Genomic DNA, 143,856 nt, shown 5'->3' with positions numbered 1-143,856 from the left:
CACGGCTGACATCACCCGCCAATCAAAGCTTGAGCTGCTTAAGTCAGGTGGAGATTCTTCTCATGTTTGTCTCCTGCGAAGTCGCACACGGGCACTCGGCTGTAGATACGCATACATCAGAGGCTGCGAGGCGCGCATGCAGCCGGCTGTGAAAAAGACTCACATACATCCCTCTTTCCCTGAGGTATTTTACCAAAGAAAAGCTTCTGGTGGGGAAACATGCTCAGAGGTATAGACACACACACACACACACACACACACACACACACACACACACACACACACACACACACACACACTCACACACACACAGTATCACAGTATAGATCTTAGCTACAGCAAGTCGAAGCAGCACGAGTGATCAATCATTGCTCTCTAGTGGTCCAGCCGACTGTCATCATCCAATTACCAGCTCACGAAACCATGAATCAACCAATCAGCAGAGGCCGGGGGCTGTCCAAATATTGCTCTGCTCATGCTGAGAGAAAATAAGCTGTAGGGAGGAAAAAAAATGAGGCAAAGCTGGGGCAGTAAAGTTTCTATGGGTAAAGATGACGTTCGCCATAAGCGTTTGATGGAAAGCAGTGTTCACGGCTCTGTGTTCTTCATTTTTAAAAGCCACTTTTACGGGTTGGGTTTTTGGTAATGTGAAAGCAGTTCCTTGTCTACAGGACAATGTTTCAAGTGAAAAGGCGTTTTTCATTTCTGAAATGTTTTTGCATTTACACGGCAACATTTTGAACGTCATGTCAGTTCACATGGAAAGAGCAGAAACACCGAAGATGTTGTTGTTTTAATGTTGCGACTGGCACTGTCAATTGATTAAATTAATTGCGATTATTCACATGACTGCCCATAGTTAACTGTCGATTAATCGCAAATTGATCGCACATTATTTTATCTACTCTAAATGTACACTCAAGGGAACATTTTAAAGTTCTTAGTACTCTCATCAACATGGGAGTGGACAAATATGCTCGCTTTATGTAAATGCAAGTTTATTTTGTTGTTTCCAGAACAACATCAAATACTGTGAGTAATCTCCACATCACCTCAAACATTCTAACTGATTGAGCTCCTGCATCAAGAACAGACTCTGAACCAGCAGGTCCTGTTGGTCAGTAACAGAAGAGAATCACCTGGAGTCTTCATGGAAAAAAAAAACCCCTCTCTGCTCCTCATCCCCCATGTGGTCACAACAGATATGGCGATGCTGCTTTCACGCTGCTGCAGATTGGAGGTGACTCTACACAGCCGCCATCTTGTGAAGGGGCCACTCACTGCCACACATGACACATTAAGCCTGATTTTTCCTAACTGCTTCTCCTTTTGTTTTGGTGAATCACAATTTTCAAGTGCACACCGCCACCTACTGTACAGGAGTGTGCCTTAACACATCAGGTACTTCTCAGTTTCCCAAACTACGGTGCGCGACGAGGGTCACAAAACATGCGAGAGTTAATCGAGCCTCAAATAAATTAGTGGCATCAACAGGAATTTAAATTAACTCGTTATTATCGCTCCAATTTTGACAGCCCTAGTCGCGACACAAGAGGGAGCTGTTGCCTGATTTTGTAATGAAACCACACACACACACACACACACACACACACACACACACACACACACACACACACTCAGACAACAATACACTAAGTATTGACAATGATTAGTGTTTGGACATTTATATGGACAGGACAGATGACTCACTCGGATTGCTGTTATGGTGACTTGCAGCTATAAAACTACCAAGTCACAGCAGAAAATGAATTGGGAGTCAACCGTTGTTAGTTATGTCCACGTGCAGAGGAAATATATGCTACGGCCTTGGTATGCATGGCCTTCAGAGTGGGGTCATTTTCAAAACGTTGCCAGGTAAACACAAAACGTCTCAGCTGTTTTCTACTTTTGGCACTTCATTAGTGTTTTTGTTCTGTCAGGTATGTCATTGTGTGTTCTGTTCTGGGTGTAATAAAATTTTCAGGAAATTGGCAAATCATCGCATCCTGTTTTTATTCACATGTAGAATATCTTCCCAGACTTTTGGGGAATTGAGTTGATTATTCTGCTTTGATTTCCACCCAATCTATTGCTCTTTTCCAGCTAAAACCTCGGAAATATTGAAAAACCTGCTAACTTTGACACTCTGCCCGTTCGGCGCAGGTCAGACGGCACACTGTGAGCCTAATAGAGCTTTTTAAATGAAAAAAGGCTGCCTGCTGCTGCCTGTTGATGACTGCTGCAGGATTAAATTAAAATATTAAAATCGTGGGCCATGAAACACAACCAAGCCTCCACAGAGCTGATGGAAGTGTGGAGTCAGGTGACCATTTTTTGGGCGTTTACTAAGACACAAATACCACAAACTGATCTACTGCTACGAGGGAGGCGGGAAGGAGGAAACGATATCAACAAATGACACTGAGTTGTTTGGACTGATGTCAAAACCACACAGTCAATTAAAGCACTGGAGTAATTTCATCCGTGAGGAAAACCGCTGGATCCTATTGTGCGGCGCTCCGAAGCGGGACACCTTCTCATTTTGCCCCGAGTGTTGTGTAATATTTTATAAGCTTTCTCGGGAGCGGCGGCGCAGAGCGCTCTCAGGTCCCATTAACGCTGACACGGTGTCGCACCGGTGGAATTCGCAGTGGCGGTCCCTCAGAGGTGCTTTATAAAAGTCAAGACTCTTACGGGCTCTCGAGCCCGTGGCGGAGGATGCTGCTCCGCTCCAGCTTTCTTTAACGTGAAGCTTCGTCTTTACAGCCGTGGCCCTGACACTGACAGTGTATATATTTATATACTGCAATGCAGCTAACTTCCACAGGCAGACCTGTGATGAGACACAACGCCAGACATTTAGTTAATGACTTCGGCGTTCTGACCTTGTGCGTCTAGATGAGAGTGAGAGAAATTAAGTCTCTAATTATATTCTTTTCAGGTGATTGATAATTATATTATTACATCTATTATAGCAAATGGCTTTAATTTCCATCATGTGACAGCTGGGAATATTGAATCCGACAATGAGTGCCAGAGGAAAATGTTTCAAGCACTTCTGTGTTCAGCACAAAAAGACAAAACACGTACTTGATATACATATTACCAATTCTAAAAATTCAAGTCAAAACTATAGGATAAGTCTTTTCATAAAATTACTAGGCTTTCAAATTATATACATTGTACATAATTTGTTATTTACATTATAATTTTTGCTCTGAGGTGCGCATCAAATTTGACTGCTTCACCTCTGATACGGTCAGATGGCTGCAACGCTCAGCTCAGTCAGACATACATGGTTCATCTCTTGCTTTCCTGGCTGAGCAGAGGAAAAAGATTCTCTCACAGATTGCTGTGTGTCTGCAAGGCACAATTTAATTTAGCTATAAATGAAGAACAGGTAGTGGATATAAAGCCACTACAGAAATTCATAATTATACATTGAGTAAGATGTGTATTAACCCTGATCTTCACTGTTTCATTAGAGTAATAAAAAAAACACATCAATAGTTATTGTTTAGATTCACATTATTGTTATATAGATTAACTGTCAAGTTTTCAAAAAAAAAGTATTATTTATTTTAAGTACTAGCAGCAACAACTGACGAGTCAGTGTTGGACCCTTCCTCAGCTTTTGACATTGAACTGGTGTACTTTAAAAAGTACTTCTAAAATTTTAAATGAAATATCTGTTATTGCTCACATGTTCAGTTTTAGTATATGAACTACTCCTTATTTAAACTAATGCACGGTGTGACATTTTACTGGATTCTAATGAGGCTGATGTCTGTGTGGTTTCACTCCAAAACAGCCAAAACTGCAAACTCATGGCCCAACATGCTAACTACATCATTTTCAGTGTTTCTGCCACTGTTGCCATTTACATCCCAAAGTTTTCTAAATTAAAAATGTTGCTTTTTCACTCAAAAAGTTGTCTTGTAAACGAGGCCTTGGTCTCACCTGCGCAGTCTACTTCTTGCACCTGGTTCTTCAATAAATGCAATAATCACTTTAACATCAGAGTCGGACGTTGGTCTAGTGTCACCCGTGAAATCTAAAACTGCTGTTTTAGTGCAGTGATACCCTGGAGGAACAAGCAAACTGGGGGTTTCACAGAGCAGAGCGGAGCTGGAGGAAAAAAAATCTAAAATTTATTGTATTTTCATGTAATTCTGATTGGGCAATACCAAAGCCCTGCACTGTGCGGGATATGGTGATTTTTCTGGAGTCATAAATGCAAACAGGCGTAATCCAAGAGTTTCATTCGCCACAACTGATTGCCTTTTAAATCCTCCACGGCCCCATGTGCAGCTCGGCTCTGTATCAAAATCACAACGCGACGAGTTTGGCGCCTGTTTCCAGGACAAAATCACCAACATTTGAGCTGATCTTGCAAAAAGTAGTTAAGTCAGACATCAAATCTGTTAACTATTCATGGGGAACTCTCTAACCTCCTAATAAAAATTAATACAGTGGAACTTGGCACAGCTATTTTGCAGATGAAGTCATCTCGCTGCTCTTGGGATCTGATTCTTACTCCTGTTTTTCAAAGAGGTTACAGACAATTTGCTTGAGGATTTATGAGGCATTGTTAACTCGTGTCTGGAATGAGGTGCTTTCCCTGAGTCACTGAAAACAGATATGGTGAAGCCTCAACCAAAAACGGTAACCGTGACTGAGCAATCATCAGAAGCTGATAGAAAACTTCCCTTCGGTGAATTATCGTCTGTATAAGCAATTAAAGCTAGGGTTGGCGATTTGAATGAGATACATTTTTTTTAAATACTGGTTAAAATGATCTTTATGACCCGATGGGAAGCAATTCATAGCGTGTTTTTAAAGTAGTTTGGAAAATATCCGCTATCTACAGCAGGAGTAAAACGGGACAAACAGCAACCAATAGTCTTGAGGGGACACCTTTTTTTAAACCAATCAAATCCCTTCGCCGTTCGACCTGCCCCCTGCGCGTACATGTACGCGTGCACTGACCCTGGTTCAGTGCGCGCGTAGAAGGACGGAGCGTCGTTGCAGAACGGCGGAGATGAATGTTTGGGGGTTCACTCACCGTTCAGTGCGCCATACCTTGGCATTGTGCAAATAAAGAAAAACGACGAAACGAAGCGCTGAGGACAGGTTACGCCAGGAACGCACTGGACGCGGAAGTGCCGCGCGCAGTGCGCGCGCCGCGAATGTCTCCGCGTCTCTGCTGCCAACGGGAGCTCCTCCAATGGGGTGGGAGCTGGGCGGAGCTAGCTAGGCGGAGCCTTGGGGAGAGGCTACATGCTAACGCTAGTTTTCCAAGATCGCCAACCCTAGCTTTAAACTTAATACATTTGCATAATGGACAGAGTGATTTCCAATCAGGTTGCAGAAAAGGCCATTAATAGTTCTGTTGAAGAGCACATTCTGCACCAATTAGAGAATTGGATTGATCCTCATGGATTCACAGCGCTCTTGAGAAAAAGTACTTACTTTATCAGTCTCATTGAAACGAAGGTCTTTCGTGGTATTCCATGGGGGTTGGGCCCTGCTTTTTGTTTTTCAGGACCTGCGCTCAGCAGGCTCTCTTCGTCTTGTGTTGAACTCTTGGATCCACTGGATCCGGTTATTTCCTGCATCCCATTCATTGTCTCTATGAGGTGACATCTTGAGCTGCATTGCGTTGTGTCTTCCCGTAAGCTGCCTGCAGCTCGTTTGAATGGAGTTGAATTTTCCCAACTTTATGCAACCGAGGCACAAGGAGCTGAGCGCCAACACATGTCCGAACTTTCGTTAAAGATCTAAACCAGCTATAGTGAAACCAAGGACATATTAAACAACTGCACAGCTTATTTCTCACTTCAGATGTCAGAAATACTTTCCATGAACAGTTTAAGTAATAAGCGATACCGTTTGTGAGTGAGCCGCCATCTTGGTGCGGTTTGAACTTCAGAAAAAAACGGTCCTTGAGACACGTTTGCCCAATCAGAACTCCGAGCCGTGCTACATCCTACATGCTCCGTGATCAAGACGGTCCGGGCTCACAATAATGATGCTACATGCTGAACATGAAGTGTAACTGATACTTTTATAAGGAGCCATTTACCTATGTTCTGACCACTAGGGGGAGCAGGATGTGTGGGAATGCATTTAAGCAGCACACAGGTGATGAGCTTCAGGTTTGCAAGAGAGGGAAAGCAAAAAGTGTTTTGACTGTGTTCGGGTGTGTACGTGTTGGTGGTAAATGGGAACAGGTGAGCTCGCCTGCTCCAAATTTGCACTTCTAAACAGTGGGTTTATATGTACGGAGGAAAATAAACGTGTCGCCGCACTCAGAGAAAGTGTGTGGAATATTTGATTATTGGACTCTGAGCCTCATAGACGTCATATACGTAGACGCCTTGCTGCGTGTGAAGATACGTGTCTCCGTGCCGCCATCTTGGAGAGAGGGTCAGAGAAGCAGAAACAGATTTATTCCAAAGTATAGTAAACTGTACAAGGAATTTGTTTTGGTGGTGGTGCAAACAGAAAAAAAAACAGATTTGAAAAGGCACAAGCATAAAATATAAATAGAGGGAATTAAGAGGGAGAAAAATAACAGCAATAAGCAGCAGTGGATGACAGTGGATGGAGGTCAGGGCTTCTCCTTCATCTTAAAGTACAATGATTCATAGAATTTTCAACAAATTTCCAAACGATTTGATTTGTTAAACATGTCCACGTGTAGTTATGACACAGGATGCTTGGATGTTTTAAAAACAAAATCCTATATAACAGGAAAATATGGTGGATTTTTTTGTCCCTCTTATGGATAATCTAATTAAACCAGACACTGTGGACTCACTTTTCACTGGCAAAGACTATGTAAAAAGTAATATAGAGAGAGCTGGGTGTTAAACAGTGAAATAAACCTAGATGGGAGAGACTGAATCCCTCAGCTCTGCCTCCAGGTTCTTCACAGAAAACATAGCTCACTTTACATTATTCAACATGTTTTTGGTACTTACAGCTACTTACTGGTGAAATAACTAACTTCCGATCGTACTTTGGCTACAATAAATTAAATACATGAATTGTTTAGTCCTGCTGATCATGTTTTGTAACAAACAATGAAAATTAGCAATCAAGCTGACATGAAATCATCCCAATATTTATTCTTATACATTTTGAGATTTCAGCTATTTTGGTTTCTCTGTTTTATTCCCCCCCCCCCCCCCCCCCCCCCCCCACACACACACACACACGCACACACACACACACACACACACACACACACCAGGTTAAAACTGTAAAAACTGTAGCTTTTATTTTTCCTCAAAGGTGGCTGATTTCAGTGCATGCTAAACCTGACCAAAAGAAGATGATGAGATGATGATGATGATGATGAGAGACACTTATGCTGAATGACATGGCCAGAACAAAACGTCATCAATAAAAAAGTATTTTATAGTTATAGTGGTTTGTAGATATGCAGATGGTTTTAATGAGGCAGACATTGTATCTGAGGCTTTCCTATTTATGGTATGTATCATGCTGACAATCAATAAGAATCAAAATTAATATAATATAATATAATATAATATAATATAATATAATATAATATAATATAATATAATATAATGTAATATAATATGATATAGCAATGCAATATAATAATGATTGGAATCATACAATCATAATATCAATAACAATCAACTACAATATAAATCCTTAAAACAATTTTCTCAATAAAAACCTCAATCAGCCTGAACAATTTGAGTTAATCTTGTTCTACTTATGCCAGTCTGCCCTTCATGTCTGATGTTTATGACAAACTTGAATGGAAGTTGAAATTGCTTAATGTGCTGTAGAAGACAGGACCCCCTTCGCAAGATGGCCGCCATGTAGGCACGTCCGCTCCAATCAACAGCAGCGTGACTGAGGCGTCCACTGATGTCTATGGCCTGTTTTTTCTCTGCAGTGCTGTCGTGGTTACAGCTCACAGTTACCACAGTTCAGTGAGATACTAAAGCAACATCACCTGTAGAGGAGCCAGAGTGGGGGCAAGGGGGCGGTCGCCCCAGGGCCCACAAGGTCATAGGGCCCCTTTTCATGGGATGTGTTCACATTTACTCGTAAATAAATTATTATAATAAAATGTGCAGTGTGTGCGAGAAGGTATATAGTGTGGGTTCCAATTTGTCAATTCTTACATTAGACTGTCCATGAATGCATCAGAGCTGTAAGCCAGCGCTGATTGGCTGTGCAGCATGAACGAGTTTTTTCTTTGCACTTGATCTGAACTCTTTGGAGGGAAGTTAAACAGTATGCTAAACACTATGCTAGCCGCTAGCGGTACTACCCAATACCTAACATCGGAGCCACTGGTGAGTCAGTGAAACCTTCAAAAATATTATCTTTATCAGAATGCTGTGGTCTTAAACACCTGCCTATTTGAATGTATCTTGTGTTGCTTTCAACTACAAGAGACCGCCTAGTCTATTTTTTTTTTTTTAATATACATGAATTCCAAAAGATATAAATAGCTGTGTCTATATCTATCTGAATAGATTGTGTAATTTTAGACAAGCTGTGTTCATTTTATATTTAAGCTGTATCAAAGATGGTACAGATGTAGCCCGTGACCTTTTATCTGAGCTTTCAGCACCACAGACAGCGGACGCTCTGAGATTGATACCTGCCAGGCTGCATTTCTGTGTATGTGTGTGTATGTGAGTGTGCGTGCGTATGTGTATTTGTTCTTCAGAACAAGTTTGTGAACTGGTTTGTGACTTTATTCTGCTTTCTGAGGCATATAGGTTTGCTTGGCTTGATAAAAGTGAGCATTAGTGTGTTGTTTGATGGTAGCATGAGGGATTGTTTGAATGGTAAAATTACTATCATAAGGGCCCGTAGAGAATGCTCCGCCCCCTCTGTACTGAGACCCACACTCCGCCTCTGAACATCACAGACAAGAAACTCGCCTTTCTTTCAAACTTCTCTTCAATACGTTAACATTCTTGGGTTTTTAACCTTTCAGAAGTGTGCCCCATATTTAACCCTCTTCCACCACTGGGCTCTTGCTCTTCTTTGATGGAGCAGCTTCCATCACGGACGGCAGGCAGTGCACGTACACACACACGAACGACGCCAAACTGCACTCCTTCCTCGTTCACTCCACCATTTTAAAGCTCCCGCCATGATTCCTCCTAAAGCTATTCTGTGGGTCAGTTGAGGGTGTACCCTTGACAGTCCTACTCCTTCACTCCAGCGCACATATGTTTAGAGATTAGAGACAGAGGAGAGGAGAAACACTCACCGGATGCCATGTTGTTTCCTCGTGCGCATTCGGCCAAACAGAGGTGCTTCTACAGCCTCGGTCTTATAGGGGCACTGGGCGGGAGAATGGCCACCCAAACAACTGCTGTGAATTTCCCAACCAATTATCTCCATTTTCTGTTATTTAAGTGTTCAATATGAATTTGGGGGATGCCCTGTACTGTAGATGTTTATTGTTTTGGCTCAGACTTGTTTATTATTATGATTTTCTTTTCATTTAAGGGCCATAACTATGCTCTTTGTGAATGTATTATTTTAGTGCAACAGGGTTTGCAGTGTTTGAGTGAGCTGATAGTAGGAATGCAGGTACTGGGAGAGCGAACTGGCTGCAAACATTGTGTTTATTGGTTGTGACTGAGAAGCATTTTTTCCAAACTTACAAGTATTTTTTTGTCATTGGAGTTTGTGGTGAAATGAACACCTTAAACTGTCATCTTCGACTTCGCCACATTTGTGGAGAGCACCCCATCACGCACACAGTCATACTCAAAGTAATCCTGATTATGATTCAGCCGCTCTCTCCTGACTTTCACTGTCATGATGCAGGTGTTCAGACTCGCCTGTCTGCAGCCGTATGGATGGCGAGCGAACGACACAGAGACACAGACAAGTCACGTGCCAGAATTAGGTATTTGCCGACAGCAGATAATGGAAAAATGTGCCAACTCTTACTGTACTGCCAAAGAAGTCCCTTTACAGCTGTGATTTTAAAAACAAAAAAGAGTCCCGTCCACATTACTCCAGTTCTAGTATCCTTTCTCTGGCTGTATGCAGCTTGGAGAAAGAATTTTAAAATGACTTTCAAGGTTCATAAAGCATTACATGGCCTTTCTCACTTCTTGTCTGTTTATATTCCAAACTGTTCTCTCAAATCTGCTCACACTTTTGATTTTCATCACCCGTGCTTTAATAACAGATTTATAGGCTTTCCATAATTTCAGTCAAATGTGTTATTTTGCTTGTAATGTCATCTTTCAAATGGGCCCTTGCATCTGTACCCCAGGATTAAAGTCTTTAGTGCGATCGATCCATCCAATCCACGCTGATCCAAACACGATCTTTTTTTGCTTCACTGTCTTGAATAGCAACAGTCCATGACTTTGACCTGTTGTAACCACTACAGTCACGAGAGGTCACGCTCTCTCAGGGCAGCTGTTGCAGAATGCACAATCAATTCATGAGCTGATTTTCAAAGATGACCTGATCAATTAGCATAAGTCCCAGTCCTCTAAGAATGCTTTTTAATGAGTTTTAAAGTCACCACTGTCGGTGTATCTCTATGGGGTCGCTATCTATCGTGGCAGGATGCTTTACATGTCTCCAGAGCATCCTGAGCTGTGTCTGCGGCTGTGATATACTACTCAGAGGGTCACTGGTTTCAAACAGGTTAAAGGCTGGAGAACAGATGAAGAGCGATCCCCTGGGCATCCTGGTTGATGGCAGGCTAATAATCTGCATCCTGAAAATCCTGTTCAGTACAGAAACCATTCCGTGAAAGGGTGACGTGGTAGGTGTCAGTTCCACCGGGAACAAGGAGGAATGAAATATGTTTTTAAATGGAAAATCATTGATGTTTGTCCTGCAGGGCCACTATCCTACATAAACACCATTGATTCAGACTGTCAGAACAGATTGATCTGGGTTTTAGAAGGATTGATGCCATGTTTATAACATGTTTTTTTCCCCCCTCAGGGCTGTTGTTTGAATCCAGGGATTAATTCCCTAACATAACTTGAATATAAACTTCATAATAGGTTCTTGCATGAGTGTGAATGTGACTAATAATCTAAAGAAGCACATAGAAGGAAAATCAATTTACCGATAGAACAATCTGGTCACTACTTATGTAAAAAATCATCATGAAACATGTTATTTATATTTCACAGTTTGAAGATTGCATTGAATTGAGTCATTTTCAAGCCATTAGAAATAAAATTCACACCACATTCCAGCAATCAAGTCTTCAACTACAAAATAGGAGGAAGAACATATTTATAGCATTCTGTCAAGCTGAGAAAGAATGCTTTTCAATACTTTTGTCTTCAGTATTAAATATTTCGTTTTACTTCACTCTGAGAACCATCAATCTACACAAATCTTCCAGTGGGCTGTAACAAGACTGTAATCTCACTTGAAGCCGCCATTTTTGTTATTGTCCATCTACTCGTGTTTGAGAAGAACAATTTACTTTGACCATGGTTTTCATGCACAGCAGTAGCATTTTCATCAAGTTGCATTTTACCCCATTGACATGGAAAAACAGTTTGAGTGTTTTCATAAAGTTCCACCTTGGAAGCCATTTTTAAAAAGATGCATTTTCAGTTGTTGCAAGCACTGTCATGTAAATGGGCACACAGAACACAACGAAAGTTTTGCATTTTCACTTGGAAACATCTCTTAAACAGCCTGATACTTATTGTTGGGCATCATGAGCCAAGGAAGCATATAGAATTAACATGAAGTTGAACAAAAATGACTGAAGCAACAGAGAAATTAACTCTTGAAGGTTTGTAACTTTTACAGTCTCTAAAAATTCATTGGTACAGTGTGGGGAAAAAAGTATGCTTGTTATTATTGGAGAGTACTTTTAAAGGTTTGGAAAAGGCTCAGAATGTGACACCTAGTGCTCCAGAAAACTTCCATTTTCAAGAGTGTCATAAAGAGACACCATTAATCTGTTCATGTTGATGTCAAGTTGGGCAGTACACACTGGCCAGGTTGTTCAGTCTATGAGCGTAAGTTTACTCAGTTACAATGTGAACTATTTACCACCATGTAGGCCGAACAATCTCGTTATCTCCAGTTTCAGAGCTCCCTCAGGAGACCCGAGTCCTCCACATGAGTTAATAGAGTGTACTTGAAAACATTTAGTGCCGTGTGAGAAAACCACTCCACCAACTGTGCCTCTACTTATTTGCAGAGAAACTATATTTTGCTTCATGGACATTGCGCTTTGACGTTGATGAATAAACTGATTCTGATCAGTAGAGAAGGTTTTCAGTGATGTGGGTAAAACTGATAAAAGACAAAGCTCCCAAGTAAGGACAGAGTAACAATAAAGATGCTGTGTTTCTGTTGTTATGCCATATTCACAAAAGAGAAAGAGTATTATATCAGAGCCAATCGCTCAGAGGTTTAAAAGCAGAATGGTCCCAACATCCAGGAGAATAACTGACGAAACATTTCAAAACTTCACAGCAAGTCCGGTTGCCTTTGACGTGCTGCAACCAGACACTTCAAAAAGAGAGTACAGAGGTGCCACAAGGTGTTGGAGGAGGGACGTGGAAAGATAAGGGACTCTGAAAATGGGTGTGGGGAGAAGAGAAAAAGAAGAAAAAAAAACGTCTAATTAAAGTGAAATATGGGAGGAAAAGAGAAGAACAAAGCAGCGACATAAAGGAAGAACGCGCTAAGGAAAAAGCATTAAACTAGAAAGAGACGGGAATGTGTCAGTGAAGTGGTCCGGTAAACCCTGCCGGGGAGCTGCTATAGCAGCGTCCTTTAGGTTAAATGAAAAGAGGGTGGAGTACAACTGAATCAGAGGCAGAAAGTAGAAACAGCAAAAGAGAAAGCAAGCAAACAAGAGAAAAAGAAAAGTAAGAAAACCATGGGAGAAGAAGACGAAACACTTGTTTCCAAATTGCCTCATTCTGTATTGGAATGATAAGTTGTTCACCCCAGAGGCGTGCAGCGGAAATGTAATCCTACATGCACCAGCCCACACATTCCCACGCATACAACCACATTGTGTGTAAGCAGAAGCAGCACCAGGGAAGCCCCGCAGTTTATTGGGTCATTGTAGATTCCTCAGTGGATGAAATATGCTTTAATTTGTGCATCGCTGGAGGGACAGTCGATAGAGCTTCCTCTGCAGAGGAGGGGAGAAGACGAATAGTCCTGAAAACAAGCAGGAGTGGAAGTCTGAGTGTGGGAACCTGGGGTGGGTTTAGAGGGGGCTAGTCTGAGAGTGGGAGGGTGACAGGTGAAGGACAACTCTGAGCTGAGAGGTCCTGAAGACCAAACACAAACAAAGAGCATTGAAGAGATTCATGAAAACTCATTCATTTTCTTTAAACACCTGATCGAATGTTCATCTTTTATTTCAAGTATTGATTTCTTGTCGACCTTAGCCAAGCATTTTCCTCCTAAATCGATGAAAACGAGCATGACTCAGGGATGTGGGCCCAGACTGATCTGAAGGTACGTGCTACAATTATGGCCTGTCCGAAAACACCAATGACAAAACGTCAAGTCAGCAGACCCACTGGCCATCTGATCACACAGTGTGACTTCTGCCATGACCTAAAGCTATTGACCGATCAATAGAAACGTACAAAACTGCAAATAAAGATAACAAGAAATCAAAATAAAACATGAGGACTATGGTCATATCCTAAACACCATCACAAATGTCATACGCTGCATTCATTCATGCTCTTTTCTTCATCGTGAAGTGAAAGCGCAAGGACCTATAATGATCATAATCAAGATGGAAACACATTTCACCAAACTGTTACTGGTTTCTTCAATATTCCAGATTTCAGTTTTAAAGAAATTATATTCTCATCACAGAAATCAAGTCCTTTTCTTCGTAATGTTTGCATGTTTCCCTGTCATGATGGATTTTCACCTGATAATCTACCCTCCTGCTGTTTCTCCAAACACGCACCTCTCAGGTGAGTTGGTGACTTTAAATTGCTTGTTAGATGATGTTTTATGTGTGTGTGTTTGTTTTGTTAGGTCTGTGATGGACTGGTGACCTCTTTACACCACGGACCTGGTTAATGACCCCGCCAACAACGTTACCTTTAATTTTTATATGAATAAATGTTTCCAGTTTATCACACTGTTTCACAAACATTAACAGAAGCAACACAACACTGAGCTTTTATTTTGAAGCATGAAAGGTCACATATTTGGTCAAGTTTGATCCAACAACCCGAATCTAAACCCTAATCCTCAAATTAGGCTTATTTACCTTTAGATTTGTGTCAGGATAATTCAACATACTTTGATGCACTACTGGGAAACTTCTGATTTTGTTAAACTATCTGACCCAATCAGGCTCAACTTGGAGTGGTGTGTGTTTGAAATCCTGGCTGAAAATGTTGGGGATTTTTAATTTTTTGTTTTTTTTTTTGTTTGGTGATGAGCCATAGGATGAGCTGAGGTGTGGAAGCAGAAGTTGCTTTGAGGGGATCTTTGTGTCTCTCATCCTCGTTTTGATAGCTCTCTGGTTGGTTCGGGTCCAGCCTGTTGGCTCGTCAGTAAAGCTCCACAAAGCACTGTTGGTGAGTTGAAAGTTCGATGGTGTACGTGAAACCATGACATACGCTTAAAAGTTAGCATTCAGGTGTGATCGTCGACCATCTAATGTTTCCTAAATGAACTGATTTGTCGTTTTTTAATTATCTAACATTTGCTTACATAAACTGGTTAATCTCGCAGAAATATGTACCAGTTGTTGTTTTTTGACAAATGGCCTTGGACGAAATCCAGATCAACTCCTCTTTTCCTTCATTTGCTGTCAGCAAATATAAACAGAATTATAGGAATGTGATCATTCAATATAAAAGCAACTAGTTTTAACTTTCTGAAATCCAAATTGAACCTGAGACATGATGTAGGTGATTGGGAAGACAGTCTTAATACTTGAAGTGTGAGAGCCTCATCAGAGAAAAGAGCTTACATTATGTTTTCAAGTGAAAATACAAATCTTCCACTGTGTTTTGGGTGTTGGGTGCTCAGGATCCCTGAAATTTAAACCGTTTGAAAATGACTTCCAAGGTGGAACTTTTAAAAAAAATGCACCAACTCCCACTCTTTCTCTGAGGTGAAACGAGGTGAAAGTGCTCAGACTCCGTCTCTGTGTTGCAAATAGTTGTTCTGGTAGTAGATGGACAATAACAGTGATAGCGGACTTCAGACTGAAGAGATTCCAATACCAGTGAGGCTGGTTAACCTTTCAGCACATTGGAGCCAGTCGGTTTTAACCAACATGAGAAGATGTTAAAGTTGTCATACAAACTGCTGTGTAGAGAATTAGTCTCATCCAAGGGTATTTCTGAGGCATACATATTCGCCAGGCATGAATTCCTGGACAAACTGTTCCCTTCATGCAGCGAACGCTGCTTTTCTTCGAGAGAGACTTTGATCTAATGTCTGTCGATACATCGCATGTTGCAGAATGGGCTCTGTGCAACCTGCTCTGGTGATTCCAGCGTAGTCAATGTGCCGCAATCCAGAAGTCGAGGATGAAATCTCTGTCGGCTGAGTGGTTGGTCAACTTGGGACGAAGACAAGAAGGGGTAAAAAGTAAGGAAAAAAAACACAGAAGAAGAAAGTGAGATGAAAGAGTGCGTTTGGGCATTATGTGGCAAAGAAGGGCAATAAAGTGAACAGTTGAGAATATGGGTGTGTTGATAAGAGAAAATGGTGAAGCCGCAAGGAATTAGAGCGCTTAGCAGGGGTGAAGGAGGCAGGTGAAGGGAGGATGGGTCAAGGGAGGAGAGAGAGAGAGAGAGGGAGGATGAAGAACGGAGAGAAGAGAGAGCAGAGGAATACGAAGAGCATCTCGAGCGCCGCACTCCTGAGCTCAGCCCGTCGTCATGGTAACAGCAGCGAGGCAAGACGAGCGGCAGACAGGCAGATTCGCTCCTTCTTGATCTCAGCCTCTCGTTGCGTCTCTCACCCAGAGATTAGCGGACAGCTGATCTGGGTCTCCGGGCGCGTCTGTCTGCCTCTTTCTTTCTGATGAGAAATAGATTGACAGCGAGGAGACCACGGGCTACTTCACACACTGACATCCGGCAACGCAGTCCTGGTGTGTGTGTGTGTGTGTGTGTGTGTGTGTGTGTGTGTGTGTGTGTGTGTGTGTGTGCGCGCGCATAATCCTGAGATCTCTCAAGAGTTTTAAACTTACTCTTCAGAGGAACCACACACCCTCACCTTCTCTTTCCACAACATACACAGTAATGTTCTCACCTCGAAACCCCACCTCGGAAAGCAATCCGTCTACTCGCCGCCACCCCCACCACCCCCGCCACCCCCACAGCCGCTTCACTACACAGAGTGACAAATCACTGCCTTGCTCAGCAGGATTATTGGTGAAGATAAACAAAACATGCAATGAAACTGCAATGAAGCCCAGCTCCAGCATCCCACCTCTCCGGGGATGCAAAACACAGCATTTCGCCCAATATTTATCTGTTTAATTAAACACCGCAGTGCCTGCTCAACATCGACTGTAATATCATCCCCGATGCAAATTCCTAAAAGACCTGGACAATGTGTGAAATGTAAATAAAACCAGGGAGCGCTGATTTGCAGTTCTGCACTCATTTTATCTCACACAGAACATAAGCACATAAACACACAAGGTGACAGTGGTTCACACATGTTTACCACTGTATTTCCTGTATCATCAGTTCCAAATTGTCTGAGCAACAAGACCAGTTTCTGGAGTTGTGTCATTCTTGTCTGATGTGGGATTAATAATCTCAATAATCACTGGTCTTCTTGGTGCCAGATGTTATCATCTGGATCACAGAAACCTCGTTCAGAATCTTCCACGCTGCTCTTCTAGATCCAGCCAGTGATCTGCCACCATCCTGCTCAGTCATGAAGGCCTTTCCTGAAATAACTTTTGTATATCGCTTCTTGACGGCGCTGATGGAGACGTTCAGACGTGCAGGCTGCCCACGCCATCAGCCGTAATGCAGACCTCCACCATCAGAGACGCAGGCCTCTGAACTGGGTGCTCATGTTGAGCTTTTCTTTACACTGAATGGACTCGGTGTCCATGGTTTCCAAAACAAATTTTCAGTTTTCCCTCACATCATTAAAAAAAAAAAGCCCTGAGGTCGACGGCAGCTGTGTTTATGGTTCTTGTTTACATGCGGGTTCTTGTTTTGTCCAGATTTCCTCAATTCTTTGAAGAGAACATGAACTGGAGGCGGTGGCATTTAGTTAGATGTGGTTATTCATCCATTGATTGAACCACTTTAGCTCCGGGTCGTGGGGTGTTGTGGCCAATCCCCTCTGAGGGTGAAATCGCACTCTGTCCACGGCGCCCGACCGTCACAAGGCAACCAAAGCAACAAACAACTGCACATACAGCAGAGGTGTCAAACTGACTTTAGTTCAGGGGCCAAAAACAGCCTCGCCTCATCTTGAGGGGCTGGAGCGGTAAATTGGAGAAATAATCATCTTTGAAAATAAACTTTAAAGTCTTTCTTTGAGTACACAGGATGAAAATGTCTACAACTGCTACTGTGAGGCCAAATCTGCTTATTTGTGTTATTTTACGTTATGCTGAGTACAGTGGGTAGTCCCTCACCTCACCTCACCCTGTGATGAACTGATGACCTGGTGACCTGGGACCAGCGGGGATTGACTCCAGTACCCTGGTACCCTCAACAGGATGAAGCAGGATGGATGGATGGATTGATGGGATTATGAACTATTATCTTTCCCTTGGTGGTAAACTGGATACTTTAAAAGTGTGATCTGTTGTTGAACTTCTATTTTGTGGATAAATACTGATGCATGCTGTTTTTGTTTCATTCTCTCTGGTTTGTCAACAGACTTGGGAACTCCTGGCTTTGCTGTCTTTAAGGCTCCCAAATTCAGATTTTCACACCATATTAAGACACTTGGAACCTCACTGCATTTATTTTTAAGGCTCCTGCTTTGTTTGCCTGTGTCCATCCACATTTGGCTTCACTGTAATGCTTTGGCAAACCAGAGATCAGAGCGGGTGCCCAGAGCTCAGAGGCAATCTGGACGCCTCCAAGCTAAAAAGAAAAGAAGGTTGGAAACTACTCCTGGAAAACATGGTCAAGCAAAATTGAAACCAAAAAAATGTACAATTTACAATTAATTAGGCCATCGTGGGGCTTGCATGTACTGACAAGCCGAATGGAAGTCGGGAAGAAAAAAGACTGAATAGCGCTGATAGCAGTCCTCGCCCCATATATGTTTAATGTGTTGCATCCATTCATTCATGTGCACGTGTCATGCTAGGAGGCATTATACTTAAAGCTATCGTCAGTATGCAAACTGCTCCTGCAGCCTGTTTCACAAATGCAAGGAGTGCATTAGGGCTCCTGAATGAGAATGGCTAAAAGTGGTCTAAAGAAGGACTAAAAAGCACTGTATATTACCTCAGTGCTGCAAACAGAAAAGCATCTCACGCTGCTTCAAAGGCAGTAAATGCAAAGCAGCTCAGCAGAAAGAAATGAATCCTGAGGATGCTCCAAAAAAAACAGAAAACACACGATATATCCACAAAGCTGAAAATGGTCACGATTAGGAACCTTTTCAACTAACAGAGTAAACTCGATATCATGATGGGCTTCATTTAATCTACTTTAGTTGAATCATTTTTTTATGATATTTGCATACGCTCTTCATCATTTATTGAATTTCTGTGACATCCACGCACTCCCTTGACTTTCTTGTAAATTTACAGCTCTGCAACACAGTTCATTAAATACCCCCCCCCCCCCCCCCCCCCTCCCCCCGCTCCCACACAATGTCTTCAAGCTTTCGAAGACTGTTGCACCTGAACGGAACGATTTATATGTTTTTGACAGGCTACAATTTTTCTGTCATTTCAGCCAGTGTCATGCTGCTCCTGACTATTAACTCAGGTTTTGATTCCAAGTTTAACAAAAAAAAAGTGTCTAATGGGTATTTTGAGTCAAATGAACAGCTGTTCTCCATTAAAGAGGAATTAACGAACTTTACATAGTACAGATCATTCCACAAAATGTCAACGGCTGGGATGTTTTCTTTGTTTTTCATTAGACGCTCCTAACTTCATTCTGGACATTCGCTCCATGTCAGATCATCTGCTTTATACAGGCTATTGAGATAAGCCACAACATCATGACCAGTCAAACATTCAAAACAATATTTCAAGTGAAAACACATCGTTACTACATTTTCGTTTCAGATAAGTTTCACTTCTACACAACAACATTTTGAAAATGTCAGTTTACATGTAAACGGCAGAAAGCTCTGAAAACAGAGTGCAGTTTTCATAATCAGCCACTCGTGGGTGCTGTTGTTTTTTCTTGTAATGAAAACTCACACACATGCACACACACGCAGAACAATACACCATAAACACCCGGACATGGCCACTCTAGTGTATTCCAAGTGATAACAAGATAATCGCTGCTCTTCATTGCATCGAGTTCATGATGTTCCAGCTGATTGGTAGATATTTTGTGCCACCCAAGTCAGCCATGCAGCGTGCATTGAATGGATAATCCACCTGTGTTAAAAGAGTGGGCTCTGAACCAGAGGAATGGTGGTTCTGCCTGAGGACAGATGAATAAAACATGAAGGTGAGGGGAGTTGTATTCACCTGTAATTACAACAAGAGAAGAGGAGGAATTGATGTAATGTGGCCTGTCAGGTAATAAGAGCGCTGCAGTACAGAGAGAAACTGAACGGATCATGCTCAGCAAGGATTAAAGTCCAGCTGGAGAAATCATTCATTTCAAGTAATGTGGCACCACGAGTGACGGTATTGTTACACAAACCAAGATCTTCTTCTTATCATGGTGTTTTGTTGCCCTACACAGATTTACAACCGGGCTAAAAAAAAATGTTATTGAAAGCCAATGAGGAAGTTCCAAGATTTTCACTGCCCCCGCAGGTCCTCCAAGGTACCTGGAAACAGAAGACAGACTGAAAGCTTTCAGAGTGAACCGTTTGGATCAGAGACGGTTCAGTGTGTTGACTGGTTTTTCACATCAAACCCATTTTTAAGGAAAATTGCTGAAGCATTGGATTCATCAGCATCGATATTGATGATTTCCTACCAAGTTCCATCCGTATGGACCAATACGCACCCTGAGCTTTGTGAACAGACCACCGTAAAGTGAGTACAAAATGTTTGGTGTTTATCTTCCATGATGAGATATGAAAACATAGGTTGATTGAGTGATGGAGAGCTAAAAAAGAACAGTTGTACCTGCTCATGCAGTGATCAGACTTCGAGCAGAGAGGACATTGATTCATAAAGCAGCTGTTTCTGCTGCTTGATTATCAGAGTTTCCACCGTCACAGCAAACTTCTGGCACCGCTGTCAGCAGTCGATGCCACCAGTTACCGTAAGATACTGTGAGAGCGCTGGGTTTCCACACAACATGTATGCCCAGAGGCGTAGCGTGGGTCTCAGTACAGAGGGGGCAGAGCATTCTGGACGGGCCCTTATGATATTAATTTTACCATTCAAACAATACCTCATCCTACGATCAAACAACGCACTAATGCTCACTTTTATTGAGCCAAGCAAACCTATATGCCTCAGAAAGCCGAATGAAGTCACAAACCAGTTCACAAACTTGTTCTGAAGAACAAATACACATATGCACGCACACACACACACACAACTGCAGCCTGACAGGTGTCAATCTCAGAACGTACACTGTCCATGGTGCTGAAAACTCAGATAAAAACTCACTGGCTAAATCTGTACCATCTTTGATACAGCTGAAATATAAAATGAACACAGCTGGTCTAAAATTACACAATCTATTCAGATAGATATAGACACAGCTATCTATATCTTTTGGAATTCACACATATTAGAAAAAAATAGACTCGGAGGTCTCTTGTTGTTGAAAGCAACACAAGGTACATTCAAATAGGCAGGTGTTTAAGACCACAGCATGCTGATAAAGACAATATTTTTGAATGTTTCAGTGACTCACCAATGGCTTTGATGATAGGTTTTGGGTAGTACCGCTAGCAGCTAGCATAGTGTTTAGCATACTGTTTAACTCCCTCCAAAGAGTTCAGATCAAGTGCAAAAGAAAAAAACTCGTTGATGCCGCACAGCCAATCAGAACTGGCTTACAGCTCTGATGCATTCATGGACAGTCGTAATGTAAGAATTGGCAAATTGGAGCCCACCCTCATATGCGTATACCTTCTCACACACACTGCACATTTTATTATAATAATTTATCTACAAGTAAATGTGAACACATCACATGAAACAGGGCCCTATGACCTTGTGGGTCCTTCGGCGATGGCCCCCTTGCCCCCACTCTGGCTCCGCTACTGTGTATGCCATCTGACTTATCTGGCTGTGGGAGATATTTTTCCTTTTTCTCGAGGTCAACATGTGGTTTGAGAGGTAATGTTTCTGGGAGATACATCATATCAGTCGATGGAGAACAAACTCTTGTATCACAGCTTCTGAAGCATAGGAAAAGAGGATTCTGCTCAACAGCTCTCCTGGGCTGAGGGCAATAAACAAACTACAGTCTTTGGCAACAAGTACAACTTCCAGGTAGAGCGACTTCTCTTTCTTCGGCAGCTGAAGACACCTCTGAAGGATCCTGCACATTTTCTGGAAGTTGACTGAACACACAGAGGTGGAGCCCCATTGTTGCCGTCCTACATGCCTGATAGCTTTCATAAGCATGAAAGATACCTCCCTGCCCACAACACACCTGCAACCCCAACCCCCATCCTCCACCACCCACTCCACCCCCATCCAGCCTCTCTAAACAAGGGCAAGTGCATACACTGCACAAGAAATCACAATCTGGGCTCTTATAAGCCATAAATGTTATTAAAAATGATTGCTCAAAGTTGGTCATCATCTTAAATCTTAATTATGTAGCGTTTATTGTACCAGGCTCATTAACTCCTTGAGAGATCTGAGCTCAGTTTAAAGGCTGATCTTGTTCCCCACACGCCGCACTACTCCATCATCGAACACTCCATGTGTGAATCACACAGAGAGGAGGTCAGTACCCTCATCAACAGTCCCGCTCCTGATACCACGGAGCCTGTAATCAGAACAATCCTGTTGCCGCGCATTGCATCATGGACATAAGAAACAGTAGCAACCATGTCAGTAACATACAGAACACAATTAAAACTGCGTTTGGTCGACTTTTAGCTTGTAGCATGTTGGGAGCCTGAAAAAGATTTCGAGGTGTGTGAACTTTTCAATGGACTTCTGTCCCCAATTTGATGTGAAACACTCATTTTGACATAATTTGCTGTCAAAAATATAATGCTGTTCAGTTACTTTTTTCTTTTGGTTTTTCTCCACCACAATTCAAATCAACTCTTTATTTTATAATGTAAATGAAGAAAAACATTTCTATGGTAAAAGCTCATTTTGGATGAAAATAAGGAACGAAAAATGATGAAAAGTAGCAGATTAAGGCCCCGTCTACATGGCACTGTTTTCAAGTGAAAATGGGAAACTTTAATTGTTTTTTTGAGTGTCCTTTTAAATGATGGAGCCACTGAAAGCAAAACTTTTTTGCAAAAAACTGCTCCCAAGGTGGAACTTTTCAAACACGCCCTGATTCTGTCTCTGTGGAAATGAGGAAAATGCCACTTTTTACTGCATGCACTCGCCACGGCTACAGTAAATAATTCTTCTGTACATGTTTAAGTAGACGGATGATAACAGCAACGTTTGCTTCCAGAGTGTCATGACTCCCAGTCCAGACTGGAGTAGCTTCACAATAAAAACCAAACCGCAACATGAAAACTACGTTGAGTTCAGCAACTAAGAAGCAGAAAATGTTTGAAAAATAACGATCGATTTGATTCATTGACGAGCTTTGATTGAAGAACAAAGAAAAAGATCTGCACCTGTGTTCTGGAGCTTTTATTTTGAAATCACCGTATTTCTCACGCATCATGGAGAGAGAAAAGGTTGACCTGTTATCATTGTGTGAATTCGTCCATTGTATGAAGTGGCTTTGGTCTGTGGTTCCAGCTGAAAGCAGTAGGTTTCCATCATCTCAACTGGACTTCTCTCTTGCTGTTTACCATTCTGTCCTCGGTTTGCTGGTAAACTCTCCCGGTCTCCAGCTCACAGCCCTGCCCAGTGGCACTTTGGGGTCTTGCTGTGGGAAGCCTTTCATCTCTGCTGCTGATGTTGGTCTTGTGTTCGGAAAATCTGCTTTGCAATTCCTTGCTTGTCTTTCCAACACAACATCCAGTTCATGTCTCTGGGGGGGGGGTTCGACTCACGTTTCCACCCTGGAGAACTGGTTCTGCTTCGGCTGCATGGGACACAGCGGTACGCTAACTTCACAAGGAGCGCTTTGAGGTTTGTGATTAAAAGTATAGTGAATGGTAAATGATAAATATACAATAATGAAGTTTTAGTAGTAATATTGATAAGCATCATCCTATCTGGGCTGTTGGATTCATCTCTCTTCTGTGAAAAGTCAAATTTTTCTCTTAAATTGTAATATTTTCTTTTTACAAACTGATAAAAAAGATGTTTTGTGCTGATGGTACAAGTGTAGCATTTATGAGACTGGAGACCAATTTTGAAATTGATTTTGTCTTCTCTAAACCTCAGCATGAAAACATTTTTAACTGTTAACTACAAGTTTTCTGTTAGAAACTAAGGTCATATGTTTCATGTTATTATGCACACTCCCTTTAACAAAATCCAGAAGTTTGTTCTCAGAACTAATCGTTTAGACCCCCTACCATGGAAAATGGAATACCAGCTGAAATTTCTACCATCAAAAGGGAATTTTCTGAACATTTTGAATGTAGAGTAACACTCTACTAGTGTTACTCCACTGGATGTCAATGCCTCAATGGCACAGAAATCACTGTTGACGGGGAGAAACATTGAAGTCTTCATATAGCTCAGAAGTCTTATAAGAAGTGACGATAGTTCCCTTAAAGACATTGGGCCCCAAAGCCAGGGCTGCCTTCAGTCGACCCCATAACACCTGGAAACGGCTGCCTCCGTAAGATCTGCAATGTCTACCGACCCAACAATGTTAAAAATAAATACCTGTATGGGAAGATGGACTGGATGAAAGCGTCTCTTGAAATAAAAAAAAACGCAAACTGCGATGGTTTGATCACATCGTGATGATGACATCCAATGGCACGAGGTGGAAAAGAGGCCAAACACCAAATGGTGAAGGAGGAGATGGAGAAGACGGAGCTATCATGAGGCGAAGTGCAAGCCAAAGCTCAGGAGAGGGTCAGGTGACCAAGTGTTATTGTGACTTTTTATCCCCGATGGGAGGAAAAGGTTGAGTGAGTCAGTGTAACAAAAACAAAAGGATCTATCTTCTAACTGAACATCAGACAGACATGTTGTTTCACTGAAGCGGTCCAGACGCAGTGTTACTGTTGCTACATAACAATAACCCTCATTGCCTCTCACAGACAGCTGCATATTCTCACTTCCTCGTCTGTGGTTCCAGGAAACGGCCTAATCGAGTGTCTCCCGGCAGGATTGACGGCGTGTGCAGACCCACACGACCCGAGACTCCATCCGCCCTCCCCGTCCGGTCCCCAGGACCGTCTTCCACATGTCCAGATGCTCCGTTCATCCCTCTGCACAATCTGAGAGCCGAGCATGACGCCCGAGGACGGCGCTGGCTTCTGCAGGGCTGGAATGGAGCGCGGCGCAGCGCCTGCAGGGGCGAGACGAACAAATGTCACGAGAGGTTAGAGGAGAGGGGGCAGCTGGGGGAGCCAGAGGATGCAGAACAATCTGGAGACACGGTCGGGACTGTGTGTGTTAGTGTGTAAGAGGACGGGGGATTTAGAGGTGTGTGTGTGCGTGTGTGTGTGTGTGTGTGTGTGTGTGTGTGTGTGTGTGTGTGTGTGTGTGTGTGTGTGTGTGTGTGTGTGTGTGCATCTTCACGCCTCACTGGCTCGCTGCTCCACCACCTGCCAGCTTGTTTGCGAGCGTACGAGCGCGCTCAGGCATGTTCACATGACCGCTGGTTTTATTGTATGAAGCTGTGCTTCTGCTCTTCATTTTATTCTAGTACATTAGATAGGAAATCCACCCACCTCCACCTCCACCAACTCCACCTAACGCTGACGCAGACGCATCCAACAAGAACATTTCCTCAAAAAGAACAGAACTACTCAAGAAACAGGCCTGCTCTCTGAACATTAAAGGTCAGCTTTGACTTGATTTCTTGAGTTTGACCTGAACAGAAGCTGTTGGCACTGAGAGGTCATGATATATTACACACCTCAACACAGGAAAACTGATGGGTCCAAATACTCTAAATGAATTTCATAGTAAGCAGGAACATCTCATGATATTGGTAAAAGAGGTGAAAACCCATTTAAATAACTTCAGTATTTCCAACTCTGCAAACACATAAGCTCCACGTTAGTGTTTATGCAAACAAACTTAACAAAAAAAAACTAAAATTAAACTAAAAGAACAATTTTTTTTCTCCACTCACATAGAGAGAACTTCAGTCTTTTGTACTGAAGTTTGAGTCTTTTATTTAACTAAATGTGAGTCTGAGACTTCCAGAAACACCAAAACCTGCAGGGTCTGGTTCCTGCTCACAGAGTCTCCTCCTCTTAGCTGATAACACAGTTTCCCTGGCATTGATTTTGAGCACTTTCACCACTTCCTGTGTGAAAAGCAGAGCCAACCAGACACACATGTGCAGGTGCATAGCGCCCCTCATGACCACCAGAGGGCCCTCAAGGGCGCGTCAGTTTACAGATTTAATTTAATTAAATAAAAAAAAGACATCGGTTTCTTCTACCTTGTCAAAAAAATGTCAAAGTGTAATGTATTTCCAATCCTCCAATATATTTTGTGATAGATGTCTGGTCCTTTACGGCACATTTGCTCTTCTGCTTTCATTTTGCTGAACAAAACAAAACCGGAGAACAAGTTCACAGAGAGCAGTGAACAGTCTGCTGTTATCGTTTGTTCAGCTCAGTGGGCTGATGCCATCCTGCGGGTTTCAATATGACAGGCTTCACAAAAGAACAACTACAATTAATACAGGTGATCATGGGTGGAGATCAGTATCATTATACTGATATCGATTTGAAAATACCTGAGTTCTCCAAACAGAAGCAGCTGATAGGTGTTTAAAGTTGTGTCTCCTCATAAGGAGGACACGGAGCCAGAATGAAAAGGTTTGTTTGTTTTGTTTTTTCTTAACATTTGGATTGAGGTCCAAACCAATAATCACAATGTGTGCAATCCTGCAATAATTGACTCTTCTGTGAAGTTAATGGTGCGCAATACATCTTTATATAGGTCAGGCCTCGACAGCTGCTGGATTGTTTGTTGCTCAGGAAACCAGATGCTCAAAAGTGGAGGACGTGGCTGCAGCGGGACAGACTGAACTCCAGGCTACGAGGCCTGTAGGTCAGGTACACCTTAAATACATTCCAGGTCATCATGTGTCTCTAATTCCAGGTTCCTCATTCGCTTATATACTGGAATGATAACACAGAAAAAAATCACATTTTCTGTTTCATTCATTTAATACAGTTTACCCACCACATTGATAAAAGATCATCATTTAGATTACAGAATCATTAAAAAATAGTTTCAACTATACTGAAGAAAAAAAAACTCAAATTAAATATTTAATGTTTGAAACTGGTGTCATTGGATATCCTTTTTGAAACAATTTTTTGAAATGATAACTACAGTACATACATATATATATATATATATATATATATATATATATATATATATATATATATATATATATATATATATATATACATATATATATATTCATTTTCATGGAGAACATGGAAACTCCACAGCGTTGCCACATGCATCCAGGAAGGAGGCATCTCAAAGTACCTGAGCTTTATGTCTTGGAAAAGTTACCCCAGGCCCCATTCACATGACAACATTTCAAGTAAAAACGTATCTTTTTCGTGCTTTCGCTGGCAACACTCATGTCCATACACACTGAAAATGTTGCAGTTTTCATATTGGGCCACTAGAGGGTGTAGTTACTTGCTGAACTGTTTACGACAGCTGTGATGCGCCGTTTCTGAAATGCAGCATTTCAGAAAAATTGCATTTTCTTTCGTTTCCACAGAAATGAAGTTGGCATGTTCCTTAGAAACCATGTTGCGTTTTCAGCACCACTACCACACAAAGCAACTATATTTAAAGGAATACTCCGAAGATTTTGGACCCACGCCCTATCCCTATCATTTACAAAGTGAGATAAGCTCATAAATACCTTTTTTGTGTCTGTGCGTCCAGTGGCTGGATCCCAGCTGTTAGCATCGTAGTTAGCTTAGCTCAACTGCTGGAGGTGAAGAGGAAACAGAGCCGGACTGACGAAAGTGGATAAAATACTCCTTCCAGTGGTCCAGGGGATGGCATATTAGCAAGTGAAGTAAATCCGAATGGTTATAAAACATTTTAAAGACGTGTTTTTCTTTTCAATCTGATAAAATAACGTTTTGATACACACAGATCTGCACAAGCATAGTGCTCCGCGGAAGGATATACCGGCGCACAGCGGCTGAGTCTATGGCTTCTACTGCTGTGCTCCGGTATATCCTTCCGCGGATCACTGCGCATGAGCTGGTTTGTGTGTATGATGAAGGTGAAGCACTCAGGCTCCTTCAGAAGAGCTGAAAAGTGAATCATGTTCCCTGCAGAACTTTTGTTTCTTTTATGCTTGAGATCATTAATCATAGATTATAGCAACATACGATTAATGGACAAATCTGCCAGCAGCAGTTTTCTCTGTAAACATGATCACATGATGAAAGCAGCTTTCTGATCGATGTCTATGACTGGCTCCACTTCATCAACATGTGTTGCTGTAAAATGCTGCAACTGTCAGTCAACAGTGTTTTTCTCTGGCCTGGAAATAAACATTCCGAGCACAGCACTGCAATTATGCACACAAACAGAATTGAATAGTTTGTTTTGTTTTGTTTTTTTTTTTTGGTTTTCACTATACCGGAGTGTATTGGAAAACCAAATTATTAAAAATGAATGCAGGACCTTGGCTTTCTCCTACATGAAGATTTTTTTCACCCTGTGCATGAATAATTCCTGAGCTTCTGTCGACTGAAAACCCGTCTTCTGTTTACCGCTGGCCCCTTTGTCCAAATCCTTGGAGGGCCGACATGTGGTTCTGACTGTGAGTGTCGCTTTTACCTCTGCACAGTTAGAGCAAAGGATTTTTAAAGTATTTTAAAAAAGACTGTGTGAACAGATGGACGATAATAACGTTCTCTCTAGAGTGTCTTAACTTCCAGTCCAGATTCTCTTGGGATGTGCTATTTTTAGAGCTGAGAGTCAAAATCCAATTTTGTCTTCTGTCCATATGCGCTCGAATTTGTTAATGTTAAAATCTTTATTACATTTAAAATCCATAATCCACAGTAAAGACACAGGAGCAGTGTAAGTCTCACACTCATTGAGTCTAGGCCTGTAGCGGAGCCAGAGTGGGGGCAAGGGGGCGGTCGTCCCAGGGCCCACAAGGTCATAGGGCCCCGTTTCATGTGATGTGTTCACTTTTACTCGTACATAAATTATTATAATAAAATGTGCAGTGTGTGCGAGAAGGTTTACACATATGATTGTGGGGCTCCATTTGCCAAATCTTACAACTGTCCATGAATGCATCAGAGCTGTAAGCCAGCGCTGATTGGCTGAGCGGCGTGAACGAGTTTTTTCTTTGCACTTGATCTGAACTCTATTGGAGGGAAGTTAAACAGTATTCTAAACACTAGGCTAGCTGCTAGCGGTAACTACCGAAAACCGTATCATCAAAGCCATTGGTGAGTCACTGAAACCTTCCAAAAATATTATCTTTCAGAATGCTGTGGTCTTAAACACCTGCCTATTTGAATGTGCCTGTGTTGCTCTCATCTATAAGAGACCGCCAAGTTTTTTTTTTCTTCTAATATACGTGAATTCCAAAAGATATAGATAGCTGTGTCTATGGGTGTCAACAATAATCGATTCAGCAATGCATTGCAATGCTGAGCATGCTCGATTCAGCATTGATGTGGCAACTGTTGTGGAAATTCTATTAATAAATGCACCAACGATGAGTTCCTTATTGGTTCCTTTATTTCCAGTTGCAACAGGAGAGAAGTCACAGCTGCTCAGTCAGTGTGAGTTCTGAAGTTCTGAGACACAGACTGATATTTATACCCCGCCCTGAACCCGTGGCCAGGGGCAGACATGTTAATGTCATTAACATGTCTTAGAGGCTGCCCTGAGATAGGAAGGGACACATATTTAACATATGAAGTGACAAAGGAACAACTCCAACCACCCAACCTACTTCAACCCCCTGTGGCTGCCGATGCATCAGAGAAGAACAGCATACAGACCACAGATACCATTTGGAGATTACACCCGGTCAGGGGGAGACACATCTGCTTAAAATGCAACAGGACAAACAGGAGAGAACCCCCATTTGGGTTTCTTGGTGTCAGGAGTCCAGGGGGCCGTCTGCTAAGGAGTCTACTTAAAGTTGATAACCATCACTTGCATCAAATACATAAAATTTCCATTACAGTTTCCCCCTTTTGATTAAATCAAATACATTTCAATCATCATTATTGAATGGAAAATTTTACTCAAACATATGCAACTTTAAATCTTCAGCAGCAGCATAGTCAGGGTTCTAGCACAGTTCCTCAATAAGAGCGCAAAACCCCTCCTTTCTTGACAAGAAGGAAATTCAAGGCCGCTCTGTTCCGCAGGCTCATGACACGCATGGTTTTCTGTTCGTCTGTGAGAGTCAAAACGATACAGCTGGAATTACGAAGTCCTCGTGCTCCTGTGTGGACTGTTTTCCCCCATCGGTTGTCCTGAGGTCCCACGAGGTCTGCCATGTGTCTGTGCTGAGGTGAAGGTGCTGTTGTCGTCTGAGGCAACAGCTTCATCAGGAACAGGAACATCTTCATCGTTGCCTCGTGGAGGGTGGACCACCTCACACGGGAGTTGATCTCAGGGATTATTCTGCCCTGTGGCTGGGAGATCACTTAACAGCAGTGTTGTTGAAGGGTCTGCCAGCGTCTTGTCTTCCAATGTTTCCTTCAGCAGCCCTTTACCCGGACCCGATCTCCTGGTTTCAGCTGATGAAGGGGATCTTCAGCAGGGCGAGGGAGAGCTTCTTTCACGGTCTGTCGGTCATGGAGACTCTGTCTTCTCGGAGTTGCATCCTCCAGTGTCTGTCGAGTGGCAGCTGCTTCCTCCTGGGTTGACCTCTTGTTCTGTGCCTTCAAAGGATGATCTGGAACTCTTTCCATTTACATCCTGTGACCGTCTGTCCCCATTGGAGATGAAGCGTTGTTGAACTGCAGTCATGGCATCTGAAAGGAAGAAGAGAAACAGAGACAGACCATCCTACCCTAACTTTGAACTAACCCAAATCTTTAAACACATAAACACAATTATTCGTTTAATCTAATGTCCCCTGACATAACACGACCATTAAAAATTCTTTGAAAACCTAGAAGTCAGTTACTGCTTCATTGTAAAAACCTTGACTCATTAGTTTCAACCTGAACCTTCGTTGATGCTAAATCACCATTGCAAATTGCCAAATTAACCCTTGACCTTGTATAACCTAAAGAAGTCCTTAAGCATAATAAAGAATTTAGTGTCAAATTCAACATTATATCCCAGATAAAATGTTAGAATTGATCAGCCAATTTCTTCCCTCTGACATGCTGGAACTGCTGAAATGATAGAAAACAAAGTTAGACAATAATTCCATCATCCATATTCATCATATGATGGTATTGATGGAGGTGTTGGGTTCCAGGATCTTTGTCACCTGTTGGAAAAACTGTGAGTCTGGTTTAGAGTTAGTGGATTATTTCTGTTAGTTTAAGTGTTAGTCATATCATGCTTGAGACATGCCAGACAAACAGACAAACAACAAACAAACAACAACATTTAACATTTAACATCCTATCAGAAGCTGATGAACATCCCTCCATAAAACTGGATGCTGAGCGGAGCGCATCACAGCAGCACATACACCCATTTGGTGAGTGTCAACCCCCACCATGTGATAGTTCTTCCCTCCACAGGGGTCAGTTCATCAGATGATCAAAGGAAAGTCTGGTGAGGATGAGGATGAGCAGCGTTCTCCACAGGCTCGACCCGGCCTGCATTGTGAGCAGCACACCCCAAACATTTTTTACAACTCTGTTCTACGACTACTGAGAATCCTTTAGTGGACTGCAGTGATGTAATCTGTTGAACCATTCCCGCTCTTCAACACATGGTCAGAACCAGGTGCAACTCTGCAGTTTGATCAGAGCAGTGAGCAGGGAGGGAACCAGAGGTCAAAGTTTCAGAATCTGAACAGACAGCGAACCCAACCCGGTTCTTCCTCTGCCTCGAGGGTCCATGGAACCGGTTCCCCAGCTGCGAAAATGCGACCCATAGATGCCTCTGTTTAGAGAACACTTGTGACCTTACCCAAAGAGATGCTGCAACAATGTCAGGGTGTCAACTTGACACTAGGCCTCTGTAGGTGAGCAGACCAGAAGATCATCTACATACTACAAGAGGAAGAGCAAAAGATAAGAGAGGAGGACACACAGCACTGAATTGTAAATAACCTTGCCACAGCCATGTGAAGGTGTTGGTTTCCCTTGGAATTCAAATGCAAACCAGCACATCTGGGTGAGCTGGGGCAGAGAAGAATGCATTTGAAAAGGTCCACCACAGAGAAGAACGCTGCTGTTGGTTCTCTTGCTCTGTGTCCTGACCTCCTGCAGTGTGAAAAACACATCTCTGCAGACTTAAACTCCAAATTAATTTAAAATTACTGAATGTGCTGTGCAACCACTGTCTACATAAAATCTCAGCACTGGTCAAAAATTAAGGTCTTAAGATTATTGATCACAAAAAAACTTTTACACATCACAGAAAAGTTGACCAGAAAATGTTAATTCTCCCCCTTTAAACTGGTGTTTCCTCATCATGCAAGCACCAGTTTAAAATATATCTGTGATCAATGGTGGCATTTAAAAACAGTTGACTTGTAACAGAATGATTTTTCACCATGAAAATACCATTCTACTGCATTCTCTTCATATCACTTACTCTTCTCGTTCTTTACACTTTCCCTTCACCATCTTATCACTTTCATCATCTCCTCCTCTTAACCTGCTTTTCTCTGACTACAAATCTGTCTTTTACCTGATTTCTTTTTCCCATTTAAACTTTACATTTTCCCAAACTCTTTTGGGAAAAGGCACTTCATTTAACTGGAACCTTCCACTTTGCTGCAAAGCAGCCACACATTCAGTAATCCTTCTAGTCTACATGAACCCATCATGCTCTTCTCTCACTTGCAGTATCACATCAACCATGCTCTCATGATGATTTACCGACAGTGCCGGACTTACAAATGAGCCACTGAATAATTATTTACCCAAAACATAAAACATAAACCATACACATATTTCAGACCTCACCATGTACTCACTCACATCCAAGACACTTCCTGGATGTGGAAAATCACACCTTTCTTCCAAAACCCAAACTACACCCCACAGATTGAAACTGGTTGCAGTAGGTGTCCACCGAGTACAAAGCCAGAGCTCTAACACACCAAAAAGATCAAACACCATGTATTCAAGGCCTTCAGATCACTCAAACTTCCACATTCATACTCAAAACATCGATGTTTCTTCACTGAATACATTCCACACTCCACAGGTACATTTGGGTTCCCGTAAAAACAACTAATTTAGATGATTTAAAAGTTTCTAATTTTCATTTTGGTATATTCTGAAGTCAATTTATTACAGTTCAGAGTCGGCCTGACTTTCCCTACTCTCCCCACAGCCTCTGCAGCAGCTGTGGGCAGGATTGTGAAACTGCCCCTCCTCTTTCTTAAAATCCTATTTTCGCTTCCATTCTTATTGTCTATTTGCAGTTTACTCTTCTTTTTTTTTTCTCTCTCTCTCTTGTTAAGTTTATTGATTTTGTTTTAATTTTCTTTAGAGCTTGAAAATATACTAACACGTCAGCTGCACAGTGCGCTGGGCAGGAAAGACATTTGAGGCAAAGATCCTTCACCCCCCTTCACAGAGTGAACTGTGAAGGAGTGAGGGAGACCACAGTCCCACACCAAGTGTGAAACATCAAGTTTGTCATTTTGTCATGTGTCTCTCTGAACAGCTTTTTTCATAACTTTCATCTAGACCATCATAGCAGGAATAGGACGTACAGCGCAAATCTGCTGCTTCCATAACAACTAAGGAAGACGCCACTCGATCATAAATCTTTTCAGACAATGCAGATTAGTTGGTTGTTGACCAAGTCTCCACTGATACACACAGCTGGGTGTCAGTGGGCAATCTTTCACCATTGTGAATTTGCTCATATTGTCCTCCACAGGAACAACTGGGGCCCAGCCCCTCAGGTCCTGACACACCGCGAGCCTGAGTTACTATTAGATCTCTACCCAGTAGATTGACCGGGCATAATTTTGATAGAAAGAATTTGTGAGTGACTGTGGTCCTGTAGAGGGTGAACAGGCTGCTGGCGCTGTACCCACTCTCTCTGCTGATGCTCAGATATGGCTGGAGTTTATGGAATCCTCACTCAGTCTTAGACCTGGAGTGAGGAAGCCATGCTGTATGACTGAATGGGTGGCTCCTGTGTCCACCATAAATACTACAATGTGACTTCTTGTATCGCTAAGTGTCTATATATGCACGTGTGTGATGTCTCGCATATGCTTGTGTGTCTGTCATGTCTCACTTCCCTTTTCTGTCGCTGTTGAAATCTCATCAGTGGAATCCACGATCCTGGAGTCGCCTCCCCCCTCTCACACCATCAGTCTGCTTGCTCTTGGTTGTTATCCTGGTGGCGAAACTGTCCCATGGAACTTTCTCTGGCCCAATGTCCATGTTGTCCACACAAAACAGCAACCAAATCCCTTCTGTGTTGACCTCCTCGTCCACAACCTCTTTCGCGGCCACCTTCTCTGATTTCCTTGGACAGGTGCAGATCCGGAGCACATGGTAGAGCGCCTTATGAAGTGCAGCATCTCAGTTGGCAGTTTGTGCAGCGGCCTTTTCCCTGAGCCTGTGTCGGGCATGGCTGCAGAGCCTCCTCAGCAGAGACGGATCTCAGGTCTCAGTCTCATGTAGAGGTGGCTCACATGAGCTGCTGTGTTGGAAGACAGTCCATCCATGATTGTAGCACACAGAAGCCTTTCCCAGGAACCCGCGTCGTTCCCCAGTGTTGCAGGACGCTACAGATCAGAGTGAGACTGAAGATGTCTTCTGCACGATGCATGAAATTCTCCACCATTTTCTGAGGGCCCTGCTTCAAGGTTCTCAGGGCTGTCAAGGCCATGCGATGTGAGGCATTGTCTGCGTGGTCCCAGTCCAGGTCTCTCATGTGGCTCCATCTCCTGCTGGGTCGCCTGCTGAGGGTGACGGTGCCTGGTGTTGCTGCTGGTGGTGAGGGCTTTTCTCATCTCTGCTCCAGTGGGTCTGAATTCTTTGCAGAATGCTTGAAACTCCTGTCCAAATGCCTGTCCATTTTCTATAATGGTGGACTCTGCCCCCGATGGGATCTGGTGGACACAGAACGCTGCCGTTGGTGAGTGTGTGGCAGAGGTCTCACAGGACTGCGACCTCGACATCTGCTCGCAGCAGAATCTGAATCAGCGTTTCCTCTGGCTTGATCGTCTGCTGCTGCTGATGGTGTCTGCTGGCGGTGGCGAGGGGGATGCGAGTCCAGGTCAGGGTCCACTTTCAGCGCAGTTAGTGCCTGTATAGCAGGAGCAAGGCCAGAAGGTGAAGCACCACTGTGTGTATTAATGTACGGCGGGGCCGTGTGAGACGGCTTTAAAGCTGTTTCCTTTCTGTTTCCTACATCTAAACTCACATCCAAATCTCCTGCCATTTTACACTTAGTTGCTTTCTTATCTTTCTTTTTTTTTCTTAAGTTTCTGGTTCACACTCAAACTCAAACTTCCCCCTTTGGGGAGGCCAAACTTCTCACACCATTCTCTCACTCACTTCACACACTTGGGCCCATATTTCTTAGACATGTCATTACATATCGGACTGTCTGGAGGACTTTCTACTTTAACAGATCTGTTACCCATCCTCAGTTGGAACGTCTTCCACTGGCCTTTGCCTTCGTGACCCCGTCACAGGGTGCAATAGTGCTAAAAACCCCCTTCCCTTAATGTAACCCAGTTACTGTGGCCCTGCCACTTAAGGAAATGTTCTTTGTGACCCAGGCACTGTGGTCCTGCCACTTAGATATCTGGTCACTGTGGCCCAGCCACTTAGATAGGAAATGCTCTAGGTGGTCCAGCCACCCTTCCTATCTCAGTCCCCCAAACAACCCAATATGAAAGGAACTCACCGGGTGCCTGATGAATTTCCTCTGAGGAGAAAAAATCTGTTCGTGGATCCTATCGGTGTCCCGGACAGTGGGCTCAGACCCAGTCCCCTTCTGGTCCAGCAAATGCAGTGGGGCTGCAGTAATTTGTCTGCAGGATGATCAGTCACCAGGTCGTCGTCCTCCGCCGGGGTTCACTCGTAGGATCCTGCCAACAACGCCAAACTGTTGTGGAAATTCTATTAATAAATGCACCAACGATGAGTTCCTTATTGGTTCCTTTATTTCCAGTTGCAACAGGAGAGAAGTCACAGCTGCTCAGTCAGTGTGAGTTCTGAAGTTCTGAGACACAGACTGATATTTATACCCCGCCCTGAACCCCTGTGGCCAGGGGCAGACATGTTAATGTCATTAACATGTCTTAGAGGCTGCCCTGAGATAGGAAGGGACACATATTTAACATATGAAGTGACAAAGGAACAACTCCAACCACCCAACCTACTTCAACCCCCTGTGGCTGCCGATGCATCAGAGAAGAACAGCATACAGACCACAGATACCATTTGGAGATTACACCCGGTCAGGGGGAGACACATCTGCTTAAAATGCAACAGGACAAACAGGAGAGAACCCCCATTTGGGTTTCTTGGTGTCAGGAGTCCAGGGGGCCGTCTGCTAAGGAGTCTACTTAAAGTTGATAACCATCACTTGCATCAAATACATAAAATTTCCATACACAACGTGACGTAATCGATTATGTCGCTGTTTATTTTGGCCTCGAGTGGACAATAAAGTTGTGAAGTTTCAAGTACTTCCGGCGGCATTTCCGGAGCAACGTAGCTACATGCTAAGCGGCGGCATGCTAGTTAGCACAACAGGATGGCTGAGGCGGAGGGAGATGATCACAAAAGACTGTAATTAAAAACAACACCCAAAAACTTGGAAGCGGACATCTGGGCAAATTTGGAATTCTACGAAGTTAATGGAAAGAGCAAGATGTATGCAGTGGTTGTAAAATCTGGCCTCACTAAAATCAAGCACGTGGCATACACAACTAACTTCAAGAACCATGTTAATCGTTGGCATCCGGAGGTTGGCTTCAACAACAAGCAACAACAACACAAAAGTCACACATACCAGCCGAAATTGACGAGTCGCTAGTGTCAACGTTGCCACACACTCGAGAGAGCAAAGACGATTACACGTCAGTGGCATGCTCATAGCGAAGGATTTACGACCATATTCTGTGTGGAAAACACAGGTTTTCGCCAAATGCTTACAACAATTAAGCCCCGATATAAGCTACGAACAAGAGCTACCTTCACTGATTCTGAGCTTCTCGCACTGTATAAAGAAACCAAAGCAAAGGTAATGGATGCATGTGTAAAGCCAGTCGTGTAGCAGTTACAATTGATGCGTGGACTTCAGTTGCAACAGAGTCCTATGTAACTATCACGGCCCATTATATTACCGAGGACTGGCAAATTGTGTCACATGTGCTCCAGACAAGAGCAGTTTATGAGAGCCACACTGCTGCTCATATGGCGAGGCTACTCTTGGATGTTGTGGAAGAATGGCAGCTAACCGATAAAAGTGTTGTGTTGGTGACGGACAACGCCGCTAATATGTTAAGTGCTGCTGAAATTGGGAAATTCCCACGTCAAATGCTTGCACATACGTTGAACCTTGCGGCGCAGTTGGCGCTGAAGTTGCCGACGGTCTCCAGGCTGCTGGGCAGAGTCCGACGTATCTCAGCATACTTCCACTGCAGCACAAAGGCAAAGCACCTGTTTGAAGAAAACCAGCGACTTGTTCTTAAACTGACACGTCCACTGAAACTGATAACTGACGTTGTCACAAGGTGGAATAGTGCTCACGACATGATGGAGAGGTTTTTGCAACTGCAAGCTGCAGTGCATGCCACCTTGCTGTCGCCTGCCCTCAATGTAGAAGAAGGTGAGATCGTCACTCTCAGCAGAGCAGAACTGGCTAATGTGGAGGAAGCAGTGAAGACATTAAAACCACTGAAGGATGCCACTGTTTTTATGTCAGAGGAGAGCAGTCCTACAGTCAGCCTCATTGCACCAGTATATGCCCAACTCCTCCAGAGCATGTCAGACACTATTGGAGACCAACCACTGATCCGTGATGTGAAGAATGCCATCAAAACAGATCTACAGTACAACAGTGGGGCAGAGAAGAAGATCCTTCACACTCCTGCCCTGGATCCTCGCTTTTAAAGCTAGGGTAGACGATGTTGTCCAAAAGCATTTTTTGTCATAATGAGTGAAATGCTCCTTGCCCTCTGGGAGAAGTCAATACATTATGTGGACGGAAAAAGGTGCAGAAAAAATCTGACCGCTGTAGCGGCCACAGGAGTGTAAAAACTCTGACCAATCGTAACGCGCGGACCGCTCTTAAGGAACCAATCAAATCCCTTCGCCGTTTACCAGCCCCCCATTCAATGGTGTGCACTGGCCCTGGTTCAGAGCGCGCGTGCGTTGCCAAGGAGCTCTCGGCGCTCGGCTCACGTGAAAATAGAAGGAAGCGGAGCGGGTGCGCTGCGCTCCTATGTGCGTTGTGTGCGGGCAGTTAGAAAGGTTAATAACATTGGAGGCGATCACAAACTCCGTGTGCGCACTTCTGCGTCCAGTGCGTTCGCTCCCTACGGGAGCTCCTCCAATGGGGTGGGAGCTGGGCGGAGTCTTGGGGAGATGCTACATTCGTGCTGCATGCTAGTTTTCCAAGATCGTCGACCCTAGCTTTAAGGGGTTACCTTTCCTGACAGAGGAGGAGAGATTGGATGTCTACGCGAGGAGTGACTCAGAGGCTGCATCTCTGGAGGTAATTTTGATTTCTACTTGTAAAACTTATAGAATAAATTTAAATTCAATTGGGAATAATATGGAATGTTAAATAAGTAGCTAGACACAGTCAGTAAAATGTTAAGACTGAGAAAAAAACAGTTATTTGTTGTGATGTGAGCTGCAGCATTGGCTGAAAAAGTGTTAACTGCTGTTTTTTGCTCTTATTTATTTTGTTCAAATACAGTATGAGAGGAGACGTGGGACAGAAAGCAGATGAAGCGCCTGGCGGAAACAGGAAGTTCAGGAACCAAGAAGATTTGCTGTCTGTGGATGATGTGTCAGACTCAGCAGGCCCCTCTGGTCCCAAAAGAAGGGCCTCATCACTGCTTAGAGTTTGCTGGGACCTGCTTTCAATAAACATCAGTGACCTGCAGTACAAAGTAAGACCGTCGAGGAGGAAAATGGACCTTGTGCTGCAAGTTCCCATCTGTGCCTCTCTCTGAGGATCCCTTGGACTAGTTGCATCGCCATAAGGGCACATTTCCTCTCCTCTCTAGGTTGGCAAAGAGATACTTCATCCCAGTGCATCCCAGTGCATCCCAGGGACAAGCGTGTCAGCAGAGAGAGTGTTCTCCTCTGCAGGAGATGTTATCACTGCAAAAAGAAGCACTCTCAAACCGGATCATGTCGATCAGCTTGTGTTTTACACAAGAACCTTGAAATTCCCAAATGCTGAACAGTGAGAAGTTATGATGTAGGCTTAGGTCAAACCATATTTCCTCACTCTGAAACAAATTGTTGATGATGGTGATGTTGAACTCAGATGGAAGAAGTTGTTTGCACAAATTTGGTAGTAGGCTCAGCCTACAGACTTTATTTTTAGTTTACATTATGATGTATTTCACATCTTGATAATTAGTTGTATGCAGATGATGTGATTGCCAGATAGGATTCTCATCTCAAGTTTATACTTGTCATTAAAGCTGCTAAGCTGCTGTTTTGTTGAGAATAGTTGCACTTAACTTTACTACTTGGAAAAAAAAAACGCTTCACAGCAATTGTGGTGACTGTGTGTTGCACTGAATATTTTTACTGCTAGGTGCCTGGGTGGTTGTTGTTACAATAGTGTGATTGTGATTATTATTTATTGTTGCACAGGAATTCACCTGTACCATTTTATTTTATTTTTATTTTTATTTTGTATGTTAAAGATACAGGAAAGTGAATACACACGAAGCACCCAATAAAATCTGTTGTTAAATCTTACTGCTTGTATTGGCTCGTGATTGATGAAAAAAATTGCCTTATTGTGTGCAGTAGAATTTTGATGCATCGCAATGCATCGTAGAATCGAATCGAGTCGAATCGTTACCTGGTGAATCATAATCGAATTGAATCGTGAGGGCAGTGCCAATGCACACCCCTAGCTGTGTCTATATCTATCTGAACAGATTGTATAATTTTAGACCAGCTGTGTTCATTTTATATTTAAACTGTATCAAGATGGTACAGATTAAGCCAGTGAGTTTTTTATCTGAGTTGCAGCACCATGGACAGCGGACGCTCTGAGATTGATACCTGTCAGCTGAATTTGTCTGTGGTGTGTGTGTGTGTGTGTGTGTGTGTGTGTTGTGTGTGTGTGTGTGGTGTGTGTGTGTGTGTGTGTGGTGTGTGTGCGTGCGTGCGTATGTGTATTTGTTCTTCAGAACAAGTTTGTGAACTGGTTTGTGACTTTATTCTGCTTTCTGAGGCATATTGGTTTGCTTGGCTTAATAAAAGTGAGCATTAGTGTGTTGTTTGATGGTAGGATGAGGTATTGTTTGAATGGTAAAATCACTATCATAAGGGGCCGTCAAGAAAGCTCCGTCCCCTCTGTACTGAGACCCACGCTCCGCCTCTGGTCTCGGCTAATTGTTATATGTTGTTTCTATATTTCTGTAGCCGTAAAGTTCATCCATTCATCCATCATTTCAATATACTCCACATTAGGAAAGCACTGGAAGGTGGTCGAATACAAGCCAACAAAACTGAACACTTTAGCTCAAAACGTCTTAGATGTTTAATATCTGTGCTTTAGATGTAACTTGCACAGATGTGATGCAGACGTCGCTGACAGCGGTTGATCGTGACTCCTGGGATGGCGCTCAGCATCTGGTCACCTTGGTAGCGGTTAGCTGAGCAGACGACTCCTCGCATCTCTGGAGACACTTGGAAATGAGACGACTCCATGTGTGAAAATCCACCCAAACAGCACAAACAAAAGCTACTTAATGAAGTAACCCAGTAATGGGGCAATTGCAAAAAGTGTGGGGTTTTTTTTTACATTTATAGAAACTACATTTTATTCTCGATGCTCCATACAGGAACCGATTACAGAACATTTTCTTGTGAAAACAGAAAACTTTATTTGCATTCTGAGTGTTTGTTGAGATGACAGCAGTGTTCAGAGCCACTAAAAGCACAACGTTTTGAAAAAGCTCCAACTGCATTTTCATGTAAACAGGGGAAATACTCCTTTTCTGAAACGCAGCTGCTTCACATGCACACCACTCTCATAGTGAACAGTTCTTCTGTGGGACGAGATGAACCGTAGCAAACATGGCGGCTGCCTGTTGTGTTTCAGTCCATTTTCTCCTGGACTTGGTAGTTTTAGAGTTGAGAGTCACCAGAATATCGATTCAACCTCCTCGTCTGTTCATATGAACGTGTGTGTTCTCGTCATTGTGAAGGTTTATGACCTCTGTTCTCTGTGTCTGTGTTCATGGTTTCATTACAAATACAAGCAACAGCACCAACTCATGGCTTGACATGACAACTGCATTGTTTCCAGCGTTTCTACTGTTTCCATGAAAATGGACAGTTTTTCAAAACATTGCTTAATGCCACTTTTTAAAATCACAGGTGAGTACTAACCTTTAGCTACTTGCTAATGCCAAGCACTGGTGTGTTTCTTTATTAAATGCTGTTAAGTCTAATTTAGACATCATATGCAAACGTGCGAAATTAGCTTCTGTCATGTTTAGCATGTAGCATCGCTGGTGTTTCAGCCTCAAACACTTTAGCATGTAGCATAGCTACATTTACATTAAAAATAGCCATAATTGCTCCATTATCGTCCATTATTACATTATTGGTTGTCACGCACGTGTCTTCTCTTGGTAAATCAAGCCTCTGAATTAATTCTGGATTTGTTATGTGTAGAGATGAACTGACCTCAGTGATCATCTGATAAAAAACTAATTAAAGGTGAATGGGTGATAAATAGGAAAGGAAAAGCAGCAGCTCCTTGACAACTGACGTGAGAGCCGCAAAAGCTTCTGTAATGCTTCAGGCAACTCAGAAGAAATAAAGAAAAAAACAACCTTTCAAGGAGAAGGTAATTCCAAATGAGGATGGAATACTTAAAAAATTGAATACCAGGTGGGTTTTCTTTTCTTTTTTCTTTCAATCCAATCTTGGATGAGAGCTGCAGCCAGCGGCGCCATGGAACTTCGGGCCGCGGCGGTCGAGCACCACTCAGGTAGAAGCTGGCAGAGCAAGGCATGAACGGAGAGGCTAATCCTTGAAAATCCTGCAGATTCTGAGTGTTTTGTATTGGACTCTCCTGCTCCTGGATTAATTTGAGCTGAAATGAAATCTGAAATTGGCTGGGCTGTTGAATACTTTCCTGCCTCTCGATGCTTAATGGGCTGCAGGAGAGGACGTGTGCGGCGGGAACGGCCGCATAATGGCACAGCTTGACCCGTCTCCTCCAGGTGGATTCCACCTAAAGGGGAGGCCAGGCTGAAATGACACATAAACAGTTATTTTAAGAAGAGGAAAAAACAAAAACAGAGGCTTGCTGTGAAATTGAAAGTATTTGGAACAAATTGAGACAAACAGTGTGGATGAAAGTGAGGGCTGGGATCACAGGTTTAAATCCTGGGCCGTGGTTTGTGAGTTCTCTGTTCAGCATTTTTCTGTCTTTTACCCTGTTTTCCATCCTATTTACCCCTCCTCTCCATTTCATCATTTCAATGCCCGCCTTCGTTTTATTTTCCCATCTTTCCGCATGTCGCCATTTCTGTCAATCTGCGCATCTCCTCGTCTGCCTGCCCCCCTGCCTCATCTCCCGCCCGAGCCGCATGGGAAAATCTCCAGAAAATTCACTCCCTCCATTTCCCACCCGTCACTGCTGATCAGTCTCTAAATCTATCCAGTCCAGCGATCACACAGGAGCCGACCGTGACCGTGTGACGGCGCAGACAGTCACGTCCGAGCCCCCTCCCCGTCCACGCACCGGAACGGGGTCCGTGTGTGCCTTCCATTGACACTCCTCTCCCTGAGCGCCTGGTCCCCCCCCCCCCCCCCCCCCACCATCCCCCTTCGTCAGCGGCGGTTTGTTGGCAGGCTGCTGCCTCTCGGCGGCTGCCGGCAGTACGCTCAGAGCCGCTCGCAGCTGGAGTTACGTGTGTCGAGGGGCTCTCGTAAAAGGCAGAAGAATTCTCAGTGCGGCCCCCGCCATCTGTCTCAGGGACTTCCCTCCATCTCCCGTCTGAACACCTCCTCCCTCGATTCCAACCTTCACCTTTCAGATTGTCTCTGTTTGACCTTCTCACAGGGTGTTACTCGGGCTAAAAATAAACTGCTTCCAAAAAGCCTTGAAATGCCGTCATTTCTCTTGTAAACTCAAGTCAAGGCAGAACACTTGCTGCAATTTTACTGATGAGAGCTGCGGTTCTGGATTCAACCACTCGGAAAAAGGACCAATGTCAAGCACTGTGGCTGAGTAACATGTTTGTCAGAGCTGGGTTTGAATTTAGAGAGAAAATTGCCAAATGAATTCATTCCTTGGAACTGTGGGTCCTCAACGTTCTCCTTTACAAATACCCAGTGTGACATTCCACTGCACATTTTCACTTCCACACTCAGCGTAATGCAAATCTGGAAGTCTATCTGGCAGACGTGGCCAGTATGAGGTGAAGTTTACTCTGTGACCCTTGTTTAGATCATTCTGTCTGATTTGGAAATCATCAAGTGTTTCTTCAAGGGTTTGATGGAGCTCAGCTTTATTGGTCACCTCTTGACAGTTAGATCATCCACAGCCTATTTTGTAGGATCCAAAAAGGGTTCAAATGTTGAAAAACAAACAATCCAGTTCATGACAGAGTCCAATAAGGAGAGAGAACAGTAGACAAGTGGTTGGATCTTTGCAAATTGTTGTTGACTCTTTTATGTAAATGCTTCCAAAATGAGACACACTTACTGAACTGGCATCATATTTACCTCTGCAGAACACATGGCCTGAAACCTGTGACTAACCCTGTTAAATCAGGAGCTTGGATTCTTATGTTGACGTACCAAAGCTCGAGAAACATGACACACTTTTGCTTGATGGGTTTACATGCTTGATTGTGTACACGGTCACAGCCTTGGTAAATCCTATTGTTGGCAATAACTTTAATTTCAGTCCCAATCTGAGCCTGAGTGAGAGTATGAACCTGACATAGAGTTGATTGAGTTTTTCCCACTCAGAATTCCCAGCAGCAGGTCTTAATGTAAACCGAGATGTTTCTTTTAAAGGCTTGTTGGTGTGATGTTTTGAAACCAGAGCTCAAGCACAAGTGGGACCAACTGGTGGAGTTTATAAAAGCAGCAGTTTGCTGTCTAAAAAAGTTGAATTCATCTTCTGTTTTGCATTGTACTCTGGAGTTCTGACCAATCATCTCCTCATTGTGGGGTTTCAGCTCTCCATCTGATCACTCCATGGCGAGAGCAAGCAAATAACAGAAAAAACATAAGTTTCCAGCTGATTGTTGTCCATAAAGAAAAGCTTATGTGAATACATTTGTTTGCATGTGCCGTCACTGACGTCAATTATCTGCAAAACTTAAGCTGAACGCAGAATCCAAAACTTCGGACAGAGGCAGTAAGAAGGTGATTTTATTTGGATTATTACCTTCGTAGCTTCAGTAACATAGGGAAGGTTCACTCGTCAGCTGCATTTCAGCTTTGATCTGGCACAGTAAGGTTCATTGGAGACGGAAATGCTCCAATTAGGATATATTTATTCCTTCTACAAACAAGATGTTTGACACAGCTTCTATAAACCTACAGTATCTGCAAGACTTTGCAAATTTTCCCCCAAATTGTTCTGTGGTTTGTAAAGAATTGGTTTGTGTTTATTTCTTGAATTCTTTTGGAGATTCTGGCTCTTTCTCTTGTTTCAGGGTCCTTGACTTCCCCTCCTGGTGTCTGATTGTTGTTCCCTGCCCTGATGTGTTTCACCTGTGTCTGAGTGAATGATTGTCTTCACCCGGTAGTATTTATTGTGTGTCTTTTGTGTGTTCTGTTTGTCTGGATTCCTGTATTAATAGCTCTAGACTGCTGACACTAAAGCTGTGTTTTCAACTGATGCTGCATTATTGGCTCTTTTTTTTATTTCTCAAGTTTGCAGCCAATCAAAGTGAGTCAAGTGAATTATAAGAAGCTGTTTCATAAAATGCAGCACGATTGAACAACTGGCTACATGACCTGAGGAAGATTCACTTGCATTTACGGTCATTTCCCATAAAAACTCAAGCGTCTTTCGAGTTGATCTTTACAACAACAACAAAAACAATCTTCTTGTGAAAGCATTCTGATCTTTAATGATTGAGATGAATCATTTTTTGTTTTGGGTCTCATAAGATCACACACTGTCTCCCAGGGAACCAAACTGAGGTAGATCCGATGTCCCAGTAGACATTAGCTCTGGCTTCTGCCGCCTTTCTCTTTTTTTCTAATGAAGATCCAGAGGCCCTCCTCTTGGCCGCTGCCATTAAACTCGGTCGATTGAGGGCTTTGCAGAGTGAACATCTCTTAAAGGCCCACTCCTGTGTGTTTATAGGTAGAGAATCATCCAGCCTTACTTCAGTTCTCCAACAGTTTCTGGTTCTGAGGAGCTCTGTAGCGGGGCCAGAGTGGGGGCAAGGGGGCAGTCGCCCCAGGGCCCACAAGGTTGTAAAATTATTATAATGAAATGTGCAGTGTGTGCGAGAAGGTATATATGAGGGTCGAAGGCGGTGGTTGCTTCGTTCTGTCTCGTACTGTAAATATTGACATATTACCATTATGCTTATTCACTGTTTTTACTTTTACCGACCAATGTAACATCTTGAAGCCCTCTGAGGCAACTGTTGTTGTGATACTGGGCTATACAAAAATAAATTGATTGATTGATTGATTGATATGATTGTGGGCTCCAATTTGGCAATTCTTACATTACAACTGTCCATGAATGCATCAGAGCTGTAAGCCAGTGCTGATTGGCTGTGCAGCATGAACGAGTTTTATCTTTGCACTTGATCTGAACTCTTTGGAGGGAAGTTAAACAGTATGCTAAAACACTATGCTAGCCACTAGCGGTACTACCCAAAACCTATCGTCAAAGCCATTGGTGAGTCACTGAAACCTTCAAAAATATTATCTTTATCAGAATGCTGTGGTCTTAAACACCTGCCTATTTGAATGTGCCTTGTGTTGCTCTCAACTATAAGAGACTGCCGAGTCTATTTTTTTTCTAATATACGTGAATTCCAAAAGATATAGATAGCTGTGTCTACATCTATCTGAAGAGATTGTATAATTTTAGACCAGCTGTGTTCATTTTATATTTAAGCTGTATCAAAGATGGTACAGATTTAGCCAGTGAGTTTTTAATCTGAGTTTTCAGCACCATGGACAGCGAACGCTCTGAGATTGACACCTGTCAGGCTTGTGTGTGTGTGTGTGTGTGTGTGTGTGTGTGTGTGTGTGTGTGTGTGTGTGTGTGTGTGTGTGTGCGTGCATATGTGTATTTGTTCTTCAGAACAAGTTTGTGAACTGGTTTGTGACTTTATTCTGCTTTCTGAGGCATAGAGGTTTGCTTGGCTCAATAAAAGTGAGCATTAGTGTGTTGTTTGGTGGTAGCATGAGGTATTGTTTGAATGGTAAAATTACTATCATAAGGGCCCTTCGAGAATGCTCTGCCCCCTCTGTACTGACACCCACGCTCCGCTTCTGGAGGAGCTCCTGTTCAGTGTTCTTCAAGAGAAATTAGGGCCGATGATGGTCATTTTAAAATAAATGACAAACGCTGAGAATAATGTATGCAACTGTGAAAAGTTCCACCTTTCAAAAAATTGCATTTTTAGGGGCTCCGAGAAAAATTGCAAAGTAAGCAGACACACAAACTGCAACAAAATCTTACATTTTGTTTCTTAACATGTTCTTAATTTCTCATTATTTCTATTATATATCTTTTTTTTTAATCAAGCTTTGCTGATACTGTCATATGACTTTAGTTTATAAACTAGTATTGCTCAAAATTGGATTTGGTTGTTTTTCTTAGTATCAAAAGCAAAATAAGTCCTTGTCAGCAGGCACGAGTCTTCTGAATCTTCAGCTTGCCACAGGGAGGTGTCACAGTTGGAAAACCTGTGAGTCGCCGTAAACAGGTGCATCTCTTTCCCTCTTCTGTCTCTGCACATCTGTCTTCTGTCACACAAAACACAGAAGAAATTATGGCTGGCATTTCTGGCATTTCTGTCACAGCCGCCACGCCCGACGTCTTTCCATTATACTCAGCACAGGTGGGATCGGAGAGATGCTGAAGCGTAGATACGCAGGGATAGAGGCAACCGGATGGTGAACAACCAAACCGGCCATGCTTAAAAACAAGAAATGGAAATGCAGGAAAGAGAACTGGAGAGGTGAAATGGAAAGATGAAAGCAAGCGATGCTGAGGAATGCCAGGAGATGCAGGCCTGACGATAGCAGATAATCCCGAAAAATAAGTCTGAGAGAGAAGTGGGGTCCAAAAGAGAGATACTGAACACAATACTGAACACAACACTTACAATAACCATGCTGGCCTGAGGGCTATCAGTGAAGACTTTCATTAAACCTCCCGGAAACAAATGCAAAGAAAAAAGGCTTGGGGTTATATGTGGAACGATAAAGTCAGGAGTACTGTTCTGAAAAAGCCCACAGGACTGATGTACTAAGGTCTAAAGCAAATAAAGTTTCTCCTGTCTGTCCATGTTCTCCCATTCTTCATGTTTTATTACAGAAATAAACAACAGCACCAACTGATGGCTCGGCATGGTAACGCCACCATTTTCAGTGTTTCTGCCGTTCAAACGGACATCGATTTCAACATGTTGCTGCTCATATGCAAAAGATCATTTGATAGAAATACATCTTCTAGAAAATTACAGCTAACTGAGCAGAAGTTGGACAGAAAACGATCTTGTCAGTTGAGTAAACAGAGACCGAAACATGCAAGAAAAATGACGCGAGGAAGAAAAAGCTCCATGAATTAATTGAATATCCAACACAAACAGAACCGGCAGGAAGAACATGTGAGAAACATGTGTATCCTGGAGAAAAGCAGAGAAACTGAAGAAAACAACAGCATACATTTGGTTGACGCTGTAGTTCTGCGTCATACACCAGTTCCTCTCAAATGTTTTTATTTGTCCTCCTCATGATCCATCATTTAACAGGTGTCACTTATGCTCGGTTGCATAATTTGGAAAATCCAGCAATTTGATGCTAAACATCCTCCGTCTATAGATTTGCGTCTTGATTCTGACCTGAATTCTCCCCACTCGTCACTCCTCTCCTCTCCCCTCTCTCAGCAGGCTCTTCCCCTGCCTGGCTGTCCTTTTATGGGGCCACATCAATTTAATGTGATGGACAGAGGAGATGAGGGACGGCGCTCCTCTGACAGCGGTAACACTCTGCCTCCAATTGACCCGGTCCTGTTCTCCCACAGTTAGTCCTGTTTACGGTCAGTGGAGGCCATAAATCTGCTGTTCCAGAGCCACAGATAAAACCACAAGGGGAGGAGAACACAAGAATATGATTTTCACACTCTTGGATAAGCCGAGCTCTCTGCCTGTGCAAACAGAAAAGATGTTTTCACTCCGTGTACGGCAAAGCTTTCCTCAAGTCATCAAAAGGCCGATCTGTTCAAGTGCTGCTTGCCTCCCAGACGTCTTCATCATATAAGGACAATTTGATATTGCACTGTGTGAAATATGTTTAATGCTGAGATATACATATATATCAGTGGATGTTGTGCTCTGTCCTTGTTCCCTATGTTCTGTCTCGTTGTTGGTTTCATATGTTACTGTAAAAGATAAAGACTGCATGTAGCTACTGTATATCCATGGATTTCCTTCAAACTGACTTTAACTTATTTCATACATTCGTGTTTCACACGAATGTATGGATGGATGGATGGATGGATGGATGGATGGATGGATCAGTGGATCAAAAGACAGATGATGGGTGAATGGATTGATCAGTGGATGGATGGAAAAGTCATAACAAGTCCCTACAGCTTCTTCTGGAATTACAGGAATACCTGTAAAATGAATTAGCTCTCATTACTCTGTATTATTAGAGGAATTCCATATTTCAAACATGAAGTGTTTCAGTAAAAAAAAGAAAACTTTTATTGCATTTTGGGTGACATCGAGCAAAGTTCAAAAACACAACTTTCTAACAGCAGATCTCAAGGTGCAGCTTTTTGAAAAGGCTAAGGCTGTGCCTCCACGGTAAACCGGGGAAAGGTAACTTTCCTGACATACCGTGAAGGAGTCAGTCGTTCTTCTTCACATGTACATGCAGATGAACAATTATAAGCTTTTTCTCCAGAGTCTTGTCTTCCGGTTCATGTCTTCCTGGTAGTTTTATGGTGGAGTCACCAGGATTAGAATTCTAAATTTGTCGTCGTCCATCCAAATGTCCGTACGCCTGTCACGTGTGGGGTTTCGTTACACAAACAGCAGCACCTCTGAAGTGAAAATGTTCTATCGCTTGTTCTCATGTGAATGAGGCCTAAGATACAGAAAAGACAAGTGAGTTAGCTCAGCATGCTAATTCCCAGAAATCTGCTTGTTGCTCCATCATTTTTAAGTGTTCATCGGTCATGTTTTAGAAAGTTTTTTGCATTTAGACGGCAACGTTTTGAAAACGATGTCTGTTTACACAGGGCGGCTGTGGATCAGTGGGGAGAGCAGTCATCTGATGATCGGGAAGTTGTTAGTTCGATTCCCGTCTCCCCCGTCTGCATGTCGAAGTGTCCTTGGGCAAGACACTGAACCCTGAATTGCCCCTGGTGGGTGGACTGAGCGCCTTGCATGGCAGCCGCCTCCACCGGTGTGTGAATGTGTGTGTGAATGGGTGAATGTGATAATACAGTGTAAAGCGCTTTGGTCTCTGCTAATACAGATGAAAAAGCGCTATATACGTGTAGTCCATTTCCACAGAAATGGTGCAAATGGAGCGGTAAGCACATTGAGCTCCAGCAGGCTTGATTTAACCTGATGTAAGGTAATAACAACACAGCGGCATCACAGGCAGCTGTGTCCATCACCTCCAGCCTCTTTGTGTTTGTGTATATATTTATCTGTAATCTTTTACCTTTTTCTGATCTCCAAGAATCACATTTAAATCCAATGAATCTTACCGATGTAACAAAATGAAGAAAAACGTAAATCTTCTGAGCAGAGAAATCAAATTAAAAGACAAAGCACCTTTGCTCCGTGCGAGTGCTGGAAGTGAAGAAGTAAAACATGTTGCTGCACATATGGTTTTGCTGCTCATTACAGGGAGTTATAACTCTATTAGGACTGAGTTAATCACATTCCACTTCATACACAAATTAAATTGCCACGTAGGTTTATCAGATGAAGTGATTGTAATTGAATCAATTAAAAACAGGACTACATTAAAAGTTGCTCGGGGAAAAGAGTCGCTCCACAAGCCGAAAGCTGCAAAATACCTCCAAACATAATAAACGACCTTGATATGATTTGCCCTGGGCTATTTTCTCACAACTTCAGAAGAATAATTTTGCATGTGGAATATAAATTTTTGTCTTTTATTTGAATACAACACAATGATGCCTGCGTCTCTGAAGCCTGCAGAATCACTTGGTGAGTTCAAATTGACTTTAAATTCATATTAGATTCATGTCCAAAACTTTGGAAATAAAAAAATGCTTTAATATTTCCAGAGAAGGGCAAAACAACCATCACATCCTGACAGAAACACTCAGTCTGGTCTCTGTTGTGGTTTTCCACTTGATTTACACGCTCCAAAATTACTTGACAACATAAATATTTAAAATTGCAGCTATACTGCAATCAAAAAATACATATGTGGCTATTTAAAAGTACTTTTTTTTATAATAAACTAAGATAATCTTAAACAGAAGCTTAGTTAGACCTCTCCTGATACACCTGGTTTAGTCCAGGTGATGGTTTTTAGTCTCTTCCAGGAAGCTGGATGTCCGTGTGGAAACTGTCCACCTGCTTCTCAGCCGATATTTCATCCTGTCCTCCTGTCCTTTTTTTGTAATGAAACCACACACATGCCAGCAGAGAACAATACACAGCAGCATGGCAGCAGCGTTTCAAAATATTCCTTGAAGAAAATTTCAAAAAGTTCTGCCTTTCGAGCCCTTTTCAAATGTTGTTTCCAGCGTCGTGTCGTGACAACAGTTCAGGTTGTTGATGTCTGCTGGTTTCCGGTTGTAAACCTCAGAACGAAGGAGCTCTTTGTGGTTTCCAAACTAAAACAATTGTCATAGAACACACCTCTCTCAGCAAGGAACACCAGCAGTTATTAGAGAGTGTGTGTGTTCAGAGAACAGACTAACTTATCCTGTTTGTCTTTTTATCTCATCCCACCATCAAACTATTAAATTATCTGATTCAAGCCTCTTTTCGTGAGTCTCTGCGGTTTGGCCTGATCTCCCATCGTCCCACATCTTGTTCAAGGTTTTTTTTTTTTTGTTTTTTTTTTTTGTTGTTTGTTTGTTTCATTTCCAGTTTATTGAAATCAGAAACATGTGAATATTTAGAATTTTCCATTCTCTATCCGCTGTGTGAAATTGTTTGTACATTGGCGGTGAACTTTCGCAGAACGCTAATGCTATTTACTCCCCTCCAGATTGGTTTCGGCGTTCGGAGCCACGCTGCCTTTCCCGCTTGTTTTTTTTTTTTTTTTTTTTTTTTTTCCAATCAGCTTTCCGAGCACTCGGCAGAAGGTCAGTCCCACACGCTTCCAGCCTCGTATCTGTATTCATCCCGTCTCCGTTGGCGGCTCACAAACAGCCGGCGGTTCAGCGCGGCGGCGTCTCCGCGCCGGTCCTCCACTCGTGGCCTCTGCCGCTCTGAACCTCGCCTCACGTCGCACTGCCAGCACATCATGGAGGCATTGGTATTCTGAACCCGGCCGGGCCGGATTAATGAGATTTCCATGCAAATCCAAGCATGGCTGAAGATTTTTTTCACACCTGTCAGTTGGGATTTTTTTCCCCTCTCAAAAATGTGGCAATTTGAAGAAAAAAAAAAAAAAAACAAGAAAAGAAAATCTGAGCCAAACAAGATGAGAGGAAGGTTAATTTCACTCCCAGACATGTGCTAAGAGGAGCAGAACAAGAAAGAATGAGGAGGAGGAGGAGGAGGAGAGACAGATGGAGGGGGGAGGACAGCAGGTCTTATGCTGGTTGGATTTGTGCAGACTTCACAGGACAACAGCGACGAGCGCAAACACAGCGACGGCCCGACCCTCCGTCAGTCAGTACGAAGGACAGAAAGAGGGAATCTGGCAGGCTGAACCTCGGTGACCCCCGAGCGACTCCAGGAGCTTTAATCATCTGCAGCCGGGGTTTCAAACACGAGGCCATGACCAAAAACATCCAAATAAAGTGGAATAAATAAATAAATCCTGCTGGGAAAAGACCTGTAATGTGGACTCTTTGAAACCACCGAGCAAGAGCTGAGAAGGATGAATCCAACATGTCCGACAATAATGTCTTTTACTTATTTATTTTGTAATTAGTGCTTTTATCAATGTATCAGTCTGCTGTATATCACTGGGGATTCACCATTACAGGATAAATAAAGCCGATCTTGTCTTGACTTGTCTCAATAAAGACTGATTGAGGTTCCTTGTAAACATTTTCAAATTGAAAAGTAAAAAATCTTCTGGGTGTTTTGAAAATGTTCCAACTGCCTCAAAGGGGGACAAGGCCATTTCTCAAAACGGCCCTGTCTCTGAAGAAAGAAGAAAAACAGCCTGCTGGTGGAAACTGACTGCAGCTGCTTCGTCATTTGTGATCCAGAAGTGCTGATAGAACACATAACCAGGATCACAGCATGTTCTTGGTGTTTAATCTTAATGAACAACATGCTGAATATAAACAGATTAGCCATAACATTATGACCACCAGCAGGCGGCCTCCAACGCTCTGTATCTATGAGAAGTGATTCAAACTGTCTTTGTAATATTTACAATTTGCTGTGCAGGTGAAACGACTGGCTCAATATTGTGTTTCATAAATTTACATTTTTGAAGAACTCATTTTTAAAGCTAGGGTCGACGATCTTGGAAAACTAGAATGTAGCACGAATGTAGCATCTCCCAGGAATCCGCCTCGCTCGCACCCCATTGGAGGAGCTCCCGTTGGCAGCGAACGCACTGGACGCGGGAGCGCCACTCGCGTGTAGTTTGTGATCGCCTCCAATGTTATTAACCTTTCTGACTGCCCGCACACAACGCACATAGGAGCGCAGTGCGCCCGCTCCGCTTCCGTCTATTTTTCACGCGAGCTGCGAGCGCCGAGAGCGCCTTGGCAACGCGCTCTGAACCAGGACCAGTGCACGCCATTGAAATGTGCGCGCAGGGGGCTGGTAGAACGGCGAAGCGATTTGATTGGCTCCTGAAGAGCGGTTCGCGCCTTACGATTGGTTGGAGTTTTTACCTTCCTTTGGCCGCTACAGTTGTCAGATTTTTTCCGCACCTTTCTCCGTACACGTAATGTATTGACTTCTCCCAGGGGGCAAGGAGCATTTCACTCAGTATGACTAAAAGTGCTTTGGACAACATCGTCTACCCTAGCTTTAAATCTGGCAGTACTTAAAAACCGTTATTTCTGGAGGAAAAAAAGCAAAATAAAATTTACCTTAAAGACTGTTTTTATTAAACTTTCATGTAAAAATTGATTGAGTAGTAAACACAACAGAGGCAGCCAACCTGACTCAATAGCGCCACCTCATGCAGAGAAGTGGCACCACTCAAACTGCACCGTAATAAATGTGTGAAATCTCACAGATAACATACTTCAGCTGGAATTCAGCCTTCAACAGTAAATCACGCACAAAAATCACAGTTTAAGAATAAAATTTCCACACAGACATTTCTTCATTCCATATTTAAATCCGGTGTTCTGAGCGACTGAATGTCAGTCCAGCTGCTGGTTGAATCGTTTTCAGAAAAACGTCTTCGAGGCCTGTCCGGATTGGTCCGGCTGGAGCCGCGTTCTGTCCACCGCTCAGGGACACCAGCTGGTGAAGGGATGCAGCAGGCAGTGGACGCTCCTGAACCTGCGGACGGCAGAAGAAACGGTGCGTCAGTCAGAAGGCGGGATCGACAGAAAGCCTCAGTTTGTCTTGAGAGTTAATTCCCGGGACAGTCCGGAGGTCAGGCCTGACGCGTCCCGCTGAATCTCTGGGGTTCATCATTGTTGTTTTGTGCTGAAACCCCAACCGTCTGGCAGAGCCAAAAGACATAATGGGCACCGTGTAATCCCCGGTAATGACCGCAATGATGATAATGATGACACTCAAGTGTGGAAACTGCTGCTAACCACAGTGGAGCTGCCTGCCGGCTCTGCGTCTGAGACAAAGAGGAAACCGTGTTGACCGGGACGGCAGCGCACGGCGGCCACACTCTGAGGAGGAAACGCTGAAAATGATCAGCCTACAACCAGGAAACTGAAAATGCAATGAAAAGTTTCCCTTTTCTCTTGAAAGCAGTTGTGTTAACCGAGCCTACGATGTTTGAAATGCAGACAAATTTCAGAAAAAACTGAATGAAAACTCAAAAAGACTCATGAAAAGAAGTGAATGGATGAAAGAGAACTAACCAAAGACACAACACTGAAAAAGAGATCGGAGGATTTATTTTAATTCAGAGAAATCCAGTAAAGACAAGGACACTTGCTGGTGAGTCAAACGCCTTGTTGAGGTCGGATGAAGCAAAGCTGCTTGTTTCTGATGCATCTCAGTCTCTGTTTTCTCTTTATTGTTGCATGAATGTTGCATGAATGGCATCCAAAGTTCCCAGATTGACCTTCGTGTGCACGTCAGAAGACAAACATTCAGCCAACGTCTGAGCAGTAAAATGAAAGCTTTCTGCTGTTTCTTTGAATGGCTGCATTTGATGAACCAAGTTTTTGAGTTTAGAACGATACTGGCTGGTGGTAGGGTCAGGACTGCCCGAGGCTCCAGTCTCCCAAACCCAAAATATCAGTTCAAGGATGGCTTTGCAGGTTTTAAAGGTGCATTAAGGAGTTTTACAACCTTAAAAATATTTATTTTCCACCATAAATATGTTACACATTTTTAATGATGTGTACAATGTGCCCTGACATATTCATTACAAGTACCTCTAACAGTGCTGAATTGGCACTTGAAAGTTGCAGTGCCGGTCCGGCACCAGCATTTTTTTGGGGAGAATTTGAAAGGAATGATGTAATGCGCGCTCCGGCTCCTTGAGTTTCATTTTGTCCGCCATTACTCCGCCAGATGCTTAGTGAGCAACAACTGAGCAGGATCTTCCAGAAAGTAAGAAAAGACTGGCTTCTAGCACTGCCACAGCTCCACACAGACTCCACCAGGTAAAAGAAACTTAAATCTTACTTGAGTACTTCTAAACGAGCGAAGAAGGAGTTCCCCTCTTACGTGCACGCAAGCCACAGGCACTAGTTTTTTACTGAGCTGCATTACGCCCAAGGCCTGCAGGGGGCGCTGTTTCGCATAAAACGTGCAAACTCCTTAATGCAGCTTGAAGAAGAAGAAAGTCAATTCAACCAAATGTAATCCTCATCTACTGACTTGAACACTGTGTATATCCAGTAACAGGTTACAAATTAATGGAACTTTACATGGAATTAGTAACATGAAGATGAGCTTTCCGTATCTTTTCCTGTCAGAAATGCTTGATTTCTGTATTTTGAGAGCAGAGAGAAACGGAGCTGAAGGAAGGTGTCTGAGAGACCTTCTTTAGTTTGATCAATACAATAACTCTGCATTTAACCAAGAAACCTGTGACCACTTTAAATGCTGTGAGATGTTTTAGGAGGATCCCACTGATAACTGATAACTCTGGACAGGGAAAGCAGTGCAGAAGTAGAAGATGACAGATTAAGAGAAAACCTTCTACTAACAGTCGAGAAAGTAACATAAATAGATAAAACAAAACAAAGACAATTAAATAAATTGAATGAAATAAAGGCTTGCAGATACGATCTTGTCTCCTGTTATGGGAAAACAAGGTGAATCTCATCTTTCTAAAAGAAGAAATCACAAGATCTGCTCTGTTGTTTCAGGTCCATTCAGTGTGTGCTTGACAGAGTGCGCTCGGACGTCTGCTGGTTACAGTGACATTAAGTTATCTGTGACTTTGTTCTGTCCTCTATCAGCGACAGCAGCAGAGCTCCAGCGGCTATAAATAGCCCATCATGAGCCACTTAGACCACAAAAAAAGAGGTTTCAAACAGCAGCTTGATATTAAGGGAAAATTTAGGCCTTTGTTCTTATTCTTTCACCTCCAGCGGGGACGTTCAACAGGAGGTTTTTCAATAAAAGCTGAGGCAAAGCAGTTTGCAGTGGTGCAAAAAAGAAATGTCTCATATTCGGTCAGTTGAAATCCCTCCCTGAGAAATTGTGCAGGTTTTTCTTCCTGTGAAGCAGCACCTGTCTGCCAGGGATGAAGGATCTGGATCATTTACGGCACGTCGTTATCGCTCAACAATTCAATCTCATTAAATCCAGACACAGGTTCAGGATATTCAAGACGGAATTTCTATGTTTTCATCAAATTTATCCTCAAGTTTCACTTTAAAAGTAGAATAAGAGAGTCAGACCTTCCGCTGAATCTGGGTTGTACAGATCTATATATACAGAATAGAGTGTTTCTTTATATGTGTTTAAGGCACAAGTGAAAATTTAAAGTAGATCTGATAAAACAGGAACTGTGACTAAAAGCAGCATAAGAGTGAATCCTGTTCTTGATGGCTCGTGGCTGGTAAGCTAGCTACATTGTTCTCATGTAAACAAACGTCATTTTCAAAACGTTGCTGCTCAAACATAAAACTTCTGAAACAAAACGCAAAAACAATGAACAACTTTCACCTGAAACTTTGAGCAAACGAAGCCTCAGTTCTTAACTTAAAGTGTTTCTCCTGTAAACATCTGTATTTTTTATCTGTATTTTCAGACGACTTCCTGCTTCACAGAATTCTACGTTGATCCAGAGGAACCAGTAATGGAGAAAAACTCTTCTTCAGAAGACCCAGTTTTATTTGTGTTCAGCTTGAGTTGAAACCTCACTGTACAGATCCCATCTTACGGACGAATCTGGGGAAAGACTGCGTCTTTCGGACACGGATGCGTCTGTAGCTCAGATGTGTTACATCAAATAGCTTTTATCTCCGGCAGCAGGGAGAGGCGGATGAGCCGGAGCTGTCATGTCTCCGGCTCACATCATGTGAGAAGCGGAGCTGCGACTGAGGCATTTCTAAATGAAATGCCAGCAGCAAACATGCATCTTATCACGCAGCGCAGAGGTAAATCACTTCTCGTGGAAAGGCCCGTGGGCAGCGCAAACACAGCAATCTGCCTGAACATCGCGGCCGTCGGCTTCCACTGGGTGGGTCCAGCTCCTGCTGTCAGAGCTGCTCAGAGCTGCTCAACGCCTTGTGAAATGGCACCTTCCTGCTCATATGAATGAGGAACGTCTCACTCGACCACGACGCCACGCAGCTGCTGTCTGGAGCTCCGGGAGACATCAGAGGCCCGTCCTGCTCACACTGAGCGCCGCCGCCGCCTCCACACGGCCTCATTTGTGAATTAATGTAGTGTGAGACCAACCTGGAGGGGTCGTCCTCCTTGGAGAAGCTTCCCTTCACCTCGATGCTGTTCATCTTGTTCTCAAACAGCCCGTAGCTCAGCGTCACCTGCGGAGGAGGAGACGCTGTCAGCAGTGGTTTTTTTAATTGTGTGTGTGTTTAAATGTGTGTTTGGCTACCTGTTGCGGTATGCTCCTCTGGCTGACCAGCAGCAGGTTCTCCAGGTGCGAGTGGAATAACGGACAGTGGACCATGGAGATTCCCAGCCTGCGCTCCACGATGAAGCCCACCGTGCAGTCGTCGGGCAGCCGGATCGTCGCCGAGGTCTTCTCGAAGCGGGAGCCGCTGAAACACACATCCTGCGTCAAAAACGCTGATTCAGACTGTACCTACTTCAAGCAGATCAATATTCCTGTATTAAAAAGACGACTGCATCACATCGATCTACATTCTGCTCTTTACATCCTGTAGGCCAGCGGTCCCCAACCACTGGGTCGTGGACCGGTACTGGTCCGTGGGTAGTTTAACACCGGCCGTAAAGAGAGAATAAGAAGTTTCAGTTTGTAAATGTACATTTAGATTTCTGTGACTTTGCAGTTGAGTTTCATTTTGAAAAGCTCTTCACTTCCATCAGTTGTTTTTCAAACATGAAGCCGTCATTGATTCCTTTTCATGTGTCTCTGGTGGTCAAGCTGCAATGGCTAAGCTAACTAGCTGCACAGAACAAAGCCGTGTGGCCGGATTCAGCCACTCGGTGCACAGGCTGGAATCAGCTCGCATCAAATGGTTCACCTCGTCTGAAGCGGTCAGTGAGCAGCACTTCGTTCACCTCGTATGAACCTCCGTGGTGCTGAAACACCGTCATATAAAAATCACATAACTCTGATGTTGCGAACTGCTTCTAAACATCTGATTTTAAAATGATTTATTTGTTTTCTAATAATCCATTATATATGGTCTGAGAAGGTCGGAAAGGAGCTGCAGCTCTCTCTCTCTCTCTCTCTCTCTCTCTCTCTCTCTCTCTCTCTCTCTCAGCCTGTGGATGAAGCACTGTGAGGAAGTTGGTGGAAATGATAAACATATTCAAAAGACTCAAACGACTCGGATATCTGGTTCACTTTGATGAACGACTCATAAACCGTTGAGTCAGTTCAGTGAATCCAGTTTTCCATCACTGCTCGGGAGCAAAACTTTTGCAGAACAGCTGAAAAGTAGCCAGACTCTCCCTCGAGGGACATTTCTGGTGATTTTGCATGTTTTATTTTTTTAATCTCGTCACTATTTATTGCATGTGCATTACTGCTGACCTTTATCAAATGACGTTGTAATTTTTTTTTTTTTTTTTTCAGGTGGGTGGGGGTGGAGGGTGGAAGGGGTTGGGGGGGGGTGGGGGGGTTGATTCGTCCATACGCTGCCCTGGGCAGCCATTAGTCTCAGTTCCTTGAGAGCTGTACAAACACAAACTTGCAAAGACACAACATTTACTCCGGACTGGAGATTCATCACTTTTCGCGCTGCGTCAGCATCTTTCTCTTCCTGCCATTTCGCCATGCCGCTGGCTTTTTTATGCCACTGGGTTTTTTAATTGAACGATGACACTTTCATCTGACTTTGCACCTTGTCGGGTTCAACAGTGAGACGACTTTCCTGCAAGAGAGAAGTTTTCTCATCGTGTTCCTTTTATCACGTCTAAAGACTGAATTATTTAGCAGTGAAGCTCAGGAGAGCAACACGTTGGTTTTCTTTACAGCTAATAGACTGAGCAGGATGACTTCTTCCAAAATTTACAAAATGTTGCTTTCACAAGTAATGAGAGGACGACGGTCATTCTGAGCTTTTGATTCAAATCAGAGACACACGATCCTACAATCAGTCCTCTTCGGTGAATTAACTGCCTTCTCTCTCACAAATCATTGCGCTGGATGAGCTCGCTCTCAGTTTGGACTTCTAGCAATGAGAATGAAATATGTCACGCATTCAGAATGATTCCAGTTCTAATATAGGCTCAAGACATTAGTTCCGGTTTGTTTGGGGGGGATTTAATACTCATATATGTAACTGTAGTTTCTCTTTAATCCTGTTTTTCTAATTTCTCATTGAATTCAACATGACATTTATATTTGATGTATTTGTTTCATATTTTACACCCATCATCTGCATATGGAGTGTTTCTCTTGTCTCTTGGGGTACTCTGCTAGTTTAAGCTAACAGCTCATTCTGTTCCAACCTGTAAGTTCCTTGGTTTGGAGACATGTGGGAGCTGCAGTGACTTCTACGTCAAAACATGAGCTAAACCTGCCCACCCTCCCCGAAAACCTACCCACCACGCCACACTGTGGAGTTTATTAGGATTTTTTTTTTAAATGGTTATTTAGAGGTCTGCGACCCTGAGAAGGACAGACAGTATAGGAAATGGATGGATGGATGGTTATTTAGAGGCAGTTTGATGTAAATACCTCGCCCATGGTGCCATCTTCTCCGCCAGCCTCCGACTCAGACAGAAGCCTGCTCCTCCTGTGGCAAACCAGAAGCGCACCTCCCTCTGACACACACACACACACACACACAGCCAGATATTAAAGGACACATTTAGAGAAGCACAGAAGGAGAAATTACACCCAGCATGCATGAAAACGAAAGCGTTCACCTAAATACTCCATGTCGATTCACTCCGTTCACCAGTCGGCTGAGTAACAAACACAGAATCCTGCTGTGGTAACTCGCTGTGGTTGTTTGCCTTTACTTAGCGCCATCTGCACTGTAGTAATGCACCACAAACAGCTACAGGAATCCAGCTCTGAACCCACTTAGAGGCTCAAAGCATACATGCTGTTTGCACAAATAAGCGAAAACTCTACTCTTAAAAAAAGATGGGAGAATCAGAGAGTAACTGCAGTTTGATTGGTTTCCACAAGGTAGTGAGAAAGACCAGATACTGAGGTTTTGGTTTTCCTTTTTTAGCCTCGTTTTACAGGCGATCTTCATACATGTTGTTTATAGTAGTTAGATTGGACAATTATTCTAAAACAAACACAATTTAACCCAAAAGAGGGTGACGTGTCGTAACAAACGACTAAAAAGAGCAAGAAAACCTGTGAGTGGAGAAAAATGAGGTAACAGCGTTTGGAAATTTGCCAAACAATGGTTTTAGTGAGTTCCAAACACTGAAAACTCAAGAAATTAGCTTTTTTAGTATTCAATGAAATGTTACCCTGTAAAATAAATAAATAAATGAAGCCACACACATACAAAGAACAATACATTATAAACATCAACAATGGACGTTCACATGGACAGACAAGCAGTTGTACTGTTGTTACAGGTGACTCCCAACTATAAAACTACCAAGTCCAGGGGACCATGGACTCGGAGTCGTGCTTGCAGATGGTCTAATCTCAGATTTCTGCTGTTATCACTTCATCTGATTAGAAATAAATCTCCGAACGCCACAGAATAGAGGATGGGATTAAAACTGGACCAACAGTGTCGCGACTCACAGCTGAACCCAGAAGCAGACTCCACAGAACAGTCAAGTTAAAGAGTTTATTACGTAAAAAACACATAGAGGAGGAGAAAACACACAGGTTAAACTCTATTTCTCATGTTGGTACGAATCCAGCAGCAGAAGCAGACTGATGCGTCACACTTCTCCTCAAAGCAGAGAACTCACATCCATGAAATAATTACAGAGAACACACATCAGACCAAGTGCTTCCATCTCTGACCCCAACTCTTCCTCATTTCTTCACTCGTTGTTTTTTCTTCCGGAGCAGCTTCTTATGAACAGCGCGTCTTAATCTGCAGCCCTCCCCCGTTTATCGAGCCGCTGCCGCCGTAGGAAGCGCTGAGGTGATTTGCTACGCCGGAGAAATGTGGCGTTTTGTCTTTGCGCTCGCCAAAGCAAACAGATAAAGAGCTGAGTGTGCGGAGGGAGCCGTGACGACACACACAGCTGATCGGTCTGAGGCAGGGGTGTTTCTGGCCTTCGCCCAGCTCCACATTCTGCTTTTTCCTCGGCTATTTTCTCTCCATTTGCTTGTTTTTTTTTTTAACCCTTTGTTATCATTTCCTGTTTTCTCTTAACTCCTTCTACACCTCTGGACTTTTCCTCCCTCCCTTATTTTTTACCTTCCTTCAGATTGTTTTCCTGCCTCGCTGCCTGAGAGGCCACTGGCTTCCCTAAATCTCCTGAATTAAATTTTCCTTCCTTCCTGTCGCTCCCCCTTCTTCTCATCGTCCTTCATTCGGCTCCTTCTCTTAAAAGTCTCTCCGGTTATTTGTTTCCTTCCAACCCTTTTCTTCCCATTCCTGTGCTTCCTCCCCTCATCCCCTCCTCCTCTCATTCTCCTCGCGACAGTGACAGGAAATCGAAAAAGATAGGCAGCGAGATGTAAGAAAATGAGCCGAGGAGACAAAGAGGAGCCTGACGTTGGTGTTTTTTTTTTTCGTTTGTTTGTTTGTTTGTTTTCTCCATTCAGAAAGCAGGAATGGAGGGTTGGAGGAAAGGAAGGAGGAAGGGCTTCAGGAAGCAAAGATTAATAAAGACTCATCTGTCAGTGTAAATGAGCGTAATGAGAGCGGAGACTGTGAAACGGGGGAGTCGGGGGAGGCTGCTGATTGTTCGCCATTCGGAGCTCTTACTGGAATCAGGATGCACTTAAGCTCAATGGCAGCGTTAAATCTGAGGGCTCAGTGATGTGTGTGTGTGTGTGTGTGTGTGTGTGTGTGTGTGTGCAGGCACCTGTGCATGACTGCACGTGCATCGACCATTCAAATGCTTGGAGTCATTCATTCACACTTTGATTTACGCTCAAGACTTCAGGGAAAACAAGATGAAAATGATCTTGGAGATGAGGAAGAGTGAGGAAGATTTGAGAATCTGTTCCGTGGGCCGAGTGGCGACCGATAGTAATAAATTAAACATCAGATGACCTCGGGGCGCCAGCTGTTTGACAGGAAACGACTCACTGATATCAGGCTCATGAGAAACACTCATGAGAAACACAAATTTGGACAAATAATTAAATGACTAAAAGTTAACAGTGAAGTCAGATGATTTTTGGAGTTCTTGACATTTCTGACTCCATGACTCCAAAAAGTAGATTTATTCCCGACAGGAAAAAAAAACAAGCACAGATACTAAGTGAGCTGGAGGACGCTGTGATCAGAGTGATCTGTGAACCTCCTGTCAGCGACCTGCTCCTGTGGCCGTCGCAGGACGAGGACACACAGCTCTGGCTTGCATTTATTTAGAAAGGCCATATTGGGTAAACTCCCTTCTTATCTGTGCTGCCTCGTGTCTCCAGCCAGGAAGTGGGTACAGATCTCGCTCATCATGTCTGGTTCTCTTCAGAGTCTCCAAAATCCACTCAGGACCTGGTAGAAAGGCTATTTCCTGGAAATAACTGTAAAAATTCCTGCAGCTGCAGCATTTAATCTCCCCAAGCAAATTCAGAACTACTTCAATGAACTGTTCAGTGGAAGAGAAGTTGTTGTCATTAATGTTTTAATGTTGTTTTAACTGAAGAGAAGAGAACCATGAAGCACTGACACACGGAGCAAAGCACAGAACTAAATGCTCTGATAAAAGGGCGTCTGTGGTGTGTGTGTGTGTGGTGTGTGTGTGTGGTGTGTGTCAGGCTTGTTACCATTCAATACCCCAACGACAAACTTAATCACTCATTGATTCATCCTTCAAAAAGCCCCAGACATGTTCCACATCCATCCATCCCGCTCCGCTCCTCTTCATCGTTCTTCAGCGGCGATGAGACGGAAATAGACGCGAGTGGAAAGTATGGATTTTGTGTGGTTAAGCTGCTGCAGCACCTTTGTGGCATAAAACCGATGGGAGTCCAGTTTTTCCTGTTCATTAGCGTCTTTAGCATAGCAGAGGCCAGAGGGGACGACAAAGGAAAAACCGAAGAACTGAGCAATCGACTGATAAACACATTCATTACATGAAAGAGTGAAGTAGGAGACAAGTACAAAAACTTTTCTCAAACCCAAATTTCTCATCTCGTTTCCAAGTTTCTATGGATCGATGTAAACAGTAAGAAGACTGATGCTCTGACGCAACTTTCTGAAAAGGGCTCCCAAGGTGGAACTTCTTGAAAACGCCCTGGCTATGTTGGAGCATAAACTCAAGTAAATGTATAATAACAACAACAGCACCTGCCTCCAGAGCGACATGAGTCCATAATCTGGACTTGGCAGTTTTACAGTTGAGAGTCCCCTGTTATAACAACCCAGCTTCATCATCTGTCCGTATGAACGTCATGTTCTCCCATGGCTGATGTTTAGAGTAGATTGTTCTCTGCATGCGTGTGTGACGTGGTACTGTTGCGTTGCCCTCCAGCAGTTCGTGGGCAGTGATGGGCTTGTCCAGACTCGGCTTGCCCACATAGATGTCGCCGTCCTGGGGGAAGGCCGACAGCAGGGCGAGGAGAGCCTCCGGGTTCAGGTAGTTATCGTCGTCCACGTGGCAAAACCACCTGAGGAGCAGCAGAGCAGAGGGCGAAACAGAAACATGGTAAACCTGGATAAATAAATAAATAAATAGAGACATGTTCTTTCTGCCAGAGCTGAGAGAAAAGAGAGTCATTCTTATCCAGGAGTTCTTGTGCTTTGTTTCACACTTCAGGTGGATGTTTTTGAAAATGCTCCGTCTCTGTGTAGATGGAAGAAAACGCCACATTTGGAAAATGCTGTGACTGAGCACCAAGGTCGTAGTCAACAGTTCTTCTGCACATGCAGGAGTAGATGAACAATAGCAACAATGACGACTTCCAGGATGTCTTGACTTCCAGTCCAGATTCTTCTTTGACTTCATAGTTTTCTAATTTAACCAGCCGTAATGATAATCCAGCGCCGTCTTTATTCTTTCTGTTCGATGTACTCTTCTCTGCACACGAGTGTGATTTCATTACAAAAACAATCAACAGCGCTCACTTCTGACCCAACATGAAAACCACACTGTTTTCAGCATTTCTGCCATTACCTTGGAAACAGACGAGCAAAACTTTTCTGAAATAAAGAATATCCAAGAATATCACATATTTTGTAGTTTCACTCATTTGCAGCCTGTACAGTAGAGTCTGGACAGAAATGAATTTATGCCCAGATGCAGCACATACATGATAAAATGATTAATTCAAAGATTATGTTCTTTAAAATAAATGAAAACTACATTTTGCTGCGCAGCCAATGTGGCTCCATTCATCACCCTGATGACTGAAGAAGCAGTGTTTGTAGCTCACAGCCCGGAACGGCCTGTCAGAGCCAGATGCTTTATAGGACCTGAGGACAAGCATCCACTTCATCACATAATCAGTTTAAGGAGGAGATGGAAAAGAAAAGCATCTGTACCGACTCGTCTTCCGCCGCTTGTGTTCCCTTCGCATCCGTCTTCACCGCTTGAAACCCGACAATCACAAAGCGGGAGTTTGATTCAGCGAGCAGAGTCTGCTAAGAGACTGTCCATCTTGTAAATGCAGTCATTAAATTCACCAGATATGGAGGTATTAAAGGGACGCCTGGCACCTGCGAGTCACTCCGGTCTTATAAAGTATGGGGACAGTCAAGGGCGAATCGGTTGATGCTCCTGCAGCTCACTGAAGCAATCCTTCACTGCAAAGCGATGAGACGAGAAGCAGTTATGTCAAGCATTCCTCACACAGAATAATGCAGAGAAAAGGTGAAAAGAGAGGAATCATTGCTTATTCAATAAAATAATCTGGAATTGTCTGGTAGGGTTTGTTGGCGCCACATAAAAGGTTATAAATAACTGGATTACAGCGACATTGTGTGTAGCACGCTGGATCGGAGAAAGGAAAGTGAGCTGTCTAAGGAGATCGGGGAGAATGAGCTTGACAAGCGTGTTATTGGTAAACGGCTATGAGATCATCTTCGGGCGGCTCGATTTGAAGCAAGAATCACATCAAGACAAGAACCGATGGAAACCGCTCAAGAGATACGAGCTGAGATCCAAGGTCAAGCTGCATCCGAGCCTCGAGTGACAGCAGGTTTCCTGCAAGGTAGCCCAGAAGATTCCACTGGTGAAGGACAAACGTGGGGAAAAAGGCAGAGAGGAACGAGCTAAAATGCGTGTTGAGGAGCCGCGGTGCTTCTGGGAGAATGTCGCTGGACGGACGAGACAAAGCTGGAGCTATCTGGCGAGTCACATCAGCTGTAGAGTCACAAACACGAGACAGGAAGCTTTCCAGGAGAAGAGCACCACACCTGCTGTGGAACGAGGGGCGAGCAACCAGGCTGTTTCTGATGCATCTGGCACAGGGCGGTTTCAATCGGCGCCGGGCGAAATGAAAGCCTCAAGGCTGCGCAGGAATCCTCCCAGTGAAATGTGGCGGCCAGAAACAGAGAGCTCCGTCTACGTCTGGAGCCAAAAGGAAAACAAGCTAAAAGACAACGGCTGAAATCACCCGAGAGAGGCTCAGGAGGAATGTGGCGATACTGTGAGGAGGGCTTCTCTGAGCTCTGGCCCGAATCCTATTACACACCTATGGAGAGAGCTGAAATATGCAGTCTGCACAAAGTCGGCTCACAGTTTTGGTCTGGGAAAACCGGCACGAGCTACCTGAAGTGCAAAACACAGACGGCAGCGCTTGTATCTAAAGATCCATTTTTATTTATCACTTCCACCAGTGAGATCTGGACTGAGCCTTTTCCCGTTGTTGATACATCATTCAAGCACTGTGAAGACAGCGTGACACCGAGTGTACCATTTCCATCGCTGGTGCAAAATGTAGAAGTACTGAATAATAAATGAATTAAAAAAATAATACCCATTAAAATGAAGAGGAAGAAAACTCATAGTTTGGATTGCTTTACAGAGTTCTCTTATTTTTTTTTTCAGTCCTACAGACATAATGTGTCATATGAATAAATAATTATCTTGGAAAACACAATTTCCTACCGAGTGCTGTAGACAAGACCAACTGAGATGAGACTGAGTCAACATAAAGAATCTCAAGAAAGAACCAAGACCAGAACATCCCAAGACGGAGTCAAGACCAAGACCAGAGCGAGTGGTCACAAGTTGCACTGCATGCAGAGGCATAATGTACACTAGAATACTGTTATAAAATGTATATATTTCTCTAAAAACCCTCATATTTAGAGTATTGTATCACAGCTAGATGATTCGTTTTCTTGTCCTCACAGTAACAGTCAGTGATCCTGTCGCTGTGTGGATTTCCTCCGCCGTCCTGATGGCTGGACGCGGCGCCGGGGCCTCACTCCACAGCAAACTCAGCTCTACTGTCGACATCGGTCCAGATTTCAAAGCTGCTGAGGGAGAAGTGAAGAGCGGCCACGGTAATGTCTGCCCGGCAGCGTGAGAGGGAACCTTCCAAACCAAACAGCCTGGTTTCCCTCTTCAGGGGCCTTCACTGCCACCGGGAGCGCTCTGACTGCTCCTCGGAATCTAACTGACAACACACTTTCATTTTCTCTCCCGTCCTCATAATCCTAAACATGTTTGTCACACACCAAATGCAAGCTGCTGAGTTGGACTGTTTTTTTTTTCTTCTTCGCACTGATTAAAAAAATACATAAAAGAATGTCAGATATAGCTTTTCAAGAGCTGCTGCTGTCGGCTCAGAGGTTATGATCAAAATCAATGAAGCATCGTCGGCTGAATATTGCCTCCTAATTCTAATCCCGTCATGCCGTAGATGAGAACCGCAGGTAAGAACCTGGGAGGTGGATTTCATTATACCGAGGATGAAGGCTCCATTATCACCACCACATTCTGGAGGGAAAACAAAAAACTTTGGCTGCGTCTGAGGTTCTCTGTTTACAAGACATATTTTGCTTGGAGTTGCTGAGAACGTAACTTTTGGAAAACACTTCGATAACGCTTTACTTGTAGCACCCGGTATAACACATTATAAGTAGTTATAAACACTCATAAATGATCACAATGCTTTATAACCCACTATATAGCAAAGGATTAGGGTTAGAGTTAAGGTTAGGGTTAGGTCCTGGCATTGTGATCATTTTTGAGTGTTTATAACTATAGCTGCACATGCTATAATGGCATTATAACGCTTTATAAATTTACTTACAATGTGTTATACAGGGGGGCTTCAAGTAAAGTGTTACCAACACTTCTTTGACAGCTCTCTTCTGTCCTTGCTGCTGTGGAAACACCGTGAAGCGTAATCCGTCTCACCTCTTGCTGGAGGCCATGAAGCCGTCGTACTCTGCAGACATCTTGCAGGACAGAGCCTGCTGACTGTGGTCTGTCTGGCAGTCCGTTACCACCACGTTATAACCTGGAGAGAGCGAGAAACACACACATTCTCTTCTATTTATACCTGCAGATGTTGAAGATATTTTCATTTTTTCGTGAATATGTGCTTTTATGGGTCTTTTTCTATACAGCAGCTTCTTAATGAGCAAGGAAAATAAATAAATCCCTAAAATCTAAACAAACTAATGAAGTTATAATCGCCTTGGTTCTTCTTGTCACAGCATTCATGACATTTTGGACCCTGATTGCAAGTAATTGCTCCCATTCCCCCACCAGCGTTTCCACTGATGTGGGGTAATAACGTCCAACTCGCAGTCTGAGTTCAAATCGACCGCTCATCAGTCGTAAATTTGGCAAGCGGGAATGGGAAGCCTGTTTAAATCGAACATCAAACGCTTCCAATATTACCATAAACGTTGAGTGGTCAATCTGTAACGGCGTCATTTCAAGCGGCGCTGCATCCAGAATGCTAATTTGCAGAAACAGTTCGCATGAGGGGCTGTTTGAGGCTGGAAACAAGGCATCTCTGAGCACACACGAGAGGCTATGTTCAAAAATCCACTGCTCACGAGCACTTCAATTGTTCTCACATGACTTTCCTACATTTCATGTCTCAACAACACACAGTGGAAAGACCCACTAACGACCAAGAAGTTAATAGTTACCTGCAAATAATGGAACAAGCTTTGGAATTAGACCAATAACTTAAACTAGCAAAGAAAAAGCGAAGAGGCGTACATGGTATAGATGCTAAATGAATGACTGTAACAAGTATGCAATACATTATCCCGACTGTTACAAACTGCACAACAACAGAGAAGAAATGTTCTTATTTTCAAGAAATGCAGCCATGTTTATGCATCATTCCAGTATTGGACGCTGCCATGGCAATTTCAGAGGAGTTGTTCCTCCAATCAAGTAATAAATACACAGAAATGTAACAATTAATTACGTTTAAATGGACACAACTCTTTCAGGTTCTTAAGCCTCGTCAAATGTTGCTCCAGTTTCGGTTTGGACCAAAAAACGTCTTCAATATTTTCTTTGGGTTTTTCGGTTTTCACCTGATATTCAGTCAGTAAAATAAAGAACTGCTTTAACGTCCATTTATTCCTTTATCTTGTGATTTCACAAAATCAAAGCAAATCAGATCATCTACAGTTTTCCCCTGCAGCTGTGTCCCCCAGCAGGGACCCAAGCCACAGCTTGAGAACCGCTGCTCTGAGGAGCATTTTGGGGTGTCCGTTCACACGGCAACGGTGCTCGGAGCCACTGAAAACACAGCTTTTTGAAAAAACACTCGGGCTCTGTCGCCATGGAGACAAGCTGAGCATGCACACCTGTGGTTTCATTACAAAAACAAACACCAGCGCCCACTAGTGGCCCAACATGTAAACTACATCGTTTTCAGAGTTTTGTAATGCAGTGCACCTGGCTCTTAAAGGGCCTCATTGTGACATCTTGATTGGTTGGTTTCATGTTGTGTTCACTGCCCACCGTTCAAACGGACCCCGCAAGAATCTGTCTGCTCACTTTCTGTCCTTTTAATCCACATCAGAGCGAGAGCAGCGGACGCATCCGGTGAACGAGGCGAGAGTTCGCTGCTTACCTTCAGAACTCAAGTCTTCATCCTCCGCGTCTGTGAAGATGAACGTCTGTAAACAAAGACAAATAATTGGATTTAACAAACACGGTGCATCCGTCGCCTTCTACACATCTGTAACAAATTGTGCTGAAAGCGCACTCATTAGGGGAGAGGCACGCGTACAAACACACGCACACACACACACACTCATGAAAATACACACACTGTGTAAACACATTATGCACTCGTGGGATCAATATCGTTTTGGATGGAGCAAATTCAATGTGACAAAAACAAGGTTTCCTGCTGTGAGCTAAAACAATGAGTCACCACACACACACACACACACACACACACACACACACACAATCAGGGGAAGAGGAGCACCACATTCAGTGAGTGTATTGTTTGGTGAGTTAAAATGCAAAATCTCACAGATAGATAGATAGATAGATAGATCGATAGATAGATAGATAGATAGATAGATAGATAGATAGATAGATAGATAGATAGACAGTGACATCTGGTGGTTTGAAATTGTATTTGAGTGTCCTTCCTAAATAAAAAAAAGAAAAACTTTTTTTAAAGTCCACAAACTATTTCATCAAGCAGAAATAATTTCAATAATTTCAACAAATAGTTGTGGCAGATTTTAAATTAACTGCATAATAATCCTTGAATCATCTGCTGTCTATTACATGATCACACATTAAAACACTGAGGGTGAAGATGTAATGTTTGAATCGCTGGTTTCTCTGAAGGTCTTGTTTTGAATGGAAAATGATGCCGAAGCCTCGTCTTGCACCTTCTCCTTGCATCTGAGCAGCACAGGAGTCACTGACACAGGGGAGCTGTGCACGAGGGGCTCCAACCAGCAACCCTTGCATCACTGCAGGGCCCCCTCGGGCCACACCGCGCCACGTGTTCGATTCCCCCTGCCAGCAAAGCACTGAGTAACCTGACAGTGGGACGAACGGCCTGCAGGACGAGACCAACAGGAGCCTTACAGCGACTCCTGGAAATGTAGGAAAGCTGTTTCAGGCATATTTAAAGAGACTGATCACAGAGAGAGACGACAGATGGAGGTCTTCTCCAGACTTTTTATCGTTTTTCCACAATCAGATGAGAAGATGATGTGTTGGAGTGTGTCAGCTGGAGAGAGAAGCTCAATGATCGCGCCAGTGATGGAGCAAAATCAGACTTTATGGGTGACTTCAGCAGCCAAATTTAACAAAATCAGTTCAGTCTACGGCAGTGTAAAAGTTCGAGAGACGAGAGACGAGTCTGTCTCACGAGGAAGGAAGACAGTCCTGTTTCAGGTCAATGTGGAACATGAGAAAATGGTTTTCCCATCGTTAAGCAAACACTACGTGGAAGATATAGATTTTTTTGTGTGTGTGCTCGTATATCTGGTCAGGTGAGATGTGCCTGACTAGAAAACCCTGTTAAAAAAACTAATCCCCAGAATATACATGAGATTAGAGAACTATAACCTGCATCCTCCCACAATTCAGAAGCATGTGAGGTTACTTTCAAGTTAAATTTCCTCAATGTGTGACTGCGAGTGTGTGAGTGTGTCTGTCCTGTGATGGACTGTGACCCCTCCAGGGTGTTTCCCGCCCTCCCCTCCAGCACTCAGGATTCAGTACAGAACACTAGTTAGAGGTTTTCTCAGTGTAGCCACCAGAGGGCAGCAGATATACTAGTTTCTCCAAGTGTGTGTGTGTGTGTGTGTGTGTGTGTGTGTGTGTGTGTGTGTGTGTGTACGGGTATTTCTATGCTTGTGGGGACCAAATGTCCCCACAAGGATAAGAAAACCTGGCACGACCTGCCTCGTGGGGACATTTTTTGGGTCCCCATGGGGGGAAACAGTGTTTTCTTGGCCATGTTGTTGTTACTGAAAAAAGTAAAAGGTCAAAAACATTTCTTTAGGGCTACGCTTTGTTTTGGTGTGGGTTAGGGTTAGGATTAGGGTCAGGGTTAGGAGTTAGACATGAATGGGAGTCAATGGAAGGTCCCCACGAGGATATAAATACAAACATGTGTGTGTGTGTGTGTGTGTGTGTGTGTGTGTGTGTGTGTGTGTGTGTGTGTGTGTGTGTGTGTGTGTGTGTGTGTGTGGCCTTCAGATTGCCACTAAAAGGAGTGATGGCAGCAGGTCCTGCAGAAGGAGAGTTTTTTTTTTTTAATGAAATCTTTGACAGAAAACAAAATTTTTAATGTAGAAACAAACAGAAACCTGAGAACCAAGTTCTTCTGAACCACATTTCCCCTGTTCTCAGCTGTCTGACATAAAGTGGAGACAATCAGTCAAAACAATACAAATATTTACAGGCTTTTCACTCCAATAGATTATATTAAAGGGTCACATGTACTGAACAGAACCAAGATCTGGTGAACATTGTTGAGTCAACCCATCCTCATAAAAAATCAATTAAAAATGAATAAATGCAGGATAAAATTATATTTTTTGCTTAAAAAAGCATGTTTCAGACTGAGAGGTAATAAAAAGGGTTTAAAAGGTGATATGGAACTGTAAAATAAGCTGCAGGGTGAATACTGAAGCTGAAGAATCGCTTGTCCACGTGTAATGTTCTCTGTCTGAATCACGTGCATCGCGCTGCATCGTGCTGAAAGATGCTGATGCTGGCAGGCGAAGTGAAGTGAGGGAACATTAATTCGACCGGCTGGTCCCAGATCGGCTAAAACTAAACTCATGTCTGAAAACCGTGTCTCTGCCCGTCCCACCCCATCAATACTGCAGCCACAGGTAAACCTGCGGGACTGACTGCCTCCAGCTGATCTGCTTCATGTACACAGAGCATAAAGTACAGAGTCAGACATTTTCAGCTGAAACGGGCATCTCGGTGCATCAGACTCAAAGCCTTTCTATGGTCAAGAGAAATCCCAGGTCGGGTCTATGATTAGATTTCAAACCGACTTAAAGGTTGAGGTGAGGTCAGGCCACCAGGCGAGACCAGCTCAACCTGCTGGATCCTGAACTCAGATCAACTCCAGGATACCAGACGTCTCCCGAGACGGCCAAAGCGTCACGACTGCGTCAAGCAGGAAGCCCTCTGCGGGGCTCTGGATCCAGCGGGGGCGAGTCGGAGGGTAATTAGTGCTCCTCTCTCTGGGGGGTGTTGTGTTGGAAGAAGGCGAGCTGAGTTAGCGGTCCGACTGGTTAGCGGAGGTTAGTATCTCTCTGAAGCCGTCCTGGGAGAGATCGATGGTGTGATGTTCATCGATGTGTGTAATCAGTCCGCTCTGAGCTGCAGAAGCACAGAGACGAGCTGCTTATTGGACCCGGGGGAAACGTTCCAGACCGGAGGTATTGACTTCTCTCTGAGGCGTGTCTGCCATTTAAAAATATATAATAATAGTATAATAAAAAGAAAGAAAAGTTGTCTTCCAACCGTTTGATTTTCCATCTCCTCCTGTCCAGAGGTCCAAATGTCGATGAATATTCGTTCACGTCTGTCTTTCTGTTTGTCTCTCAGTATCGGCTCCTGGATCCAGACGACAGTGTCGTGAATGTTCACTGCTCCAGCGCTTTAGACCCGGCAGTCACTGGCATGAATCAATCCTTCTCCAACATCTGCAGAGTCATTTACTCAAGAGTACCGTTTCCCTCGTTTCCATGGAGACAGAGCCAGAACTTTCAGAAAGCTGTTTTCAAAAAGTTGCGTTTTTGTGACTCTGAGCGAGTAAAAAACAGCCTTGTTTGCAAGATTTGTAAATATCCTGCATAAATGAAGTGCTTATTAAAATCTGCTGTGCTCTGCAGGTGGGTTACTAAGATTTACAAACAAAAGTCATGAGGATATAAATGAGGAAGCGTCTCTGCTGTTTGTCTCCATTTCAAACTTGGTGCAAACAGCTGAGACCGTAAAACAAAACAGATATTTTCACATCATACTTTCAGCAATCCAGCATGAAAGCAGCCCAGACGTTTCCACAATCTGGAACACACACCCAGTATTTATTACTCATGAAGACAAGCTGCACTAAATCAAGGATGTCAAACATAAGGCCCGTGGGCCAAAACAGTCCAGCAAGATGCTCCAATCTGGCCCGCAAAATCGCCAAGCAAACTGGGAAAAATTGCAAAGAAATCATCGAATTTTTAACACATTTCTGAAGTGAATCAGACACAACATGAAGCCCCCGGCTGCTGTGAGCGGAGCTGGACGTCGTGCTGTCACGGTCACTTTGTAGAAGTGTGTGTGCTGAAAAAAATGTGTGTGCAGGATAACGTCCCTGTGTGAGCGTCTGAGTGACAAACGCTGAAAGCCTTCGCTCGTCTGCATTTCCACCTATAGCTGTTGTTTTATGGTTCATCCATTCATCCATTCACTGGGCCTCGGCTCTCAGCTCTCACGCTGACATGAAGCAGCCTGTAAATCTTCATTTCAGTAACGACGGCGCTCTTCCCTGCTTCGCTCCTCCTCCCAGAGGCGTCTTTCCATCATTAAAGGACGAGTAATGAGACGCCCGGATCCAGCCGCCTCTCCACTATCGCCACGACAACCGCTGCCGCCTCCGCCACTAAGCCCCCCCCGGGGACGAAGGTGCCGTCGCAATTAGTCTCCGTTCCACCGGTCGTAACTCAGGCGGAAACTGCCGGCGCTGAAATCAGTCAACCTGCGCCGAGGAGCTAAGATGGCGGCGCCGCGCCTCGTAAACAGAGTTTGCGAGGACGTTTCCGTCAGGCAGGTCAGGCAGGGACGTATAAATCTCCGCTTGTTTTTCACACCGTTAATGAGCCGTTAAGTGAGATTTGCACTGTCCTGTTACAGAAAATGGCTGCTGTATATCTCAATAAGGAGTCTATCGATGTTTTAGTGATTCCTGAGGATCCAGTCTGCTTCTTGTAAACAACTTTCGGTCAAAAGAAGAAATAAAATCTTCAGTGTTGCCATTATGTTAATTCGCTGTTTGTTGTGGGGACGCTGAACTGATACGAGAAGCTGATTTCTCTATAAAAAGACAGAACTTAGTTTACGTTCTCACAGTGCCTCCAAGAGGCCAAACAGTCGGACTCAAAGCTCCAGCACGACTGAACACTTCAACAAACTTCTTCTGTCTTCTACAGCCAAAAGTCGCCTGAGTGACCACATGGGAACAAAGCCCAGACAACGCTGCACAGGATCCAACCAAAGAACTAAAAAATCTCCTTAATCGTGCAGGGGAAGTTATTTTACGAGCAAAAATAGAAGAAAAAAGAATCACTCAAACCCTTTTGATACAAATATTTCTTGGGGAAAAACGATCCATAAGCAGAGACTTTCTGGCACAACAAAGACAAAAAGTAACTGCGTCCAAGCTGATGTTGAAGCCAAACGTGTTTCTGTTAAGGTGTAATGAGACGAGACAGTGGCTCAGGGAGTAAATATTACTGGAAGACGACATGCGTTCGACGATCATCCCCAACTTCACGCTTCACCGCAGATATTCAATATTTCCCCAAAAGTATTCAAGGATTTCATGAGTTTGAAACAATCCCATATCAATCCTTCAGTTTGAGTCGATCACATCTTCAGAAAGAACATAAATTGTTCCAAAAATAAATTATGCCAAGAAAAGTAAACTTTTCCAAAGAAGTTGAAAACGGGACTAGAGCTCACTGAAACACTGAGTCTTTCAGTGGAGTTTGATCTACACTGTTTATAAGGATGTTTAACATCACGAAGATAAATCCTGCTAAGATTTTCCTTCTTATCTGACAAAACATAAACCACAGCCACTGAAATTCATCCTGACGGGTATTGATCAGGACGAACAGCGTCGCTCCGCTGCTGCCGTCCAGCGGTGAGTTCAGGCGGCGGGACGTCCAGGAGAGACGCAGTTCTGACAGAAAACCTCCAGAGGAGGCTGTTCACAGCAGATAACTGCTCAGAGACCACCGCGCTCATTCAGTCTCATTACATCTGACTGAGAAGTTTGACGGGATTCAGCAAATCGTCAGAAAGCGAAGTTCCACTTCGAAAAGCGAAGAGAGGTGTGACTATCTGCTCAGCAGCAGAGGAAGACGCCACTACGACATGAAAGGTTTCAGCGCTGAGAGCCATCACGTCTTCCATCGCTGTGAGAGCTGAGGAAAGTTCAGTTCAAGCACATTTACAGCAAGATTCAGGAGAATTAAAGCTGAATTAATGGTTTCTGCTGTATCTCATGCCTGCAGCTCCTCCAGAACGACGAGGACCAGAAGGCAGTTTTTAAACCTCTGGCTCCTCTGGTGTTTTGGGAAGGTTTTTAACATCCAGTCGTCACTTTTAAGAGCTTTGTTTTCAACCTATGAACCCCGAGATAAACGACAGCGATGGTTATAGTCGAATAAAATCATTGTTTCAGAGAAAGGTTGCATTCACAGAGCAGCATTTTAGAAACTGTGTCTGTTTAGATGGATCAGCAGAAATGCTGAAAACACGCCCACGCTCCTCATGTTGGACACCCGCAGCACACTGCAGCAAGCTAGCAGGCTAAAAAGCTAAATATACAGTAAAAGAGGTAAAGAGTTGAATGTGCCTCAGCCAGTTTTCACCCTTTCAGTCTGTTTTAAATGTTTTTAGTTCATCAGAAGAGAAATACTTGAAGGTGAAAATGTCGGATGTCTTCAGTGTGTAATTTCTGATGGGCTGGCGTTGTCATACAGACAGTTTCTGTCCTGTTCTAAGCTGTGAAGGGGTGAGAGGTGATATTTTGTGAGCGCAGCGCGCTGCGGGTGTTTATGGAAGTAAGACGAAGTTCAGCAATCAGCTTCTGCGCTTCCTGTTCTGAGCAGCTTCCGCTGCAGCATTGTTAAAGGAGTCGCTGCAGCGCGGCTGTTTCCCCTCGGCCCAGACACCCTGCCTGCACGGCTTCCTGTGTGCGTGTGTGTGTGTGCGTGTGGGGTAGACACTTGCTTCTCTACTCATGTGTTCAGACTTCATTTGCCTCTGAGCCATGTCAGCTTTCTGAGCGACGGAGAAACTAAAAAAGGAACAAGCTCCTGTTTTTGCAGTGAGAAAGAAGAAGGGACCTTCAGTCGTGTTCCTCTTTTACTCTCAGCTCTGTGAAGCAGAAATGAAGAAGTCCGGAGATCCCCGGCGGGGTTCATCTCAGGAGGCAGAGCTTTTGATGGGTGTTGCTTCATTTCCAGAGATATGACCGATAAAACACTGTCTCTGCGTGTCAAACATTTCACATTTGTTGATCCAGAGATCTTCTCCAGAATGACTCTACCGGCCATGCTGAGAAATTCAGAGCAAAAACACTGAATGTGAATTCTGCAAAGCCTCACAGATACTTAAAATGAAACCCTGAAGAGATGAAGAAACCAGATTTGAATCCGTGTTTCTGCACCTGATCCTCTTTTCTAGGATAATCAAACTGATACTCGGGGTTTTCTCACAGGTTGTTTCCACCGTCTTTCTGTTTTAATAATTGACCAAACCGAGATCAAATCCTGCAATATTTCCAAAACCAGTGTGTCAGACATGCAGAGCTCAGTCTGAATGCTTTTCTCAGTAGAAGGTTTTAATCCAGATGAAGTCTGCAGGGAACTGAGGCATCTTCTCTAACAGGGGTGTCAAAAACATAAGGCCTGTGGACCAAAACCGACCGGCAAGAGGCTCCAATCCGACCCACAAAACCACCAAGCAAAACGACCAAAGAAAACAGATGACTAACAGATTCCTCAGCTGAGATCTCAGTGAAACAGCAGCATGAGCCTCAGAGCCACGCTGTCAGGGAGAGAAAGTGAAAACGAGCATAATGCAGCAGCTGCAGGAGCAGGTTGACATTTCAGTGTATTTACCACCAGAAAGGATCATTAAAATTGACTTTATGGAAGGACTGTCGTCATTTTAGGAAGCAATTGTTTGGTTTTGTGAAAACCGAATAATTTGTCCATTCCAGTCCCTTATAACACAAATAATCAAAGAAACACTGTAAATGTTTCACACACACCCCTGGTCTCATTGCAGCAGTCGGAAAAGTCAGAAGTATTTACAAACAACTCCTCAAATGTGCTCATAAACACAAAAACACTGAGATGATCAGAGATGTGTTCCCTGACTTTCAGTAACAGATTTAGTTCAGGGTGAATGTTTCCTTCCCTGGAGATCGATCGTTGTTATAACTTGTCTCACTCGCCTCATATTTATGAACATAACTGCAAATACTGAGTAAGTTTGTATGAATTAGACTTTAGAATTAGTTGACGTTGCCTTCGTTTTTAAGAGGACTGAAAATCTTTGTGTTTTCTTCATCTATCGGGTCCATCGACCAGAGCCGTTCAGGAACCGGCCGGTCGCCTCAGTCGCCAGAGGTCGGCTTCAGAGCAGAGAGGAAGTGACTGTTGGTCTCATCTTCATCACAGGCTCCAGGTTGTTCATCACACAGCACGTCTCTGCAGCTCGCACCGTGACTTGGACAGGTTTTTCACCGCTGACAGCCGAGACGTTACGGAGCTTCTCACAGCGTGAAAACATTAAACATTACTGCTCAGCACCGACTGGATTCTGCGAAGGTGATTTGACCGAGACAGTCTGAGTCTCCAGCTCTTGTTCGTTCAAAGCCCGAGGAGGGAAAGTGATTTTCTCAAACTGTCAAATGAAGAATCAACACTATCCTGAGAGTGGAGACTTAAGTTGACGTGAGTTTTGTTCAATAAGAGTCATGTTGTGATGAAAAGCAGATTTTTAACATTTTCTCGCAGTCTCTGCCTGGAAATAACGATCACAAAATGTCTAATTCCATTAATTAGTTAAAAAAAATAAAAATCCATTAATTTCCTTCACTGTTAAACACCAACTAGGTACTAGTAACCAATAATGTGGTGAATGTCACCATGAGAATAACAGTGATTCTCATTTAATTGAGGATTACTCAGTAACACCCTGAGGGCCGGTCACCCTGATCTAAGGGGCCACATGTGGCCCCCGGGCCTCATGATGGTCTCTTCTAAATCATAACAGCATTAAGCCAAATCTCCACTTCTGGTGTGTCATAAAACCTGAATTTGAACAGCACTCAACTCATTACATCCCTGAAATCACTTTGATTTCTCCTCCTAACTGCATTCAAGAAACAAAACTTTAAGAGAACAGTGTAACCAGGTCAAGAGTGTGAATTAGCCAACAGGAGCCAAACACAGAGCAATACACTAAGTTCCATTTAAAAAGTTTATTTCGACTCATCAATCTAAATACCAACAGCTGACAGTACCTGGATGCGCAACAGCTCCTCGAGGAGGAATCAGCTTTTGATGATGTGCGTAAGAAAGGTGAACGAGTCAACTTGAGTAAGTTGGACATGATTGCGTAAAAACCAGGCACTCACCTGCGCTTTGGTCCTGGAGATCCAGGTCTCCAAAAGCAGCGCCAGACGCGTCTTGTGGAACCTGCCGGTGGTTTTCACGGCGATGTAGATGTCCTCCTGCTTCAGTCTGGGCTGTGTGACACTTCCTGAAGGATCCCTGCCGCCGTGCGTAAAGTGCGCCCCGTTTCCAGCATCCCCGGTGTTGGAGGAGGAGGAGGAGGAGGAGGAAGAGGAGGAGGACAGCTTTTGGATGGAGCGCAGCCGCGCTCCAGAGGACTGCTGCTTAACCTCAGCCAGTTTGGGAAGGCTGCTGGTGCGCAGCTGGAAATCCACGTAAAGAATGATGAAGAGGGTGAAAATCAACACGGGAAGCCACCGACGAACCCATCTCTTATACATGGTAATGCAAAAACATAAAATAAAATAAAAAGTTAAATCCGCTTCAAAAACGCGCCTTTGGTTCCCTCATTTCAACTCTTAACAGTTCCTCTTCCGTCTTCATAATTTCATAATTACAGGTCCCTATTAATTAACCTGACAAATCCTGCCAGTTTAGATCGAATATTGTCATAATTTCAGTCATAAATCAAGTTATTTTGGATAAATCTGCCCGGTTTAAGCAGATGCATTTCCTCTCAGCTTCTGCGTAAAAGTCGGCACCGCGGGGATCCTCAGCTCAGCCCACACTGCTGGCATTAGTGTCAACCCGAAGAAAACAGCGTGAGAGAAGTTCCTGTAGCTCTTTCAAAACAAAACTAAGCTCAGACACCTGATTCCGGTGTAGTTTGGAGTGCAGGATGCAGTTCACTCTTCAGTTTTTACATCATATTTCCTCCATAAGTGAAAACAAACCAGAATCAAGCCACAGCTGCAGCAGCAGGTTTTATTGGACATTTCACTCCGTTTTTCATGAGAAGATTTGATTAAAGTTAGCTTTGTGTTGAAACTGTTGTGATTTTCTCATAACAATTGTTGCTTTATATCACATTTAGCTTCAAAACAACAAAGAAAAACTTTAAAGGTTGAATTTAGAGGCTATTACACTCAAGATGAAATTGTTCTCTATGTTTCCCCTGAACTGAGAGTGTTTGTCACCCCTGTCAAACCAAAAGCATTGCTGATGTCCGTCCTGTGTTTTTCAGTTTGTTAGCCATGTTGGAAGGAAACCGTCTGTCACCATCTGAACCACACAGATCCTGCGATCTGTGAACTGAAAGTTTCACAACAGCTTTGAAACGGTTACACACACGCAAGGCTAAATGTGATGAGTGTGTGAGTGTTTTCTCTCGGTGTTGAACCTCGTGGAGACGTCCACAACATGTTTACCACTTCGTTAGCTCAAATTCAGAGAACTGTTGCTCTAAGTCTGTCATGCCCTCAAAAATCCAACTTTAAAACAGCAAACCCAGAGTTCTCTTTTGTTTCGGGTTTCTTGTCTGATCTGTTCCAGAATATCTACGAAGGGAAAACATCACATTCAACTGAAGAAACCGGAGTTTTAATGATGATGTTCCGTGTGCATCGTCTTCTAATCTGGTTTATTAAGGGTCTCAACACTCAGCAGCCAATCCTAGAGCTCCATGATGGAGGACAGGACGCCCTGTACAGGTCCATCACCGGGCACACACACACAGACAGAACACACACATTCACAGCCAGCAGCCGTTCAGGGTTAGCAGGACTGAGTCTGTCTGACACAGCCAGGGTCACCCTCACATCCATCAGCACATAATCTAATCTCATCTCATCTGGAAGTCAGCTTTGTCTTCATATTGAGGTTGAAAATATAAAAGTTTGGTTGAGTTTTGTCTGTTTACATGACAGCGGTGCTCAGCGTCAATGAAATGAAAACTTTCCAGAACTGATCGTCTCCGTGGAAAACGCCGCCTTTACAGCCGACTCTTCACCACAGCCTCGATAAATGGCTTCATACGAACAGGGACTGACAGAAACATGCAGTTGCCATCAAAAAAAACAGGAGCACCCACTAGTGGCCAGACATGAGAATTGCACCATTTTCAAACCGTCGCTGTGTGAACGTTAAACACAGACATGCCTCTGCTCGAGCTGTGGTCGTGTAAACGGGCCTGAACCTGGACTTCTCTGTGAACCCACTGATCCGTCTGAAGTTCCTCTGCAGCCGTGAACTCAACTGAAGGACTGGAGCTGAGACGGTGGAACGTGTCGAGTCTCTAAAGCCGAGTTTCCCGGCTCCCGTTGTCCCCGCTGCGTCTCTGGAGACCGTCTGGAGGAGAAAGAGCTCGATACGATTAATTCACCTCAGACCCTCATCGCCACCTTTGTTTATTTGTCCTTTCTCAGAGTTCTCGCCTTACACCCGTCCCCCCCACCTCCTCTCTGTCCCACTCTCTCCTTCTTCCAGTGACCAGCTGCTTCCCTCTGCTCTAGCCCGACCCGGCCCGCCGCAGGCCGCCCCGCCCGTCCCCGGTCCCGCAGGTAAACCGGAGCCGCCCGGGGCACACCCCGGCCAGGAAGGGCCCGGATCGCCTTACGGCCTGCCTCAGCAGGGAGAACACCACGGCCCGGCTTTCAACAAAGGCCCGGGGGAGCCGAGGGACCGGACCCCCTTTCAGGGCTTTGTCTGGTCAGACACACACTTGGACCGCGCTCAAGAGCCGGGATTGGAGGAGCAGGGAAGGAACACGGCAGTGTGGAACGCATAAGAAGAAACACTGAATGATCCATACATTAATGTTATTAAAACAGCTGAGAATCTGATGTTATGGAATAATCTAATCTAATCTAATCTAATCCAATCTAATCTAATCTAATCTAATCTAATCTAATCCACCTCCAGATGATGACCAGGGTTGAGCTTTATGAAGCTTTACTTTAATTAACTGATTAAATTCGATGCACACTGAGATTTATCATAGAATTGATCAATGACTCTGATTTAATCTCATTTAATTTAATCTGCCAATTAATTTAGATTAAATGTTGCAACTAGTTTTTTTATGCTCAGATGTAATTACTCCAGAAATGACTCGAGTCTACATGTTTACCGAAGTGGTTTAATCTTAATCTAGTGTTTTAAATGTGATAAATATCACATCCTGTTTAGTCGTCTCTGTCTGATTAATAATCCAATCACACACGTCTACATTTATTAGTATGTAAATCTGGTTGAATATGACCTTTGTAATATTTTTTTTTCTAATTCATCTAAACTCATAATCTTATTTCATTCATCGTAATCTGATCTAATCTCATTGGTGTCCTTGGAAAAAAGCCTGTATGGGATAAATTCAGCATCTCGATAAAGGTGGACACAGATAGTTTAGAAAATGAAACATTTAAGAATAATCCACACAGTAGTGATTCTTAAACTGCTGAAAACGCGTCGTGCATATCAAAAACATCCAGAAACAAATTCATGTCCTGCTCGAAAATACAAAAAGAGACGTGGAGCATTAACCTCAAACTGAAGGCTGCAGAGAACCCACTTAACTCTGCAAGCAGGTAGAATGACCTGCGTGTGTGTGTGCGTGCGTGCGTGGTCAGAGTATATCCGAAGCAACAGAAAAGTCCCCTGTTAAGTTTCATTCTCTTGTCTGAAACCCACCTGGTGACAGGGGAGCAGAGTGACGGATCTGAAACAAGAGTGGACAACTTTTACTGTAATACAATTTGATTTAATTTCCACGCAATTTTTTAAGAGTAGAGATGAGAAGCATCCCTCAGAAAGCAGATAGCAGGTGCAGCTATGAAGGAAAGCAAGAAGGCACTGAAGCAAATAAATAACATAAAGATGGCAGGATTCAATAGTTTTATGCAAGTATATCAAATTTCTATCTATCTATCTATCTATCTATCTATCTATCTATCTATCTATCTATCTATCTATCTTTCACTGTTGTGTTTTTTCTTTAAATTTAGCTGAAGTTACATCCGTTGTTGAGAGGAAGACGCTCAGTTATCCAGATGATAGCAGGTCATTATAGAAATATAAGCAAAAAAAAACTAAAATCACCTTGGAGAAACATGTTAATTGAGGCTCCTCTTGAATGATAGATACTGACTTCAAACTGTTGTCGGTATCTAATAAACTGTATCAAACTGGTATCAAACTGGCCTCAGTGCAGTAAACAAGAGTTTAGTGAAATAGTGACAAAGCTAACAATCAGCTTTCACAGTGTTACTGGCACCACCTCACTTCCTCTCATTTGGAAGATAAACTATGTTGTTATAGAAGTCAACACACAGCAGTACAGCACAGTGAGAGATAATTTAATCCATCCTCTGAATTCTTTAAATCCAAATGCAATTCATGGACAAGAAGGAGGAACTGCCTTTAAGGATGTTGTCCTCTCTGTGGACAGTGTGGAGTTACAGTGCATTACCACTAGATGTCACTGGCACCATTGAACATGCTGAATAACTGTCAGCCTGACCAGGATCAGAGGACCCACATATGATCCAAAAGAAGTCAAAATGACACAAATACCAGGCACAAATCAAAATGACATAGGGCAATGCATTCACAAAAGTATACTTAATTCCATTTCCTCACATGCATGTTTTTCAGACTGCAGGAGGACACAACAGTTACTGGAGAAAACCAGGGAGGACATCAAACTCCAGAGAAAAAGGCCTCCATCCACTCAAATCACGTCTAAAACATTACAATAAAGATCTTGAAACAGTCATTTTCCCAGAAACAGTTCCAGAGGCTCATGAAGACGCAGCTGACTGTTGTCTGGATGTTGGGATTCTGTCTGCAGTGTTTCGCTTTTCTACAGTTTTTTGATAATAAAATGGTTTCAGGAACACAGAGGAGGATTTCCCTGAACTGTAATTTAAGACACAGCTCTTTGGTAGTTTGACTATGGCTAAAATTAAAAACCAACTACCTAGAATAATAAGAATAAGAACACGACCTCCTTCTGCCAGCATTTGAACATCAGTGTTGTTACCATTTCAATAATGCTGCTTTCATTCAGAGTCAAAACTAAATAATTGTCACTACATGTTTATGACTCAGTAGCTGTAGCGGAGCCAGAGTGGGGGCACGGGGGCGGTCGCCCCAGGGCCCACAAGGTCATAGGGCCCCGTTTCATGTGATGTGTTCATATTTACTCATAAATAAATTATTGTAATAAAATGTGCAGTGTGTGAGAGAAGGTATACGCACATGAGTGTGGGCTCCAATTTGCCAATTCTTACATTACGACTGTCCATGAATGCATCAGAGCTGGAAGCCAGTACTGATTGGCTGTGTGGCATTAACGAGTGTTTTCTTTGCACTTGATCTGAACTCTTTGGAGCGAAGTTAAACGCTATGCTCAACACTGTGCTTATCAGAATGCTGTGGTCTTAAACACCTGCCTATTTGAATGTGCCTTGTGTTGCTCTCAACTAGTGACAGCAGACTCTATTTTTTTCTCTAATATACGTGAATTCCAAAAGATATAGATAGCTGTGTCTATATCTTTCTGAATAGATTGTGTAATTTTAGACCAGCTGTGTTCATTTTATATTTAAGCTGTATCAAAGATGGTACAGATGTAGCCAGTGAGTTTTTATCTGAGTTTTCAGCACCATGGACAGCAGACGCTCTGAGATTGACACCCTTCAGGCTGCATTTGTGTGTGTGTGTGTGTGTGTGTGTGTGTGTGTGTGTGTGCGCGCGCGCGCGTGTGCATGCGTGCACATGTGTATTTGTTCTTCAGAACAAATTTGTGAACTGCTTTGTGACTTCATTCTGCTTTCTGAGGCATATAGGTTTGCTTGGCTCAATAAAAGTGAGCATTAGTGTGTTGTTTGATGGTAGGATGAGGTATGATAATGATAAAATTACTATCATAAGGGCCCGTAGAGAATACTCTGCCCCCTCTGTACTGAGACCCACGCTCTACCTCTGCTCAGTAGAATCAAAATTTGGTTTGCTTGCCCTCCTACAGTCTACTGCACACAGAGGCGTCCCTACAGGGTAGGCAACATGGGCATTTGTCTAGGGCCCCGAGCTGAAGGGGGCCCCGAGGGACGGCTGACATCGGTCAATTTTAATGACAAATTAAAGGCGCTGCACTTGACGCTGCAACGACAACGTATAGAAAATCCCTCGCATGGGGCCCTTTTCAGGGTACTCACCGGTTAGTTGCTAGTAGGGGGCCCTGACAGACGGCGGATATCAGCGACACAACTTGAAACCCCCGGATATATTACAATGACACATTGGGACCCTACCTAATGGGGCCGCACTACTACCCGGGTTGCATCGGGATACAGTCAAGTCTTTCCTAACCAACTCGGCCCCAAGCTAAGTCGACCTCATGCCTCAAGTCTCACGCACTGAGTGTGACAGTCACGCATTTCGGTTTTTTGCCACACACTCAAGCAACACATTGTATTTCTCACGCATAAAAAAAAATACCAGTAAATCTGTCTGGTAAGCTGCTGCTGTGGAACTGTCATTCACTGCTTTCAGCCTGTTTTTTCCTCCTGTGAAGTCCACCTGAGCTGACATGAAGTTTGTGCAAAGAAAGAGGAAACCTTATTGGTGCTGAATTGAATTGAACGGTGAGTTGTGTTATACATATTACAGTGTCAAAATGATTTACATGAAAGTGCATATTGTGAAATAATGTTAATATTTTCATTAAATGCTTAGTGATTAAATTAAATACAATGCATTTTATTGCATTTTTCAAAAAACAAAAGACCTTTAAAACTGATATATTGTTGCCAACTCCTCAGTAACATTCTAGATGACACGTCATCTTCTAACTTGTATAGAGGCTCATTTGCATATCTAGGTTAAATTAGATGATGACGTCAATTAAAATGATACATTGTTGCAAACTCCTCAGTCAGGAAAGTTCTAAATGACATCTTCATACAGAAAGCAGGAACCAAATATCCTGAATGGAAAATATGTCATATTTATTTCTTCGACTGCATTCAGCATTCATTCTTATCAACTCGTGCATTTCAAATCATGCTTGTAATTATGAAATGTTTTTGGAATTTATATTTTGTGACATTATCTCGAGAGTATGTGGTTTTGCTGGAAACCCAGTGCGCTTCATTCATTCCCGTGAAGACTCCTGCCAGTCAGCGCAGAGGGTAGAAAACCCTTTCGATTTACGTATGTGTGTGAGTGTGTGTGACATTGCGGAAGGGTTATTTCCCTGAACACTCTCCTCCCCTCTCCTTCACAACACCAACACACCGGGGCGAAGCTCCGGTGATCGTCTCCAGTAACGCACCGCAGGACGCGCGCGCCATGGCGCAGGCCAACATCTCGGTGACGGAGAGCCAGTTCCGCTGCCCCATCTGCCTGGACATCCTCAAGGACCCGGCGTCCATCCCCTGCGGACACACCTACTGCATGGCGTGCATCAGCGACTACTGGGACCAGGCGGAGGGGGCCCACTTCAGCTGCCCGCAGTGCCGCGAGGCGTTCAGCCCGCGGCCGGTGCTGCGCAGGAACACGGTGCTGGCGGAGGTCGTGGACAAGCTGAAGATGAGCGAGATGGTGAAGGCCCCGGAGCTCTACCTGGGGGGCGTCGGCGAGGTCCCGTGCGACTTCTGCCCGGCGGAGGGCCGGCTGAGGGCGCACAAGTCGTGCCTGGTGTGCCTGGCGTCCTTCTGCGAGCTGCACGTCCTGCCGCACCGGGAGGTGGGCACGCTGCGCCGCCACAAGCTGGTGGCGGCGGTGGAGAGCCTGGCGGAGCGCCTGTGCGCTCAGCACCGCCTGGGGCTGGAGCCGGCCGGCGGGGGCTCCGAGGCCGAGGCCGCCGGGGAGTGGAGCGGGGACTGCCTGCTGTGCGAGGCCGACCAGGAGGAGCTGCACGGCGCAGACGCGCAGCGCGCCCGGAGACAGGTAGCGGCCCGCACGCACGCACCTTTTACGCACGGAGTTACCGCTCCCCAGCCGCGAGTTACTGTACGGAATATGACACGAGCGAGTTCCTGGATCGTCAGGGGACGCACGGAGAAGTCCCCACAGTCCCAAAATAAACCCGTCTCATTATTAAAGAAACCTCTCATGGAGCAAGGCGGAATAAAGACTGTTGTCTGGTTTACTGTAGAAAGCTTTTAGTTTGAACCTTGAAAATAGGACTTTTGCCTCGCTTTTCTTTGGAAAAAGCACAATAGTATTCTTCTAAAGACTTTTTGATAATCAGCTGAGGATCTGAAACAAGAAGACAGGTGCTTAGATGGATGTGAGTTATGATTTTTTTTTTCTTTTTTTTAAAGAAACAAGTTTTCAACTCAAATTTCAGATATTTGGATTTGAGTTCAGGTTGAGTCCTTTCTGTCAAGTTTTTATGTTCTCAGACTTATTTTTTTCTTCCATCATCCTAAAACTTGGATATGAGGTTTAGTTGACCACAGATGAGAACATGGAGTTACCCAGCATGCACTTGCTGGGTTGTAGCCATCAACGGCATTAAACAGTGTAATGGATGGATGAATTCTCAGAACTGAGTATAATGTAAATGTCATTAAGTCTTTCCTGGAGATGTGTTGAGCCTCAAATCCCAGCGCAGCAGGAAGGACATTTGGTGTATTAATCAGCCAAGTCCAGAGTTTCAGTGGCTGGATGCAGCTGAACGGATTCTCTATTATTAAGATTAATAACATCTTCTACAGTAACAGGTGCAGCAGTTGTAAATTGTTAATAAAGGCTCAACTTTCACCTTAATCTATGCAACTAAAATAACTGACAAATACAAAATCTTTCAATTTTCAAAATTATTCTTCTAATAATGATTTGCTTTAGATCAGGGGTGTCAAACAAAAGGCCAGTGGGTCAAAACTGGCCTGCTAGAGGCTCCAATCTGGTCCATCAAGCTAAACCACAAAGTAAATATTAAAAAGATAATAAGAAAGAAGGCATTGCTCATCTTCTCAAAGGGTTTATTGGCTGTGATCATTATTATTGAAATGTTTGTCGACAGGTTTATGATGTAGATTGTGTTTATATGCAGCTATTCAGTTATATAATATGAAATAATCGTAAACATACATGCTGATTACTCTTAATCATGTTCTAACACCAGTTACCATGGTTTACATTTACTTAGAACACACACTTATCACTGAATCTTAATGTTATAATGAAATAGTGAGTTAGTGTGTGTGTGTGTGTGTGTGTGTGTGTGTGTGTGTGTGTGTGTGTGTGTGTGTGTGTGTGTGTGTGTGTGTGTGTGTGTGTGTCTCAGCTGCAGCTTCAGGAGTCTCAGAGGATGGTCCAGGAGAGGATACACACCGGAGAGCGAGAGCTGGAGGAGTTTCAGCAAAGCTTGGAGTCACTTAAGGTGACACACACACACACACACACACACACACAGTCTTGTATTTCTATCCTTGTGGGGACCGTCCATTGACTCCCATTCATGTCTGGCCCCTAACCCTGACCCTTACCCTAACCCTAACCCACACCACAACAAAGCCTAACCCTAAAGAAATGTTTTTGCACTTTTACTTTTTTCAGTAACAACAACATGGTCAAGAAAACACTGTTTCTCCTACTTAGGACCGGAAAAAGGTCCCCACAAGGCACGTCGTTCCACGTTTTGCTATCCTTGTGGGGACATTTGGCCCCGACAAGGATAGAAATACAAGAACACACACACACACACACACACACACACACACACACACACACACACACACACACACACACATACACACGCACACACATACACACTCCGGTGTCCCTCAGGGCTCTGTCCGAGTTATCATCCATTTCACCAGCTATCTCCTTCCTCTGAGCCGCATTGTCCTTAAATACAATTTCACCTCTATGCAGACGACACTCTGCTCTACCATCAAACATCTCCATCAATGGTAACTGTTTTATTTCTTCAGAATAGGACTCAAGTTAAAGTAAAATACATGTGACATTGAGTCGTCTCCCACAAATACAGTTTAGCCAACAAAGCAGAGACGGAATGGAGAGTAAACTAGGAGAATTTGAAGAAAAAACACATGTAACTGCCTTTTGTCAGGTAGTGTTGCAGAGCTATTTGTTTTCGAGATAAACCCATATAGAAAAATACTCTTTTTAACAATTTTAACGTTGAAAATTGAAGCTTGGTGTAAAGTGGACCTGCTGTGTTACTTTAAATCAAGTGCTCCTTTTCCAGACTTAAACTCTGCTCAGTGTTTTCAGTGTTTGTGCTCTTGTGTACGTTGTATTTATTCATCCAGTAGTTAGTAAGAATAAGACATGTGAAACCACTAGTCCTGGACGTTTCCACCGCCGCTCCGTCTCTTCTGCAGGCCTTACAGGAGATGTTGTCAGTGATTATTATTTCTCTGCCACTCCTCCGCTGTTCCAGGAAAAGCATTTTTCTCCTCCCTCCCCTGAGCATCGTCCTCTTGTGCCCGGCGTCTGCTGCGTTCGTGCTCTCTGAATGAGTCCATCCTTACTGCTGTTTTATGTGTGTGTGCGTGTGTGTGTGTGTGTGTGTGTGTGTGTGTGTGTGTGTGTGTGTGTGTACTGCAGGTGTCGGCGTCGGCCGTCGCTGAGGACAGTGAAGCTCTGTTTGCTGATATGAGTCTGTGTCTGGAGAAAACCAAGGCCGAGGTGAGAAACGCCTCGTCAGCTTGACATAACGGCAGCGATGGAAACACGGCTAACATGATTTGAGACAGATCTTCTCTGGTGGAAAATGTTGAAACCATCTGGTTTTAGATCCTTGTCTTACACCTTCTTTTTCTTCTTTCTTGTGTCGTAGGTTCGAGCCCGGCTGGAGGCGAAGGAGCGGGCGGTGGTGGGGCGAGCCGAGCGAGACATCGAGCTGCTGGAGAGAGACCTGGAGGAGCTGAGGATGAGAGACGAGGAGATCAGCCAGCTGCTGCAGACCGAAGACAACGCTCACTTCCTGCAGGTGAGGAGACCGAGAGGCTGCAGCGTGGCTATTGAGTAAAATTAGTGAAAATAATGTGTTTAAGATTTGTTAGAACAGAGATATAAGTCACCAAATCCATATTTCCTTATTTCAAGCAATGTTTGCAATGTGAAATGATGAAAAGCTGCAGAATTGTGTCAAACGTAAGGCCTATGGGCCAAAACCGACCCACTAGATTCTCCAATCCGGCCCACCAAACCAACAAGGCAATTATTCAAATTCCTAGAAAACGTTGATATTTTTTTTATTATTATTTCTTTAGCTGTTGCAAACAAAACACTGAGACACGAGCTGAGAGATCGGTGATGCTGCCATGAAAGCTTGTTGATCTCAAACCAGCTCCAAAGTCCAAAGTTTAGAGAAACATGCAGAACGCAGGAGGTTTTTTTTTTGACATTTCTCTGTATTTTTGCACCAGAACATATCATTAAAATTGACTTTAAGACTGTATTAATTGTTTTCATCAAGTATACTCTGCTCCCCAACGAATAAAGATGTGAAAGTTTTGATTTAAAGCTTATTTTGTGTGTATTTTACCAGTCCGGTCTGCTCAGGATGAAACTGGGCTGAATGTGGCCGCCGAACTAAAATGAGTTTGGCTCCGCTGAACAATTCATCCTGGTGCTGATGGCTGCAGCGCTGCGTAAAGGGACAGCAGACACTTTTTATTCTCTGAAGAAGTGTTTTCTCTGGAAGGGCTTGTGAGGCATTAGCGGCTCATCCATTCGATACCCAGCCATTACAGCTAATGCATCCCAGAGGCTGTAATAATTCACCAGAGTGCTCCGAGAAGGGCTGGGATGAGAGGAGAGAATGAGTCAGCAGTGAACAGCACCTGCCTCAGTGCTTTTTTTTAAATTCAATTGTATAAGGAATTGAGGCGAATGAGGCGCCGCTCTCCGTCCTCTGTGTCTTCCCGCCCAGGCGGCGCCGCTGCTCTGCGTCCCCCTCTCCGCCGGCCGGCACTCCCGGGCCCTCAGCCTGCCGGCCGAGGCCTTCAGCGCCGCCCGCCGGGCGCTGTGCCACCTCCGCAGCCACATGGAGGAGGTCTGCAGGGAGGAGGTGGACAAGATCAGCCGTGCAGGTACGCCGCGCCGCGCACGGCCCGACGCCGCCGCTCCTCCTCACACTCACCACCATGTTTCTCTTGCAGTTAACGAGAACTACGTATCTGCTGGAGAGTGTGTGAAAGGTAAGCAGAGGAAACACGATATATGTACACACACACACACACACACACACACACACACACACACACACACACACACACACACACACACACCCTCTTGTCTGAGGTGACCCATTTTTAGCCGGCTGCACGATTCGACATGACACTTAACACCACGAGAAACAGTAGCTGTGTTAAATATTGAAGATGAAGAGGACGGTGGGATGTCTGGGGACGGCTCACTCTGGCTCTGCTCCAGATCATCTGGATTAGACCCAAAGCACAAGGCCGCGAAACTGCCCACATTCTTTATTTAGGTAGAAACAACTCTGCTGAAAACAGAATTTCAATCCTTCGTTCAACCATCTGAGTCGTATAACGTCACCACAACCAGAAGCAGCATGCGCTTTGATTCTAACCACGACTCCCAGACTACGAGTCAAAGGTGTAAAACAGAAAGCAGAGAAATAGACAGTATCACCATCGTCTTCCTCATCACAGCGGTCCATTCAGATTCACCACATTTGTACCACAAACTTCTCCATTCTGTCAAGAGTCAAGAGTAATAGTGGTGAACGTCCAGATGATGGACTCTTTCACAAACAGTCCGTCTCGTTGTAAACGCTGAAATCTTTAGTTTGTTGTTGTGTCCAGATTTTGCTGAAAATCAAATTTAGAGCATGTGCTCAGCAACAGTTTCCAAGACAACTGGTGTTTTGTTTTTTTTGTTTTTTTGTTGTTTTGATTAACTGACATTTAAACTGATGTCTTTCAACATGAATGTTTGAAAAACATACCAAATCCCATTAATGTGTATTATATTGGGGAGGTGGACAAAATGACAGTGAGGAGAACTCCAAACCTCAGCAGACACGAGCTTCACTGTCTGCTGGGCATCCGGCCAACAGGGGTAAGTTCAAAAAACGCTCCACAGTGGGAGGTGCTGCTAAATCTTTGTGGACTGACCCTTTCACTTTCACAAACGGATGATTTTGTCTGCTTTTTCACTCAAAATCATCGAACAAACGGGCATTAATATGGATGACGTTGTTTGAGTGCCTCTGAGCCTGCAGTAGATGGGCGCCGACACGGCCGCAGACAGTTTGGAAATGAAGTAATGCATGCAGAACCTGCAATGCAAGTGTGTGTTACCTAACTTAAAGTAGCTACATGGCCACGCTGCCCTCTCACAGCACTCATCCGCATTGTGCGGAGACCAGGTTGTTTCAGGACCTGCTAGAGGTGATCTGTCCTGGTTGATCCTGGGATCCCAGTGGAGGAGCTAGAAGAACATCTGGGCTTTCCACTCAGTGGCTAGTGTTCTCCTCTAGATTCATCCCAGAGTCATTCAGTAAAGTATTTCTATTTAAAGAATGTTTGTGTCAGGGTACAGGTAAATGTGGTTATGCTTCAGAACTACAGTAGGATCAGTGGATTTTAGAGTTTCTTGTGGATGTTTTGTCAGTAGGACAGAAAAATAGAATGAATGATCTGAATAATAATTGGAAAGCAGTGAAAGTAGAGATAGATTTTGGTCTTCTGGGACGTGGCTGAAGTCTCCATGCTTGACTTGTCCTCAGCAGAACGATACTCGTGATTCCAGGCCTGTTCCTCCAAACTGAGGATGTGTAGATCTCCTGTCTACTGCAAATATCCAAACGATCCCTCTGAAAGCCACTGTGCGGGATTTCCCACGGAAGCACCTTAAAAACTGTCCGCACGCTGCACATAATGAGTTTGATGAATGCCAAACAACGTCTCGTTAATGTGGTGCGAAACATTCGGGAGCAACAAATCAGTCAGATCCATCTGTTTGTGTCTTTCTGTCATGCAATGGAGACTCAACAGCATGAACTAACCATACTAACCATACTGCATGTAAACCTGTTCCTTCCATTCTTCCAATAACCTGATTCCCTGAAGCATGTGAAGCAGTTTTGTGTTTTCCTGTTGTCTGCTTTGCTGATCAATGGTTCATGAATCAGGAAACTGGTGTTTGGTAAGCTTTCAGGTGCTTTGATTTCTGTTTCTGTGTCAGACATTCTCCATGTGACACACGTTTTTGTATTTTTAGTCACTTTCATATCATCAGAATGAAATTAGCAGCATTTTCAGTTTCACCATCTCACTTTGTTTTGTTTTTGTGTCGTCTGTTTCTTCACAGCCGTGCCAGTGTCCTTCCCCTTGTCCTCTCTGTCTCTGCAGCCGGCCGATCAGAGGATGAGGGCGGTTTTCCTCAGGTGTAAGTACTTCATCCGTCTCACTTTGCTGTAGTCTGTTCCTCCCTCTTCCATTTCCTGTCTCCCGTCCACTGTCTACCACTTAATTGAATTCCTCCCCGTCTCTGCATTGCTTCTCCGGTCGCCGTCTGCTGCACCCATTCAGCCTGAAGCACTCCCGTCCATATTCTCCTCTCTGCCTTTGACCTTACGCCCTCTCATTCTTCTCCCTGTGCTCCTGGCTCACTGCGTAATGAGTCTTTCTGAGAAACCTGAGAGCCTTGTATAGATCCTCATCAATTATGGATGGTGATCATACTGTATGGACGACAGCGACATTCTGGTCTGTCATTAAGATCAGGACCTCGTCCTGACACCAACAAGCCAGCTGACAGGAAGACAGTGCTGCAGCACCGTGTTGGGCCTCAATAATTCATTTTGGTCCGAGGAGGACTGAGGCTGTACGTGTTGTTTGTTTCATCAGTGCCACAGTGTCACCTGAGACCGTCGTTTTGAGTGGCTTGATCATTTTACCTTTGTCAGGATCTGTCTTTATGACAGAAAGCACAGAGCAGATAGTAGTAGACCAATGACTAATCATCTATCTGTTTTAGGGAATAACGGCCATGGTGAAATGTTCATATTCAAATATATTCAACTCTACCTCATAAGGACACTAGCCTGAGCTTGTGTCCTTGCCAGTTGGTGAACCAATCGTATCTTGGCTTGGCTTGGCTTGGCTTGGCTTTCCTTAGCGATTCTCTGGCTCAGGAATCTTCCTCTGAGGCATGAGGGTAGTGACCGAAGCTGGAACATGGATGCTGGATTCTCAAGATCTCACAGGATTCTCACTGTCTCACTCTTCTTGTCCTAGAATAGACTGTCTGATCAGACTTGGAGCTCCATCCATCTAACAGCCAGACTGTCGTCAATGGCTCTCCTGAGCGGATGCCCTTTGGTGCATCTCCATCGGGGCACCACCTCAGTCACCAGCCCCTAGTGGGAGTACCGGTTTAGTCACTTGCAACTGCCAGGAGTGCAATACTTTCAAAGCGTACTGCTCTCTTAGTCTGCATCAACACTTTTTAAGAGAGAATCATGAGTTAAATGGTTTCTAGAAGCTGAAATCAGATCAAACATTTCCTCTGATGTTTATCTGTTCAGGAAACAGCTGATGATAAAATGTTTTGGCCAATTGAAACACAATGGGCTTCACAGAGACTATCTGTTTGTTCTCTTTTGTAGTTTCGTCCCGTCTGTCCTTGGACCCAGATACAGCCCATCCCACCCTGGTCCTCCTGGAGGGCCCCCAGGCAGCCCATTGCGGTGAGGAACCGCAGTCCTACCCCCCTCACCCTCATCGCTTCGACTCAGTGGCACAAGTCCTGTGCAGGGAGGGTCAGTTTGGCAGCGCCAGCTACTGGGAGGTGGAGTGGAGCGGCGGCGGGTGGGTCGACATCGGCGTCACCTACCGGGGCATCGGGCGCAAAGGCGGCGGGAAGCCCTGCCTCCTCGGGCGCAACGAGAACTCGTGGCGGCTGAGGTGTACCCACGCCGGATACGCCGCGTGGCACGATAACCGCAAGACCACGGTGGCGGCGCCACCCTGCCCCAGGATCGGCGTGTTCCTGGAGCGCCACAAAGGAACCCTGTCCTTCTACAGCGTGTCGGACTCAGTGGTGCTGCTGCATACGTTCAGATGTCCGTTCTCTCAGCCGCTGTACCCGGCCTTCCGACTGGACCTGGACTCCACCCTGGTCATCTGCCCCCGCGACGGAGGCAACGGAAATCCCACTTGAAGACGCGTCACTCATGGCCTGAAGAAGCCACTCATGGCTTCGTTTGCCTGATGGACATAAACTCTGGAATCTGAGGTTGAAGGACTGCAGGCGCTGAGCAGCAACATCAGGAAGAAACAACACTATCAGTAACCAAATGCTTCTCTTCTCCATCTGTCTGTCTTCTGTCAGTGGAACTGCCTTAACTGCTAATAACATATCACTGTCAGGGTTTTCTGGACTGGGAATGTATTTTACAAAGTATGTTTTTTTTTTTTTTTTTTTTTTTTTTTTTTTTTTTTTTACAGTCGACGCTGTAAAACTTCAGAAAAACATGACTTTGTAGCAAATAGCCAACATGCAAAATATCATGATACTTTTAATATTTATTCTCAGTCATAAATGCACTATGTCAAAGATTTATAGTTCAAACATGAGAAAAATCTCGATTTGAGGGACAAAAGGAGTCGTTAGAGATGTTGGGTACAGAAACAGTCTTGACAGGCCGTTTGTGGGACGTGTTGTTCTTACATCAACACCGAGGTACTGAACCAGTATTCACCTCTACTTGTGTTTTCTTGACGTTCTGTGCATTTCTGAAACTGTGGGTAGATTTCCACCCTCCTCTCTGCCTCATTGACAAGTGGCCTACAAAACTTCATGCTGGTTTTAAACCTGAGAAAGTGACGTCCTCTTCTGATTTGGACTCATCAAATGCCATACTGTAGCTGTGCTGAAAGTTGTATTTTTGGCTATTTATGTTGTAAAATGTTTGGCTTTTAAATTATATGTTGTTTTTCTATGTAGGTCAGTTTCAATTAGAGGTTTATTCTTCGGTTTATATATTTTGCAGAGGAATATATCGAAAAAATGTTGTTAAGAAAGGGAAGACTAAGGCATTTTTCACTTACCTCAGAAGTGGGATCGCCTGCTCCCCTCAGCAAAACACTAACAAGTTTCATTTTTAGGTTGTTTTGTGATCATCACAAATTTACCATACTCCATCAGTGAGATCATCTTCACATCGATTTGTTTTTTGGACTCATACAATCGAGAAAGAAGGACCAGTCCACATTCTGTGTGACGATGCTGGAAGCCTGTGTCGTTTAATTTCACCACTCTATCAGCAATGAGATTTTTCATTTTTAGATACTTAACCAAAGCTTGTTAATTAAAACCCCCCTAAAACCGGATGAGTGAAACTGCTACCATACTTTCAGGTTCATGAAGGAACTACTTACGAATTTGACGAATATGATACCGTGTCCATCCATCCATCCATTTTCTGCCACTTGTCCTTTTCAGGGTCGCGGGTATGTTGTCTTCTTTCCATTTCCTGGAAAGTAAAAAAAAATAGCGCTTTTGGCCGTTAGCTAAGATTAGCATATTGTCTATTTGACAGGGGTGTTTTGAAAAATTATTCACTGAGCTTTCAGGCTGCCAGTAGCTTGGGGGGGGGTTGTTATTTGAGAGAGCATCATTACTGGTTTTGTTATTTCTTTTTTTCACTTCTGCAAATTTCAGTTACAAAGCTTTATTTACTGCACAAGAAGAAGACGTGATTAATGTCAAGATGCTTATTTACAGGACAAAAACAAGTCTTCATTCGCTGTTTCAGAATCATTAAGCAGAACTACTATAGAAAACTGTCAGAATACATTTTGAGGTGTTTTTTTTAAAGCATATGTGTGCACATCATTTCCATTCGCCACATTAATGCAGCCTGCTGACCCACTGTGATTTATTCAAAGTTTCAGTCACTCCTTATAGCGCCATCCCAAAGAATGTTAGTTATTTTTTCCTGTGATTTTCCATAAACTGGAGGGGCAGCCTTATCTCTGCAGTAAAAAAAAAAAAAAAAAAACTTGAATATCGAAGTGCCTGAAGCTCACCATCACCCGCTGGACACTGCTTCTCTTGGATCCTGAAGCCTGACAACATTTCCAAGTGAAACTTTGGTTCATTCTGAGGGTCCATTTCCACCACGGTGCTCCACAGAAAAGGCAACTTTTTCAAAACAGCCCCCAAAGTGAAACTTTTAGAAAATGCTTCAACTTTGTTAATGTGTAAACAGAGGATGCTCACAGGGAGCACGCAGCTTTTTCTGCTACGGCGCATGTTCACCACGCTGTAGTCAATCGTTGTTTGAACATATGGGAGCTGTACAATAACAACAGTGGAGTGTTAGGACTCCAGGCCCATATTCTCCTGCTATTTTGCAGTTTTATAGCTGAAAGTCACCTCCTGCCATAGCAGCAAAGCTCTGTCGTCGGTCCGTACGAATGTCCGTCTTCTCGCTGTTGTGTTTATCGTGTTTATAGCATTTTATCCTCTGCGCGCATGCGTGTGTGGGTTCATTACAAAGTCAAATAGTAACACCAACTCGTGGCCTGGCATACTAACCACATCGCTCTCAACGTTTTGGACATCGTTTTGAAAAAGTCTTCATGTAGAGGCGAAACTTTTCTGAAACAAAAACGCAAAAATGACATTTTCACTTGAATGGGGCCTTAAAATATCACATACAAGTATTTTGCATGCCTCGATATCCAATTCTGTCAACATACCGTATGTAATCATATGATATTCATCATACTGCTGTGGTCTGAAACAGCCTGATTGTAGCTCCTCGTGTTTTTTTAAGGACCTCTCCTTCCCGCAGAATGGACGCCATACTGCAGCCACTGCCTTTCTGGGATCATTACTCTGTTTTGTTGATGTTTTCTTTGTAAAATGAATTAGTATAGAAAAGGTGCTTCTCTAAAGGATCATGATTGCCTGACCAAGTGCTGTGTGAATCCTTTAAATCCAAAACTATTGGAGCGTCCACATTTTGAATTCAAAAGACACTAAAAAAAAAAATCACATTTAGTTAATTTAGTGAGAGATATGTGAAGGTGTTTTTGCCATGAAGTGCATTATTTCAAAAAGTGTAGCACTAAAACTGAAAGCGAGTCTCTTTATTCATCTTGTCTTTGTTCCTGTTGTTTTGCTAATGTGACTGTAAAATTTATTTTGTTTTTATTTGTCTGAGTGTCGCTTTTTCAAGGATTTCACTGTGACTTTGCAATAAACGGATCATTGGAGATCTGGATCGGCAGTCTGGGGCTGTTTTATTTCATGGAAACTGGTTTATTTGATTTTTCTGCTTCCAGTGATGGATGAATAGAAACACAACATGATTCGCTCCATTTGCTGGGTTTTGTTCAATGTAATCATATTTTATAATTTCTCTTCTGCTGAGCTCTTGATGAAAACATCAGGAACTGCACCAGATGGATAATGACCATCATCACAGTATCAGCATTAGCAGTATCAATGTCAGGATTGCTGATATACATATTACAACATATGTTTGGTTGTAACTTTGTGTTTTTTCTACCAACAGGTCCTCCTTGAAAAAGAAACCCTGGGTCTTAATGGGGCCCGAATGCATAAATAAAGGTTAAATAAATAAAAACTAATACAAGAGACTTGCTCTATTTCAGCAAACGTTTCCAAAATCAACGAAAAATGAGTTCAGACAAACTGTGTAACGGTTGCATTTTTGAAACACTGCCAGGGAAAAACAAACCCAGACTCATCTGAATAAAACTGGATCTAAGAAGAGAAAAAGCACCTTTACCAGTAACTGCACAGAAAAATGATGCAGCGTCATTACAAAAGAAGTCTAATTTTCTAAGAGTCTAAAGTGCAGTGCCTCTGTGGACTATAAATCGCCAACTTAGGGCAGATAAAAAGGAAAATTGAAAAATCTTTCAACTGTAAAGCCTCTGGCAAGATACAGGAGCTTTTTCTGTTGTCATGAATAACTGCAGGCTTTATAATAACAGACGTTTGTTGTGTTTAATTTGAGTGTTTACTCAAAACTCACCTGTTCAGACAGTCCTTCATCACCAATGGCTCATAGTCACATTTACCATTACAATGTTGTTGCTCTCTGTTCTATGTTGTTAATACTGTTTTTCATTTTTTCAGTGTTTTAATGTTCAGTGTCCTTGGGTGCTGGGAAAGGCATTTTTTAAATCGAATACATTTATTATTAAGCATTATTATTATTATTATTATTATTATTATTATTATTATTATTATTATTATTATTATTATTGTTATTATTACTTGACCAGATGGTCTAGGTCAAAATCAACCAATTTTTTCTCTCCCCTTTTACTACTGTAGACCTCAAGAATGGTCTTGATCTGTAGCAGAGCCAGAGTGGGGGCAAGGGGGCAGTCGCCCCAGGGCCCACAAGGTCATAGGGCCCTGTTTCATGTGATGTGTTCACATTTACTCGTAAATAAATTATTATAATAAAATGTGCAGTGTGTGAGAGAAGGTATACGCATATGATTGTGGGCTCCAATTTGCCAATTCTTACATTACGACTGTCCATGAATGCATCAGAGCTGTAAGCCAGCGCTGATTGGCTGTGCGGCATGAACCAGTTTTTTCTTTGTACTTGATCTGAACTCTTTGGAGGGAAGTTAAACAGTATGCTAAACACTATGCTAGCCGCTAGCGGTACTACCCAAAACCTAACATCGGAGCCACTGGTGAGTCAGTGAAACCTTCAAAAATATTATCTTTATCAGAATGCTGTGGTCTTAAACACCTGCCTATTTGAATGTACCTTGTGTTGCTCTCAACTACAAGAGACCACCAAGTTTATTTTTTTTTCTAATATACGTGAATTCCAAAAGATATAGATAGCTGTGCCTGTATCTATCTGAATAGATTGTGTAATTTTAGACCAGCTGTCTATATATATATATATATATATATATATATATATATATATATATATATATATATATATATATATATATATAGTATATGATGGTCAACGATGGTCCAGATGTAGCCAGTGACTTTTTATCTGAGCTTTCAGCACCATGGACAGCGGACGCTCTGAGAGTGACACCTGTCAGGCTTCAGTTGTCTGTGTGTGTGTGTGTGTGTGTGTGTGTGTGTGTGTGTGTGTGTGTGTGTGTGTGTGCGCGCGCGCGTATGTGTATTTGTTCTTCAGAACAAGGTTGTGAACTGGTTTGTGACTTTATCCTGCTTTCTGAGGCATATAGGTTTGCTTGGCTCGATAAAAGTGAGCATTAGTGTGTTGTTTGATGGTAGCATGAGGGATTGTTTGAATGGGAAAATTACTATCATAAGGGCCCGTCGAGAATGCTCCGCCCCCTCTGTAGTGAGACCCATGCTCCGCCTCTGGTCTTGAGATCACATTTTCAAGATCCTGGTCTTGACATGGTCTCATGGTCACACAGTCTTGTTATTTTCATATTTCTTTTTTCTACCTTTCAAACTCCGCCTCTGCACCAAAAACCTCTGAATATGAATAGAATATTGAGAAAAACTGAGTAACTGAGAGGCAGTCTCGGTGCTGAGCTGGGTTTGTCCTGACAGTCGGAACTCAGGGAAAACTTCCCCCTTTCTCCTCTTCCCGTTGGTTCCGCCCAGCGCGAGGCGCGGTCACGTGACAGGAGCGACATAAACAGAAGTCACATGACAGAAGGGAAAGTTTCCACCATGGCGGCCGACAGGCAACATCTCTCTACCGCAGTGCCGCTCCTCTTCCTCCTCGGCGGACTCTCTGCTTTCCCCCTCGGCCCGGAGAAAAGCGCGGGAGTCTCGTGCGGATACGAGGTGAGCAAAACTCTGAACTCACCGGAAGTGAAAGAGTCTGGACGCTTTTAGACGCTTCTAGAAACACCAGGAAGCTGGAGTGTTTCTGCTCATAACGCGTCTCTGCTCCCGGTAGGAGTAGTGTAGTGAAGTAAAGTGTGTGTGTGTGTGTGTGTGTGTGTGTGTGTGTGTGTGTGTGTGTGTGTGTGTGTGTGTGTGTGTGTGTGTGTGTGTGTAGTCATGTCACCCCACCAAGCCCGACATGCTGAACGTCCACCTGGTTCCTCACACACACGATGATGTGGGCTGGCTGAAGACTGTGGACCAGTACTACTATGGAGGTCTGTCTCTCTCTCTCTCACCCACCCACACACACACACACACACACACACAGTTGTTGTGTCATTCTGTTTGTGCCCCCCCCCCCCCCCCCCCCCCCCATCATTCCGTCTCTGTCATGTCAGTCACATCATTTCACTCCTTTATTATCCAGTTTCTGTTTGTTTGCATGTTCTTCCTCTCCTTCGCTCCAGTGCTGAATCTGTTTCTGCTCATTTGTTTTTCGTTCGCATCATTTTTTTCTTATTTTTGTAGTTTGTCTCATTAAACTTGGGCCATTTTATGTTGTTGTTGTTGTCTTTCACTTTCCATTTGTCTTGTGGAGGATGATCGTATTCTGTATCTTCCTGTTTTCTCTATTTATTCTTTCACTCGGTTCTCGTTTGAAGCCTCGTCCCAGTCCTTCATATACATGTCGTATTATACTGTAATAGACTCATAAATGCCTTATTAGTGATTTCTACATGAACACACACTTGTTTTCTCCTCTCTGTTTCTCTGCTTTCACCTCGTTGTCTGGATGGATTTGGAGTTTTGCCAACAGCTCGTCTCCTGATAAAACTTTTGAGCGACAGCAGGTCAGCTGCTGTTGTTGTTGTTGCAGCTCCAAAGTCTGCAGTTGTTTTCGAAAGTTATTGGAAGCTGCGTTTAGATTAAAAAGACAACTTTTTTACCCCTTTGGTGTTTACCCAGACTGCTTCTGTGCAGTGTGTTTATTGATGTGGTTGTAGCGGCTGTATGCTTTTAATGGTGTGTTTGTGCTGATCGTCACATGCTCGTCTCCAGTGTCTCATTACGTAATCAATATTTCACAATAAGAACCCGTCCCAGCGTGTTTGACCTGTGTGGCGTCCATCAGAAGGCCTCATATCTTACATATGTCATTTTCCTGTTTGGATTCGTGTTTTTAGCTGCAGCTTCACGTCTCTTCGTGGTTTCTCTTCTCGCTCTGACCAGATCGTAACGACATCCAGCACGCCGGCGTCCAGTACATCCTGGACTCGGTGGTGGACCAGCTGCTGAAGAACCCCGACCGGCGCTTCATCTACGTGGAGACGGCGTTCTTCTTCCGCTGGTGGAAGCAGCAGAGCCCCGCCATGCAGGAGACGGTCAAGCAGCTGGTCAACGAAGGTGTGCGTGAGCTGGAAGGAAACGGCCGCGTTCAGATCGACGGGTTCAGGCTTTGAAATCTTCCTCTTCCCGCTCCGCTCAGGCCGTCTGGAGTTTGTGAATGGCGGCTGGTGCATGAGCGACGAGGCCACCACGCACTACAGCGCCGTCATCGACCAGATGACCATGGGCCTGAGGTTCCTCAACGACACCTTCGGGCCGTGCGGGCGACCCCGCGTCGCCTGGCACATCGACCCCTTCGGCCACGCCCGGGAACACGCCTCCATGTTCGCACAGGTGGGCTCAGGAGACGAAACCAGGATTAACTGGACCAGAATCCTCCTGACTGCTCGTTTATCCGAGCTGCAGCGCATTTCACCAAGTTCTGAAGGTTTTAAAGTCGCTCAGCAGCATCAAAATCTGCAGATAAGCTGTAGTTCTTCTCTTTTACAGATCAATGCTTCAGGCTTCAGTATTTTGTTTGCTGCTTAAAAAGACTGTTAAATACATAAAAAAGAAGTTTGGTAATATATAATAAATAAATAAATAAATAATTAGTTTTTATAACTGTCCCCATATGTGCTCTTTATTTTTTAATATAATAAATTTATATCCAGATATTTTAAATAACATTTGTATTTTATGTTGTGCTTAATGTAACAAAAATTTTTTTTAAATGTATAACTAGAAGAAATTAATCATAAGATGAATTTTATAAAAATGTCAAATATCAAAATGTTCAACTTAATAATTTTCTGCATTTTGTGAATGAATGCATAAAAATCAAATAATTAAATAAGATAAGTATAATAAATTAATTAAAATAATACCAAATATAGAAATAATGAAAATAATTAATGAAAATTTCAATAAATAATTAAAAATATATACTCAAAATTTAAAGACACACCAATAAATGAATTAAAGTTAGATGAAAGAATTAACTGCAGTTGGCTTCCTTTTTTTCCTGAAGTGGATTTTGTGTAACTCAGTCAGTACTGTTCACACCTTGCCTAAAGTGGGACATCAATAGAAGAGACAGTTAAAATTCAAAAGCAGCTCTTTTTTTAATCTTGTTTTAAGTTTATGATCTGTAAATATTAATGTTATGATCCATTAGTAATGTTTGAAAGAAAGGAGAATTATTTTAATATGACTATGAAAAATCCTGATTTTTATGAATTCATTCAGCTTTGCTTTGTCTCTTTCTGTTGTTTTTTTTTTCTTTCTTACTGAATGGAATCTCATGTCCAGGAGTTAAACATGAGAAAAAGTTCAGCAGGTGTCAATCAGAAAACTGAATGTAATATGAAAGTGGGAGTAAAATGTGGAAGTCTGTGTCTGAAACCCAGTAGGTGTAATTTAGGACAGATGGAGAGATTTTACCAGTAGAAATGAACTTAAAGTGGAAAAATACTGAAAACCAGACATAAAACAGAATTTCCATGTTAAAATAGACATTTTTGGATCGATATGTTTGGATTGTAAACGGCGTCTGAAGCGTCGCTGTCAGGAGCAGAAAGCCGTGTTTTGATCCGATGTCTTTCCGGCTGCAGATGGGGTTCGACGGCTTCTTCTTCGGCCGGGTGGATTACCAGGACCGCGCTCGCCGCATGCTGGCCCGGGAGCAGGAGCTGCTGTGGAGGGCGTCGGACAGCCTGACCCCCCCGCTGGCCGACCTCTTCACCGGTAAACCCAGATCCCAGCAACCCCCCCCCCCCGAGATAAACCTCCTCACCCCCCCCTCCCCCTCCCCCACGCAGGGATCCTGCCCAACGGCTACAACCCCCCCGAGGGCTTCTGCTGGGACCAGTCCTGCGACGACCCCCCGATCCGGGACGACCCCGACCTGGAGGACTACAACGTCAACGACGTGGTGCAGCGCTTCCTCAACATCGCCAACAGCCAGGTGTGTGGCCTCCAGGCCTGGGGGGCCGCCTGGGGGGGGCCGCCTGGGGGGGGCCGCCTGGGACGCTCCCGGACATTATTCATCCCACTTCTTATATTGAAACCACGCCCAGTGCTTGTTGATGTTGCATTACATTTTTTTTTAATTTATATGTTTATTTGTCATTATTAATTCAGTTTAACTTTAACGTTTAAACATTAAAACAGTGGCAGTTGGAAACATGTATTTTACTACATGTTTAAATCCCAGTAACATAAAAACATCTTACTTCCCAATTTATTTTTGAGATTAATCATGTTAAACCTACTTTTCTCTCCAATATAAATATTAAATTAGTGCAGTATGATGCACACTTCAGTCTTTTTCTACATGTTGATCTCCTAATAAGACTGAATTTATTCTTTATATTTTTAGCCTCTAACAGAAATTCAGTGAATTCTTGCTCCTCCTGTTGATTCAGTAACGCTCTGAACCATCCATCCAATAACCGTTTTATCAGATTGATCCCTAAAATCCCATAAACGAGGTTGATTTCTATTGATATTAATCTCTGAGGTTGCTTTTCCTCCTTGCTTTCAGTCCAAGGTCTATAAAACCAACCACATCATCATGACCATGGGCTCAGACTTCCAGTACGAAAACGCCAACCTGTGGTACAAGAACCTGGACAAGCTGATCCGCTACGTGAACGCCAGGCAGGCGAGCGGCGGCCGGGTCAACGTGCTGTACTCCACGCCGTCCTGCTACCTGCAGGAGCTGCACCGGGCCAACCTGTCCTGGTAACACGACCTCTGACCCCCGCCGGGACGCGGCTCGCCGGGGCGCCTTGTGTGTTTCAGCGTCGGTTATTTTTTTTTTCCTCACAGGGCTTTGAAGACGGACGACTTCTTCCCGTACGCAGACGACGCCCACGACTTCTGGACCGGATACTTCACCAGCCGGCCGGCGCTGAAGCGCTACGAGAGGATCAGCAACGGCAACCTGCAGGTGAGCGCAGACACAGACCGACCAATCACCAGCGTCCTCAGCGGTTTTTCTTCTAATCGGTAACGGCGGCATCGTTCTGTGTTTCTCTCGTCTTGAACTTTCAGACCTGTAAACAGCTGGAGGTCCTCGGGGGCCCGTTCTCCAGCACGGGGCCCTTTGGACAGGACGACAGTCTGACGCTGCGTGAGCCTCACACGATATCGACCGGGTTGTTGTTGTTGACGCGACAAGCGGCCGTCTGTCTGTCGTGTTCTGATAAATCCTGACTGTTTGACCGACGTCCTGTCCGTGCAGAGCGAGCCATGGCGGTGGCTCAGCACCACGACGCCGTGTCGGGCACCGAGAAGCAGCACGTGGCCAACGACTACGCCCGGCGGCTGGCCGACGGCTGGCGGCGCTGCCAGGTAGGTCCGCCCTCCGGGCGCCGGCCGCGGCGCGAGGCGGCGGAGCGACTGACCGGCCGTCTCGTCCGCAGGTGGTGGTCAGTAACGCTCTGGCGGCGCTCAGCGGCTCCATGGCGGAGCGCTTCTACTGCGACGGCCTGAACATCAGCGTGTGTCCGATCAGCGAGTCCAGCAAGCAGGTGACGCTCGGCCCCGACAGAACGCCGCCGCCGCCGCCGCCGCCAGCTGGCTTCTGACCCGGTCTCCGTCTCTGTGACTCAGTTCTCCGTCAGCGTCTACAACCCTCTGGCTCGGCCCGTCGTCTGGCCCGTCAGGCTGCCGGTCAACGGCACGGCATACCTCGTCTCGGACGCCGGCGGCAGACCGGTGGACAGCCAGGTGGGAGGAGCCTGGCAGCTGATGTTCGGGAAGAAAGCTTCGGACTTTTAGGGATGGTGGAAATGATCAGCAGCGTCGTGTTTGCGCCGCTCCAGGTGCTTCCCGTGTCCAGAGCCACTCGGGAGGTGAGGAGGAGCCGAGGCTTCGCCGTCAACGAGCTGGTCTTCCAGGTCCGGGCCCCTCCGCTGGGCTACACCACCTACTCCGTCACCCTGCGGACGGCTGGAGCTCCGGCAGCGGCGGTGCAGCGGCGAGCGGCCGCCTCGATCCAGAACAAGGTCCGGACAGCAGCGTGTCTGGAACGCTTCATCGTTTAATTTCTTCTGTTTTGTGCTCCTGATTGAAAAGTCTGAATGTGTTTCAGTTCCTAAAAGCCACCTTTGACCCCGAGACCGGACTCCTGAGCAGCTTCAGCAACCTGGAGACCAACCAGACCGTCCAGCTGACGCAGAACTTCTACTGGTGTGTGCCGCTCACACACGCTTCACAACCAGTGCACCTGCTGGAATGCAAGAAAACTTAGGAAATGAACTGAAAAGAAAACCTCCACTCACTCACTCATCCTGCCGACTCGCTGCAGGTACAACGCCAGCGACGGGAACAACTCGGCCAGCGACCAGCCGTCTGGAGCCTACATCTTCAGACCCAACTCCTCCACCCCCTTCCTCATCAGCAAGACGGCCAAGACGGAGATCGTCCAGGTCCAGATGAGATGATGATGATGATGATGATGATGATGGGTGTATCTCAGAGCGCGGGGCGTTTTCCTGAATGACTGTGACGGTGTGTGTTCTGAGGGTCTGGGCTGTGTGTTCAGGGCTCGGTGGTGCAGGAGGTCCGGCAGTGGTTCTCGCCCTGGGTGTCCCAGGTGGTGCGTCTGTACGCCGACAGCAGAGCTCTAGAGCTGGAGTGGACGGTGGGACCGCTGCCCATCCAGTGAGTCGGAGTGTGTGTGTGTGTGTGTGTGTGTGTGTTTTCTGTGTCCCGTCTGAACGGAGGACTGACAGCCGTGATGTTCTCTGGTCAGGGACGACCTGGGGAAGGAGGTGATCACCCGGCTGGACTCCAGCATCCAGACCGGCGGCGTTTTCTACACCGACTCCAACGGCAGGGAGGTGCTGCAGAGGAAGTAAGCTGCAGGAAATCTCTCCTCAGGGGCGTCAAACATGAGGCCCGTGGGCCAAAAGCGGCCCAACAAACCACAAAGTACAATTATCAAAAGTCAAAAAAAATTTTTTTTTAAATTTCATTATTTAATTTTTCCAATTTTTATTATAGGGATGTCAAAACTTGATTTAAAAACACAAACTCTGAAATTCTGTGTAAACTTTCATTTATAGATGCTAAATCTTTCGTTTTCTGTTTTCACCAGCCGAAGACGGTTTAGTTTGACTGATTTTCTTTCCTAATCTGTGTTTTTTGTGCGTTTCTCTCTCCAGGAAAGACTTCCGGCCCACCTGGAAGCTGCGGCAGTCGGAGCCCGTCGCCGGGAACTACTACCCCATCAACTCCCGGGCGTTCATCAAGGTGAGCGAGTCTCTGCTGCCGGCGGACGTCGATCCGCTCCGGTCTGAACTGGCGTGAACCCCGGTCTCCAGGACGACGAGGACCAGCTGACGGTGGTGACCGACCGCTCCCAGGGCGGGGGAAGCATCCGCAACGGCTCCCTGGAGATCATGGTGAGTCGCCCCCGGCGCCCCGGCTTCGCCGGGTGAGGAGGCGGAGCTAACGGTTCCTCCGCCCCTCAGCTGCACCGCCGGCTGCTCTACGACGACGTGCGCGGCGTGGGCGAGCCGCTCAACGAGACCTCGCACGTCTTCCCCGACGGGCTGGTGGTCCGCGGCCGCCTCCTGCTGACCCTGGACCGGCCGGCCGCCGCCGCCGACACGCACCGCCCCCTGGCGCAGCAGGAGGTGCTGCAGCCGCTGCTGACCTTCACCGAGGGGGCGCCGAAGCCCGACACCCAGCTGGAGGTGCGTGAGGAGCGGCTTCATGACATTAACGGGAGGTCACGCGGCGTTTTATTCACACTCTGAACCGTCCCGACAGTTCTCCGGGCTGCAGGCCGCGCTGCCCCCTGCTGTCCACCTGCTGACGCTCAGCCGCTGGGACGGCGACTCGGTGCTGCTGCGGCTGGAGCATCAGTTCCAGAGCTGGGAGAGCGACGTCGGCTCGCAGCCGGTCACCGTCAGCCTGCAGGTCTGAGCCGCTCTCTAAAGATAAACTCCTCATCGCTCCTCCCTCACCGGCCGCTCCCTCCCTGCAGAAGCTGTTTGCCACCATGGACGTTCTGGGCGTGTCCGAGCTCAACCTGTCGGCCAATCAGTGGAAGGACGAGATGCAGCGCTTCCAGTGGAGGCCTGAGGAAGGTAGAGAACCGCTCGGCTCGCAGCGCCACAGTTTCTGAAAATAACTGGAGAAAAGTAAGAGAGAATTCAACAAGGATGCTACAGAAACACACGGAGCCTCGTCCTCGGAATGTGGAATTTAAAGTCTGTGTTCGCATTAATTCAGTGATTTGATGCTGCTTCCCACTCTCAGCGTCGCCTCACTCATCTCTTCAGTTGGCGTAATCAGTGTGATACGCCCTGAAGAAAACAGACAGTAGTTACTTTTTTTTTTTAAATCAAAAGTTTTTTTCATGGGCTTTTTATCATGGGCCAAACCAGGCCTGCAGATGGCCTGTTTTTGGCCCACAGGCTCTATGTTTGACACCAGTCCAACTATGGCATCAGTAAATGAAGAAAGAGCTGCGAAATGAACATGTTTTTCTCTGGAAGTCCGTCGCTGATGGAGCTGAAGCCGCTCCAGAACTTCATCCAGGTTCGTTTTGTTGGCAGGTACAGAAAGAAACCACAAACATAAGGCCCAGGAGCCAGAACTGGGTCCAGTCCGGCCTGTACTGAGGTCCTGTTGTCATAGAAACAGACACCCAGAATGCATCAGAGGTTTTCTGTTTTCACCTGAACTCTTTCGTCTAAAACTAATTGTGTTTGAGTCTCAGATTTCACAGTGTGCCTGTGTTTTCCTTCCAGAGGAGCGCCCCCTGCTGAAGCCGCTGGAAGACCCCCCCAGCTGGGAGGTGACCCTGAAGCCCATGGAGATCCGGACCTTCGTCCTCAGAGTCCGCCTCAGATAAACCGTCAGCGATCGAACAGATGAAACTGAAGAGTGAAGAAAATTCAGACAGAAAATCACGATTTCCTTTTAGCGTCCCGTTTCACAAAGACATCTTTGTGGATATTTTTAGCCTTTTTAAACACACACACACACACACACACACACACACACACACACACACACAGCTCCTGTTTGTGGTGCCAACACGTTCTGTCTGCCTCGTGTGCAATAAGTGGGACTTCTGTCTTCCTGCCAATCTGTAAATAAATGAACTTTTAGAGTGATTTTTCTACTGATCGCCAAGCAGCTGACATTAAAATCTGTTTTTCTTTACTTTGTTCTGTTTGAGTTTTTCAACCACACCAACTCTGTAGGCAGGAATCTACAATCCGCTGAACCCAACAAGAGATTGAACAGAAAGCTGCTTCTGTTTGGAATTCCAGTGTCAGGTTGAAGAGTGTTCATTTTAGAAAGACTAAATGCGTAAAAATCTACGTTTCAGTCAAATGGTTGAAGAAATTAAGATCTCAACATTTTGAGTTTTAATTAAAATCTTCCAAACTGAAAAGTCATTATGGTTTGAATTTTCTGAAATTATTCCTCATATTTAAAGACAAATGACCAGTTGAATCAAAATATGCTTTGTCTTTTCTTAATCAAATACTAAAAACCAAACCAGGTTTTTATAAAAATCAGTCTCGACTGTATTTTAAATAAAACGAGCAGAACTTGATCAAAAGTCACAATAAGGACTTTATTGATGGATTTTCCAAGTCAAAAAAAAAACAACCTTTGGCAGAAAAAATGGAGATTTTATGTACACGAAGTATTTCTTCAAACTGTTCTCGAGCAAATGCAGACTTCCTGAGCCCTTCACTGGGTCGGTAAAACACAAAATAAAAGAAAAGAGGAGGAGGAGGAGGGATTAGTCCGTCTTCTGCTCCTCCGGCTCGTGGGAGTAGCAGCAGGAGTCTCCATGGGAGCACGACCCCTGAGAGGGGGGACACACACACACACCAGGAATCAGGAGAGTTATTCAGTGTTTAAGAAAAACGGCAGAATGAACCATCATGATCACTAAAAGCAGCTTTAACTCTTTATCTGCTGCACTCCAGATTTTTCTGAGGTGCAGATCAACACCTTTTCACCTCCACTGATGCTTCATCAACGAACCCAGGACTGTGTGTGTGTGTGTTTTCATGTCTGCATGCAGCAGGATGGTGACCTTATGATCCAGTTTCCGAGGAGGAAGATGAGGAGGAGTCTGGTGGGTGTTTCAACTGACCTGTCTGAACTTCTTGCAGGGGAAGCTCTTCAGCTGAGACGAGTCGCTGGTCTGGTTCTTCCTCTTGTTCTGGAACTTCTTCCTCTTGTCCTGCAGGTCTGAAGCGATGCCGCCACTGAAAAAAAAAAAAACAAAATAGAAGTCAAACTATTATTTCAACTTACTTCAGAATCCAGTATTTATGGAGTAAAACTAAAACACTGCTAGAAGTAAAGCCAGTTTCCATTAGAGTGTTTTATAAAGGAGATGATGTTCTGATCACTGGTGGTTTGCTTCACTCAAAAAGTGAAAAAAGATTCGCTTTGACCAACATCCAAACTATATAAATGACGAAAAATGAGAATGAATTAGATCAATTACTGAACGTAATGAACACTAAACCGACCCGGATTTGGCTCGAGCTTTGGGGCCCCAGAAGGCCTGAGGATTCTCCTGGAAGCGGGTCAGGTGGCGTTTTCGAGACTGAGGGTTGGCGTCCGGCCTGACCGTGAAGCAGGCCTGCAGGCTGCGGACGCACAGGGAGAGGCAGATAAACACAAAGAAAGACAAACAACAACAAAGAAACACAAGGAAAACCAAAGAAAGAAAGAAAATATACAAAAAATTAGACAAAAAACAAAACAAATGAAGACAATGACGACAGAGAGAAATACATGAGGACAAATACAAATTACAAAAGAGACAAATAAAGACAAAAATAAAGGACAACAAAGAAATAAGACCATAGCGCCAGGGTCATACAGATGTAGACCAGAAAAATCAGCAAGGCAAAAATAAAATAATAATTTCACAGCGATTGACGTTACTTTCTGATACTTTTTCATTTTAGCTAAAAACAACAAAATAATGAAGCTGAACACGTCTCAGAGGCTCACTTTGAAAAACAATCAGCTAAAGACGTAGCAGCAGCATGCAAGGTGACGAGGCTGGTGTCAAATTACAGCAGGCACCAAGTTAGCGCTGGGCCTTAAGTGAGATCGTTTTGAGCCTCTTGGGCTGCAGCAGTGTGAGGTGAGGCCGGACCTGGGCTCGGAGGACAGGATCCTGAAGGCGGGGCTGGTGGCCGACAGCTTCTCCCTCTTCACAGGGTTCATCTTCTCCTGCAACACAACAGTCCTGCGCTCAGCACCTCACAGTCCCGCTGCAGGAGCAGCCGGCGGCAGAGCGTTTACCCAGCAGCGCATCACGTCCCAGATGGCCGCCGGGGGAGCGTCTGTCTTGATGGCGTTCTTACAGGCGTGAGAGAGAGAAACCCGGTGGCCGGCATGGAGGAGAGCCGACCTGCAGAGAGGAGGGCATTCAGACGAGATCCTGGGCCTGTGTGTGTGTGTGTGTGTGTGTGTGTGTGTGTGTCTACCTGAACTGCAGCAGAGGGGGGGTGTTGCAGTGAATGGTGCTGCTCAGGTTGTCCACAGTGTAATAAAGAGGGACGTCTTCCAGCTCCTGAAACACACCAACCATCCAGCAACATCAAGTCAGGAAGGCCACACACACACACAAAAACACAAAACCACAAAAACACACACACACACACACCTCCGTCACCATGCTGAGCACGCCCTCGATCCGTTTGGACGTCCCGAATCTGGACGGGTTCCCTGACACGGCCGACAGAACCTTCTGCACGAAGGCGGAGTCGTGGATAGGCTCCGCCCACAGAGGACCGCCCATCTGGAGAGGAGGCAATAGACATCAGTGGCGAGAAACGACACACAAAGCCGATTTGATATCGTTCACATCAGGAGACGTCAGTGCTGCTGTCATATAAATGATCAGAACAGCTGTCACTGACATTAAAGCTGGTCATGGCGTTCCACAGGGCTCTGTGTTAAGACCCTTTCTTTTCACACCGAACACACTAAAGTTTCCTAGAGGAGTTATTATCTACACATCCTGTAACGTTTCTATCCAGACGACGTTCAACACGTCCTGGAAGCGCCACCAGTTCACAGTTTCTCCCTCCTCTGACCTCGTAGATCTGGGCGATTTGGCCCAAAAATTCACACCTCGCTCTCTTTCCTCAAAATGACGGCATAGAGATAAAAACTCAACATCTGCAGTTCGACCACAGAACCTGCAACTCAGACTCTTCAACCAGCAGCTGGACACTACCTGGTGTCTCTGTCCACAGTGCTCACACTCCGGTCCCACCGGGGGTCCCGTGGCAGCGGAATACTTCATACTGGAATCACACACACACACACACACACACACACACACACACACACACACACACACACACACACACACACACACACAGTCTGTAAGTATTTACAACATGCTGCGCAGAGTGTGAGGAGGCTTATATTCCCAGCTGAGTCCGCAGTGTGAACGTCTGCACCATCGTGTGTGTGTGTGTGTGTGTGTGTGTGTGTGTGTGTGTGTGTGTGTGTGTTTGTGTGTGTGTCTCACTGTTTCCCATCGCTGGTCCTCCTGCCCATCCTCTGCAAGTGGAAAGAGCCGCAGCCCACGCAGTTGTAGATTAGAGCCTGTTTACTGAAACAGCAGGAATAAAAATAAACACAAAAGTGTGTGTGCGTGTGTGTGTGTGTGTGTGTGTGTGTGTGTGTGTGTGCGTGCGTGCGTGCGTGCGTGCGTACCTGGCTGAGTTCTTGACTGTGGCCTGCCCTGTGAAGACGCGAACAAACACCCGGACGTAGAAGTCGACGCTGACGGACAGCAGCGGCTGGATGTAGCGCTGGTACACGGCGGCTCGCTGGTCCAGACTGTGGAGGATGATCCGAAGGGCCTGGAGGGAGGGGGGGGGGGGGGAGGGGGGGGGGGGAGGGGGGGGGGGGCAGTAACATAGGTGGGTGTTTCTCTATAAAAGTACGTAGAAATGACTGTATTAATGAAGCTGAACTGAAAAACAAGGAGAAAACTAAAATTCTCTCATTTGAGCGACATAAAGTGGTGACTGGTTTGATGGGCTGGGAAACAGAAAAATCTTCACCAGAGAGTAAAGAGACCAGTGCAGATGTTAAAATTCATAACATGATCATGTCTTTCCTCTGGGATTAATAAAGCTAAACCACATCTGTTAGATAGTATTAATATATGAAACAAATAGAGAACAACTAACAACTAATTCATCTTAAACAGAGGTTTGACTTTTTAAACTGTTCTTCTTTGGGACACTAGATGGCAGCATTGTAATAAATCCAGAGTTTCTTCAGTTTTTTTTTTTTTTGGGGGGGGGTTACCAGGTTACACTCATGTTTCCACTTAGAAATTTAGAGATCAGCACAAAAACTCATTATTATGAAGGATTTTTATACATGGACGGTTTTTCCCCCTCTGGCAAAATCCAGGGACACCTTACAGTGTGTTTATGACACACACACACACACACACACACACACACACACACACACGGGAGAGGGACAGACTTTCTCAGATTGTTAAAATGCTCGAGCAGTACATGAACGGACATGTCAGCATTTCCATTATGTCTTAATCCGCATGCATGAATGCTCAGAGTGTGTGTGTGTGTGTGTGTGTGTGTGTGTGTTACCATCTCATGGCAGTACTTGGCTTTAATGGAGACGGAGCCGTATTTGCTGTAGCAGGTCTCTCCGCTGTTTCCCGCCATCACCGCCATGTCGGTGCACGTGATGCACAGCAGCCCTGAGAGAGAAACAGCCGGCCGTGAGACCAAAGGCCTCTCGTCCTCTCGTCCTCTCGCGCCTCAGAGGAAACCAGCTTTAACCGTCCACCGGAGAAACTCAGCTCGTTTAAACGGGACTGAAGCCCTCTCACCTCCCTCGCCGACGGCCTGCACGGCGGCGTCCAGGAAGCAGGCGGGGCTGCCGTACGGGTCCAGGTCGATCACGTCGTAGCGCTCCTTCTTCCCCCGCATCTCGTACATCAGCATGCTGGACGGCGGAAGACACAGGGCCGGAGTGAGGAGGAGGGGGCCCGGCGGCGAGCCCCTTCCTCTCTCACGCCGCCCGGAAAGCCCACCTGGCGTCCCGGCAGCTGGCCCGCAGCAGGTGGCCCACCCCGTTGAACTCGGCGTTCCTGCCGATCAGCGCCGCCGCCTTGGCGGAGAAGTCGTTGGCGGTGATGCTTTGCAGGCCGGGGACCTCCAGGGCGAAACGCACCGACCGCAACCCCGACGCCGCCAGAGCCTCCAGGACGCGAAGGCCGAGCTGGAAGGAGGAGAGAGAGGAGAGGAGATGACCACTAGGGGGCGGCAGACCTCAGAAACGCACAAACCACCGAACTACAGAGTAAAACGCTTCGCAGGGCTTAAAGTAAGAGTTGAATCCCCTCATATAACAAGTATGAGGACATCTAACACAGCTTATTACTTGACAGTTAGTTGAAATAAAAACTCCAAACGACTCGACCAGGTTGACAAAATAACAAGAGAAAAATTTGGACATTAGCTTTAAAGTTTTAGAAAATGCTCCCATCACTTGTGCCAGCCTCGCAGGGCAGAAGAGTGTGAAATTACCTGGCGGCCACATTAACATAAGTCATTAGATGGAGGCCGGCGAGTGTATTTTTAGAGCGGGAGGTCCCCGTGGAAATCAAACCAGCGACTCTGGCGGAGTGCTGAAGAGCGGCGCCGCCGCTTCAGGACGTCACGGATGACTTCTTTATTTTATGTCTCCATCAAAGTGCTTTAAGTTAAAAAAAACAAATCCTTCATATGGTCAAAGCTGCCTGCAGGCACAGTGAGGCTGGGGTCAAATTACAAGGCTGGGAGCCAAAATGTGAGGAACGGCTGGAGAAAATAAAACAGCTCTTTTCAGATAAATAGTGAAGTGAAGGGTTGTTTAAAAGTAAGTTTGAGTTTCAATAAAACTCACTGCAATGGTTTTCCTGAATATGAAAATAATGAGAGATGTGGCAAATGCTGGAAACCATTAACTGAACTATTAACTCAACTGAAATCTAACTAATCACTAAACCATTAAACCACTTCTGGTTGCAGGAATGAAGAAAGCTCAGTTTTCATGATGTGTAAATAAAAAAACCCACAGCAGAGAATTCCTTTCAGATAACTTTCACTCCTCCAGATCCAGAACCAGGATCCGGTTTTTCTGTCTGAATCTCAACGTCTCTGCTGAACAGTCGCTCACATCAACACCTGCACAGGAGCGCCGTGCTGCACAACCAGGAAGTGAAGCTCGACTCCTCCTCATGGAGGACAATGAGCCTTCGGCCTTTTGTCAGTTTGTAAAACTTTAAAGAATCTCTTAACAGAGTTTTCCCTCTTTTACGCTCATTAACAGAACGATGCCTCTTTTTCTCTGCCTCTCATGCTCATGGCCGCTCACCCTGGTTATGAAAAAATAAATAAAATAAATTGGCCAACGACCAACAACAATAAAAAAGTACTTGCAAAATTAATTTTAATTGACAGATGAAATGATAAAAGCAGCTAATGGGGTGGAAGTGACAGAGGATGGCTGAGATGACAGACCGGGACCTGGATGGAGTCTCTCGTACCTCACACTTCTCCCCGACTGCTGCCACCACGGCCGGCTCCTCCGCCCCGTTGGCCTCCTCCACCTGCTCTGCCTGCCCCTCCTGCCCCTCCTGCCCCCCGGCCTCCTCCGCCAGCGACACCACCACCCTCTCCTTCTCCCCCGGCACCGCCAGCTGGACGCCGCGCTCGGCCAGCACTTCTCTGGCGAACTCTGTGATCACGGCACATCTGGAACAGAAAACCGGGGAAGATCGTTTCAGGGAAACCAGGAGGCGCCGGGCTGAGAGAGAAACTGTCCGTTCAGGATTTCTACAGAACATTTTTCAAAAATATTAAGCTTCTGATAAATAAGAAGGAAGAGAAGCTGAAAGAAACTGAAAGGATTCAGCCTCTCCTTATTCTTGCACCAAGATCATTGTTTTTATTTTCCTCCTGTACCAGGTCTTCACTGGTCGGTCTTTTCGTGGAAATAAACCCAGTTTTTAATGACTTTTCTGTTAAGATGAATTTTAACTTGTGATTCACCCGATGACTCTGCTCACACTGATACTTATCTGATCTACTCTTCATCGTGTCACAGTTCTATAATGATTTTAATGTAACAGCTCCTCCCGTTTCACTCATACTCACGTCAGATCTCGGTTAAACTCCTGGACCGGATTGTAAAACACCTCGTTGGCGCTTGGAAACAAAATCGATGCCTTCCCCTCCTTGACCACCGTCTCCCCGGGTAGAAGCCCCACAGCGGGGCCGCCCGCCGGGGCCTCTGGGGGTGCGGGGTCTGTGACGGGGGCCTCGGGGTCCATGGATGTCAGTCCTCTGCTGGCAGCGGCCGATCGGCCACCGGTCCACTGCAGCACCCGCCTGGCAGAGCGGCTGCAGGAGTGATGGAGGCGACGGGGGGCGACGAGGGGCAACAGACGGGCCGTCTGCACCAGCATAAAGACACAACGCCTGCAGGCACACACAAAGCAGAGACACACATATAAACAACCAGATGTCAAACAGAACTGGCTTTAATTACTTTATTCTCTTTCAGTTATGAAATCCGTTGATGCATTATTAGAATTTGAAATTCCTGTTTTTACTGATTTCTGTAAGTTATTTCACTTTTTGGGACTGATGAACTAAAAAGAGAGTCAAATCCATCCATAGAAATAGGAAGCAGAAAAACAACTTTCAAGAATTATATTTTTGTGCTTAAGATAAATAAGTTTAAGTTAGACTGAAGAAATAGATTCAGTAGTCTTTGATTGGTTATGATCAAAGATTTGGGTTAGTATTGACCCAAGAAATCCCTTCAGTCATTCCCCTCATGTGTTTCATCACTTCTTTTTAACAGCAGCAAACATCAGTCTTAAACTGGAGTGTGTGCTGGAATAAAACACTTTAAACTCCCTGGTTTAGCAAAGCAGCTGACATGTGATCAGTCGTGGTCATCAAAAGGTTCCACAACAAATCATTATGAGGTCTTTTGAGCCCCAAACACAGTCTGAAATGGTATAAATCCATCCATCAGCTAAATCAAACAGAAATGCACATTTACTTCATGACTGACGCGTTTAGTTGTAACATGTTTGCAGGACAGTCACCTCTGATAAACTAGAACCAATTCATTCCCTCAACTTCAATCAGGTTGGGCTTATATGTGTTTGTTTACGTTCTAGTACGGTGTTAAGCGACTCTAAACAGATGATCTGCAGAACACACTCACCGTAGCTTATCAAAACACCCAATTTGAAACAATACTGGATCTGATGCTTCTCCACATCAGGTAAGCATCAATCAGAACAATAATTTATCCTCGAGATGTTTAGTCAAACACCACAAGTTAAAAGCCTAAACAACTATGAATGGCATGCGTTTAAACGGTTCCTATCCTTGATTACGAAGTGAACGCATTTCTCAGCACAACACCAACTATTAAAATGAAATAGTTTGAGCGTTTTGTGTGCTTTAAATACACAGGGTTGGCGTTTCAGCTAACGGAGTGAAAAACAACATAATTACCCGTAAATCCTCCTTCACGTGGACGCTACTGTTATATTCTGTTAGTTTTAAAGACAAACCCAGAACTAATAATATATGAATTCCCCTGGATATGCATGAAGCGAGTGCGCTGTGGATTTCTCTGCCGTCACGTTACCGCATGGGCGCCGCCATGATGGAAACCCGTCTACGGAAGCCTGCGCGGGACAACGTAAAGCGCGAAAAAATGGCTGCGCCCCCTGCGACGGAGCCGCGTAACTACAGGAAAAACCCGGTGTAACGTGAGGACAAGACGGAGAGGGTCGATCAGTCAGCCGCTGCACACAAACTGGCCTACTTTCCCCCGCCAGTGAGCATGTGAGCCGCCTGGAAAACACATCAGTCTGCTTTCATGAATAATCTAATTTAATCTTTAGTGATGCATTCTGATGAAAAGGCTAAACATAGCCTATATGGATTAACCGCAACATCCCGGGCTGAGATGTCAGGATAGGAAAAAACAGGCCCGAGGGGGGAAATAAGGTCAAGCTTGGGAACAGAGCAGGGGATTTATCTCCTTATGACACCACAGAAATCCTGCATGCTGACTATACAGGAGAGAAGCAGTCAAGTCTTTCACACTGGAGGGTTCTCGTCTGTGCACCACATGAAAGGTGGAAAAAACTCAATCTGCCGATAAATAATAAAGAATATGTTGATTTGAACACAGCCCCAGACAGGACATATGAGATAAAACTTTAATTTGTAGCCTCAACTTAATATTTGATGGTCACTAACATTTTGTGCCCACAAATTGGTAAATCATGGCCAAAAATGTGTAAATCATCATCGCAATTAAACAGTTTGCTTACACAAATTAGTGTTTGGTGGCCTGAAATTAATATTTTGAGGCCATGAACTATTACTTTGAGGCAAGAAAATGTACATTTTTGGTCTTGAAATACTCACTTGTGGCAACAACATATTAATTTCTGGCCACAAAATAAGAATTTCATGCTACAAAATATTTGAGGCCAGAAAATCTTAACTTGTCACCACAAAAATACTCATTTGAAGTGCCAATATGATAATTTGATTTCAAAAATAGCAATTTGTGACCATGACAAATTAATTTATGGCCACAATTCAAAACTGTATTTCAGATGTCATGACTGATCTGCACGTTTCTATATTTGATTGTGTGATAATATAATTTGGAATAGGCTACTGGAAAAATAAAACTGACCAACTACAGTAATAAACTCCCTGGAAACTGTCACAGGAGCGCAGAAAGCTTCTGATACACTGAACAAAAAGATTTGCTGAATGAAAATCAAACTAGCAAACTAGCAAAAAATTAAATCAAATGGATGGTACCAAAAGCTATAAGAAATGATTGTAATAAGACACAAAATTACTACAGAGGGATACAAAATAACTTAAGGGATAACAAACAAACAAATAAATCCTGCAAAAAATGACTGCAACAGGACATGAAGGAGTGTAAGCTAAACTAGGGGGATGTAAAATGATCCCAAAGGATTGGAAAACGATCTAAAAGTGAAAAATCTGCCATAAAGATATTCCAAAGTAACATATACAGGATTGAATAAAACAGAAAGACCCCCCCCCCCAAAAAAAACAAAACAAAGGTCTTATAGCCGATGCACATAGGCTTCAAAAAGGATATATATCATTCCAAAAAAACAGAAAACTAACAACGATGCACAAAATGACCACATGAAGGTTGAAAACCAAACCCAAAGATATGAAATGACCACAACAGGATGCTTAGCAATGAAGCAAAAACACCCTAAACCACAGGGATACAAAATGATTGCAACGGGTTCAAAATCATAGAAACTAATTAGGTGTACAGGAATGAGGCTCATAATGACCAGAGAGAAACACAAAACGAATCTCGAGGGAAGCAAGGTGATGACAGCAGAAACAGCGGACACACAACACTAACAGTGAGGCTCTGCATGAACCAGAGGGAAGCAAAATGATCACGGCAGCTTCAAGTGAAATGATTCAAGATGCACAAAAAGAGGTTTGTAGTGACCAGAGACTCAAAACTAATCCTGAGGGAAGCAAAGTGATCACCAGGAGTTAAAGAACATAGCAAAAAAAAAAAAAAAAAATTACAACTGTGAGGTTCAGCAACAACCAGAGGGATGCAAAAACTTATTAAAGTTGCATTTTAAAGGCGCAGCACTTTAATTTGAGTGGTGTTTCTTCTTTGTGTTAGGAGGCAGTGTTGAGTCGGTTTGTCTTCAGTCCACTTCCTTTGGAAAAGCAGTTTGGATCAGATTCAATCTGTGGGGAAAAACTAAAGGTCGACTTTAGGAGCGGGCGGGCTGGGACATGCTGGCTGGTTTGATCATTTCAATACCTTCAGCACAGCTCATATCGAAGGAATCACGTCATGTCGGTTGTTTTCTTTTGCTTTAAATGGCTCAATAAACATTTCAAACTGAAAAGTATTACATAAAGTACCTCTGAGCAGAAAAAGTGGCAGAACTAATGGATTTTTACCACCTTTGTCCTTCAAGTCAGTTCACCAACTGTCATGTTATTATATATATTACACACCATACGCACGGAACTGCTGCAGGTTTCCACACATATCCCTGGTGATGTTAAGAAATCCTATACTGGATAGTATTTACTGGAATTTACTTGAAAGAAATATTTATTTGCATGTATTTAGATATGGCGATATCATAAAGGATCATAGAAATCCATGTTTCAGCAGTCAAAAAGAGCAAATATTCCTGAGATCAGAAGAGATACAGGGATCAATACAGTCAAAACAATCAAATACTCAAAATGATTGAAGCTGAAGACCTGGTGAAAGTTTATTCATTCACAGAGTGAAATGAATTTAATTCATGCACATTTTTCTTCTACATTTGATGAAAATGAAATTATTTCTTTATTTAATTTGAGGTTAAAAAAAGGTTAAAAGTGTGTGAAGGGTAATTTACAGCAAACACAAACTCCATCAGGTCCTATAAAACAGAAAATAAATGAATCAAGAGGTCAGAAAGGTGTTTCATCGAAGTATTTCCCAGTTTAGAGTAGCAAAAACAGAAGCACCTTAAGCCTTAAACAACATAAAATGACCACAGAAAGATTCAAAAATGACTTTAAAGAAATGAAAAATACCAAAAATCGTCAAACTCAAAAGACCTAAAAAATGAAAAATGAAATCAAAGGGATGTAAAATGACATTAAAATGTCACAAAAGATTATCTTAATAATTAAGATTACTTCAGTAATTAAAAAAATGATATCAGCAGGATGGAAAATTATCAAAAAGAGATTTAAATGATTGTAAGGGGATAAAACACAAACTTAAAGTGGTGTTAGCTCACCTGGAGGGATTAAATTAAAAACCCCAAATGATTAAAATCCATCAAAAGGTGAGAAAAGAGACTCAAAAGTAACTTGAAGACAAATATTCAAAACAACAACCATGATTCATATTGCAGGGTATATAAGAGTATCAGCAAAAGTAGGCAAATTCACACATGCATTGAAATGACCACGACTGTGAAAAACCAAACAGCAAAGATGTGAAGCTAAACTCCAGCTGAGAGACGGACAATCGTCACAACGAGGCACAAAATCAAACTGCAGGGATTCAAAATGACTGTCAGGGTTTTCAAATCATATAAAATGAATAAAAATGCACAACAAAGAGGCCTCTAACAACTCCAGAAAGACTCCAAACTAATCCAGAGGGAAGCAAGATGGTATCAAATAGTCGGAGAAGAACACAAAATAAGAACCGTGAAGCTTGACATGAACCACAGGGATGTAAAATAACCCCAAGTAGTAATGTAAAATCAAAATTTAAACACAACACAAAAATAATGCAGTCATGCACAAAACTGCACAAAACTAAAGAGAGGGAGTCAAGATGATCCCAAAATCTTCAATAAGGAATTAAAATGGCCATAAAAGGGACACAAAATGATCATAAAAAGAAGAAAAAAGTGACTTCAAAGGGATGCAAATTCACAGCAAACTGGCACAAAATGACCAAAAAGACAATAAAGAGGCACCGTCGGGGGGGTGGGGGTCTTTCACATGTATGTGCCTTCCTGGGGGGTTGATGACTGTGGTGCACCAGATATTGTGTGGTCAATACAGTCTTGCTCACTTGAAGGTTTTTTTTTCTGCTGAAAAACTCAGAACTTCATGGGATCGACCAGAGCAGGTCTGTGAAGGTCTGGATCTGCATTTCCAGCTATCATTTAAATCCTTCAATTAAAAGTTTGAACACAATGGAGTTTTCTCCATTTGAGTCATAAGTTAAGTCTTTAAATTGACTTAGGTTCATTGTTACGTCCAGATATGCTGTTATCCTTCTAGAAGAGTAAAAAATCCCTAAATCTCACAAATATTGCTCCAGAAAGATTTGAACAGAGACAGTAAAGTAAAGATGACTAAAAACACAGATATGGTCAGGGCCCGTTTACACAGCAATCTTTCAAAAGGAAAAGTAAAACATTCCGTTGTGATTTGTCAGTCCATTTACATGCATTTACAAATGCAAACTTTTTAAAAGGGCACCCAAGGTGGAACTTTTTGAAAATATCTGCAAAAATCGTAACTTTCTGGAAACAGTTGGGCTCAGTCTCTGTGCAGGCAGTAGAAATGCTGCAACTGCGCTTGCGCACCACCACATAATGTGTGATTAGATGGATAACAACAATCAGTGTTTTTACAAAGGACTTTTTATTCCTCTTTAAAGGAATACTCCGAAGATTTTGGACCCACGCCCTATCCCTATCATTGACAAAGTTGGACAAGCTCATAAATACCTTTTTTGTGTCTCTGCGTCCAGTGGCTGGATCCCAGCTGTTAGCATTGTAGTTAGCTTAGCTCAATTGATGGAAGTCAATAGGGAACAGAGCCGGACTGACGAAAGTGGACAAAATACTCCTTCCAGTGGTCCAGGGGATGGTGTATTAGCACGTGAAGTAAATCCGAATAGTTATGAAACATTTTAAAAGACGTGTTTAAAATAACCTTTTAATACACAGATCTGCACAAGCATAGTGCGCCGCAGAAGGATATACCGGAGCACAGCGGCTGAGTCTATGGCTTCTACTGCTGTGCTCCGGGATATCCTTCCGCGGAGCACTGCGCATGCACAGGTCTGTGTGTATCAAAACGCTATTTAAATAGATTGAAAAGATAATACGTCTTTTAAAATGTTATATAAGCATTTGGATTTACTTCACGTACTAATATGCCATCCCCTGGACCACTGGAAGTAGTATTTTGTCCACTTTCATCAGTCCGGCTCTGTTCCCTATTGACTTCCAGCAATTGAGCTAAGCTAACTATGATGCTAACAGCTGGCAACTAGCCACTGGATGCAGAGACACAAAAAAAGGTATTTATGAGCTTGTCTAACTTTGTCAATGATAGGGATAGGGTGTGGGTCCAAAATCTTCAGAGTATTCCTTTAAATCTAAATAAATGCTGATTCCGCACTAAAATGACCAGTAAACACCTGAAATTTATTTGGAATTTGTTTGGTTATCCGAAATTATACTTATTTAATTCAGGATAAACTGTCCGGTTTATACTACTCTAGGAGCAGAACACACACAGACACACACACACACACACACACACACACACACACACACACACACACACACACACAAATGAGGCCTGACAGGTGTCAATCTCAGAGCGTCCGCTGTCCATGGTGCTGAAAGCTCAGATAAAAGTCACTGGCTACATCTGGACCATCTTTGATACAGCTTAAATATAAAATGAACACAGCTGGTCTAAAATTACACAATCTATTCAGATAGATATAGACACAGCTATCTATATCTTTTGGAATTCATGTATATTAGAAAAAAATAGACTCGGCAGTCTCTTGTAGTTGAGAGCAACACAAGGCACATTCAAATAGCCAGGTGTTTAAGACCACAGCATTCTGATGAAGATAATATTTTTGAAGGTTTCACTGACTCACCAATGGCTCCAATGCTAGGTTCCGGGTAGCAGCGCTAGCGGCTAGCATAGTGTTTAGCATACTGTTTAACTTCCCTCCAAAGAGTTCAGATCAAATGCAAAGAAAAAACTTGTTAATGCCGCACAGCCAATCAGCGCTGGCTTACAGCTGTGATGCATTCATGGACAGTCGTAATGTAAGAATTGGCAAATTGGAGCCCACAATCATATGCCCAGGTTCTCGCACACACTGCATATTTTATTATAATAATTTATTTGCGAATAAATGTGAACACATCACATGAAACGGGGACCTATGACCTTGTGGGCCCTGGGGCGACCGCCCCCTTGCCCCCACTCTGGCTCCTCTACAGGGCTCCACCCTTTTGGTTCGACGGTGAGAACAAAATTCAGTTATTTATGAGAAGGCTGATTTGCAAATTCACACTTCCATAAAGGGGTTCTGGCTCGAGCCAAGTCGGTATGAACATGCCCTCAGAAAAAATGGATATGATGGAACGAGTGGATGGATGGGAGCAGAACAATGCAGTCATTGTTAAAGCTTTAGCATTAAAGTTAATGGAGAAAGAGAGAAAAATCTCCCGTAACATTGTTTACTTCCAGGAGACATAAGTACGTCACGACCGCCCCCGGCCCAATCAGAACACTTCACAGCTCCCAGCGTTAGAGAGGATTCGTTTTTCCTATGTGAACACCAAGATCATCAATAGAAATCACAATTATTTAATTTGGAATAAACAAGTTCTAAATAAAAACACCCATGAAACCACACTCAAGAGTGTCCTGAACCTCAGGCCACATTCTCCTGGATTAGTTTCAGAGTCGAGATTCATCAGTAATAGCTCTTCTGAAGCAAGAACAGAATAGAATAGAATAGAATAGAATAGAATAGAATAGAATAGAAGTTCTGTGTTTTCACTTGACAATGTTGTTTTGTAAAAGGGAGACTTTTCCTGAGAGGATTCCAGTCTGGGGTGGGTTGGGGGGGGCCGTTCTGCCCTCTGGGTTCTCTGCAGTTCTGTCTCCGGCCCTGGAACTCTTTATTTTCATCATTACAATAATAATAACATCGATCTTTTGAATGTATCCATCTAAATCCATCATGATCACGAAGTGTGTGAGGATGAGGACGAGGAGGAGGGGAGCGCCGTGCTCGCGCTCCGGCATGCCTGCACATCTGGATGGGGGCGCTGTGACAATGGCTGCCCAGAGAGCGTGGCGCTATACATCTGACACAGGAGAATTATAGAGTTAATAGTATTTGTCATGACGGGGAGAGGGAGCGGGGCGCGCGGAGCGCAGCGCGCGCCTGGATGCAGTCTCATCCTGTTTAGGAATCACCGTGCGCAGCGCCTCGAGGCCCGCACGTGCCGGGAGTCTGCACTTCCCCCGAGGGGCTCGAACCGTCACACGCACGCGGACACGTCCTCGACGGATCGGAGCGTCCACTCTCACAACACACGCGCGCACACCCGTCCCCGGCGAGGTGAGTGGGTGGGTGGGTGCACGGTGGGTGGGGCTCAGACGGCCGGGTCGGCTGGGGACGCAGCCTGTCTACCTGCGCGCAGCGGCGGCGGCGCGCGCGCGCGTGGGCGCCAACCTGCAATCCGTCCGCGCCTTATGTTACATATTCCCGCCAAAAATGTAAAATATCTGTCACAAAATAGAACTGAGCAGCATTTCCTCATGAAAAAGGATTAATTCACCACATTTAAAACGTTTTAATTTTAATGCATGAAGCAAATGGAGCTGATGGAGGATGCAATGGTGAGTTTGCATGTTCTCCAAAAGCATGCACTTGAGGCTAATTGTTGAACCAAAAATAGTTTGATCTTAGTGGAAGAAACAGAAATTCAGCAGAATTGGTCCTGATGGGGGAAAACAGGGGTATCAAACATTTTAATTCAGGAGCCACAAACAGCAATGTCATCTTCAGTGGGTAAAATCTCTCCATAATAACCTTTACATTTAAAGTTTTTCTTAGATTATACAGTGAAAGTGTGTGTTTGACACCCCTGATGTAGAAGGGGTTTGCATGTATCGAACACAGTTGAAAAACAAACAGGATGGTGGAGAATCTGCATGAAATGTCTTAAGAAATGTCTTTCTCCTCCACTGCAAATCAAATGCATTAAATACTGAAACACAACACTGGTATTATCAACATATCTGCTGCTGTAAATCTGGACTTCCGGGGCAGAGATGATGTTGTATGATGTTTGGGAATGCTGTATGAATTTTTATTTAACATTCACTGTGTGAATGTGGGTCCTGCTTGTGTCCTGTGTATGTTCCCCACACGTTTATTCTTTTCACTCACAGATGCTGTTTGATCAGACTGATTGCAATCAGTTTGCATGCAGATTAATTGAATAATTATGAAAATTCCACACTGTAAAGAGGCCGTGTTTTTTTTTTGTTTTTTTTTTTTAAATTTTACATCAGATCTCATATGGAATAAAATTTCAAAACCTTCAGTTGAAATATATTCCCACATATAATGCCACCAAGGCAATTAAAAAAAAAATGTTATCAGCAATCTGTACATTTTTTTTAAGATTGTGATAATGACTGTTAAGACCAGCCATGAGTCATTATTCATAAACACTCATGAAATACCAGCAAGTTAAGGTGCAGTTTAAGCTGTGATCAGGTAAGTCACCATGTTTGATATTCCGTTATTTTTTTTTTCCTCTGCAAGAAAATTACAGAAAACACTAATCTAAACTGAAAAGCTAAACAATGAAATAGGTGCTGCTTCTGGTATTTTTCTCTGAAAATCTGTGTCTGAGTCACATCTGGTGAATTCAAACAGTGGATGTTTTTGATTTGCATAAAAAGGCAATATCAGTGAGAAATATATCCAATGTTTCCATTTCTAAGAGTGAAGCCAGAAACCTGGAAATACGGATGAGTTTGGAAAGGATACCGGAGTTTAACATCATGGGCTAAACTCCTGAACACGTTAAAGCAGATGAAGAGCTGGTCTCTGAGGGGCTGCGGTCCCACTGGTGCTGTGTGAAATGCCCCTTGTCAACCACCAGTCGACCCCCATGGAGCCATAAACCAGCAGTCTGACCCTCTTGGAGCCGCGCTTTAATCACGCAGTATAAATACGACAGAATAGAAGGGAATAAACCAGGACGCCTCCTGTATCGTCACCAGTGCTTGGAGAGAAAAGTCAGTGTGAAAACACTCACTTAATACTTAAAGCTGCTGCGTTTACAATCTAAAGCATATTTATCCTGTAAGAACAGGGAGTGACGATAAAACCCGCCGACGTTTCCTCAAAACACCAGGAACCCGGGCCACATGTTTGACACCGTAATAAAGGGTTAATACAGCAGATGGAGAAGACACTTTGGCTGAAGTCATTCTGTCCCTGTCTCTTATCTGTCTTTCTCTCTGTCTGTCTCTTTGTCCACCTGTCAGTCACTCATTCATCTACCTGTCTGTCTGTCCACCTGTCTCTCTCTCTTGCCTGTCTATTGTCTGTCTCTGTCACTCTGTCTACCTGCCTGTCTCTGTCTGCCTATTGTCTCTCCACCTGTCAGTCATTCATTCATCCACCTGTTTGTCTTTATACCTGTCTGTCCACCTGTCTCTGTCTCCTGTCTGTCTGTCCCATCGGTAGCTCTGCGATCTGTCCACAACCCCTTAAATAAAATAAACCCCTCCTCCTCCTCCTCCTCCTCCTCCTCGATAGCTCTGCGCTCCTCTCCTTCCCTCTGCGTGCGTGCGTGCGTGCGCCGGCATTGTGTGCGTGCGTGCACCGGCTGCTGGTTCACACGGCGGTGTTACAGTCACACTGAATGACTGTAGCGCGAGGCGGAGGGAGACGGAGACAGTGGACCGCTTCTCGCGCGCCGCTCCTCCATTGAAGCACTTTCCAGCGGACCGCAGCGGAGCGGTGAGTCCCTCTCTTCCCCGCTCCCTCTCTCTCCGGGCGGCTGCAGGCGGTGGCACCGCTCGGCGGGACGGACCCGGTTCGGTTTGGGACGGGTCGGTCCTGGTCCCGCACTGTCTGTCTGTGTGTGTGTAGGTGTGTGTGTGTGAGGTGTTAAAGTTGTGCTCGGTGTACTGTGGGGGGATGGGCACAGACAGGGGGGGTTGCACTCCAAACTTTGGCTACCGGAGCCCGGCTCTCCCCCCCCGGCTCTCCCTGCCTCTCTCCCCGGGCTGTCCCTCTCTCCCCCCGGCCGCTGACACACCAAGTCCCCGGCTCCTCTCTCCTCCTCCTCCGCATTCCTCAACTTTCCCACCGCACTCCTCCCGGGAAGAAGCTCCTGTTTGTCGGACCCCCTCCCCTCCCCTCCCCTCTCCCCCCCCCCCCGTCCTGCCGGTAACCGGTTCGGACCGTGTTGTTCCTCCGCGCTCCCCGGCTCCGCGCTCCCCGTCTGGCCGCGCCATGCCGGATCATCCGTCTGCCTTGTGTCCCGGGATGACCTGTTGATGTCGGCTAAAGATGGAGAGCCCGGATCGCCCTCTGCTACAGACCTCCCCTCTCCGCCTCTCCTCCGCCTCCTTCCCCCGCTTCTAGAGAAATGAAGCACCGGGACCGAACACGTCCAGCCCCGGTATCTGCGTGTTTTTTTCGGAGGAGTGTGATGAATAATTCACCCGCTGTGAGGGACGCTGAGCGACATTTTGGAAGCGTGTGTGTCCCGTGTCGGTAGCTGCCATTCGGCCGGAGGAGGAGGAGGGAATCCGGTCTGAGCGGACTCCGCACCGGGGGGAGATGAATATTTCATCCCCCTTTCTTCTTCTGCTATTTCGGTCACACGTTTCCTCTCGCGGTCAGTCCGAACCGAAATAAAGGAGGAAGGTTTTTGTGTGTGTGTCCCTTTCTGTTCCCACCTCCACCGCCTCCCTCCCTCCGTCCCCCCGCCTTCCCTCCCCTCTCCGCCGGGGGACGCACCGGCCCGGGCCAGCCGAGGACTCCCGAAAATCCTCCCGGGCATCGAGGCTGGCACACGGCGGGGCACCGAGCGCTTTCCGCCCGCTCCGCCTGCCCCGCTGCACCGCTGCCGGCGGCTCCTCCTCCTCCTCCTCCTCTGCGGCTCCTCCGGCGGAGACACTTTGACGTGAGATTTATGTCTGAACGGGTCTTTATTTGGGGGAAGTTTGGGCTCCCGGGGAGGCTGCCGCAGCCCCGCTGTGGCGCTCGGCTCCCCTCCGCTCAAGTGGCGAGAAAAGCCGCCGGTTCGACCCGGAATGCCTCCAGAGTGACGAGCGGAGTGTTTTACCGGGGAAACGCGGGACGGGGAGTTTTTTAGGGATCGGCTGAAGTGTTCCACTGTCACTGGTTAGCCGCAGCTTTAGCTGCTACATGCTAACAGGCCACCTTTAACCTCTTCACTCCAGGAACTCCCAGACCCGGTCAGGGATTTTACCAAGAGCCTCAAAACCGCATCTTTTATTCGCCAGGAGCGTGCCATGAGTCTGCTCTGTTTAGGAAGTTAGAAAGGACGCTTGTGGTGGGGGACAGGAGACCAGTCCTGACAGGTCTTGGTCTTGACTCAGTCTGTGCACACTAAACTTTTGGTCTTGGTCTTGGGACACTCGGTTCTGGTCTTGATTTAGGTCGTGGTCCTTTCAAGTCTTGGTCTTGTGCTGCTCCGGTCTTGTTCTTGACTCAGTCTCGGGTTAGCTGGTCTTGGCTATAACTCTACAGGATGCACAGTTCAGGAGCTACTTCTATTTATAGCCATAATGAGGCACAGGGGGACTGGAGGTCAGAGGTCAAGTGGTGTGAATTAACCCTCCCTTTATGTTTCCTGAAAGTTTCTGCGCCCTCTGACCTGTGGGGAAGAAAAGGTGGCGGGTCGGTTGTCCTTGAGTGACATGTCGCTGCCCTGCAGCGTGCTGGAAATAAATCAGATTCCTCTCAAACCGTTTCCAGACGATGGTGAATATCGGCATCCTTGGGCTTGATTGCCTTTGATTCGATTTTTTTTTTCTTTTCTCCTTTTTTTTTCTTTGCACACATGCTTTGTCTTAGCAACTGCCTGCTTATTATTCACATGATTGCACATATTTACACCTGGAAACAGCCGCGGCCGTCGTTTATTGGTCGCCCAGGAGCTTCACCAGGGACACTTGTCGGCTCAACTGCTGGCTCAAGGCCGCAGGAAGTGCAGATGTTCGCGAGCAGACAGTAGATTTTCCGTGCACGTGTGCTTCCTCCCCCGCCAGCCTGCGCATAGGTCACCAGCAGTCACTTCTAATTTGAATGTTTTGCTCAGGTGCTGTAACCTGTTTCGATGAGACACTAATCCATATTGCCTCCTGCACATAAACAAATCTTGGAAAAAGTCCAAAATGCATTAAAAAAAAATACCAGTCTGATCTTCTTTGACTGAATTATAATTTCATTAATGCAGTACCTATTGATTTCTGAATGCAGACAAACTGTGAAGCTACAATACCGTGTCAAGGGACCATAATGGGTGAGAACTCTCTTCCTTATAGGCAAAACAACATTGATTATAGAAGAAATAAGACCGTTGTACAGTATAAATGTCACTCAGATAAAATCAGACATTATGTTCTAATCCGACAATCTGTCTTGTTCTCTCTCGGAACAGGACTGCCCAATTAATCAAGCATAATGACATTGCAATGGGAGTTAATCCACACTGTAATATTAATGTTATCTTTCAGTATCTTTTGAGCTGAGTGTACTCTGGAAACCAGCTTGAGCGAGACGTTTTGTACCGAGGAATACGCTGAAGCTCTACAATCTTTAGCTTTAAGTCCATTTCCAGACATCAGTGCTCTTTCTCTTGGCCCATAATACCAGTAGGAATTTTTTTTTCTATCACGTGTGGCTTTCTTGTGATATGTCAACTGCAGATGTAGATTTTTTTTTAATAATAATAAAATTGTGATACATTGTGTAATTTGTCTTCACCAGGTTTTGTTAGAGAAATCATGTTACCACACTTGGAGAGCAAAACTCGTGACAGAATCAGACAACAAAAAATTAGGACATCAAATATAAATCAGAGCATTGTTGGGACTTATTAACCCATCAATTACTATATTAATATATTTTCCAGTCTATAGGTTGTATTTTTAAAGTTGTTTGTCTTCCGATGAGACTAAAATGTACGGATCCATACCGTCCCTGACCAATAGGTGTCACTGTTCGTCTCGTTGAGCGAGTTTTCTGTCAGAATTTAAAACAGCCTGGTAAACCTGGTGTTCATTGTGACAGACAACTTTTTTTTTTTTGGTCGGTTTACAGAAACTGCGTGACCTGAAATTTTGGTTTTATTTTTAATACATTATGTTTTTCTTTTTTGGGTGCGCCTCGAAAAAAACACCCAGATATTGATACTGATGAAAGGAAAGAAAATTATTCCTCGTTTACGCAACATTTCAAGTGAAAACGCCTCATTTTATGTTTTTGAGTCAGAAACGTAGAATGATCTAGCTGAAGACAGTTTCAGAAATTATGGTAGCTGCTTTCAAGAAAAGTCAAAAGAATATTTTCATTTTGAAGTCCAAAAATATCAGTGGGTCATATCCTTAAAAACCCTGTTGTCACCTGTGAGTGCTTCACATGGAGCCCTTCTGGGTTCACAGGCCGCACTACAGCCTCAGTTTGCTTCTTCGTCTCTTTCAGAGTGATCGCCATCACAGGGGAAAATTAAAGCCATTGTGAACGAAACGTGCTGCTGTGGATTTGTATCAGACGTGCTTCACTTCACCACGTCGACATCGATCAAACTATTAGTTACCATAAACTTAAAAATTAATTAGGATGAAGCGCTGATGGCTCTCCTTATTCTCAGGGCTGCCTTTATGGAGACGGGCGGCTCGGGGCCGCTTTAGTCTTTTTAAACTGAAGCACCCCGTTTCACATCCGCAGCTGGAAGATTATGCTGCCGTCGGTGTCTCGTACTGTAAGAGTCGGGCTTTTAAACTAGACAGCCACTTTCAGATGGCCTCGCAATTTGATCAAGGTCACGCCAGCGGTTGGTATATTTTGGGGAAAAAGTTGTGATTTTCTTGTTTTGTTCACATCAGCTTCCCACCTTTCCCCAGAAAGACCTTCGGTGATTAAGCTCAGGAGTATTCTCCGCGCCGTCTGCCGAGCGTGCAGGTCTAATGAAAGCCTCCGCAGCTCCAGTCATTGTCATGTGTCTTGCCGAGCTGTTTGGATTGCATTAAATCCGCCGCCACCAGATCAACAAAGTTCAAGGTGCTGCCGCATTGCACAGTGAGCCGCTGAGCTGATTCTGGGGGAGCAGAGAGCTGCACGTCTGCCTCGCTCCGCCGAGAAACAAAAAGCCCTTCATGTTCTGAGGGAATGACAAGATAAGTTTACCTTTTAATGCATCAACGTCTGCAAAGCTCATTATAGATAAAGCTCCACCATTGCACGCTGGAGTCGCCTTTGTTCACTTGTTTACGACCCGAAAAGGTAGAAATTACTTAAAACCGGAGGCATACGCGTGCTTAATTTTTGATCAACCCTTCAATCTCTGCAGTTTCCCTTAAACAGGTGCTTTCCCAACTCCTAAGTGTCGCTGAAATCTCTCCGCCGAGCCACCTTATGTGTGACTTTAGTGATCAGAGGCTCTTCGGTGTAAATTTCCCTGTGAGTTTAGCTGTTGAGCATCTGGGGTGGCGGCTGCTGAGGAAGCACAAAGCTCTTCCCTCACTTGTTCTTTGAATAGTTGGAACTGCTCACAGATGCAGCTGGAGGAAGTTTTGGTATCATCCAAGGTCGGCGCCGGGAGGTTTAGGTGTAAAACAATCATCAGGCCTTTGCATTAAAAGAAGCTGGGGCAGAGATTCCTTCCTCGGTAAACTTTGGAGTGTTTGGCTCGTCCCACCTGGACGCTTCACCTCATATAAAATCTTTAACTCAGACGCTGCGATCCAGCTCACAAGATCTGCCTCCACTTCACTGTACGAGGTAAACGCATCGGGAAGTTACTGGAATCCGATGAGGATAAATAAACATATTTCCAAGCATTGGATTTTTTTTTTTTTCCTCTGGACTTGCCAGCTAGCTTCATTGAAGATGGCAGTGTGGTTGACAGAAGCGAGTCTCCTGGAATATCCCTCATGCATGAAAACGCAGCTGTCAGGAGACTCACTGCGCTCATGTACTTCAGTGTGATGGTTGAACGGTCCTAAACTCTGTTTCTGGCCACTTCTTCCTTTTTTTCCCCCCTCCAGAAAACCCTGGTGACCTCCGCTCAAAGGACACACGTCTCATGTTGCAGCTGCAGCATTACGTGCACATAAACACTTTTTCAGGAAAAGTCTGTGATTAATGTAAATTAATGTAGATTTTTTTTTTTTAATGGCCAATGCTGAAATGGCAAGTTAATACACAATTTATACAAAACGCGGCCGTGTTCATTCCGAGTCTGCCCCTTGAGCTGAACCCAGCAGATTGTCTTGCAGCGATTTTTAAAGTGCGAAGTCGAGCTGACAAAGGCCCGGCAGTGAGGAGAATCTGAAAGGAGTCATGTGTGGAGAACGGCATCTCTTCGCCGAGGCGCTGAAAGGCAGGTATGATCTGCGCACACCGGGGTCAAACGTGTCAGTGGAAATAAAGCCGTGCATACAAAACGGGGGGGAGAAAAAAACGGAAGAAGTAAATTCAGTCTTGAGGAGAATACAGACTTTTTCCTGCATTGAGGATGTACTTTACGGTCTGTACTTTGAAAGAGTCCGTCTAACCTTCTTAGTTTGATATTTCCACAGCATCAAACAGCCTGCGCTTCAATGGGAAAATGTAATGACTTATTATGCTCTTTAAATGATCATCTGCCCCAAGCACAATGAAGCTGGGCCAAATTACAAGTGCTGAAAGTCAACCATAGCGTGCAGTTGGTAGAGATTTTCTTTGTTCGTACGGCTGCACGATACTGGAAAAAAACTGACATTGAGATTTTTTTTCTATACCTGCAATGCATATTGCAATATAGAAAAATACAGTCATTTTCCACAGATGACCTGAATTTTGCTTTGAGTTGTGTCGCTCTCCTGCCATCTCGTCGACAGTTAACCTGTTTGTTGCTCATTTGTCACTAACAGCAGCTCACTCCACGGTGCACGGTTCGGTCTGCTTCTGATCGAGAACGATTGTAATTGGTGTTTGTCAGGTACTGCGATGGTGACGCTTATCCTGCGATGGCGATGCTCAGACGTTTTACTGTGGCAGCTGTAGTCGCTGGCCGGTAGAGCTTCAGAGTATTTGTGACGAGACACTCGGCTCCCCAGACGAGACACGATTTTAGGCTCACGATCACGAGACAAGGCGAAATTTTCAAATCACTTTTAAGAAAAGTAAAATGAAAAAATATGACTGGTGCAAGACTGAAACACGAAAAGGGTGCTTCGCCATCCAGTTGATCATGATCACCCCGAATATCTGACACTGCCAGAATTTTATCACAGGTTGTCTTTGATCCCAAGAACCGGTCTCAGTGTGACGGAGGACTACTACGACCCCAGATACCGCCATGGCGGCTGAACATGGCCCGCAGTGCCTTTAGGATGATGGCTATAAAGAATGGATCCTGAAAGCCGTCATTTGCAGTTAAAGACCAGACTGAAGAGTACATAACTCACTCTGTTTGAACGTCTGCGTCCTGTGGCCAGTCCAAGCGGTTGTTGGGAAGCCTTTGACAGAGTAATAATTTGAAAACTGTTGGCGATATATCCTGCACACGACCACTTAGCAGCCTGAACTGTTCCCCCACGGGAGCCGTAACCCACGTCTTGATCCAGACTCTGCAAAACAGAACAGCAGTCCTCCTTACTGAAACACGACCGAGGACGGAAGGCTTTTTTTCTTGAAGATTGGAGACTTCTGGGGACTTCTTGAGGCAATCAAAGGTTCTCTGGTCTCTCTCTCTGTATTTGTACCTAGAATGGGTCCAGTTACTGTTTTCCAGCTGATTCCGACTTTGGAAATACTGGGTCTAGTAAAAAGACGGCGTCTCAATGAGAAAGGTATTCCTCGGTAAACTTATGCCAGCTTTACAGACCTTATATTTCCCACCTCAAGAAAACAAAAACAGTTTTTTCATATTGTTACTACGGCGCTCACGACTCGTTGGACTGTTCCAACAGTGTTACCTGAGGATGAGACGTTATGCCGTCCTTGTAAATGTGACATATTGTATTTATTAATAGAGCTGGCACCGCAGCAAGCCTTACTTGCTGGTTCAGATCGTTTTGTGCTTTGAAACACTGTGAAAACCTGGAATGCTGCTACTTGCTTATCCGGGAAAGTGACGAGGAATTCCGTGATTGGAGGAAACGTGGGCAGAAATAGAGAGTTGTCTGTGAAGGTTTCCTCCTGTTGTATAGAAGCTACATTACATTGATCTGGTTACATAAAAGCTGTTGATACGTTGCTCTGTTGCTGCTGTAGTTTTCTGGCTCCTGCTGCTTTTGTGTGTTTTTTGGATGACCTGTTTTTTTTTTTTTTTTTTTCTTAAAGTCTAAAGTATTTTGGTGCCTAAATGTGCGAAATGATTCTTGTTACTGTTTACTTAGGAATGAAAACATATTGGAACCCTTCATGTATTTCATTAATGCTTCATGACGTGCCGATATCATCACGTCAACCTGTTTTTTTTTTACGCACGTTTCTCTGTGGCAGCAACATTTAATATGACAGGACATAATCAGACATTTTGACATTATTTTCCAGAGTGGAAATTAATACACAGTAAGAGAATCTTAGCAGCCGTCTCTGTGTGTGAGAGGACAACACCTTGAACCGTGGCTGCAGCTCTGAAAAAGTCCACTGTGAACTGTGACTGTGTAGGATTGTGTAGGAATTTTGAAATTAATTTAAATCATAGGAACAATGCCTCAAACTTTTATTTCACATTAACATTTATGTTTTTGCATCTTTGCCTTCAAAATCGTCTCCTGCTCTCTGTTAATCGATGCTTTTAATACACTTTGAGATATAAATCATGATACATTTCTGCAATTTTAGCCATTTTCTGCTTCTGCCACAGACCTGATTTTAAATAAAGACTGATATTAGTGTTATTAGTTACTGTTGAGGATTTCCAAAGCATCTGTGGAATCTGATCAAAGTGGCATGTGACTTCTGCTGACATTGAATCGATTCTGTTTGGAAGCGGGGTCGATCCCCTTCGTCTTTACCCCGGGTCCTTGGAGGAATCCGGGTTGAACCGCTGTGATTCGATTGTGATTCGGTGATTTGGTGTTCAGCTTGTGCGTGCGAGGTTAATCAGGCTGATATTGTTTCCTATCGGTGGCTTGTTTTGGAGGTTCCACCCCGGATAAGAGCTCCCCACCACCATCATCATCATCATCGTGATTACGGCGAGCCGGGCTCCAGATCCGTCGCTTGGATGGGGTTTAAAGCGTATTTGTTCAGCCGAGTCGTGACTCACCTCTGAATTCCTCATCTGTTACTTCTGCTCCATCATACTTGGCTGCAGCTATGTGTGCATTCCTAAGCAAAAAAAAGGGAATAAATAAAGGGTGGTGCTCGGAAGGCTTCAGTCATGGCAGTGAAATTAATTTGGCGATGGATACTCCGTGTGTTTAATTGTACTTCGTGGCAAGTTTGACAGCTCCTCCACTTTCTGATCACAGGCGTCTTTCTTTGGGCTGCTGACGAAGACGAGTGAAATAGATGAGTTATGTAAGCCATCGTGTTTGACTGAGACGCAGCGACATGAAAATAACAAAGTAGGCCAAAAACCACCAAACAGTTTATTAACTGTGAATTAGATGTAATGAAACAAGGTTTGGGGGGAAGAAGGAAAAAAAAAAAAAGATAAAGGCTTATATAACTGCCGCTGGTGGCCCGAAATTCTCTTTCATTTGAAAGTTTTGAATTAAAAGTTGTTTACCAAATACTTAATTCATTAATCATCATAGACTTGACTCACCCCGCTTCTTTATTTCCAGTCTCTTCGCTGCCCTCCTCGCCTCTGTCTGGTCCTGCGTTTCGCAGCGTCTCGCCGTCTCTCTCTCGCCTCATAATTCATTTATTTACAGTTTTTCTCGGCTCCCTTTCATTCTGCCTCGTCTCGTCCTCTCGCCGCCTCCACCTGCACGTCACGCCTTCACCCAGATCGCTTCCCGCCGACCTCCTGGTGACCCCGCCTCTCCTCCCACCCTCCCCGCAGACCCTGTAGTGCTGGGCGCAGAGCGTTATGGCTCAGACGCTGCAGATGGCGATCCCCAACTTTGGCAACAACGTCCTGGAGTGTCTGAACGAGCAGCGGCTGCAGGGCCTCTACTGTGATGTCTCCGTGGTCGTCAAGGGACACGCCTTCAAGGTCAGGACTCCGCCTCGCCGCTCCGAAGTGTCCGAAGTGTCATTTCAGCATGCAAAGACTTCAAAACCTCAATCTGTTTGTAGTTTTCTGGGACGTTCCGACACTTTAATTTACATATTTATGAGTTGCACAACAAATGAGGGAGTTTTAGATCTGTTTTTTTTTTTCTTCGATGGCCCGTTTACACAGCAGCGTTTCAGGAGAAAACGCATCGTCTATACCGTTTTCTGGAACGTTTCCCTCCAGAGTCCCTGGTCCTGGTCCAGATCTCCCGGTCCACATTCTGGGAATGCTTGTGATTTGTTCATAGAGAATTAATCATATAAAAACACTCGCATGGGCTTGTTGTCAGTCTGTTTTTGTTTCAGAATTGATTGGTAAGAAATGAAAAAACGGGTCAGATGCCATCAGAGCGCCGCTTCTCATAATTTAAAGTAGTTTTCTTCTCCGCTCCCTCTGGCCACTCAGTAAAGCAGGAGGATAAATCTTCAGGACTTCGCCTATAAATCAAAGTTGCTGCAGCGCAGTGTGAAAAAGGGATCCTGACTCTCCGTATTGGTGTACTTCCTGCGTATTCTTGACACTACGTTCCACCGCTGGATCCCGACAGTGTATTTTTAAACCCCCCCCCCCTGCTGTTTACCCCCCCAGGCCCACCGCGCCGTGCTGGCAGCCAGCAGCTCGTACTTCCGGGATCTGTTCACGCCGGCGGGAAGAGCTCGGTGGTGGAGCTGCCCCGGCCGTGCAGCCGCAGAGCTTCCAGCAGATCCTGGCCTTCTGCTACACGGGCCGCCTCAGCATGAACGTGGGGGACCAGTTCCTGCTCATGTACAACCGCCGCTTCCTTCAGATCCAGCAATCATGGAGAAGGAACCGAGTTTTTCCTTAAGTAAGAGGCCATAAACTCATTTTTCCTCAAAATGTAAACATGAATAAAGCATGAGCGCCGCCGCCGCCGTGTCACCTGTTGTGTGTGACATTATGCCGTGATGGGAGTGTCCGCGGTTTGCAGACACGTTCCCAGCGACTGGAGGAATAATTGAAACATCATGGCCGACACTACAGGTCCCCCTCTCTAGTAGCAGATGAGTCTATTAGATCTGGAGTGCCTTGCTGCATAAATCTGCATATTAATGAAGGGGAACCGATTCCCTCCGAAGTTCCCGTGAACACCTCCGCACTCGCCGTCCGTGTGAAGGAGGAGTTGTATAAATAAAACCCGGGAGGGACGTGTGTTGGCGCCGACGCGCCACGCTCTTAAAGTGTCACTTATATCCAGACATGGTGTGTTTTACTCCGCTCTGGCACGCTCCCGGGGAATGCTGGGAACTTGTGTTTGATAGTAACACTTCAGCTCGGGCGCCGCGGCGGCGGCGCGGAACTCATTGATGAAAAGGGTTCATCAATAAAATCACTCAATAAGCACTGCCATTCTTGAATATGTTTTAAAAATACTGAGCAGTTTACTGACCTTTGTATTAATATTACAATAATGGAAATATATTTGTATTTTTGTGCTTAAGTCTATATGTTTGAAATATTATAAAATACAAAAAAATTGATACTAGCACCTTTGTTATATGGCCATTTTAAACTGGAATGAACTCATCAGTAATGCAGAAAAAAATTACTTCAATTATTTTGAGACAAGATCCTTTGAAACAATTGAAAAGTTCTATCAGAAAATTAAATATCTTAAATTACTAATATTTTTCAATGTAAATTGCTAAATGTAACTTAAATATTATTTATAACTAAATTCTATTATTATATTAAATTATGTTAAATATTATTTATAACTCAATATACTTATATTCAATTTTCAGTAAATCTATTGATATTTACGGTATAATAAAATATTGATTAAACAACCGCAATTGATTGAAATATATCAGAATGTTTCCCGATGGTTCTCATTGACCCAGACTTTGACCTCTGTACCTCCGGTCCCGTGTGGCGTGTCTGTCCCTCCGGTCGGTCTCGTCCCCGAGCTGTGACTCCCAGGGTCTCCACGCGAGGAGACCCGCCCTCGGAGCCCCAGAGCCCCGTCACTCAGACGTGGGGGCGGCGGCGCCGGGCGGGGGCCCGCCTCCTTGCCTGACGCCGCTGCCCTGGTGTCCAAGGTGAAGACGGAACAGACGGCCTCCACGCCGCAGCCCGCCCCCAGCAGCCGCAGCAGGTAGGCATCCCGTCTCCATGGCGACGCGACCGGCCTTCCGTTCAGCGGTGACGCCGGTTTGTTTGTTGTTGTCGTGTGACGAGCGTGTCTCCCTCTGCCCCCGCCCCCCAGCAGGAGGGCTCTCCCTACTCGGTGGTCTGCACCCCCGTCGCCAAGCGGCTATGGGAGGGCGGCAACCGCGACGGGGGAGGGGGTCCGGCGGGGGCGGGGGCGGCATGAGGAAGGCGGCGCGCTACTCCTCCTCCTCCTCGTCCTCCTCCTCCTCCAACACAGTCGCCCAGGACGGCGCCGGCCGCGGCCCCCCGGCGCGCCCCGGGGGCGCCGCGGGCTCAACAGCAACCACAACAACAACACAACAACGGCGGGACGCCCGAGGGCACGAGCCCCGGCACGCTCAGCATGTACACCAGCGACTCGCCCATCAGTTACCACGACGACGAGGAGGAGGACGACATCGCCGACGAGAGCGCCGAGAGCAGTACCGGCAGATCTGCAACATGTACACCATGTACAGCATGCTGAACGCCGGCGCCGCCGGTAAGACCGGAACTCCTCAGCAGCGGAGAGGAAGACGGATTCACTCTGCTCTTCAGTTTATCTGGTCAGGAATAAGCTCCGACGGCAGCCGTCCAGTTTCGACTGAACCCTTTACTGGAGGGTGAATCTGATTAATTCATCTCAGGATTTCATTCAAGAAGGAGCATTCCTCTGTTGAAACTGATTTTGGAAGATGAATAGAATATTGTCGCTTTTTCGTTGTGTGTCGGAATCTCCATGTTTTTAGCTCTGAGCTGAATCAAAGTCTCCAATTTCTTTGTTGGATGTTTTGCTTTAAACCTTTCTGTTGTGTAATCTCTTCTTCCATGGAAACGTATGGACAGTCAGATGATTAGAGATTTTTTCTGGAATAATTTATACAAACTAGCAGGTTAACACTGAACCCCTGAAGGGACACGTCTGAGGAAAATAGACACCAAGTGACTCCGTCCTGTTTCCAAGCTGTGAGTGCGACGTGTTTCTCTGGGGAGCGGATGTAGTGTGACGCTGAGATTTCAGGCTCTCCCGTTCGAAACATCTATAAACGTTGACCCCCTTGAGTTTTAGTTTAAATTCGACATATAACAAGAAAAAACTAAACCAACTGGCTAATACAGCTTATTCCGAAAAAGAGAATCTCAAAACTTTTTTTTTTCCTCTGACGTCTCCCTTTAGGGCCCGTATTTTCAAGCTCTGATTGAAATTTCATAGCGGTGTATAGTTTTGTTGAAGTCCAAAACGCCCAGGCTCGTCCGATTTGAGTTGCTACCCAGACTGCCTCGCTAACACCGGCCGGTTCTCGCCTCAGTGGTCGGCGAGCGGGTGGAGGCCCTGCCCGACCTGGCCCCGGACTCGGTGGGCGGGCGGGGCGGCCGGGGGGGCCGGTCCCGGCAGGACCTGGCGTCGCTGCCGGCCGAGCTCATCAGCCAGATCGGGAACCGCTGCCACCCGAAGCTGTACGAGGAGGGCGACCCCCGAGAAGCTGGAGCTGGTCAGCGGCACCTCCGTCTTCATCTCGCGCGCCCAGCTCATGAACTGCCACGTCAGCGCGGCACGCGCCACAAGGTGCTGCTCAGACGCCTGCTGGCCGCCTTCTTCGACAGGTCAGTGCCCGAGCTGAACTTTGCTGTTTGAGGAGAGTTCTGTATTTTATTTTTGTGCGCCACGACCACAGAGTCCAACAGCTCACTTTCACTTTGTTTGCTCAGGAGCACTCTGGCTAACAGCTGTGGAACCGGCATCCGCTCATCCACCAACGATCCCAGTCGCAAACCTCTGGACAACAGAGTGCTGCACGCTGTCAAATGTGAGTCTCACACACACACACACACACACACCCTCAGCAAAAGTTTGGAGCGTCTTCAGAATTCACGCCTCCATCTTTTTTTCTCCTCCTCCTCCAGTCTACTGCCAGAACTTTGCGCCGAGCTTCAAGGAGAGCGAGATGAACGCCATCGCGGCCGACATGTGCACCAACGCCCGCCGCGTCGTCCGCAAGAGCTGGATCCCCAAGCTGAAGCTGCTGATGGCCGACACGGACGCCTACTCCGCCTTCCTGGCCGACAGCGTGAAGATGGAGGCCGACGGGCTGGGGGCGGAGCAGGGCTTCGACCCCGCCTCCCTGGAGGCCGTGGCGGCGGCGGCGGCGAGCAACAGTAACGAGGCGGGGGGCGGAGCCGCGGCGGCGGCGGACGCCCTGCAGGGGGCGGGAGCAGACGGCAGCACTTTGTTTTGAGTGAGTGAACGGACAGAAAGACGGGGACGGACGGACTGATGGACGGAGGGGGCGGAGGGGGGCGGAGACCCCTCCTCCCTCCGCGGTCGGGACGTGTTTCTTCTCTTGCACCTCTTCCTGCTTTTTACTTTTCTGTGTCCGTCGTTCCTCCGGGGGAGACAGAGGAAGGTGGCAGAGGAAGGAGGTGACCCCCCCCCCACAGACACACCTCGACTTTCCTCTGCAACCTTTAAAGGCCTGCTCCTCTCCTCTCCTCTCCTCTCCCTCTTCTCTTCTCTTCTCCCTCTTCTCCTTTCTTTTCTTTTTGAAATCCATAAGCAGCCACATACATTCCCTGGAAGAGGACGGTCCCTCTGTTTGCCCCCCCGAACTCCGGTTACACTGTTGTTTCCATATTGAATGTATGCGGCGGCAGAGTGAGATTGTGGTCGGTGGGGTCAGGGGTCGGACGGGAGGAATGTTAATATGTATATCGGCATGGTCTATGGTCTCCCCCCTCCCGGCCTGACCCCGCCGGCCCGCCCTTTAACCCCGCCCCCCACGGCCCGTCGTAGCGGCAGACAAGGAAAAAGGAGAAATACTTGACTAAATTGCCCCCCTCCCCCCCTCCCCTGAACCAAACGATCTCTTCACCTTTTCTGTCTTTGATTTTCCGTTGGTATTTTTTCGGCCGAGGGTCCGAAGCATGGGAAGCGTACGACAGCGTGGCGCCGACACGAGACGCGTCACGGGAAGGAAAGAACAAGGGTGAAGGTTTTACACTCTTTTTTTGCGTTGTGAAGAACGAGTGAAACAACGTTTGAAATTCATGTAAAAAAAGTAAAAATCACCTTTTTGCAGCCGGAGCCCGAGAGAGCGACGTCGAAAGGCTGAGAATCAATTTATCAAACCTTCACCGGATTCCAAACACTCAATCATGAGCCTGAGAAAAGAGTTGAGATATTTTACCAAAGATTAAAAAAAAAAAAAAGAATTCAAGAAGAAAAATCGATAAATCATTTCACATAGTTTTTTTTTTTTTTTTTTTTTTTTTAAAGGAAATGAAAATAATATAAATGTCATGGAATTAACTGAGACGACTCACCGCAGTAACGAGAATGAGAATAGTTTTTGCTCTGGATCCAAACACTTGAGGCGTTTTTTTTCTAGAGGAAATGTGGTTGAGTCACTTTGTGCTGATCCACACTGCACTAATTATGGGAAAAATCTGGAAAAATTTCTACAAAAACCAAAGAAAAAAAAGACAAAATGTTTGAATTTACGAATATTTACAGTTCCAGACACATTAATATGTAAATATTCTACATCGATATAATCCAGTGACGATATTTTCAAATACATGATTCAAAAAGACAATTTGTCCAGATCTGGATAGAAATATCCACACATCTCCGTGAAACCTTCCTCTTTGTGTTTCGTTCCCGTCGCACGCTGTCGTCCCAACTTCTCACTGATGATTGGCGAAAAGTTTGATGAGACAAAATTTAAATGCACTGTGTTTTTCTTGCGGTATGAGTACAATCGAAGCCAGGCGTGTCGGACAGAGCGGAGGGTGAAACAATGTGAGCCGGGATTTTGGAAAAAAAAAAAAAAAAACAGGTGAAATTCAGCTGATATCTTTGTTAAACACTTTAAATATTCTGAAGGGACGTGGAGAAATCTCTTCCAGCTGGTTTCTGCTTGTGAGCTTAGTAACGAGCTGTGTGTGTGTGTGTGTGTGCGTGTGTGTGAGTGTGTGATGCTCTTTTCATTCGGGCTCATATTTAAATTGATTTCCTGGAGAATATTAACAGCACAGGCTTCCTGCGCCGCCTGGATGCGTGCTCGCCTGGCACGGACAAAGGTGCTAATTCAGGCGGCGGTATATGGCGAGGAATACTCGTGTGTGTGTGTGTGTGTGTGTGTGCTTGCTGCAGCAGCAGACACACACACACACACACACAGAGGGAGACCAGACAGCGTGTTTTCACACACGCTTGGTCGATTCATTCACCCGTCGCTGCGGCGAGCACACATACGTGCTAATACGCATTTGGGCGCTGTCAGCTGCATCAGCCACGGCGCAGCAGAGCATCGTGGGAATTAAAGGGGAAATGGCAGCGTCTACCTGAGACAGACGGCCGCCCGCCACACGGTCTGCGGCAGGTGTGAACTCGGGGAAAGTTAAGCTCCCCCCGGCTCTTTGTGCGCGACGTTTTGAAGATAACAAAACCCCCGAGCCGCTGAATAATGGAAATCACAGAGAAATAGTTGGCATAGAAACAACCCTCGTCGTTCCAGTCATATTTCCCTTTGATTCTCCTCTGGCTGGATGGCAGCGTTGAGAAAGAAGGGAGAGGAGACAGATTTTCTCTTTCGTCTGTCGACCTTCGGAGGCCACGTCACGGCGGAACACTCTCACAGCAGCTCGGAATCAGCGGATCAATACTCGATAGTCAAAACGCCCGTGTGCAGCAGATGAGCGTCCCGCTGATTCTTCATGTCAGACGCCTTTTAATCAGTGATTTAGCTCCACAGGATCTGATCATGACCTCACTTCAGATGGGTTCCCATGCGAGCCTCCAAATTTAAGTCTGTGCCAAATGTGAGGCTGAAACGTTTCTTCAGCGACGGATCCGTTCAGTCTGTGGATCGTCTCTCGATCCAGCGGTTCTGACGACAATCTGCTCTCCCAGACTGGGCTCAAAACTCCAAGATAATGATCCCTGAAGTTAAATGTCTTTTGACAGCAGCCACATCTTACCCTCCTGTTTTAGTTCAGTTACCTGAAAAAATTCAACCCACCATTTTCCGTACGTTCACTTTTAATATCCGCTGTAAAGAGCGAACCAATCGCTGGGTTTGATTACTGCTACTGCACATCACCTTTGTTCAGACTTATCATTTCAAAATAAAGGACTTTTTAAGCATAATTTATTTTGAGGGATTAATACTTCATATCAGAGAAAATTCAAAGTAATTCTCAATCAGTTACTGAATCGGAGAACCAAACCCAGACTGAAGACAAAATACTGAGAGTAAAGTGAAAAAGAGACATACGGTTGAGATTGTTCCCCTCGTCATTTTCACTCCTTTGAGGACGTCACGTTGATGTCCGAGATTCAAATTTAATTTCCAAACTT

The 143,856-nt window shown here is 44.7% G+C and overlaps 4 protein-coding genes and 1 pseudogene across 6 annotated transcripts; 3 read left to right on the top strand and 2 right to left on the bottom strand.

Annotated features, from left to right (window-relative positions):
* Nucleotides 1–53,205: 53,205 nt before the first annotated feature.
* Nucleotides 53,206–79,027, bottom strand: LOC115390794 (beta-1,3-N-acetylglucosaminyltransferase manic fringe-like). The gene is made up of 8 exons (XM_030094794.1): nt 78,361–79,027; nt 69,061–69,106; nt 67,371–67,473; nt 63,516–63,669; nt 59,635–59,720; nt 57,358–57,523; nt 57,201–57,286; nt 53,206–53,651 (listed from the first exon to the last, which is right to left on the bottom strand). The coding sequence occupies exons 1-8, from the start codon at nt 78,736–78,738 to the stop codon at nt 53,600–53,602; spliced, it is 1,071 nt and encodes a 356-aa protein (XP_029950654.1). The 5' UTR covers nt 78,739–79,027; the 3' UTR covers nt 53,206–53,599.
* A 6,479-nt stretch (nt 79,028–85,506) lies between these two features.
* On the top strand, nt 85,507–94,608 carry LOC115390346 (E3 ubiquitin/ISG15 ligase TRIM25-like). 2 transcript variants are annotated; one of them, XM_030094184.1, is made up of 9 exons: nt 85,507–86,188; nt 87,534–87,629; nt 88,823–88,903; nt 89,055–89,207; nt 90,153–90,312; nt 90,382–90,420; nt 91,226–91,306; nt 92,561–92,638; nt 93,861–94,608. In XM_030094184.1, exons 1-9 carry the CDS (start codon nt 85,589–85,591, stop codon nt 94,412–94,414), a joined length of 1,842 nt encoding a protein of 613 aa, XP_029950044.1. In that variant the 5' UTR covers nt 85,507–85,588; the 3' UTR covers nt 94,415–94,608. The 2 variants fall into 2 exon arrangements, with proteins under 2 accessions (XP_029950044.1, XP_029950045.1); XM_030094185.1 differs by lacking the exon at nt 91,226–91,306.
* A 5,310-nt stretch (nt 94,609–99,918) lies between these two features.
* Nucleotides 99,919–108,612, top strand: man2b1 (mannosidase, alpha, class 2B, member 1). Its single transcript, XM_030094795.1, has 23 exons — nt 99,919–100,048; nt 100,266–100,368; nt 101,324–101,497; nt 101,580–101,773; nt 103,033–103,165; nt 103,240–103,385; nt 103,965–104,164; nt 104,252–104,372; nt 104,477–104,555; nt 104,667–104,776; nt 104,848–104,955; nt 105,038–105,154; nt 105,250–105,432; nt 105,519–105,616; nt 105,735–105,855; nt 105,972–106,090; nt 106,182–106,283; nt 106,594–106,681; nt 106,753–106,833; nt 106,903–107,127; nt 107,204–107,353; nt 107,421–107,523; nt 108,190–108,612. Exons 1-23 carry the CDS (start codon nt 99,932–99,934, stop codon nt 108,291–108,293), a joined length of 2,976 nt encoding a protein of 991 aa, XP_029950655.1. The 5' UTR covers nt 99,919–99,931; the 3' UTR covers nt 108,294–108,612.
* A 398-nt stretch (nt 108,613–109,010) lies between these two features.
* trmt1 (tRNA methyltransferase 1) lies at nt 109,011–131,250 on the bottom strand. 2 transcript variants are annotated; one of them, XM_030094821.1, is made up of 16 exons: nt 117,010–117,168; nt 115,630–115,953; nt 115,020–115,227; nt 113,523–113,710; nt 113,319–113,434; nt 113,074–113,186; nt 112,160–112,308; nt 111,972–112,055; nt 111,672–111,741; nt 111,096–111,230; nt 110,917–111,002; nt 110,732–110,840; nt 110,583–110,659; nt 109,945–110,064; nt 109,560–109,674; nt 109,011–109,265 (listed from the first exon to the last, which is right to left on the bottom strand). In XM_030094821.1, the coding sequence occupies exons 2-16, from the start codon at nt 115,938–115,940 to the stop codon at nt 109,200–109,202; spliced, it is 1,947 nt and encodes a 648-aa protein (XP_029950681.1). In that variant the 5' UTR covers nt 115,941–115,953; nt 117,010–117,168; the 3' UTR covers nt 109,011–109,199. The 2 variants fall into 2 exon arrangements, with proteins under 2 accessions (XP_029950681.1, XP_029950682.1); XM_030094822.1 differs by lacking the exons at nt 115,630–115,953; nt 117,010–117,168 and adding an exon at nt 131,245–131,250 and having other exon boundaries at nt 115,020–115,091.
* On the top strand, nt 126,716–140,999 carry LOC115390816 (nucleus accumbens-associated protein 1-like; annotated as a pseudogene).
* Nucleotides 141,000–143,856: the final 2,857 nt, after the last annotated feature.

The sequence above is a fragment of the Salarias fasciatus genome, chromosome 6 (assembly GCF_902148845.1).
Source record: "Salarias fasciatus chromosome 6, fSalaFa1.1, whole genome shotgun sequence".
Lineage (NCBI taxonomy): Eukaryota > Metazoa > Chordata > Actinopteri > Blenniiformes > Blenniidae > Salarias > Salarias fasciatus.
The sequence above is the reverse complement of the archived record's forward strand: the minus strand, read 5'-3'. Positions and strand labels throughout refer to the sequence as shown.

Excerpts from the sequence above, each read along its gene's own strand:
- LOC115390794 (XM_030094794.1), bottom strand. The coding sequence starts at position 78,738 with ATGTATAAGAGATGGGTTCGTCGGTGGCTTCCCGTGTTGATTTTCACC. Across the intron at positions 63,670-67,370 it reads TTCATGGCCTCCAGCAAGAG|GTGGTTTTGCCACGTGGACG; the intron begins GTGAGACGGATT and ends GCTGCTCCTCAG. Across the intron at positions 53,652-57,200 it reads AAGGAGGACGACCCCTCCAG|GTTCAGGAGCGTCCACTGCC; the intron begins GTTGGTCTCACA and ends TGCCGTCCGCAG.
- LOC115390346 (XM_030094184.1), top strand. The coding sequence starts at position 85,589 with ATGGCGCAGGCCAACATCTCGGTGACGGAGAGCCAGTTCCGCTGCCCC. Across the intron at positions 87,630-88,822 it reads AAAGCTTGGAGTCACTTAAG|GTGTCGGCGTCGGCCGTCGC; the intron begins GTGACACACACA and ends TGTGTACTGCAG. Across the intron at positions 90,421-91,225 it reads TGCTGGAGAGTGTGTGAAAG|GTGGACAAAATGACAGTGAG; the intron begins GTAAGCAGAGGA and ends TATATTGGGGAG.
- man2b1 (XM_030094795.1), top strand. The coding sequence starts at position 99,932 with ATGGCGGCCGACAGGCAACATCTCTCTACCGCAGTGCCGCTCCTCTTC. Across the intron at positions 104,165-104,251 it reads CACCGGGCCAACCTGTCCTG|GGCTTTGAAGACGGACGACT; the intron begins GTAACACGACCT and ends TTTTCCTCACAG. Across the intron at positions 107,128-107,203 it reads AGCCCGACACCCAGCTGGAG|TTCTCCGGGCTGCAGGCCGC; the intron begins GTGCGTGAGGAG and ends CCGTCCCGACAG.
- trmt1 (XM_030094821.1), bottom strand. The coding sequence starts at position 115,940 with ATGCTGGTGCAGACGGCCCGTCTGTTGCCCCTCGTCGCCCCCCGTCGC. Across the intron at positions 111,231-111,671 it reads ACTGTGGACAGAGACACCAG|ATGGGCGGTCCTCTGTGGGC; the intron begins GTAGTGTCCAGC and ends CCTCCTCTCCAG. Across the intron at positions 109,266-109,559 it reads CCTGCAAGAAGTTCAGACAG|GGGTCGTGCTCCCATGGAGA; the intron begins GTCAGTTGAAAC and ends CCCCCCTCTCAG.